General features: G+C 53.6%; 3 protein-coding genes and 3 long non-coding RNA genes across 11 annotated transcripts; 4 read left to right on the top strand and 2 right to left on the bottom strand.

Annotated features, from left to right (window-relative positions):
• The first annotated feature begins 17,579 nt into the window (after positions 1-17,579).
• On the top strand, positions 17,580-41,187 carry LOC106007410 (translation initiation factor IF-2-like). The gene is made up of 4 exons (XM_045064930.1): positions 17,580-17,685; positions 24,938-25,783; positions 40,303-40,419; positions 41,128-41,187. Exons 1-3 carry the CDS (start codon positions 17,580-17,582, stop codon positions 40,401-40,403), a joined length of 1,053 nt encoding a protein of 350 aa, XP_044920865.1. The 3' UTR covers positions 40,404-40,419; positions 41,128-41,187.
• On the bottom strand, positions 31,920-33,321 carry LOC101679329. The gene is made up of 3 exons (XR_006601653.1): positions 33,075-33,321; positions 32,758-32,892; positions 31,920-32,217 (listed from the first exon to the last, which is right to left on the bottom strand). It is a non-coding gene; the product is annotated as an uncharacterized LOC101679329 (long non-coding RNA).
• A 30-nt stretch (positions 41,188-41,217) lies between the features above and the next one.
• On the top strand, positions 41,218-53,539 carry LOC123387293. Of its 3 annotated transcripts, none has more exons than XR_006601650.1 (3): positions 41,218-41,279; positions 43,819-49,002; positions 52,571-53,539. It is a non-coding gene; the product is annotated as an uncharacterized LOC123387293 (long non-coding RNA). The 3 variants fall into 3 exon arrangements; XR_006601649.1 differs by having other exon boundaries at positions 41,222-41,279; positions 43,748-49,002; XR_006601648.1 differs by lacking the exon at positions 41,218-41,279 and having other exon boundaries at positions 43,450-49,002.
• LOC123387294 lies at positions 49,944-54,679 on the bottom strand. 2 transcript variants are annotated; one of them, XR_006601652.1, is made up of 4 exons: positions 54,315-54,679; positions 53,244-53,412; positions 51,179-51,292; positions 49,944-50,554 (listed from the first exon to the last, which is right to left on the bottom strand). It is a non-coding gene; the product is annotated as an uncharacterized LOC123387294 (long non-coding RNA). The 2 variants fall into 2 exon arrangements; XR_006601651.1 differs by having other exon boundaries at positions 49,944-51,292.
• A 6,272-nt stretch (positions 54,680-60,951) lies between these two features.
• GPR157 (G protein-coupled receptor 157) lies at positions 60,952-78,586 on the top strand. Its single transcript, XM_004768766.3, has 4 exons — positions 60,952-61,488; positions 73,440-73,653; positions 76,813-77,007; positions 77,376-78,586. Exons 1-4 carry the CDS (start codon positions 61,106-61,108, stop codon positions 77,589-77,591), a joined length of 1,008 nt encoding a protein of 335 aa, XP_004768823.2. The 5' UTR covers positions 60,952-61,105; the 3' UTR covers positions 77,592-78,586.
• Positions 78,587-91,981: 13,395 nt separating this feature from the next.
• LOC101679722 (solute carrier family 2, facilitated glucose transporter member 5) lies at positions 91,982-121,769 on the top strand. Of its 3 annotated transcripts, XM_004768615.3 has the most exons (14): positions 91,982-92,519; positions 95,400-95,775; positions 103,212-103,302; positions 109,298-109,396; positions 109,981-110,141; positions 112,674-112,798; positions 116,256-116,408; positions 118,738-118,863; positions 118,996-119,183; positions 119,290-119,400; positions 119,842-119,943; positions 120,269-120,344; positions 120,811-120,938; positions 121,031-121,769. In XM_004768615.3, the coding sequence occupies exons 2-14, from the start codon at positions 95,546-95,548 to the stop codon at positions 121,232-121,234; spliced, it is 1,794 nt and encodes a 597-aa protein (XP_004768672.1). In that variant the 5' UTR covers positions 91,982-92,519; positions 95,400-95,545; the 3' UTR covers positions 121,235-121,769. The 3 variants fall into 3 exon arrangements, with proteins under 3 accessions (XP_004768672.1, XP_012920168.1, XP_012920166.1); XM_013064714.2 differs by lacking the exons at positions 91,982-92,519; positions 95,400-95,775; positions 103,212-103,302 and adding an exon at positions 103,334-103,630; XM_013064712.2 differs by lacking the exons at positions 91,982-92,519; positions 95,400-95,775; positions 103,212-103,302 and adding an exon at positions 104,890-108,233.
• The last annotated feature ends 17,000 nt before the right edge of the window (positions 121,770-138,769 follow it).

Here is a 138,769-nt window from a genome sequence, read left to right as displayed (position 1 = left end):
TTCAGGGCAGCAACATACACAGTTACAACACTGCATTTAAAGCTTCTCTTGCAGCTAAATACGGCCACATGTCCACATTCTAGCCTATGCAATGTAAGCAGAAGTTGTCAGAACTGATGAAAAGGGGGACAGACTGCTGGCATGTGCTTTTTTTCTTATTCTTCCTCCACCAGCTCCCTGTTTCTTGCCTGGAATGTTGATGTGACAATCGGGGTTTCAGCAACTCTTTTGGCTCATGAGGCAACTGTGAGACTGGAAGACAAGAGTGGAGGAAGAGAAAGGTAGGAGCAACTCGGGTCCCTGTTCACCAAGTGGAGTGAAGATATCCCAAGACATTCGACCTCTGCAATAGTGTGTGTGTGCGCGCGCATACGCGCGCGTTTGTGTGTATGTGTGTGTGTGAAAAAGACACGTCCATTTTATTAGTCTCTTTATTTACAGCTTCTGTCATTTACACAGTTCTTATCTGTCACATCTGTCATAAAGGGCCACTTAAGCACCAGTCGTTTTCTCTTGCCTATTTATTTATTTAAAAGATCGTATTTATTTATTTGACAGAGAGCACAAGTAGGTAGAGCAGCAGGCAGAGGGAGAGGGAGAAGCAGGCTCTCCACTCAGCAGGGAGCCTGATGTGGGGCTTAATCCCAGGACCCTGGGATCATGACCTGAGCCAAAGGCAGCTGCTTAACCAGCTGAGCCACCCAGGTGCCCCCTCTCGCCTTTCTAAATCAAGCAGGTAGTGAACATAGAGCGTTCCTAGATAAAATACAGGACACCCAGGAAATCTGAATTTCAGATAAGCAACAAACAACTCTTTGGTATAAGCATGTCCCAATTATTACATAGAACCCAACTCATACTAAAAAAATAATTCGTTGTTTATCTGAAATTCAAATTTAACTGGGAGTGCTGCATTTTTACTTGCTAACTCTGCCAGCGCTAACGGAACAGACATTTTTCCTGCTGTTACTCATGATGATGTGTACGGTGGTGCTTCAGGGGCCTACTGAGGCATGCAGGGCTATTAGCCCTTCTGTGAAATGGACCCAGAGGGCTGTGCTTTTCATTCTTACTCCAGCCTTCATAACGTTTCCTTACCTTTTTTGGTTGTCAGTCTACTAGGAGCCCTGTCCGTTGCTCTGAGCAGACCTGTCTGCCCTGCTCCTCTCCCCCTTGATGACGAACCCTGGTGACCTGTGGGCAAACAATGTTCAGAGCGTATGCCCTGCAGCTGGAAGTCTGGGTTCTACCTCATGCACCCCCCCCCCGCCCACTTTCAGCCCCGTGACCTTGGGCGACTCATCGGACCTGTGTGGGCTCGGATGCCTGCCTACATGTTAGAGCTGCCTTGTGGGTTACGTGAGGCTTAAATGGGGGAAGTGAGGGGGCAGGCCTGGCCCTTAGTCCGCCCTCCGCAAACGCAGGCATTGCCGTGCGGTGGGCTGAGCAACCGGGTGATGAAACGGGAGAAACAAAGATCTGAGGAGAAAGCTTCTATGAGCAAAGCATGAACAACAGGGATGCGGAGGAGGGCGGCCGGGGGCTGAGCGCTGAGGTCGCGGGAAAGCACGAAGACAAACACCCGGCCAGGGTGGGTGATGCCAACGGGGCGTGTGGGTGTCGTTCTGTGTCTCCCCAGATTTACACGCTGAGGCCCTGACCTCCAGCACCTTCGCATGTGGCTAAACGGGGGATGGGCGCTTTCAAGAGGTGACCGGGAGGTCCTGAGGGTGGATGGAGCCTGGTCCAGTCTGGCTGGCGGCCTTAGCGGACGAGAGGCTGGGACAGAGAGGGACACCGCGAGAGAACCCAGAGAGAGGACGGCCATCTGTGCGCCAGGGAGAGGCCTCCGGAGGGACCAGCCTTGCCGACACCTTGATCTCGGACTTGCAGCTTCCAGAACTGAGAAGATAAATTCCTGTTGTCCAGGCTGCGCTCTGCTACCAGCCGCCCCAGGAAACTGGTAGAGGTGACCAAGCAGAGGGCCCTGGAAAGACAGCTGCAGGCCGGGGGACGACGCAGCAGCTGGTCCCTTTCTCCAGCAGATACTATCACTGCTACTGCTGTCCTTCCTGGTGTCGGGGAGCTCAGCCCTGAACACCGTCCTCCCCGTGAGGGGGGCAGAAGCCTAAGTGAAGGGCAGACCAGAGTGGCCGGTGCCAGGCTAGGGGACGGTCTGGGAGGGGGTGAGGAGCAGGGACACAGGCACCGGTCGGAAGAGGCTCCAAGGGTGAGGGGGCAGGTGAGAAGGGGCCGGCTGGGGAAAGTTCCAGTGAGGAAACTGCAAGGGGCATTTTATTTATTTTTGTTAAAAATTTTATTTATTAGTTTGTCTGAGAGATAGAAAGAGCACAAGCAGGAAGAGAAGCAGGGTCACCGCTGAGCAGGGAGCCCGATGCAGAACTCGATCCCAGGACCCCAGGACCATGACCTGAGCTGAAAGCTGACGCTTCACCGACTGAGCCACCCAGGCGCCCCTGCAAGGGGCATTAAAACAACAACAACAACAACAAAAGCCCAAAGGAGGCTGTGCTGCTGGAGCCCAGCATGAAGGAGAACAGCCAAGAAGAGGTGGGGGTAGGGGAGGTGGGCCTGGGCCCCAGGGAGGCGTTCGCATGTACCCTAAGATGAGGGGCGCTCAGAACGGCTGTGCCCAGAGAGAAGGAGAGCTCCTTCTGCGCTGGGAATGGCAGGGGTGACTCCCAAGGGCATGATCTGAGCAGCCAGAATTCAGGCTTCGGGGGAGCCGACGTCCACTTAACGCAGGGACACCGGAAGTCCCCAAGTGATGGAGGTCACAGGTTTGCCTGGAATTGATGAAGAAGTCCACCAGGCACAGATGGAAAAAGAGACGTCTGCGGCTTCTCCCGCACACAGGGCACTGCTGTGGTGCTGAGGACACAGCAGCAAGGGGACAGCCTGCTTCTCTGCTCTCAGGGAGGTGGCATTCCGGTCAGTAGGTGTGGGAGCCAGGCACGACAGACCAGCTCAGAAGACAAGTACAGTGGGGCCAGGAAAGGGCGAGTGGGTGCTGCTGGTGTGCTGTTTGGAAGAAGGGAAGGACTCTCGGAGAGGGGACACTTGGGCACAGACCAAAACATATGGGTTCCATAACCAAGGTGGTCACCCCAGGAATGCTTCCTTGCACGGGAAATATTTTTTATCTGCCTTCCGGGGCCTGGAAATACCCCTATCAGACCTCTGCAGTGCCGGTCTTCTCTCTCCTGTCCGACACAGACACCCCTGTGTCAGGATGAACCTCCAGCAGACGGGTTGACCGTCTGTGCCGCGCAAGCTCACTTTCAGCCCAGGGTGGACAGAAGTTCCGTCTCTCCACTGCTCTGCACACAGCAGGTGTTCAGCAAACACTTTTTAAACGAACAAGTGCGAATCCCCACAGAGTCCCTCTGTGAGCTGCCAGAGCTGATAATCGCGCGTTTATGATTCTGTTCAAACATACCCAGAGGCGGGTGGGGAGGGTAGGAGGCTGGGGTAGGATCGCTGACAACAAAGAAGCAGGAGACAGAGGCAATGTCACTATTTGAGGCACAAGGGTCGGTGCTAATCAGAAGAAGATGACATCTCGCTTTGTCATCCCTCAAGCAGCATTGCTCGGGGCAGAACGAACGGCTCCGGGCGGTTATCAGCATACCCGGGGTAAGAGAGTTTATCTCCTGTGGAAAACAGAAGCGCCTTCTTGTTACCCCCTCCCTGGCGATGGTGGTTTTGTGTTGGGAAGGAAAGCGCCCAAGCACATGGAAGTCATCACAGAAGGCTTTACTCATCCGGAAAGGAAAACCACAGTGGCACGTTGACGTCCCTGGTCCCAACCCAGATGTTTGGCTATCGGAAGGTCGAGGGACTTTTTATGAGTTAAGATGTAGGGAATCTCCTGAGTCAGATAGCGATCTGCAGCTTATCTCCGGCCAGCACCCACCCAGCCCTTCAAACTGTACCTCCTCCCAGAAAGGGAAAGACCCTGAAATCAACTCTCGAGTAATTTTTTAGAACGTCGGCCAGTTAGAACCCTTTCCCTAGGTGTCACCCAGTTTTCTCCTGTTGTCACAGGACATAAAAGAGAGCTGTTGCGTATTAACTTCACAGGAGGCTGCCAGGGAAGAAAACCGGCAGCATCAGCCTTCTACCCCCTGTGCATGCACGAGGCTCCGGGCCAGCGCGGGAGACTCAACAAGGAACAGGAACCCTGCGTATTTTTTTCCAAGGTCTCAGTCAACAGGGTCATTTGTATGCCAAAGATACAAGCACCTAGGGGCGAAGGAGAAATCTATTATATATTAAAGCTTGTTCATGAAAAAAGAAAAAGAATCAACAGATTTGTTAAGATAGCAGGACCCATAATGTCAGTTCCAAAAAACAACCATGGTTCCTAAGTTTCTTCGTTCCTATTGATTTTTTTAAAGATTATTTATTTATTTATTTGAGAGGACAAGTTGGGGGTTTGGGGGGAGGTTTAACAGAGGAAAGGGAAAAGCAGGCTCCCTGCTGAGAAGAGAGCCTTATGCAGACTCCATCTGGGACTCCAGGATCATGATGTGAGCCAAAGACGGATGCTTAACCCACTGAGCCACCCAGGTGCTCCTTTCCTATTGATTTAAAAACGAAAGCATGGGGGCAACTGGGTGGCTCAGTGGGTGAAGCCTCTGCCTTCCACTCAGGTCTTGATCTCTGGGTCCTGGGATTGAGCCCCTCTGCTCAGCAGGGAGCCTGCTTCCCCCTCTCTGCCTGCCTCTCTCTGCCTACTTGTGATCTCTCTCTGTCAAATAAATAAATAAAATCTTAAAAATAAAATAAAAACGAATGCATGTTTCCTGTTAGTTATGGACCTGGGAGTGTTTTCCCAACCACTAGTGACAAAGTGAGATGTATGGAGGCAACACCCCTCCATTCCTAGAATGACCCCACACGCTCCCCTGCACAGTCCTATGTGTCAGAAGGCTCCAGAGGCCACCCTAGGTAGGGACAGCAAAGAGTGGCGTCCGAAGGTAGATCAGCACAGAGCTCACATCCAGAAATGCCCAATAAGTAAGTATTTGCAAAAGACACAAACGTGAGATGTGGGTTGGATAGAAAATCAGTGGTGCCAGGTTGAGAGAGCGGGGTCCACGGCCCCAGCACAAGTAAGCAGGAGTGTGGCTCTGCGCACACATCCCGAAGCCGGCCAGCCTACCTCCTGCCACTGCTACGGAGCTGCATGACCCAGACCTCTTTGTGCCTTATTTCCTGGACTGTGAAATGGGGAATGATAACGGTACTGCCTCAGAGGGCTGGTGTAAAAGTAAGTCAACACAACCAGAGAACATTCCACAGATGGAGCTACCCACTTCTAACCAGAAGGACCCCCGTTATGGCATCTTTTAAAGACTAACATGGGATGGGCAGGCATCGCATCTCATCATGACTGGTTCTCATCGGGAAGCCTTCTACGGACAAGGTAGCGGGTTGTCCTGCTGGAATCTGTGAAGATGATCTTCTTTGGAGAAAGGGGTTTTGTAGGTATAATTTGGGATCTCAGGATGAGGCCATGCAGGGTTAGGGTGGGCCCCACAGCCAATGACAAGTGTCCTTATTACAGGGAGGACAAAAAGAAGAGGAAGACGCCCAGGGAGGAGGCCGTGTGAAGACGAAGACGGAGACGGGTCGGGTGCGCCTACAAGCTGAGGACGTCCCAGAACTGGGGGGCCGCCACCAAACCCAGCAGAGAGAGGCATACAGTACATGATCTCCCAGAGCCTCCAGAAGGAACCAACCCGGCCAACATCTTGATCTCAGACTTCGGGCATCTGGAGCTGTGAGACAATACATTTCTACGGCTTTAAGCCTCCAGTTTGTGGCCATTTGTGACCGCAGTCCCAAGCAGACTAATACAAATGATCTTCTGGTCTCAAAACTGGAGAACGCCGAAGAAAGCTTGCCTTCCTTCCTAAGCGGTAAGCAGGGAAGGAAGTGACAGTGCTCCCCCCCCCCCCACGGCCACTGCCACCTCCGCCTAAAAAACTTAAAATCCCTTGGCCTATCAAGGGAGTGGAAATTGGAGGGCAGAGCAGAGAGTAACCCTCAAGGTCATGTGAGGAAGTGACAGATGCAGTGGCTTCCCTAAGAGGAGGTTGATGACCAGAGCAGGGGGAGGGTCCCAGGACAAAGACTCTGAACACCCAAATCCTAACCCAGGTTCTGCACTCTACCAGCCAGGTGGTGACTGGGCGTGGGGCCCCACCATTACATGGGTCTTGGCTTTCCTGTCTGTGACATGGAAGGACTGGGGTCCCCTCCGCTGGGAAACTCTGCGGACACGACTGCGGCCATCCCCCCATGGCCACCTGGGGTGCAGTTTGGAGGACGGTGCCAATAGACCGACTGCAGCAGGTCCTTGGCTCTGTCCCCCAGCACAGCCTTACCTGTCTGCCAAGGCCCCAGCGCAAGGCAGGTGGGTGAGGGCAGCGGGCGGGGGATGCAGCGTCCACGGTGGCCGTGGCGCACTGCAGCAGCGTGGCCGAGGGTGTCCCAGGCAGGACGCAGGCCCCAGAGCCTTCCCTCCTAGTCTGCTTAGACACAAGCCACACGCACCTTGTCGTCCGTCCTTCAGTGATGAAATGTACATGGAATGGATGCACTTGGTTCCTCTGAACTGAGTGGCCCTCCCCCACTTTCTCCTCTATTGTCCCTTCTCAGACTCTGAGTTGGCATTCAATCCCAAATCGGAGAAGTAACTTCTCCCTGCACCCTCTCCGACTTCTGGGTTCATCTAGCCTGCATTACCTCTTGTGGATTAGACTAGGATGCGCTATTTTAACCGGATCCGCATTGAAAGTGCTTCACTCTCCTGGAAGGTTCCCAATTAAGTCCTTGGGTCAGTCGCCAGTGATACTAACTTGCAGAGAGGCAGGGGCAGCAACTTTCAGAATCACAGACACGTCAGGACAAAATTTACACTCTGTGGCCGTCTCGTACATTTCACGTGCACACAAGTCTCTTAAACGGGATTTTCTCGAAGGAAAGCGAAAAAGAGACATTTCCAACCCGTTGAAAATTTGCCAGTGGACAGAGAGGAATTTTCCTATTCTTTTTACCCTGGGTCTTCCTCTGTCCTTTTTTAGTAAAGTGATGGTGTGGACCGTCACTCTGCTCCCTCCGGGGCATCAGCCTCCAATTCCCAAACTTCAGAGCAAGCCCCACCTTTTCCAAAATGTGGTCCCAGAGAATAAGCAATTAGGGGATTCTGCAGTCCCTGTCTTTTCCTTCTTCTTGTTCTTTTTTTTTTTTTGCAAGAAAAGCATCTTCAGGTGAGCAAATGCGGGAGGTGGAGCAAAGCCTTGGACCTGGTTGTGAGGAAGTGTGGGGAGGGAGGAGGTCCTTTGGAGATGTAGGAGCGGGCATCTTGCAGTGTCAGGGGTTTAAATTAAACGGAGGGGAGGAGGAGAGACCATCCCCGCCGCCTGCAGCGTCGAGTCCGGGCATCATTTCGGTGCGGGGACCCAGCTGACAGCTCTTATTTTGGGTCCTGCCTCCCCAACAGCAGTCTGCAACTTGCCGGCATCCGGGCAGCACAGCAAAGCTGATGAGCAGAGGAAAGAGGTAACTTTCAGGGAGGGGTGTGTTGCTTTCTTGACGCTACATCAGCTCATTTCACAGGCTCCTTAGGCAGCCGGCAGGGAGATCCCCTTTCCTTTGGGTTTTAGAAAGCTTTCTCCTCTGAGGAGCTTCAGCCGTCTCCCTGCACTTTGTGGAAACTCTGGGCTCAATGAAGTTCTTCCAGGTCCTTCCCCGCATGGCTTTCCAACGGAGCAGTGCAGGGAAAGCTGAGTCAGTCGCCCACAGGGGTACATTTTGCAAAATAATTTTAAAATGTTGTTCGAATTATTATTTTTCCACGGCTTTCCTTCTCGTGTTGGGGTCATGCGTGCACCTTGGGTGTTCATTCTGCTGCAAACAATGTTAAGTTTGCGGAGGAAAATTTTGGTGGGGGTTTTACGGCTTAAAAAAAAAAAAAAAATTCTATTCCATTGCAGTCCTGCTGCAGTCCCAGCAACCTGGTTTAGCTGCAGAGGCTCTCACGGTGCGGTCTGCCTCTCCTCTTTACCCTTGCTAGAGGCTGAGTCTCTGATTCCCACCTGCCCGGCTTCTCTAAGCCCCCGGTCCCCCATCTCCTTGCCCACCCGCCGTCTGCAAAGGACCCCGTAAGTGAGCTGATGTCCGTGACACTTGGGGTTTGAAGGAGAATTTGGGCACTGCAGCTTTAAGAATGCCGTACTGCGAAATCTTTCTCCTTCAAGTGACTGCAGAAGCTCAGCGGCATTGGGAGGAGGCAGCTGGGGGTGGGGGTGGGGGTGGGGGAGGAGGAGGGGCAGCAGAGGAAGGAAGAGGGGGCGAGGGAGGGGAGGGGGATAGAGAAAAGGGAAAGGATACTCACTGTCTGGTCAGCTCAGGGGTACTTCATCCCGGGGAGCGCTCAGCCCCAGGCAGAATCCGAAAGCCCGGTCGGGACCTTACTTTGGGTTGGTTTTCCTCTCCCACTTGCTTGGGGCAGGGGACCCCCACAGACTTACTGATGAGTTTAAGCTCAGTCCTTCCCCTTAGTGTGCGCGCACGCGTTTGTGTCTGGTTAGCTGGCTCTTTAAGTTACAGGGGGGGGGGGGGATCGGTCCATCTCTGTTGTGATGTTTCCCAGGCCGGTTGGAACCCTAGAGCTAGAGCGGAGGTGCAGCCTTACTCATTGGGGGTGGAGGTTTTCTTCTTTGGGGTAAACTGAGGCGAGCTCTGGAGGGAAACTCAAAATGCAAATCACTATTTGCCATCATGGGAGCAGCAGCTGCTGCATTTCAGCAGGGATGGATTCCCCCTGTGTTAGTAGTCGGTACTGAATGATGCTGCATGGGGTGCCAGGCAGCTGGGGTGGGGGTGCGGGGTCCACCAGGGGCTCGTGGTGGCAGGAGGGCACAGCAGCCAAAGGCACACTTTCGGAAGTGGCGTTTTCGGGGGTGGGAGGGGGTAGGAATGAACAAGCAGCCTAAGGCCCCTGAGCTCTGGTCTCTGGGACCAGACTCCTCCCCACCTGGTCCAAGGGCTGCCCCAAAGCCAGCTGCTGCCTCAGTAGGTTCTGGCTGGAGGAGCTCCGAGGCTGGCTTGCTGGCATTCCCGGACATGCAGTGCTGGGCTCTGGGTCTGCACTGAGAGTGATGTCACTCAGGGCCAGCGCCCGCATCTGTCCAGGTCATCCTGGGCGCCGGAAGGGCTGAGCTCCTCCCAATTCTCCCCAAGCAAAGGGTGTCCTTTTACCAAAAAAAGAGAGCAAAAAAAAAGCCAAAAGACCCATGTCCCGTCGCACAATAAATCAGCATAGAGGAGGCGCAGCAAACGTCTCAGATATAAATTATCCAGGCAAGTCCCTGCAACAGCGGAGGGGCCAGGCCTGGCACTGTGCCATGACCTCCGCGGGTTCCTGCATCGTGTTCTGGTCCTTGCTGTCCACAGAGCCAGACTGGAAGACTCATCCCCAGAAAGCCTGCCTATGCTCCCGCAGCCGCAGAGCTGGGGCTAAAGCTCCTTGGGGCACGACAGGCTTGTATGGTACCTTCTGGAGGCCCCTGGGGAACGATGAGCTCATAGACACATACTTTATAGGGTTTTAGACGGCATAAGCACCAGACTGGAAAACACCCCACCCCCAAATTCAGAGTTGGCCGTCCCAATTCTGTCCCTAAGAGCCCTCTCTCGTGCTACAGTCTTATTTACACATTCCCTGTAGATTTAAAACCCTCTCCAACTGCCCCCCACTTACAAATCTGGGGTGACTATGGGGAGGACCCCCTGGTGATATGTGGCCACTTCATCTTTCCAGACAGCCATCCTTGGCCGTGCCAGGTTTCAAGACTGGTACCTAGAGATCAGTCACTGGGGTCTCACATTCTAGGGGGTTCTGAGGTCAGCTTGTGTGGAACCGAAGTGCAACCTCATTGGGACGGCACCCAGAACTATCCCCCGCCCCGCCCTGGAAGCTGCTAGAACATGCCCTTTGGACAAACCTTGATGAGTTTTCCCTCAACGAAGGGACAGAGGTGTCGGTGGCCTGGCCACCCTGGGGAGCAGAAGGACAGAGCTGGCTGGCCCCGGCCAACCCCTCTCCCACCCAGGGCCTCCCCATCCAGCTCTGATGACCACCGAGCCTCTTCCAGAGCTGCAATCAGTTCCTTTCCATCTGGAATGAGCCAAGAGAAGACCCTCTAGTCAGTGCAAAGCCAGTGCCATTGTGTCCCCCCCACTGCCTGACATTCAAGTGTCCTCATCTCTGGTCCTCTTGGGGAGGTCGGGGGTGACTAAACCTTCACCCCTGCCCTCTGAGGGGGAGCAGGGAATCCTGAGCCCAGACCCTCTGACCCCGGTGGGTGGCGTGAATGCATCCTGAGATGAGTGGAGGGGCTTCCTCCTGCAAGGGACCCTTCCCCGCAGACAGGTGCCACCTGGGCTGGGGGTGACACAGAAGGCAGCTGGGGAAGAAGCAGTCAAGGGGACAGGGGGAGACCCTCAGGGTTGGATAGGTGGGGGTCAGGGCCTTAGCCCCCACAGGCCCCTGGATGCTCTAGTGTCTGGTCTCAGACAGGGAGGCCAGCTGCCCAGGAGCTGGGGAGGCGAGAGCCGGCCTGGGACAGCAAGGGACCAGCTCGTCCTGGGTTTTGTCAGGCAGAAAAGCCAAGGACTGTGATGGGTGATGGCCAATGCATACCCCCATAACCCCCAAGACCGACCCCCTAGCCACAGGCTGTATGATGGTGGGAGTGAGGAAAAGAACCCTCCCCCAACCCTTCTGCGAGTCAGATCCGCACCGCCTGTGCTTGACCCCCCCAGTGACGCCTGGGTGGGAGACATGGGCCTGGACTGCTCTGTAAAGAGAATTCTCCCCCCCCCACACACACAAGAGTCCTGCAGTCTTGCCATTGTCGAGAGGGAAATGAGGCTAGAGCTGGTCCCTGAGTTGGGTGGCGGCTGTGCCCCTGGATTCGGGGTGCGGGGCAGGCGGGGGTGGTACATCTCGGTCGGAGGCCTCGGGGCACCTCGCAATGCACCAGCGCTGACTCAGGGCTTCTCCAGCTCTCTCTCCTCGCGCACCCCACCCGCTGCCCCAGCCTTGGCCAGCCCGGCCCTGGCTGCTGCTTCTCCAGGCCGCCTTCCGCAGGGGCCCTTGGAACCCCGAGCTGCTGCAGGCCCTCCCCCGCCCTCCCCGCCGCCGGGGCCAAGTCAGCAGTGCGGGCTGCAGCGGCGGGCGGTGCAGAGGCGCTGCACCACTGCTCCCGCGGGCTGGCGGCTGGCGGGCGGCCGGCGGCGCTCCCGGGGCCTCGCTCGCGTCCCGACGGCCACCTCCCGGCGGCGGCGGCGGCGGCGGCGGCTGCGCGCAGCCAGCGCCCAGACAAGGACCCGGTCCTGATTGGTGCGCTGAGTGAGTCTCCGGCTTTATTTATACCACCTTTTCTTCGCGACTCGACTTCATCAGAGTTGACGGCTGGGTAGGAGGCAGCCTCCTGCCTGGTGGGGCGGAGGATGGCAGCCAGGGCTCCTGCCCTGATGGGCTCCTCCAGTCCTCCAACCGGCCATCTCCACAGGAGCTTGGATCCTGAGCACCCACCCAGTGGGGGGCATGCTTTGAAAACCTCCACGGAACCTTGAGATGTGCCATGCCTCGGAAGGATCAGGAGGGAGAAGGCTTTGAGAGGAGACAGGGGGAGCTGTGACCCAGACCCTGGCTTTGGACCTCCTGCTCCGAATGGCGGACGCTGGTCTGGGAAGCAAGGCTGCCTTTCCAGTTGGGGGGTAAGAAAAGGACTCCCAACTCAGGCATCTTCTTGGGTGTGAGCGGAGGGACTTTCTCGGACCACATTCTCGAAAGCTCCCACTCAGGATTTCTGGAAAAGTTTGTGGAGACAGACTGAGGCATGGAGACGGTGGGAGAAGGGCTTTCTCCCCGGTGTCATGGAGTTAGGAGCCGAAGGTTAAAGTTGGACATGGAGGAAGTCCAGCTTCCCCTGCAGAGGGAAGCCAAGCCAGCCAGTGTGGGTGGGGCCCCGGAGCTGCTGACCCTCCCGGGTGATGGAGGGCCGTAGGTGGCAGGAGCCAGGGGTCTGGGGCTCAAACAGGGCAGCCCCAGGGGGTTTAGACAGCACCTTCTGCCCGAAATAGCAACCTCTGGGGCAGGTCGTCCTTTATGCCAGCAGCATCAAAGTGCTGCTCTCCTCGTCCCCAGGGGCCTGTTCCTGGCAGACGCCCCATTGCTTGGCAAGATGGGAAGTGATGTCACGCTGCGTACGGGAGTCTGTTCTTCGGGGGCTGCTCGTGGTTCTGAGACAGTTCACAGACCGGTGTCTCTCACGGTCCCAGACCCTGGGACTTCCACAAGAAGAGCCCCGGGGCTGGTAGACACCACTCTTCAGTGTCGCCCACCTCCTCCGGAGGCTGCCCCAGAAGCCTGCCTTGCTCTGGGAGGAGGAGGCCGATGGGAGAAGGAGAGGAGGAGATGGCAGGGGTCCGGGGCTCCAGAGCCGGCTCTTTGCTGAAGTCATCAGTTTGGGGGGCCTGTCCAGGCCCATGGCTGTCCCAGGACTGACACCAAGAGCCCAGCTAAGCCTGGGGCACTGCGGCTGCCAGTCTTCCTGCCAAGGACACGGGGACAGGCGGTTCTCCAGGGGACTGCCTGCACCTTCCAGTCGGAGCCAACTGGCCCGGTGAGTCCCTGCAGCTCTTCCAGGGTCTAGGTCTGAGGAAAAGGTCATGAAAGAGAATGGAGGGCCTGGGTTTCCACGGGAAATGGGATGCTGCTGGTGTCCACCTGGCAAGGCAGCAACCCCAGAATCCTGAAGGCAGAGAGTGCCAGGGAGGCAGGAAAAGGCTCCACGGTGCTGCTGGGATCCTGGGGCTAACGGCCCAGACCCCGACCCCATGGCTGTCCCACTGACCATCCTGGGCTTTCCACCCAGTGTGGAGTCAGCAATTTCTCTGGCATTCTCACTCACTGCAAATCTGATTAAGGATCAGAACCTGTGTTTCCTTTTGTGCACATTAACTTGAACCTCACGTGTGGAAGATACTTAGAAATCATCTGGTCTGGGCTGCAGACTCCCAGTTGAGGACAGGGAGCCCCAGAGATCACTCGACTTGCCCAAGGACACCGGAGGCTCTGGGCAGACCTGGGAGTCCCTGGGACATGCCTGGACCTGGCATGTGGGAAGAGGATGAAATCACCAGCCCTGGACTCACCCCAAATCTGGGGAAATAGAACAAGGTAAGGAAAGTGGGGACCGGGAGGTAGCACAGATCTGAGCTCCTGAGGACCATGGGCAGAACTTACTGGCCATCGGCAGTTCTGCCCTAGGACCTGGATGCTGCCTTTGAGCAGATTTACAGCCCGCCCGGTTTACAGTTCTCATGGGGTGAAGAGCTGCTGCATCTTTTTCTCAATTCCGGCAAAGTCCGGGGGGGGGGGGGGGGGGGGGGGGGGGGGGGGGGGGGGGGGGGGGGGGGGGGGGTGGGTTCTCGGAGCTGTAACTCGGGCTTCCTCCAGCAGAGGGCGCCCGAGGACGCGGGAAGGGAGCCCGGCGGCTCGCGGCTCACTGCGGGGCTGGCGGGTTGCGGAATGGGGTTTTTGGTTTAATTTCATTCCACGCGGTCAAGCCACAGAATGGTTCAGGATTCTGTTTCAAATGCTCGAATTTCGGTGGCAGAGGACAGATGGGACTGCCCAGCAGCAATGCTAAACTGCAGGAGTTTCAGGCTGCCCTTGGGCCTCCGGGCAGGACTTGTGCCCACCCCTGCTTGGGGAAGCTACAGACTGGCCGCAGCAAACCCAGACGGGGGTCCACATGGATCAGCCACTGGGTTTCCTTGCTCTCATCCCAGCAGCCCTTCCCGACGACCCGCCTTCCTGTCACTTGTCTGGGGGCTTCTCCTCTGAGTCTCAGCTCACTCTTGTGTCCTCCCTGGGGTTCCCCTTGTTCGGTGCTGATATGGTGTCGCGAGTCGGCCCAATCTGAAAACCCTTGAAACTAAAACGCTGTGTCCTGATGACCTTCAGCTGCTTGGAGGTGAATTAGCAAAGTTACATAGAAGACGGTTCGTTTTCCGACGCCACGAGATTACCTCTCTTCTCTGGGACACAGCAGGTTGTGTAGATGACACGTTTTCTTTCACATTTAACGTGGTAGCTTCTTTGCTCTCCAGCTGAGGGCAAGCCAGAGACTGTCCTAAGTGCTTACGTGGGCAGCGCACATGCTCACGGATAGAAGGGCCGCAGAGCGGGGGAGCTGCCGGGCCCCTCATTAGGATGTCGGTGGTGTTTGTGCCAACAGGACCGAGATGGGGACTGTTGACCAAGCAATTTGACGAGGGCGGTCTCAAATGGCCAAGAGGCCATGCTAACTTTGTGACTCTCTGACAATGTGCAGTTATTACTGTGTTTCCCCTTATCCATGATTTTGCCCTCCGTGGCTTCCCACCCTTAGTCGCGGTCCCCAAGCAAAAGATTCTCCTCCCAAGGTACCGTCAGAGCGTCAATAGTAGCCCGAGGCTGCGCCCCGCGCCTCGTCATGCCCCTACCTTCATCTCGTCACGTAGGCATTTTATCGTCTCACGGTCACAAGGAGAATGACTACAGTGCGCTTAGAGACAGAGAGAGACCACATTCACGTAACTTTGGTTCCATTTTCATTCTCATAACTGTTCTTCTTTATTCGTAGTTGTGACTGTGCCTCATTTATAAATTAAACATTAACTCAGGTGCACACACCCAGGAAAAAACCTAGGGGTTACCCAAGGTTTCGTGTACTCTACTGGGGGTCTTGCAATGCATAAGGGAGGAGTGCTGCGTATCTTGAATCCAAGGGATTCTGGATCAGACCTTCTCAATAATATGACTCAACCCAACAAGAATTTATCAGGCATCCACTGACATAAGAACTGGGGCTATGAATAGGTCCAAACAGAATAAGGTATAGTCCCTGCCTTTAAAAATCAATAGCAATTTCACTGTAGGACAATATGGTGGCAAAGCCCCAAGGGATGGAGGCGCTTCTTAGTGACAGAGTTGACAGTTCTGTGTCTACCTTCTCCTCCTGGAACCAAGTCCTGGTCAGGAGGGGACACTCGGACATTGCGCTGGTATGATAGACCACTTCAGTTCAGAAGCACGGCTAGTGGACCCGTCCAATCCTGGGGCTCGGATTCCAGAGCATGGATTAATGCCCATGGTTTGCTTTCTCGGGGGATCTTGCTCTGGGGTCTGTCTGCTCAGGGTGGGGCATTTGGCCTGGGCTCCACGTTCAAAAGAAACTTCAGACTTCTTTTATAAATTTTATTTAGTTATTTGAGAGAGAGAGAGAGAGAGAGAGAAAGAACAAGCAGGGGAGAGGCAGAGGCAGATGGAGAAACAGGTTTCCTGCTGAGCAGGGAGCCCAATGAGGGACTCGATCCCAGGACCTTAGGATCATGACCTGAGCTGAAGGCAGACGCTTAACAACTGAGCCACCCGGTGCCCCCTTCAGAGTTTTTCTATCAGTCTTAGTAAACAGCACAGTTTTCTTGTATTGGGGGCAGGGAGTGGATGTTAAAACCATTCTGTTTTAAACTATTAAATATTTCGGGGCTCCTGGGTGGCTCAGTCATTGGGCAACTGCCTTCAGTTCAGGTCATGATCCCGGGGTCCTGGGATTGAGTCCCGCGTGAGGTTCCCTGCCCAGCTGGAGGCCTGCTTCTCCCTCCCCCATTCCTTTCCCTTGTGTCCTCTCTCTCTCTCACTGTCTCTCTCTCACTGTCTCTCTCTCACTGTCTCTCTCTCTCTGTGTGTGTGTCAAAGAAATAAATAAAATCTTTTTTTAAAAAATCAAAATGAAAAATAAAATAAAACACTAAATGTTCGACAGATCCATTTTTTTAACCCTATTTTGACATTTCTTCCTTTGGCAACCTCCGAGGTCCCCTACAACATGGAAGTGTTGGGTGTCTCATGTCCTCTGAAAGGCCAGGCCACACCCAACGTATTGCCACTCTGTGGTCTAAAGGTCACCTTGCCCTGCAGCCCGCGTACTGCAAATAGTCCACTCAAGGTCTCGGAGCTATCAGGCTTCCTTCCGTGTCATAAATGTGCTTATTTCACAATAGGGATAGACAAGGCTCCAGTGTTTTTTTTTTTGTTTGTTTGTTTTAAGTACTCATTTGGTTTTTCTTCTAAACAGGGAGAGTCAGATAGAGCTGCCTCATGATAAAATTGTGAAATTGTGAAATGGGCCAAACTTGCCTTTGATGCTCCCCTTCCCTGCCTTTACCCCACTAGCCTACCACAAAGGGACCCAGGTCACCATGGAGCTTCGATCTGGTGCCTTTGTTCAGCCTGGTGGACTGAGGTCCATGCTTATGTTAGGTCTGACGCATCTCTGTCTCTCTCTCTCTCTCCAACTTTAAAAAAGTCTGCAAATTCTGTTGGGGGCACCAGGGCACACAGGTCTCTGGAAGGCACACGCCCACTCAGACATTTCCTGGGGACTGCAGTGCCTTAGCTCAAGGGAGAAGTTCCTCCTGGCAAAATCACCCTTGGGAGAGAAGGCTGGCGAGGCGTACTTGGGCAGACCTGCCTGGTACGCACAGGCCACCGTTGGTTTGGTCTTCATAACTTCTTTGCTTCTCTAGGTCCCTGAAGGCCAACTGCTCTCCCAGGGCGTTCCTTCCGGGCAAGTGGAGAGACACAGCTCCCGAAGAAGTCGGGTGAGTGCCTTTATCTCTTCCCCTCAGGAGTCCAAATGTTTGCCGCACACAAGTCTTCGGGGGGCTGTGCTAAGCCTTCTGCCTATTTATAGAAAGCCCGGGGTGAGTCTAATCCACAGCTCACTGTGACGGCGGCGGCCGTGACCACGAACACGTGAACTTGGCAGGATCTGCCGAAGGACTGAGGATGGGTATTGGGGCGGCTGAGTCCAGAAAAGGGGGTTCTGTTAAGGACAATGACTGGTGTCATCCGTGGGAGTCACCCCACGGTCCTCAGATACTTATATGTCCTGAGACGTGGGTGACTTTCCTTCTGGCTTTCTGTTGAGCTGTCATTCGTCAGAGTAGACTTACCTCCGCTGGGCCGCCCACTCCATCAACGCCGTGTCTTTTCACCAGCTGCCTTGTCTCACGAGGCCCCCGCCTGCGCTCGGGCCTTGTCAAGGCCCAGGTGTGGGATTCTCTCCCCGACTCTTGAACAGGTCGGGATGACCCTTTCTCCTATAGAACAATCCGCGCTTCCTACCGACATGCCACATGCCGTCTCTCTTCCTTCTCCTCCTCCTCTTTCTCTTCTTCTCCTTTCTGATTAATCAGTAGAATAATGTAGTTATCTGCATCAGAAATAGAGGGTTCCTGTTACTATTTTCTGAATGAGGAGAGAATTGCTGCTCGTCCTCCACTGCCCTCTGGCCGTAAGAGAGGAGGCCGTGGCGTAACCACAGCCCAGGGTTCTCCTTAGAACTGTCACCTCTAAGGTCTCGCTGGGGAACCAGGACTGACACGGGCTCACAGGCTACAGCCTCTGGTTCTCATTCGTGATGATGAAGGTGGTGACAAGGTTGGCCGCAGGGCCCTCGTCTGGTTCCTCCGGCCTCCTGGGCAGGGGAGAGGACTTCTCGGCGTGTTCCAAGACCAGCGAGGAGGCAGGTGTGGCTGGAACAGAGTGAGTGAGTGGGGGGAGCAGGAAGCCTTGCGGTCTGGAGTCAGTTGGGGCCGAGTTCATTTGAATTTCTTCGGCCACAGAAGGGACTTTGGCTTTGACTCTGAGCAGAGGTGAGGAGCCACTTTGGAGCAGAGGAGAGAGGTGACTAGATTTCATTCAAAATAGGTCACTCCTGGACGCGGTGCCGAGGACGGGCTTTAGGGAGCGAGGGCCCAGTAAAACCAGGTAGGACGCTGTGACCGTCACCCAGGCAAGAGCACGACAGTGGCTTGGACAGAGTGGGAGCAATGACCGTGGTGAGAAAAGCAGAGAAGGATCTGGATTCTGGCTGTCGTCTGAACGTGGAACCAGCAGGCTTTGCTGACGGACTGGATGCTGAGGGGAGAGAGTCAGGAGTCAAGAGAGCGCTGGAAACCGGGGGTTCCCTGCTGGAAACATGGGGTTCCCCTGCGTGGAGAAGAGGGGGAGACTTCGGAGAAGCAGCCTAGGGCGGTGTCAGGTGTGGTTAGGACTTCGGTTTGGGATGTGTCCTGTTTTCAGATTCCTATTGCGCTTCTATGAGACTTTGAATTGGCTGTTGGCTCCCAGAGCCTGGAGGTCAGCAGAAGGGGCATGGCTGCAGATAATGGTTTGCGAGTTTGTGAGCAGTGTACAGATATGAGGTCACTCAGGGAAGGTGTGTAGATGCACTGAGTCCTGGGGTCCCCCAAAAGAAAGAGGGTGTGGTTCAGAGGCGGAACCAGCAGAAGAAACCAAAGAGTGGTCAGTGAAGTAGGTGAGAACCAAGAGAGTGGCACCCAAAAATCCAAACAGAGAGGGAGAAAGCATTTCCAGGATCAGGGAGGGATGAGCTCTGTCCGGTGATGCCGATCGGTCAAATAATATGGGGACTTGGAAGGGGCCACCATGGGGTTTAGCAGCACAAGGGTCATCTATGACCTTGATGAGGGATGAGTAGAAAGAAGCAAGCTTCAGAGTTGCCTCCCTAGACCCAGTTGGCAAGAAAGAGGCTCTGTTGGACACAGGCTTATGGAGTGAGGACACCACAAGCTCAAGGGAAGACAGTCCTTTCTGCCCTTGGTCTCAGTAGGGACAGTCGCAGCTGCAGAGCCTGAGACCTTGTGCTCGTGTCTCCAGGGACTGCAGAGAGACAGGTTTCAGCCCATTAGTCTGTGGGGCCGACCACCTCTATTTCTGGTCCTAGTGGGAGCTGCCAGGCACGCAGACCCTGCCGTCCAGCACCAGGGACCCATCAGACCTTACAAAATATTCTGCAAACTCAATCACCTTTGAAACACCGTCCCTGTCCCCGTATTCAGACAGCTGCCTTACAATCAGAATGCACTGGCTGCCTTGATACAGAAAGGCCGTCCACCTTCAGCTAATTCAAAGAACTGAAATTTAGTGACCAAGGAAAAGTCGCCTCACCGTGTCATGTCTGGAGATCTCAGACCCCAAAAGTGGATTGTCACGGAGACTCCTTCTGATACCTATTACACTCCATGTAATCAACGGTGTCTTAGAGGAAGCGTAGGGAGCCAGGCCCCACGTGCTTGGGCTCTTTCACCCAAGGCCCCAACATAACCCAGTGACAGCAAGCCAACCCGTGATATGGCCCCGTTGGGCCATTTCCTGATGCTCCAGCTTTCTTCAGGATGTGCTTGAGAACAGCACTGTCCAAGATGGCGGCCACTGGCCACGTGCTACTGCTCGGAGGGACTGAGTGTTGCCTTTGACTTGATTAATTCCGGTGGTCACATGAGGCTGGTGCTGCTGCAGTGGACAGCAGAGACGTGGGACTTTCCCACGATCACAGACAGTTCTACTGGACAGCACCATAATACTTTCAACTTTTTAAATCTGAGGGGAAGTGGTAGAGAGGAGGCAGCTGAGGGTTTCTGAAATTGTAGGTAAAATTTTGTGTGAGGTGACTCCTTGGTTTTTTTTCCTTGGAAAGGATTCATAGCTTTCATCAGATTCTCAAAGGATTAGGTAGCCCCCAAGGGGCGAAGAACCATCAATCTGAAACAACAGGTAGTACTACATAATGATAATAATACATATATTATCCTTATTTTAAGATTTTTAAAAAATATTTTATTTATTTGACACAGTGAGAGAGGGAACACAAGCAGGGGGAGTGGGAGAGAAAGAAGCAGGCTCCCCGCTGAGCAGAGAGCCCAATGCGGGGCTCGATCCCAGGACCCTGAGATCATGACGTGAGCAGAAGGCAGATGCTTAACAACTGAGCCACCCAGGTGCCCCTTATTTAAAGATTCTATTTGTTTATTTGGGAGAGAGAGCATGAGCAGGGGGGTGGGGCAGAGGGAGAAGCAGACTCCCCAGTGACCAGGGAGCCCAACACAGGGCTCCATCCCAGGACCTCAAGGTCATGACCTGAGCTGACCAACTGAGTAGGCTCCACACCCAGTGTGGAGCTTGAATGGTGACTCTCGATCAAGAGTCACCTGCTCTACCGACTGAACCAGCCAGGTGCCCCTATGTATATTATATAATAAGACACGTACACATACCTTATGTAATATATGTTATGCTATGGGGTGGCAGCTGGTTTGTTTAACCAGAGAAATGGGCCTTTCAAGGTTGAGTGCTGTTCATATTTCTGACAGTGGAGTCATGAAGCCGTCTCGGAGAGGTCTTGAATTGGGAGGAGACACCCAAGGGTCCCTTTGACACTCATTGGCTTCTGGGGACAGGCTAAGACTCAGTCCGGCTGAGGAAGGGCTGTAGCCACAGAGAGCTGGGAGGCCCCCCGCAGTGGAGGTTGGAAAGGAGCCTGGAAGTTTGTGGTGGGCCAGGAAGCCTTGGGGAAGGAAAGGGTAGAGTCTGAGATGGACCAGGATGGCCCTGATGAGGTCAGCCAGCAGGGAGGAACACACCTCAAAAGCATGTGGGGAATGAGTCACCTGAAGCCCACCTCGGCAGCTGGAAGTCCTAGAGAAGCGGGGAGACTGCACCCCGATACACAGGAGGCTATGGCAGCACTAGTAGGGAGTTGTGGCTGATTCTGGAGTTAGACCACCTGGGCTCATGTCCCAAACTAGCAGCTTGACCTTGGGGAGCTCTCTAACCCTTCCGTACCTCGGTTTCTTCATCTGTAAGATGGGAATAATTCAAGTCTAGTGTTTTTATGAGGATTAAACAAGGTCATTTCTGTAAAGCCCTTGAGCCTGAGCTCGGCCAAGGGAGACCTCCCAGTGTAAGTCTTTGTTAAATAATCCAGTGTGGATTGGCCAGACTTCATGTCTCCAGAGAGCCTGACATTGAGGGTGGTAGGCCAGTCCTGTTTAGGACATGGGTCTTTCTCCTCCATCACCTGCCCAACGGTGTCTGGGAAAACCAGCAGCCCTCAGGCTGCTCGTCCCGAGTCTGTTCCGGAGGGATGATGGGAGCAGCAAGCAGCACTGGCAGCCTTGGGTGAGCGGCTGCTCTCAGGGTTCCTTGGGAAGGGGAAAGTGGGGGGATCCTTGGGACAGAAACTGGCCCTAATTTCCTCTTGGAGTTGGAGCAATGGGAGGTACCAGTTCTGCGCATTTATGAGAGCTGTGGGTGGGGCAAGTCTCACTTCTCTGCACTCAGCGCTGGGGAGTTTTCACTCCAGTAAAAATGGAGGGACCCCCCATTCCTACAGCCTTTGTTAAACGGTGCCCCTGTGTTCTGAGGCTTACTCTGCCTTTGGAGATCAGCAAAGGTCTGAATCCCAGGTCTGTCACTTTTTTAAGACTTTATTTATTTATTTAGAGCTTGGCGAAGAGCAGAGGGAGAGGGAGAGAGAGAATCTCAAGCAGTCTCTTCACTGAGCACAAGAGCCCGACATGGGGCTTGATCTCACAACTCTAAGATCAAGACCTGAGCCAGGGGAAAAGAGAAAAAAAGAGACCTGAGCTAAAGTCAAGAGTCAGATGCTTAACCAACTGAGCCACCCAGGCGCCCCAGGTCTGTCACTTTGGAGCCGTAAGACCTTAAACAAGGATGTGGGATGAAAGCTTCTGTGAGCCTCAGTTTATCACCTGTAGGATGAGCATAATATTAAGGCTCTCATAGAGCTGTGGGGGGTCAAGTGAGATCAAGTCTATAAAACACATAGCTGTGTATAACATATATAATAGGGACCCAATAAATGATAGTTAATAATGTATATATGCAAGCAAATATATTAAATACCTATGATCGATCAATCAACCCATGGATAGATACCTCCTATGAATAAGCTGACCTCTCTCTGTCTTCAGTGACAAAATAGGTTGATTTGAAGCATTAGCCGAAGGGTGACTTTAGGAACTGGAAAATAAACAGAACTTAAAACTATGTTTAGTTGAAATGCCCCGTCAGCACAGCAATGAGTAAACATTTCAAAGTAATTCTCCCTTTGTACAGCATTTTAACTTCTTACATTTATTTGCTATTTTTAATCCGGTGGTGATTTCTTCATCAACAACCCGTCAAGTTGGGCTTCCTTATTCAGAGACGGGGCCTGGAAATTTGTGCTTGCCGACACAGGGCTCTGGGCGCTAGGCGGGCTCCCCGGGGCACCCCCACAGGCCGTTTGGGCACACGCAGACCCCCCTGCTCTCTGATGTCGGGGCTGCAGTGAGGAAAGCCCTTCTCTCACAAGAACCCCTTCTTCTGCGGGGCCCAGTCTGGGACCCTGTGTCCCTCTCGGCCTGTCTTAGAGAGCCTAACAGACGGGCTGCCCCAGCCTAATGGCCACTTGCCGCTGAGACGGTCACAGCCAGGGGCCCTGGCATAGCCCCACTGACACCCCTGTGTTACCCACAACCTGGATGACATCTTCTAAGTCGGGGAGTTCGCAGTTAGTGACTATTGGGGTATGAGTACTTTGAGATGACCGGCTGGGTTCTTGCCCCGCTTATCTAGCCAGTAAGGAAGAACAATGGCTCCTTTCTCTTTTTCTGCGGAGATATAACAGACTTGCCATAAATTTTACCACTTAAAAGGGTGCTGTTCAGTGGGTTTTAGTGTATTCCCTGAACTGTGCACCCTTCACCATGCTCTAACCCCAGGATATTGTTATCCCCACCCCCTGCTTTTTTTTTTTTTTTTAAAATTCACAGTTTGGGGACAAGACTGATCGAGAGGCTGTCCAGAGAGTGGCACTCCTTAGGCATCTGTGGTTACATTTCAGGCCAAGAGGCCTCTGGACGTCTCGTTTCACAGCCACATCTAGGGATGCAGATTCTACGCAGCTGGGGGCTTACGTCGAAGCTTGTTCACGCTACTTCCAACCCCTCCTCTCCACAAGTTAGGGTATGTGTATGTCCAGGTGCTGGAAATATAGACAGGCTCCGTGTCCTTGAGCCTGGTGGGGCTGGGGACAGGTGAGACAGACTTGGGCACCTACTATGAAAAACAATTCTTGCTTACACAAAAAGGCTGAACAGGGGGAAAAAAAAAAAAAAAGTAAGGCTTGGATATGGTTTGACCTCTCTGGATGAAAAAGTGCATAAGAATCTAATTCTTTAGTTGCCAGAACCTGGTGTCTCCAAAGGGAATTCATTCACCTGTTGGCTGCCCGGGTCAAGGCCTTTCAGTGGCTCTTCAAGGAAAGCAAGAAGAGACAGGGCCCGTGAGGGCAGAGGCGCTCAGCGCACTCGCAGGTGTCTGTATGCATAGAGCGGAGAGCTAATGCATCCCCAGGGCCTGGCACTCCCCAGAGGTCCCTTACATGAGCTGGGGTGTCCCAAAGCATGGCAGTGTCCAGGCACTCTTTCTAGTGCTTTGTATCCAACTGCCCCAAGGGGCAGAGGTCCCACAGGATTTACTGAATCTTCACTATGTACCTGATGCTGTCTGTGCGCACAAGGACACCAAGGCTTGGAGAGGCTAAGCAATCTGCAAAATTGAGGCAATATCACAGGGCTTCAGGAGTGAGTCTGGGAATCTCAAAGGCACACCTGGGGTCCTAGTTCTGGCCATACTCCTCCCTGTGATGGTGGCCAAAGTTTACCCTTCTGGTCCCTGATGTCCTCACCTGGAAATAGGGGCAGTGCTGGTACCCATCTCAGGACCGTCTGAAGATTGAACAGCACTGCCTGCAGAAGGGTTCAACATGATGCCGGGCGCTGAGAGCACTCCAGGCAAATGAGCTGTTGTGATTGCTCAAGGTCATGAGCAAACCAGGAGCAGAACCCACTTTCCTTTCCATCACCATGTGCTACCTCCAGAGTCACTTGCCACATTTGAATCTTCCTGAGACTTTGAGGATCTGGGAAGGCCGTCTTCACCCTGTCTGCCCCATGGTGATGGCCATGGGGGGGATGGGGCGGGGGGCCTGTCCCCTCTCCTGCTGCTGGTGTGGGGAAAGGTCAGCTTGACCTGCAGCCAGCCTCCTGCACCTGGGCACTCTCACCTGCTGGCTGGCTCTTTCCTTTTCTAGGACGGTTCTAGAATCCCTGGAAAAGTCTGGGAGACATTGGGCTCCACACGGACTAATCTCTGAGCCTCAGGATCCTCCTCCATCAGATGGAAGCAGCGCACACCTGGCCTCCACTTGCTCCCCAGTGTGCCCAGATGTGATTGCCCACCTGGGCGGCAGCCGCTTGCCTGTCGCCCCCACTAGGGACGTTTTCTCCTCAGTACCAGACGAATCAGCTTCAGTTGTCGCGTCAGGGAGCCAATGCACCACCAACTCAAAATGACCCTGACCTTCAGTTTTGTCTGCATGGAGGAGACGGGAGCCGACTAGGTAGGTCACAGGTGCATGGCGCGGAGTCCCGGGAGCATTGTGTGGGTCTGCGAGGACCGTTTGCCTCTCACTCCGTCCCGCAACAACCCCGAGGGCAGAAACACTTGCAGAGGGAGACCCCGGGCTGCTTGGCTCAAGGTTCCGAGGTCCCGACCAGGTGGGACTGGGTGGGATTTAAGACGGTCGGGAGCGGGGTAGTGGCCGGGGATCCGCTTCCCCACAGCAGAGAGAGGAAGGGGAGTCTTTGGAGCCGCCTCTGCACGTGCGCCCCCACCAACCCCGAGGGCGTGGGGGGAAGGCACCGTGGAAACCGCGAGAAATGGGAGGCGCGCACCTTGCGGGCGGCCCGGCTCCTCCCCGCAACTCCGTCCCCCGGACCCCGGAAGGCGGGTGCGGGAGGCATGCGCCCTGCCCCGCGCCCTCGGCTCCGAGCGCCTCCTGCTCCCCGGGCAGCGCCGGACCCAGGCCCCCCAGCGGCCCGCAGCGCCGGAACTTGGGAGCGCGGTGAGCGGGGGCGGGGCGCCGGGCCGGCGGGCGGCGGCTTGCGGCGGGGCGCGGGGTCCCGGCCCTGGAAGCCCTTCCCCGTCTCCTTAAATCCGCGGCTGCGTGGGACCTCGGAGCTCTCCCGGCGGGCAGCGTCGGCGACGACAGATCCAGACCCGGGACACCTCCTGCGCCCACGCCCGGGACGCGACGTGGTGCCTTCTTCCCTGTTCCCGGGCAGAGGCCGCGCGGGTGGGCATCGAGGCGAGCGCTCCGCGCTTTCTGCCTGCTTTCTTCCAGCGCCCCCGGCCCGCCCGGGCTTCGGGCCCGCCGCGGAGGGGCGAGGGGCCCCGGAAGGGTGGCGATGGCCGTGGAGCCGGGACGTGGGCTCCGGGAGGCGCGCCCGGGCCCCCGCGGTAGGCGGACCGGCCCCCCGGCCGAGCGCGCGCCGTCTCCCTCCCGGGCGCCCCGCACCCCCCACCCCCGACGTGACCCCGGCGCCGGCAGCGCCCCCGCCCCGAAGCCCGCGCCGGCTGGCGCCGCCCCCAGCGCCGCTCCTTGGGCCACCTGGCCCTTCCCTTCCCAGGTGCCCGAGACGCCGGCGCCCCACCCGTCTGGGGCGAGCCGACTCCGGGGGTCTCGAGCTGGAGCGCCGTGTCCCCCGCCCCGGGGCCGGGTGGTGCGCGCAGGAGGAGGACCCAGAAGCGGGCTCTGCCTGGGCTTGCCTGGGCTTGTTCAGAGCCGGGCTGCTTCCCTCCGTGACCGCGCAGATCCGCGGGGATTTCGAGATTTTGCGGGAGCCGCCGCCGAGCCCCGGGAGGAGGGGGCTGGAAGCCCGCGCGGCTTGTCGCCTCGTCCCAGGGTGAGCGCAGGTAAGCGCTTGTGTTCTCGGTGTGTTTGAGAGTTCGGAGGGAGGGAGGCAGGAACTTATTCAGTCATAATAATGGGAACGCTGTTGAATTGTGTGGCCTCCGAGTCAGAAGGAGAAAAATTTCCAAGAAGCAACAAAATGCTCTTTGATTTCATAATCTCCGGAGAGAAAGGATTCCTTTTCTGCGTTTTGCGTGGCTGGTGATTTCTTTCTTCCCCACTCTCCGTGGTGGCTGCGGGAGGGCTCCCTAGTCCGGGGGTGGACATGGGGCCTCTGGTTTTATTGGCGCTGCTTCCCGACCTAAATGGGAGCAAAGACCTCGGTCTCCTGAAAGTGGGGGCGCTGAGACTGGCTGGCTGCCCACGGCGCCCCCGACAGATCTCAGCAGCTATGAAACGTCCCGTGGTCACAGTAGTGTTTTACCCCGGGTCCCCTCGGCCAGCGTACGTTTGAAAGAGAGGAACAGAAGGAGTTTCAGCTTTCCTGTCCCCAAGGGGAACATGAGCCCTCCTCCCCTCCAGCGCCTAGTGGCCAGAACCGGTGGGCTGGGAGCTGCAGGTCAGATGGAGGCTGGATCAGGAAATGGCAGGGTGGAGGACCCCTGCCCCAGGTTGGGTGGCTGTGGCCTGGTAGCTGGGACAGGGCCCATGCTCCTGCGCCTTCACTATCTCAGGGAGCAGAGGGAGCAGCGTGGCTCTGCGGAAAGACCCAGGGCCTACGCCCTCTGGGTACATTCAGGTTGGTCTCCTGCTCTAAGGAGTAGCTGGGCTTCCTGGACCCCTTCAGCTGATGCTGAGAGCCACATGGGGGGGGGGGGGGATGGACACGCAGAATGGCTCACTGTGGGCGTGGCCAGTTCTGCCTCTGCCCCCAGGTCTGAGATGCCTTTGGGACAAAGGGCCACTCCCCTGAGTCTTGGCATCCCAGCCTCTGCCGTAAGGGCCATGCAGTGGTGGCTGAGCCGGTGCGCTGGGCAGGATGGGTGGCTGGGCAGGGGGTGAGGCTCCTGTACTTGCCAACATTCTCTTTGGGGGTCTGCCCAGGGGCAGAGGGCTATAGGACAGCATCAGCTGGGACCTTGGGGGCCCATTGACATCTGGGTTAGTGGCCTGTCTCTCGAGCTTCCCAAACTTGAGGACTGGCCAGGACTGGCCTGCTTTGCCCTGCCTGACCCACTGCCTGTCTGGCCTCAGGGATCCCCTGATTAATAGATGTGCAGCCACGAGACTGCACTTTCACTCCTTACGCCGTGCCCTTGGTGCACATCTCAACCCTAAAGTCCGGGTCCTTCCGTCACGGCATGGAAGATAATACTTCCCATCAGCCGTGTGAGCTGATTGCAGTCCTCGCCCTGCACCTGCCCTTGTCCTGGGCTGGGAGGTGGAGAAGATGGAAGTACAAACCATGCAGTGAATGCTGCCCCTGGTTGTAGGCTGCCCAACCTCCGGTCACAGGAGATCAGATACAGGTTATAAGAGAAACTAGCTACCCGGGACTCATTCATTCATTCCCTCAGCAGATACGGACTGAGTCCTTGCTCTGTACCAGCATTGGCGTTAGGAAGCAAAAGGCACACCTTTGCTTTTGTGGAGCCGATCTTCTGTTGGAGGAAACAGGTGGTACCTGGACACGATGAACATTTGTAACGTTTCAGTTGTGATAAATGCCGTGGAGGGGCAGGAAGGTGGAGCGAGCCAAGAAGGGGTTGTTCGTGTTGATGGGGAAGGGAGGGGTTAGGTCATTGAGGGGAGACCTCAACGGCCCAGGAGAAGGGTCTTTGGGCAGAAGGGTCACGAGTGCGAAGGTTCTCTGTTTGGTGCATTTGTGAGAAGCTGGCAAGAAAGCCAGCGAGGCTGGAGGTGAGTGAAGTCAGGCAGGAGCCAGACCATCTAGGGCTCTCTTTGTGTGCTCTGGGGCTTAGAAATCTTCACATTTTAAAACTATCACCCTGGTGATCTCAGGGTCCTGGGATAGAACCCCTTTTTCTCTCTATCAAGTAAATAAAATCTTTAAAGTGAATAAATAAGACGATCACTCCGGCTGTTGTGTAAAGACCATCCAGAGCCAAGAAGGGTGGCAGGGAGACCTCCTAGAGGCTGTTCTTGGGCCAGAAACTACAGGGGTTTGGACTGGGCTGTAGCGTGGAATAGAGGCATAGGGCTGGAAGGGGGCACGAACAGGATGTACTGCTGGGTGCACGTGGGGAGACAGGACACAATGTGGAGGAGACAAAGACGATGCCAGTGTCTGTGGCTTACGCAGACGGGTAAATCGTTTCTTGGGGGCGGGGGATGGGGAGCAGGCTGCACGGTTTTATGGGGATCTGGAATTGTGTTTTGGCTCTAGTGTGTTGCCCCGTTGGACACCCAACTGGAGCTGCTATTGGCTGCTGGAACCTGGAGCGTGTGTGGGCATCGGTGTGACTAAGATGGTTCCTCATGCCATGAGATTGGGCGAGGTTGCTGAGGGGCTGGCTGGTGGCGGTTTGGGGGAGAGCAGAAGGTGGAAAACAGTCATCTTGCAGAATGGGGAGGGAATGGATAGGAGAAGGGACAGAACAGTGCCTAGCATGTGGCAGATATTTGGTAAATAAGTTTGTGGGATGCTTAGACGGGTAAATGTGTTCACAGTTGCACGCGTGTGTGGGAGTGGGGTGTGCAGAGAGGAAAGACCAGCTGGGGGGTGACATAGAGTACTCGGTGCTGTGGGATTTCAGTGGCTCACAGGGCTGGGGAGAGGCCAAGACAGTTCCGTGGCTGTCGAAGGGACTGGGTCTGAGCTTGGGTGAACAGCCAGGGCTCCGAGGCCACTGGGAGAGAAGGGAGAGTCACATCAAGGGGATGGCATTAACGGAATTAGGAAGGCACGAAGTATGTTTCAAGGTGTGTTCCAGGAGCTGGACTGCGGATGGCTGGAAGGTTCTTAGCAAGGGAGAGCTGGTGCTGCTGAATGGCGGAGCCCCCCGGGGACCGAGGGGGAGCAGCCGGAGAGCCTGCCCCCTCCCCACCCTGTCACACACACACAGAGAAACCGGCGCCTTTATCTCGTAGGCTGACAGTGACGGCTGCTCACGTGTGTGCTGCAGGGGGAGGCCAGCGGGGACTACTTGAACTTCAGCTTCAGTGATTGAAGGGTCCTTAGGAATGAAAGCATTTGGTGGCTGGTCTCTGGGTCTAGCTCCAGACGCCGTACTCAGGCAACTAGATGCCAGGGTGTGGACTGGCTTTGTTCATTCTTAAGCACCTCAGTTCCCCAGGAGGTTCTGCCGTGTCCGGCAGCTCAGGGTTTTCTGGTCAAGGATGTGGTGTCCGGGCCCACCTCTGTCTGCCGCTAGCTGCGCACATCTGCAAACGGGACTTAACCTTCCTGGGTTTGGTTCTTCTCTCCAACTAGGCTGATTATGTCGGGACCTCCTTTGGAGACCCGTGGTGTAAGTACCCGAGGTCACGTGTATAGACCGGAGCCCCGAGCTCCCGGAAGACATCCACAGAGATCCAGAGCTTTCCCTGCCCAGATATTCAGTGCTGTTGATAAATCAAAAGAACCTTTCTCTACACCGATAGTATTTAATGAGGTTTTGGAGCTGTTTGATTGATTTTTGCATTGCAAATATCCCTCTCAACTTCCCCTTCCTAAAAAGGAGGCTTTCATTTTGGTTGCTGTTGCTAACTAGGAAGGCAGATATTTAAATGGAGTAAAATGGAGGCGCCTGGGTGGCTCAGTCAGTTAAGGGTCTGACTCTTGATCTCAGTTCAGGGCTTGATCTCAGGGTCATGAGTTCAAGCCCCTCGTTGGGCTCCACACTGGGTATGGAGCCTACTTTTTTTTTTTTTTTTTTTTTAAATCATTAAATGGCGGAAAATGCCTTGGGTTGATACAGATGAAATGCATTGGTTGCTGGCTATGAGCAGGAGACAACAGATGGCCGTGTGTCATGGGGGGCTCCCGTGCACGGAGCCCACAGTGGTGACCGGTCTCACCCTGGGGCCGTACCTTGACCTCTGTCATTTGATGCGTGGCTTGCCCCCTTCTGAGAGAGGTCCTGGCTTACTCCTCCCTACTTCCCACATGACCTCTTGCAGGTGGGCGCGCCTGGGGAATTCCCTTCACCTGCCCTGGGAAGAAAGGGAGGGTCCCTCCGCAGGACCAAGTGTTGTCTTGGCAGTGGGAGGGTGGGGGGCAGGGGTGAGTTGGCTTAGACCAAATCGGTTCCCAATCCTGGCGTTAAACCTTTTCTGAGGCTCTCACATCTGGTCATGATAAAATTCATGAACATAGACTTGAAATTTCAAAGTGGATACGACTACTGTCCTCATAACCCATGTATCATGAAACCCACCCCCAGTGGTGGGGCAAAGCCAGTGTCATATCCTAGACCATGTGATCGACCCCCGAACGATACAGCCCCTCCTCCAGGACCTCGGCAAGGCTGGTGGTTGTCAAAAGTGTCGCCAGACCCCGAAGGTGATGAACGTCCCTTGCCTCCGACCTGGGGAGGTGGAGAAACAGCTCCTGATAATCTTCTGGGGAAGTTGCTGGCTCAGAGAGGGGGCTGTGTGGAAGCTACTCACCCCGGGTGCCGCCCAGCTGTCTTCCTGCCCTGATAGCCCCTCCCTGGGCACAACCAGATGAGGGGTGCCCGGTGGGATGTCGACGGACTCTGAGAGACTGCGCTGGCCTTTGGGGGCAGACGTGGAATCAGGCAGGGTAAGACCCACAGACCGGTCAGCGTTCACCTGGGGCCCCTTCCCTTTCGGTCTGAGGCGTAACGCCCCTCACCAACAGTGCCACTGTTCCAAGCCCGCACCCCACTTTGGCGCCCACTGAGGATGGTCCTATTCCCTCAAATGCATCTCACCCCTTAGAGCCAGCCCCTCATAAGCCACAGCATTCAGCACCGACTGGGGGAAAAGAGCAAACCCCACCACGCCTCTCTCATTCTCCCGGCACCAAAGAATCACACCTTCTCTCAAATGCTTCCAGAAATGTGAGCTGCCGCCGTGTTTGCATACCGCTAATTATGCTCATTTATGTGAATTGTTTCCATTTAAGCCTAATTACTGGACTGGAGGCTAACACTTCTGCTTCTCCTTAAATATGTGTCAAATTAACTTTGTTACGAGTTGTCTTTAAGGCAGCAGAGAAACATAAAGAGCATCGTCCGCGAGTGCGATGGTCCTCGTTTTACACCTAGTTTCCTCAGCGGTACTGGGCAAGAATTGAACATTTCTCAACCCATTTTAACTCTGGTCCTCAGAGTCGCTAGGAGGACCCCAGGAGGTGGTCATTAGTACCCCTTGACCGACCCCACATCCAAGGCTGTGGTCAACGGCGGATGAGGCAGACCGTCGCTGCCCTCGTGGACTTTGTAGTCCCGTCAGGACGGTAGAAGGTGCCTAAGTCATGCATAAATAACAAACATTTATGGAGCTCTTACTGTGTGCCAGGCGCTGTTGTAAGCACTTTCCAGACCTTACGTTAGTTAATCCCTGTGTCAATGCTGTGAGGAAAGTACTGTCCCTGTTTTACATATGAGGAAACATAGACGTAAGTGTGGTCACGGCAGAGCCAGGCTCCAACGCAGGAGGCAGGCATGACTCAGCTGCTGCCGAGAAGGGGTGACCTGCAGGGTGCCTCGGGAATGGAAGTGGGCGTGTGGGCGCTGTGGGAACTGGACTGGGGGAGGGCAGCGCACCGCCTTTGCTATATTCTGTTGTTTGGAAGCCATTCGTGGGTCTCCCCCTGACAGGGGAGGGGATGGCACCCAGGCGTGAACACCAGGAGGGTCCCATCACGGGAGCCACCTTGGGGTCTCTCCACTGCAATTTATTTATTTAACAGAGAGAGAGGGAGAAAGCGAGAGAGAGCGCGCACAAGCAGGGGGAGCAGCAGCCTGGTCGGGGGGAGCAGACTCCCCACTGAGCAGGGAGCCTGACATGGGACTCGATTCCAGGACCCGAGGATCATGACCTGAGCCGAAGGCAGACGCTTAACTGACTGAGCCACCCAGACAGCTGCCCCCCACCTGGCCCCAACCACCAGAATTTCTCACTTTATTTGTGGATCTTTTGTCCTTGTAGATTGCTGTCCATGCCAATAGTTTGCGACTTAAAGAAAAAAGCGGTTAGGACACCAGGCAGCATTTTTGGCATTTTTTTCCTGATCCACTGTATCACAGGTATCTGCCCTCCAGGGAGTTAGTGCTGTCATGGCTATTTCCATGGTTAAACGGTCCCAGGAATTTTGTAAAAGAGAAGTCAAGCTTGAGGCAGAGTCAGCAGAGAGAGGAGGAGGAGCCTGGTGAAGAATTCCGACGTTTCTCCAAAACTTGAACGTTCATCCATTCGCTGATGGATCCCTGTGTCCTTTCATTCCTGTGTCCGTGTGTCCTGCACACTTTGGCGAGCTCCTTCTGCACCGTGCATTCCATATCAGCTGTTGGGACACCGTGGGTGGTTTCACTCCCTGTGGACTGGGGGACCAGCCAGGGCCCACTTCAGGGAGAGGCAGGCAAAGGGAATAGTATGCTTCTTCTTTTCTTTCCTTTTCTTTTTTTTTTTTTTTTTTTAAGATTTTATTTATTTATTTCACAGGGAGAGAGAGAGGGAACAGAAGGACGGGGAGAGGGAGAAGCAGGCTTCCCACTGAGCAGGAGCCTGATGTGGGACTCGATCCCAGGACCCTGCGATCATGACCTGAGCCAAAGACAGACACTTAACGACCGAGCCACCCAGGCACCCCCACAGTGTGCTTCTTACAGCTGAATCAGCACAATTCACCTCTTCCTGCCAAACCAGATTATCCCGTGAAACGTTCATGGCTGTGCTATGACCTGTGGAACCGTGGCCCGAGGGTCCCCTCTTCAGAGCACGGGGCTTTTTTTCTGACTGCGCTTAAGATCCTTCCCTTCCCTTCTGTTCTCTGCCCCTCGCTTGTCTCCCTTCGGTTTTGTCGGTGAACCCGAGTTCAGCCAACCTTCTCCGCCGTCCTGAGCTTCTGCATCTGAATCGCTGTGGGTCAGGGACTCCCATCGCCGTGGCAGGTCCGCACGGTGTGTAAGGTTCGAGGGAATGAGGGGGTCTCCAGCGCAGCCAGCCCCTGCCCCGGTATCTGAGGAAGAAAGCATGGCTTTGATGCATTGCTTTCGTTCAATAGTAGTCGTCACTTACCTGGTTTTGAATTTCGGCTCCCTGTCCCCTTGGGGTGACTGCACCTCCAGGGGACTCTGGATGGACAGAATCGGTAGAATCTGTAAATAGCCACAGAACACCACGTCGGAGGGGTACCCGTACCTTCTGTGGAAGGGCAGGAACTTGGCCGTAGGATAGAATTTCGGGCTGCTCAGAGGCCTCTTTCTCACTCCTCCCTTCCCACCCCCCGCATCTTACCTCCCCCCCACACCCCTGCTGCTGTTTCATGAGTTAATGGATGACTCCAGGGGTGTGTTTCCTTGGCGGCTGTACAAGCTGACCACAAACTGGGGGGCATGCGACAACAGAAATTGACGCTCCCACAGTTCTCGAGGCCAGAAGTCCGAAATCCAGCAGGGCTGCGTCCCTCTGGAGGCCTGAGGGGCGGCCAGGAGCCAGTTGGCAAAGCTAGCAAGAAGGGTGCTCGGGGCAGGCCCAGCGGCCGGAGGTGCAGCACCTGGGAGCAGCAGACCCGGGCCCGTGATCTCAGAGAGATCTCCCCTGCCATCCCCACGCGGCCTCCTTCAGTGAGCTGGTTTGTGGCTGACATTTAAAAACGAGAGTTTTGCTCTTTTGGTCTAAGCCAGACAGCAGGTTCACTGTGCACTTGATGCAGACATCCCCCCACCGGGGAGAGGCTCCCGCTCGGCCAGTGATGAGTTTGCAAATCAGGGTGTCTGGTATTCTTCCGAGGGCAGGTTTTGCTCGGTGAACCAGGGCTCGGGCGAGGTCCGAGGACATCCAGGACTTGAGGGTGTAGCTGGAAAGTGACCCATCGGTAGGTGGGAACAGGAACAGAAGGGACAGCACAGTGGGTGTCCACTCACATCCCTCGCTTATAACATCTCTTGGGTCAGCCTGGAGCTGTCCAACCTTATTTGGACCCTGGGTCCTGACGCTTTTATAAACAAACCCCATGCTCGAGCCCTTCCTTTGGGGGACGGCAGTAGGTTCCCCCATTAATTCACTGTCCAGTGGAATCGTATCTGACTTGGCTTCTGTGTGTCTCCTGTCCTCCTCCGCCCTGCATCTCAGATCACCAGTTTTTAACCCCCAGAGCCAGCAGCCCTTGCCAGGACCCCGGACTGGGGCTACGGGGAGAGGCTCCCCTCTTGCAAGCCCCCCTTCGCCGCACCTGTGTGAGTGACGGACTTCTCTGTCCAGCCCACCGGGAACATTGTTTCAGTTTGCCTTTGTAGCAGATACTCTTTTTTTTTTTTAAGCATTTTATTTATTTATTTGTCAGAGAGAGAGAGCATGAGCAGGGGGAGCAGCCGGCAGAGGAAGAAGAAGCAGGCTCCCTGCTGAGCAAAGAGCTTGATGCGGGACTCGATCCCAGGACCTTGGGCTCATGATGTGAGCCAAAGGCAGACACTTAATGACTGAGCCCCCAGGTGTCCCTGTAGCAGAACTTCTTAAGCTGAAGACCCATTACACACAGACTTTAGGTTATTACTCTGAGTATTACTTTCTTATCTACGTATTTTTCTTACAACTGTTTATGATGTATATGGTATTACTAAAATGTGATGGTTTACGGCCGAGCATTGTACCTCAAGTTTTGCCTTTGATATTAGGGGACAGTTGATGCTCACTAGAGTGTCAGAGTTTGTGAGTTGTCCCATTGGGTCAGCCCCTGTCCCCCCAGCTCTGGCCCTGTCTCTATGTGTCTGGGTCCCTCTCGCAGGACAGGGGATCTTGGAAAGGTGACCCCGACGTGTGAGCTATTCCCCAGGAGGGGGGTAGCCAAGCCAGCGGAGGGGAGCCCGGAACGCGTGATGGAAAGACGTAAGAGGTCGAAGCAGTGGGGATGATGCCGAGCTCAGGCCTGAGGCTGAGGCAGGATTTTAAGTGGAAAATCAGGTCTCAGGTCCAGAGGGTCGGGAAGTGGGGTGCAGTGCCTTGTTCGAACTGAGAGCCGGCCGGGTAACGGGAGGTTGGCAAGCTTCTGGATTTTAGCTGCGCATGACTTTCCTCGGTGCGAGCCTCAGCGGTGAGCGATGGATCCAGAACCTTATCGGGGTCTTAGGGGATGATCAGTGGGGACGGCCGCCTGCTCAGGGGGTGTTGGCAGGAGACATGGGGATGTCAGGCCTGCAGCCTCCCTCCCACCAGGTCTCCTGGCCTTGCTCGTGAGCTGGTCTTCTCATTTCCTTGTTTGGCACCAGGCGCTGTCTCACTACCCTTTCTCTTTGGCCTTTGTGGCCTTGCGTGGGGCGGTTTCCTGGGGTCCAGTGACCGGGAACAGCAGCCTGGGCAAGCCTGTTGTGGACGTTCCCGGAGCAGGTGAGGTGTGTTCCCAGGAAAGTGGGTGTCTGTATGGGATAGTCTGTCTCATTCTTTCCTTTCAAATGTCCTTTTAAGATGATAAAATTAGTAGTAACTCATGAAAAGTCAAATGATCCCGAGGTAGAGAGGCTCATGGGTTAGGCCCATGTCCAGCCTGCAACTCCCTCCAGCTCCCAACTCCCCAAAGGCAGCCACTGTAGGCCCTGGGGTCATGTCCTTCCCGTCTGCCCAGCTCCGGGTTTAGTTTCCGGTGACTGTGTGCTGAGCTATGGCAGACCAGGGAAGACTCCAAGGGGGCGATGTGCTCCTTATGTTGCTGGAGCCTCTGTCTCTGTGGGACTGACATCCAGGCTGTGCAGCTAGGCCCGGGGGTACCCCTGGATGTGTCTGCCATCAGCTCAGCTCCGGACCCCTGGGGGCTCACCAGGCAGGGGCTTGTCTCAGAGGGTCCAGGGTGGACCCCCGATCTGCTCCCAGCTTCCTTCCGGGGCCCTGCCTTCTTGAGCTGTGAAGGTGGGTGTGCCTGGCTCTCCCCTCCCCGCCCCTTGCACTTGGACGTGGGGCCTCAGCCGTTCCACCGGGCTGGCAGGTCAGGAACGCAGAAGGACTCTGCTTTTATTTATTCAGGCAAGACAGAGTGTGTGAAAGGTCACCAGCGCCTGTGAAGCACCTGCCACGGGTGAGGCCGGCGGCCGTGACAGTGGCAGTGTCATCGATCTTTCGCCCTGGCTTGGGTGGGAGCCCTTCAGAGCCGAGCCGCAGTAGAGCAAGCTCAGAGGTCCGGAGCCCCCGGCCGGCGGCTGGGCAGCTTGCCCAAGCTGCGGTCTGTTCCCGGGGTCCCTCCAAAGATGCAGAGCCCGTGCTCTCCCAGCCTCATCACAGACAGGAGGGGCCCCCACCAGGGGCCCTCTAGGCTAAGGGACATGTCCGGTGACTAAAGGTGACCATTTTCCCAGGACTTTTAAAGAAGAGAGAAAACTCTTTTGCCTCGTGTTAAGCTGTTTCTCAATCAAAGCACTGCTGACATTTGGGGTGTGGTGAGCCTCAGTGTTTGGGGGTGTCCTGTGTGACATGTAGTCGCATCCCTGACCTGTACCCACTGGGTGCCGGGGGCACCCCCCACCTCCAGTTGTGACAACCCAGAACGTCTCCAGACATTGCCAGATGTCCCCCGGGGGGCAAGTCACCCCTCCCCGCCCTTTGAGACCCACTGGACTCCAGGCTTCAGAAATGGGCCTTCTGTGACCATCGCTTGGGCGTGTGAGCTGCTTCTCGCCCGGGAGCAGTTTTTCTTTGTTCCTTTTCCAAAGGGCTGACCTCATCGGGCTCATTTGTTTGTTTCCTTGACTCACGCTGCTGTAACCGCAGGCAGGCTTCCTACTTTGGGGGATCCCAAATGACTTATCATGGGACTTGATATATAAATTTGAAAGGTTCTTGTCTGCTACACTGGGGGCAGAAGGCCTCAACTTCTTTTTCAGGCCTGTTTGCTAAGTGCTTCCCTCGAGTCTTTCAGAGCACGGGGCCATCCAGCTGAAGATTTTTATCGCGAGCACCTTTTGCAGTTTGGTTTTCTGAAATCGCTCAGCATTTCTCTCCCATTAGTTTGGGTCTTAGCCCCGTGACTAGCAGATGAGCTAAGGGCCAGGGCGGTCTGACGTTGTCTGGGGCTTGGGGGATTTTTCTGAAAGCCTGTGACCCAGGACTGGCTGTTGGAAGGGGAGGAGGAGGAGGACGACGAGGGAGGCCTTAGGACAGACCCACTGGGGTCATGCCCCCCGGTGCTGTGCATCAGGCTCCTTGAGCAGGGCCGGCCTGGCTGCTGTCTCCTCTGGGGACCAGAACTAGCTGCTGACCCGGAGATGGGGCTTCATAAGGCACAGTGTTGCCCTGAGGCCCCGCCTGGCCCGGGCATCTTTCCCCTTTCCTCCTTTGAGGAGCGGGGGGACCCTCCGGGGAAGAAGGATGGGCTCTGCCTGAGTTCCACCAAGCTTCTCGCCCCTGGCAGCTTTCCCTGCCTCACTGTCTGCTCCGGGAAATGAATTCTGGCTTTCTGCTAGGGCCTTTATACGTAGCGTCGACCCTTGCCCCGGAAAACCCCAGGTATTGGAAGATCTCGGCTGTGCCCGCAGCTCTTGGGTGCTGCCGTTCTCTTCTGCGCTGGCTCCCACAGGCTCAGCTTACTTGGCCTCCTCCATAGCACGCAGATGAACTTGAGCAGTGGTTGGAATGCCCCCGCCACCCCCCGCCTTCCTCCTTCCCACACACCTATGCTGTGAGCTCACTCGCTCGCTACGGACTTGCACTTGGCGAGCCTCAGACAGTGCAGGGGAGGAGAAGCTAGATCTGGCCGCCAAGGGCACTGAGTCCCGGATGGCAAGAGAAAGGCCCGTGTTGCTCGTGGACCGGGTGCCACCAGCCCCACCAGCTGGGCCATCAGTGCCCCTGTTCAGACATCAAGCTAGGACCCTCTCTCGCAACCCAGACAGAATCCCAGGTGCTCGGTGATCCTCCGTGGAGGCCTGGAGACAAGTGGGATAGGTGGGCCCATGTGTGCCCAGAGCGGAGTTTTGAGGGCGCCTGGAACTTGCCCTTTGCTCCCTGGGGCTCTTGTCCCTGCCTTCACCTGCACTGGGGCCTGGCAGAGCTTGGAGGCTTCCGGATTCCAGTGTCGGCGGTGGCCAGTCTGCTGGAGTAAAGCCGCTTTCCCAAAATAGCCACCCAGAGGGAAAGAGCAACCCTGGAATGTGATTGCAGTGATGATGACCATGGTGGCCTCGCTCAGGCTCCTGGTCCCAGCTCCACCTCCCTGACCGTCACCCAGGAACTGGAGGTGGGCGTGGGAACCGGGTTTTTCCTGTCTCCTCTTCCTTTTACTTTCTCACCAGCAGCTTTAGAGTTAGATAAAGGACTCGGGAAAGATGTGCTGGTGCAGAGGGACCGGCGGTGGCGGCGGGGGGGGGGGGGTCACAGGATGGAAACAGACTGGGGAGCACGTCTCCACAGGTGAACGCACACCTACGGAGGGGCCCCAGTGCTGGCAGCGAGCCCAGCCCCCTGGCAGGTGAACCCGGTGCCAGACCCGGAGGCGGCAAGCCCGACAGGTCAGACAGGTGGAGCCAGCCGTGCGGTCCGTGGTCCCCAATCCCTGGTCCGCCCTCAGCCCACAAAGCAGGTAACTACCATTTTTTTTTTCCCCTGCTGCTGGTTTAATTCAGTATCTACCTCAGGGAACACTTACACCTTGAGAAAAAGATCTTTGGGATGAGTGGAGAAAATCACAGATTTGTTTCTAGAGGATTTACTGGGGGGGGGGGTGGAATTTGGCCTTGGTATTAGGAAAACATTACTAATTGTCTGAGCTTTTGTTCCAAAAAGTAACCGTCTTATGGAACCTGGTTGCTTAACAGAGAGTGGGGGGAGGGCAAGGTCCAGAAATGGTACCCCAGGTGCTCACTGATCCTTATTGGAGGGCTGGGGACAGGGCTTTTTTAGTAACTATAGATGGAAAGCCCGTGCAAGGCTTTATGGTGGTTAAGGGGCTGTTTTGCTTTTCCGTAAGGTGGGGGGTTGGACTGGGGGGTGCCTCTGCCCAGCGGGGCTCAGCATTCAATCAGGGCAGGACCCTCAGACCCTACTCAGAGAAACATTTTGGGGCGGGAGGGGTAGTGCTGGGCTTCTTCCGAAACCCAAATTTATGTTACAGCTCCTTGGGCTGGCTTTTATTTTGCAGTTGTGAAGTTCTGAAACATCTCCTTGTGAGAGCCTATCTCCAGCTCTGTACTTAACCCCCACTGTACTTAGCCCTTAGTGTTTTGGAGGATTTCCGGCCTGAGGACAGGAAGGGAGCACAGGTCTGAAGAACAAACCCGGGACCCTCCACCAGAATGGAGGACTAGTTCTGTCCTGTTTGACATGGTTGAAAGTGGAAGAGCCCAGAACAGGGGCTACCTGCCTAAACTGTCCTCGCGCAGTCTGCGTTTTCAGGGAGAGGACGGGTATGCCATGCCTGCAGCCACTGAACAGAGGTGTTTTTGTTAAACAGTTTCAATTTTTTTTTTTAATTCCAAGGTAATTCGTGATGCCCAAATTGCTTAGATTATAGGATGTATCAATTAGAATTCCTTCTTCTGAGAGTAAGAGACAAGTCCTACTCAAAATGACTTAAGGAATCAGAACAGTAAACATTTTATAAAACAAAAGTCCAGAGGTCAGCAGCTTCAGGGTGGGCTGTATCCAGCAGCTCAGGGATGTCAAGGAGTTGGGCTCTCTCCATATTTCTGCCCAGCCGTCCTCTGTCTGTGGATGTTATCGTCTACCAGCTTCCTTCCCAGCCAACCCTTCCTGGGCCTGCCTTGTTATGAGCGAGGGAATCCTTCCCAAAGACCCAGCTGACTTTTCCACACATCTCATTGGCCATAGTGATGCCTCAGGTCTGGCCCCAACCAATCGGTGGCAAGAGAAGGGGCTGGCATGAGGCATGTGTCTTGAGGAAGAGAGGCTTAGTTTACCTGAACCCCAGAGAGAGGGATGTGGGTTTGGAGCCGTCAGTCAGGATCTGCTACATTGGAAACTTGGGGGGGCAGGGAGTCAATAACTGACAATTACACTCACTCCTGAAGTACCTATATTTTATGCTCTGTTCTTAAGGCAAGGGCAATTCTAGACAATCAGGCGTCTGTTGTTTGCTTCTTGCATCCCAGACAACCCCTCTCCCCACTGTGCATCTGGGTTGGGGGTCCTCAAGCATTTGAGCTGTTCTCCCTCTCGATGAACCTGCTGCTCCCAGAGTTGGCTGTTGAAGTCCTCCATCTGGTAAGGACCAGATTGGGAAACATGAAGGATTCTAAATATTCAGAAGCGTTAGACGAGCACATCCCAGCTCTGCAGAGGACAGAGGCAATAGGCTTCTGGCCAGCAGCCCCCAAGAGCCAGCAGACATGGTCGCCATTCACCCAGGGATGCTGCAGGACCAGTGGAGGGACAGGCACGCCCCAGTGTCAGCCACCAGGGACTGTGTGACCTTTGCTCTTTCCTCCAGTGCAGGCACGGTTGGCTCCTGACATTCAGGAAAAACAGGGGTGCTCTCTGCCCCTCTGGGAAAGCTGGTTCCCCTCAACCTGGACAGATGATCATTTTTGAGGCTGAAAACATCCAAGTAAGTCTTTCATGGCCCTGTCCCGGAGATTCCCCCACTCTTTTCTTTTATGTTTTTTTTTAACCTTGTATTTAGGCTTCTTTGTTTATTTATTTTTATTTCTTTAAATTTTATGTAGTTAACATACAGTGCAATATTGGCTTCTGGAGTAGAATTCAGTGATTCATCACTTACCTACAGCACCTTCCTACGTGCCCATCACCCACCTAGCCCGTCCCCTACCCACCTCCCTCCAGCAACCCTCAGTCTGTTCTCTGTAGTTATGAGTCTCTTAGGATTTACTTCCCTCTCTTCTCCCCCCCTTTAAATCTTGTTTTTTTTTTTTTTTTAAGATTTTATTTATTTATTTGTCAGAGAGAGAGCGAGCGAGAGCGAGCATAGGCAGAGTGGAAGGCAGAGTCAGAGGGAGAAGCAGGCTCCCTGCAGAGCAAGGAGCCGGATGTGGGACTCGATCCCAGGATGCTGGGATCATGACCTGAGCCGAAGGCAGCTGCTTAACCAACTGAGCCACCCAGGCGTCCCTCCTCCCCCCCTTTATATGTTTGTCTGTTTTCTTAATTAAGTTCCACATATGAATGGGATCCATACGGTACTTGTCTTTCTCTGACTTATTTCACTTAGTGTCATACACTCTAGCTCCATCCATGTTGTTGCAAACAGAAAGATTTTATTCTTTTTTTTTTTAATATTTATTTATTTATTTGACAGACAGAGATCACAAGGAGGCAGAGAAGCAGGCAGAGAGAGAGGAGGAAGCCGGCTCCCCGCGGAGCAGAGAGCCTGATGTGGGGCTCGATCCCAGGTCCCCGGGATCATGACCTGAGCCGAAGGCAGAGGCTTTAACCCACTGAGCCACCAAGGTGCCCCAAGATTTCATTCTTTTTGATGGCTGAGTAATATTCCATTGTATATATAGACCACATCTTCTTTATCCATTCATCAGTCGATGGACATTTGGGCTCTCTCCATTGTTTGGCTCTGGTTGATAATGCTGCTGTAAACATTGGGGTCCATGCATCCCTTCAAATCTGTATTTTTTTTTTTTATCTTTGGGTAAATACCCTTTGGCACAATTAATGGTTCATAGAGTAGTTCTATTTTTAACTTTTTGAGGAACCTCCATACTGCTCTCCAGAGGGGCTGCCCCAGCTTGCCCTCCCACCAACAGTGCACGAGGGTTCCCCTTTCTCCACATCCTTGCCAACATCTGTTCTTTCATGTGCTGTTAATTTTAGTCATTCTAAATAGGTGTGAGATGATATCTCGTCATGGTTTTGGTTTGCATTTCCCTGATGATGAGTGATGTTGAGCATCTTTTCATGTTTCTGTTGGCCATCTGGATGTCTTTTTCAGAAAAGTGTCTATTCATGTCTTCTGCCTATTTCTTAACTGGATTATTTGGATTTTGGGGGTTGAGTTTGATACATTCTTTAGCCATTTTGGATCCTAACCCTTTATCAGACATGTCATTTGCAAGTATTTTCTCCCATTCTGTAGGCTGCCTTCTAGTTTTGTTGATTGTTTCCTTCGTGGTGCAGAAACTTTTTATCTTGATGAATTCCTAATAGTTCATTTTTGCTTTTGTTTCCCTTGCTTCCCGCAAGGGAAAACTAATAAGAAGTGGTTATAACCAAAGTCAAAGAGGTTTCTGCCTGTGTTTTCCTCTAGGATTTTGACAGTTTCCTCTCTCACATTTAGGTCTTTCATCCATTTTGAATTTATTTTTGTGCATGGTATAAGAAAGTGGTCCAGTTTCATTCTTCTGCATGTTGCTGTCCGTTTTCCCAATACCATTTGTTGAAGACTGTCTTTTCCCACTGGACATTCTTTCCTGCTTTTTTGAAGATTAGTTGACCGTATAGTTGCAGGTCCAATTCTTGGTTCTCTATTCTGTTCCATTGCTCTATGTGTCTCTTTTTGTGCCAGTTCCGTACTGTCTTGATGATCACAACTTTGTAATAGAGCCTGAAATCCAGAATCCTGATGCTTCCAGTTTTTCTTTTCTTTTTCAGGGTTGCTTTGGCTGTTCTGGGTCTTTATACAAATTTTAGGATTGTTTGTTTTAGCACTATGGAAAATGCTAGTATTCAGTAGGGATTACAGTAGCTGCACAGGCAGCTTAGTTTGTTATAGACATTTTAAGGATGTTCTTCCAGTCCACGAGCACGGATTTCCATGTCTTTGTGTCCTCTTCAATTTCTTTCATAAGCGTCTTATAGTTTTGTTTTGTTTTTTTTTAAAGATTTTATTTATTTATTTGACAGACAGAGATCACAAGCAGGCAGAGAGGCAGGCAGAGAGAGAGGAAGGGAAGCAGGCTCCCTGCTGAGCAGAGAGTCCGATGCGGGGCTTGATCACAGGACCCTGGGATCATGACCTGAGCCGAAGGCAGAGTCCCCAATGCACTGAGCCCCCCAGGCGCCCCGTCCTATAGTTTTCAGAGTACAGATCTTTTATCTCTTCAAGTTTGTTCATAAGTGTCTCATTGTTTTTGGCTGTAAATGGGATTGACCCCTTGATTTCTTTTTCTGCTGCTTCCTTATTGGTGTATAGAAATGCAACAGATTTCTGCACATTGATTTTATATCCTGCAACTTTGCTGAATTCATGTATTCTAGCAATTTTTTGGTGGAGACGTCTGGGCTTTCTGCATACAGTGTCATGCCATCCGCAAATAGTGGAAGTTTGACTTCTTTCCTTGCTGATTTGGTTACCTTATATTTCTTTCTGTTGTCTGACTGCTGAGGCTAAGACTTCCAGTACTGTGTGAAATAGAAATGGGGAGCGTGGACATTCCGGTCTCATCCCTGACTGTAAGGGAAGGGCTCTCAGTTTTTCCCTGTTGAGGAGGGTATTAGCTTGGGTCTTTTGCATATTTTTGTATATTTTGTCAAATGCTTTTTCTTCATCTGTTGAGGATCATCTGGTTCTTATCCTTTCTTTTATTAATGTGATGTATCATGTTGATTGATTTGTGAATTTTTTAAAGATTTTATTTATTTATTTGAGAGGGAGTGAGAGACTGTGAGAGAGAGAGCATGAGAAGGGGGAGGGTCAGAGAGAGAACCAGGTTCCCTGCGGAGCAGGGAGCCTGATGCCAGGACTCGATTCCGAGATTTCAGAATCACGATCGAGCTGAAGGCAGTTGCTTAACCAACTGAGCCACCCAGGCGTCCCTGATTTGCGAATATTGAAACTCTGTAGCCCAGGAAGAAATCCCACTTGATCGTGGTGAATTATTCTTTTAATGTACTATTGAATTCTCAATTATTGAGAATTTCTGCCTTCATGTTCTTCAGCGAGACTGACTTGCAATTCTCTTTTTTAGTGTGAGATCCCCCACTCTTAAGGCAGGTTTCTCTCTGCCCAGCCTTTAACCTGGATGGATGTCACTCACAGATCTGGACAGGTCCCCGAAGCTCCTCTGGGCCACCACCACCTTCCTGCCACGGGGTCTGGTTTTCTGGAGGTCAGTGCAAGAGCAGAAAAATTCCCGCATCATTGTGAAATGCAAGAGGAAGCCTAACTAAGGTTGGTGGTAAAAATTGTGGTAAAAATCTTCGGATTCCTCTCCAAGCCTGGCAGGGGAAGGAGTGTGGGGTGCAAAGCTGTGACTCGTTCCCAGCACCACCGTTCTGCCCCCAGATCGGGCATTTTGAAAGTGCTTGTTCTCATGGTTCAGAACTGCTCACAGTTATAATTGGGCGTGGCTGTGGTTTCTTGCCCATCTCTTTCTTCATGCACCCCCCAAGGCCCAGGACATCCTCTGCCCTCCCGACCTACCCCCTGCGCCCCCACGCAGGCACGGGGTCAGCCCATCACAGGTGCACACTCAGAAGCTGATGGCTGCCGAAGAAACATCTGTGCTTGCTGAGACGTGTGCTGTAGGATTGGGAAGGTTTCCTGAATGAATTTCCACATCTCCTGGATGAAGAGGGCGCCTCTTTTTCCAGGAATTGGAACATCCAAGAGCCATGTTGCCAGAAGCCACTTTCTCTTCAGTGTCTAAAATTTAAGTGCTGGGAACTTAAAACTCCTCGGTAGAGATGACTTCCAGTTTTCTTGTATCCCTCCCGGCTCCCTGGACCAGCGGTCTTGACTCTGTAGGGAGAGGTTTTGGGCCTGGGGCTCCAGAGGGCCCCTGTTAGGACAAATGAACTGAAGACAGAATCAGGGCTCTGAACCGAGCCCCAGGTCTTTGAAGTATCTTGTGTTAATGCAGCAGAAGCTCACCTGGTAGCTGAACCGAAAGCCCTTCGGTAGAAGAGAATGTCTGTTCAAATCTAAGTACGTTCACTCTGACCTTGGGTTGCAGCTTTGCAGGAAGGTCTGATGTGGTAAAAGCCTGCTTACTTGTGTGCTGTGTACTTTGCGGAACACAGATTTCAGCCACTGACTCATTATTCACCCTTGTTCTGGCATCGCCTCTCTGACTGGAAAAATTGTCCCTGAAGTCCAGGCTTCCCCTCCTTGACTGGGAAGACTGTCCCCAAAGTCTGAGCCTCCTCTCCCTGACTGGGAAGGTTGTCCCTGAAGTCTAGGCCTGCCCTCTCTAACTGGGAACATTGTCCCCGAGGTCCAAGCCTCCTCACTCTGACTAGGAAGATTGTCCCCGAAGTCCAGGCCTGCCCCCTCTGACTGGGAAGACTGTCTCCAAAGTCTAAGCCTCCACTCTCTGACTCTCTGACTAGGAAGATTGTTCCTGAAGTCCAGACCTCTCCTCTCTGACGGGGAAGATTGTCCTCTCTGTCTGAGGACCCCAGACTCCAGAGGAGGAAGAAGGAGGCCCTCCTGGCTACCATAACTGCCAACTCAGCTCTGGTGTCCAGGGAGCAGCCTCCACAGGTAGCCACGGCATCACCCAGGTCACTCACTGCCTAGATTGAGAACATGGGGTTCAGCATGGAGATCAGGGACAGGGGCTGCTTAGCAGTAGAAGACACATCTGGTCTTGCTTTTCTGAGCCATCTTTTCCTTTGGTTTATTTTCTGAGCCTGAGGGTAGGCTGGATCCAAGAATTAGGAGTTCCCTCATCTCCCTCCATTAGTGCTTTTGACCTCTGCTGGGGTTCAGCGCGTGCCCCATCCCTGAGAAACACACAGGCACCAGGCTGACTTGACCTTGACAGCGGTGCCAAGGACCAGCCTGAGGCCAGTGGGTGCTGGTGAGCTCGTTCCCGCCTCTCACAGCCCATTTTTGGGAGGGTTAGCCCATCCCAAATGCTGTTCTGAGCTCAGACACCAAGCGCGCCACTATTGCTTAATTCCCACGTCGCTGTCTTTACCTTGGGGACCCTGCTTCTGTTTTCAGTATTTGGGGGGTGCCCTGCCTCTTCCAGCCAGCCCGGGTGTTATTCAGGCTCCTGCTTGCCCCCATGCTGACTTGAGGACGGCCAGTGTGGAAAGTGCCGTTGGGCCGATCCTGGGCCCGCGGGGTCAGAAGCTGCAGCACGAAACCAGAAAACCCGCTTCTCCGGAGCCCGCAGGTGGTTCTTGGACGCAGGGCTCCAATCTGACAGAGCCACTTAACCTTTGAGATAAGACTGGACGTAGCAGAGGCGTATTTTCCACGCTGAAAGGCCATAATTAAAGTCTAGTCTGGCTTGGTTTTTAGGCAAGGCATCACGGGTTCATCTGTCTGGGGGCAGAAGACTAAGGTAACAAGAGACTGCCACCAGCTCCCACTGGACATTTAGAAGCCAAGGAAGGGGGCGCTGTGTGCTCTGCGTCTTGCTGAGTGTAGGGGAAGCCCAGTGAGGGGACAGCAGGTGGGCAGGGTCTGCCCACCTGGGAGCTGCTTTCGTCCACTGCAGCTTGCCTGGAACCCATTTCTGGGACCTCCTGGCCTGGGGCAGGGGGCTCAGTGACCCTCCCAGGAGCGCCCCTGTGTGTCCCTGCCCCCACACAGAAGAGGAACTATCGGTGGTCCACAGCCAAAGCAGCTGGTGGCCAGATGTTCTAGCAGCCACCATGATGGGCTCCTCGAGTCAGCTTGGCTGGACTGCGGGACCCAGTCATTCCACCGAACACCGAGCGAGGCGCTCCTTTGGGCCCATGCCGGGGGCGTCTACGATTAGTTGACTTTAAAGCTTCACCTCGATGACGTGGGGGGGCCTCATCCAAGCAGTTGGAGGGCCTTCAGAACAAAGCTGGGGCTTTCCTGAGGAGGAAGAGACCGCACCTGTGGACTGCACTGTCAGCTCCTGCCTGAGAGCGGCCGGCCAGGCTGCCAGGCGGCCCTCGCCAGCCCCAGTCATGTGAGCCAGTTCCTTGAAATAAATCTCTTCATCTCAATCTCCTTCTGCTTCCGCTTTCCCAGTAGGATTCTGACTGCTCGGCTCCCTCAGGGGCGCCCAGGATGGGGGAACGGCGGGGCTCGCTGTGTTCGTTCTCTTGCTCCCCGTTGGTTCCCATAGCCGTGCGGATTGACGACCACTGTCCCTTCCTAACTGTTTCTCTTCCAGGCAAAAGCTGACTTGGTCTTTTTTATTTTTTCCTCCGGGTCGGTGAGTCGCAGGCCAGCCCGGCTGGGATCTGTCGCCGGTCCCCGCTCTCTCCACGGCCACGTTCCTTCCTATCCGCAGGTCGGCGGGAGCGAGCGGTGGAACAGGCCTGCACCCGGGTCGTCGGCGGGGCCAGCTGTGAGTGTTTCTTTGGCAGTGTCTTAGCTGGTTGTTGTGAGTAATAGTGAAGGAAGCAATCAGCAAGTATACTGCCCTAGAAGTGCTGCACACTGTTGGGCCCCGAGGGAGGCGGCGGCGAGAGGCGACGGAGCCAGGGGAGACACCGGAGCCTGGATGTTGGAGGCTCTACCCCGCCGTGTTGGCTGGTAAGGGCTTCGGGGGGGGGGGGCAGCGAGCTCTAGGGCCCTTGAAGCGGTCTGCTCGTGGATGTTGAGGGGAACAAAGCTCCCCCCAACCCTGGGCTGGGGTATTGGGTGTCTCGGGCCAGGAGAGGTTTGCACACTGGAATAATAAAAACCAATATTTAAAAGTAAAAAAATTAAATTAAAAAACCTCAACATTTACAGAGCACTTTGTGCAAAGCCCTGTCCTAAGCGTTGGAAATGGTGTCTTTCAGGAGCTAGGGTCTGTTGTTACTTACAGAGAAGAAAACAGACATAGGAAGTGCCAAAAGTCACAAGGGATGTGACAGAAATGAGGGACAGGATTTGACCCCAAGCAGTCTGGCTTGAGAATCCATGTCCTTGGAGACGGGCCTCAGGGGCATTCCTGCCCTGTGGACCTGTTTTGCAGACGGGCTTGTCCATAAACACACGTACGCTGCTTCTCTCCCCCCACAAGGCAAGCTGTGCAGGCAGTCCTTAGCTTTGTCGTTAGCTTTGGCGAACGTGCCTGGGCGGGCATTAGGACGTGGGTCTGCCTTGGGAAGGGTTTTCCTTTTCCGCCCTCCCAGGCCCAGGATGTTGGCGGGAATGAGAAGTTGCTGGTGTGTCTGCCCCAGCGGCTGGGGAGAAAGGTGCCTCCATGGGAGCTCAGCAAAAGACAGTTTAATCCTCTGGGTCCGCCCAGCCTCACCCGCAGATGCCAACTTTGGGTCCAGTGAGCTGTGCGGCCAGCTGGTGTGCCATGGCAACAGGAAGTGGACCCAAGCCACCAGAGGTTGGAGAGCCAAGACACACTGGCTCCTTGGGGGTGTCTTGGACCACAAGGCTCATCCATGACCTCCGGCGAACCTGGAGAACCCATGAGGGGGTGGGGCTCCTGGTACCTTTGATGCAGGCGCTGTGACCCCCCCCCACCTTCCCCGTGCCCCCACTGCTCCTCCGCCAGCCACGGCCCGCGGCCCTCCCCTTCTCATGCCCGTCTGCCTGGACTCCGTCTTTTTTGGTTCTGTCTTGCCGACCTCGGTACTTCCTAGCGCCAAGTGGGGCAAGATGGGCCTGTTTCCATTTGGACCACTTATATTTAAGTCGGAAGACCCCTTAGAAAGGTTTTCTGAGTCTAACCTTGGCCTTGAGACACCCCTTCTGGTCCAAGCCAGTCCTCTCTCTCTCAAAGCTGGAAGCACAGTGGGCAGCCGGGCTCCCTCCAGCCAGCGGATTCCTGCGGGAGTTGTTCCGTGTCTCCTCCGGTGCTCAGAGGGCTCCAGAGACGGCCCTTTTGTGGCACACATCGGCCTGGCCGCGCCCCGTGCCCACTTGGCCCACATTCCGCTCTGCCCCCCAGGCCCGTGGAGCCGGGCGTGGGCCGAAGTGAGGCGGCCGGAATGCCCGGAATGCGGGCCGCTGCGACCGCCGGACACTCACGTCCCTTGCGGGAGATCTGACCAGCGCAGGGCTGGGGACGGCGCTGAGCCGAAGTCTTTACATTCTTCCCAGTTTCAGGCCAAGCGAAGGACGCCTGCACTTCTCCCCACCGCCCGCTGACTCATGGTCTCCAACTTTTGAATTAAAGGGGCCACACTCTGGGACTGTGATCTAACTGGCCTGTCGGGTCCCGGTCAAATTATTTGCGAGTAACCTCCTTTTGCATCTAGCGTGGCTTTCCATTAGGCCGACACAGAAACCAGAAAAACACTGATTCTCGGATACGCTTCCCCTGCAGAAGTTGCCGGATAAAAAGTAAGGACACCCACAGCCGGCTTCGCTTCTTTTCTGGTCTTTGTAGGAAACCCACGTCTTTGTGGCAATTTATTTCTGAGTCTTCAGACCAGAGAGGCAGGATCTGCTCCAACATCTTTGTATCTGACAGTGGTAGGGAAATGGACTTGGATACGGGTCTAGCCCTTTGTCTTTCTAGAAGGAACTGTGGAGACATAGAGCAATGCTGACTCTATGGGAGTGAGTTTAGAGTGGACTAGAACAAAGAAGGGCTACTCTCTCTCACACTCGTGCACACAGGCACATGCACACTGGCCATGGCCGTGGGGGCGCCCACGTGATCAGTCAGTATCTCTGGTGGCATCCCTGTGTCCTGGACCCTTGGCCTTCCCTGAGCCTCCCTTTGCTGTCCCCTAACGGCAGGGTCAGCTTGGTGGGTGTGTCACCCGTGTGCTTAGCTGGGCCTGTGTGTGGACTGTCACCAAATTGAAATTTGTGGTAGTTTTGGGGCAAGGGTTCCGTGTTTTCAATTGCCCATGAATTGTGTCACTGTTTCTGACGGTCAGCCTTCCATAGACCTTCAACCTGTGGGTCACAAGGACTCTGTGGTCCTGCATCAAACTTGTGACCCAGTTTGGGATCAGGCCTTGGTGCCCACTTGCCAGGAGGTCCGGGCCCAGAGCAGGTGCTCCAGCAAAAGATGGTGACTGACTCACCCTCTAGGTCAGGCTGAGCAGAGCTGAGTGGGACCAGCATCCTCCCTGGGCTGAACCCAGGGCCCTGGGGGGGATACACACAAGTAGGGAACTCAGGTCCTGTGCACCGGGCTGTGTCTGGCGGTGATCAGAAACTGGTGCATCAGAATTTGGGGAAGGATTTTATCAGTTTGGTGAACTGTATCTATTTGGGGATTTTATTAATTTGCTAAGGCTGCCCTAGCAAAGAATCACTGACAAGGTAGCTTGAAAAACAAAAAAATTTTTTTCTCTCCGTTCTGGGGGTTAAGTCCAAGATCAAGGTGTCAGCAGGGTTGGCTCCTTCAGAGGCCTTTCTTGGCCTTGGAGATGGCCATCCCCACCCCGTGTCTTCACATGGGCTCCCCTTTGTATCCATCTGTGTCCGAATTTCCCCTTTTTATAAGGACACCAGTCCTACCAGATTAGGACCATCCTAATGACCTCATTTTAACTTAATCACCTCTTTAGAGACTCTGTCTCCTAATGAGGTCACACCCTGAGGTTCCAGGGGCTAGTCGTTCAACATACGAATGGGGGAGGGGAGACACAGTTCAACCTGTCTCAGGGACTTTTTCTAGGCACTTCAAAATCTCATATTTTTTCATCGCTCCGCAATCTCTTTCCAGTCTGAAAAGGTGAGAAATCGTTGACTCCCGGGCCTGTGCTCCAACACAGGAGGAAACAACATAAGACTCAGTGGCCCCAGAGTGTGGCTGTGGGTGGTTGGTTGCTCAGGGGTGTGAGGCGTGGGTTACTTAACGCGGCCTTCCAGAGAGACACCGGAAGAGTGATGGGGCGGAGGATGGGAGCCAGCTATCCCCCGAGTCCTGCGGGGCCTGAGAGAGAGGAAATGAGTGGAGCAGGATTCTGGTCAGAGCTGGGAGAAGACCACTATGCTGGGGGTGGGGTGGGGGTGGTTGGAGTGGTGGGGGGGATCGGAGGCTGAGGTCAGGAAAGCAGGAAGTGCGGTCACCTGGGGTGTCCCAGGAGGCAGGGCCAGGCTTCTAATGGTGGCTCCCAAGTGGCCCTCCAGCTTTGGGAGCCCTAAGACTCTGGGTCAGGCCTGGGCATCTGTACACTTAGGAAGCGCCCCATGCGAGGTGATAATTATTGAAGCTGGTTCATGGCTTTCTGGGGGTTCGTATACTTTCGTACTAGTTAGAAATTTCCCATAATTAAAGTGTTTTGTTTTTTAAGAGAGGGAGGGGCATCTGGCTGGCTTTTTCGTAGAGCACGGGACTCTTGATCTCAGGCTGGTAAGTTTGAGCCCCCCCACATTGGGTGTAGAATTACTTAAAATCCTAAAAAGAGAGAAGGGGGGAGGGAAACTCCCAGATGCTTCTGCTGCCAGCCCTGGTTAGGACAAAGGTGGGAGGGAGGAAGCCTTGAACTTGCGCCTGGGCTTCCCCTGACCTGGGGGGAAACAGCGCCTCCTGGTGGTGAGAGGTGGCACTACTCACAGCAGCATCACGACTGGCGATCAGGGTCCAGGACAGCCTGTGTCCCACGGGGAAGCCAGGCAAACCCTCACGGTAGGCTCTTATGCCACGGACCCCGTGCCCATCTAATGATGCCTGTGGACACAAAAGATAAAGGCGAAAAATAAAATACATGGAATTTCAAAGCGGAACAATTACAATGCACTGTAATAATCAAAACAGTTGATAAAGCCAATTTTGTTGTAGGGTAGATACGTGCCCCTTGCCAGCATTTTTTTTTTAAGATTTTATTTATTTATCTGGCAGAGAGAGATCACAAGTGAGCAGAGAGCCCAATGCGGGGCTAGATTCCAGGACTCTGAGATCATGACCTGAGCTGAGGGCAGAGGCTTAACCCACTGAGCCACCCAGGTGCCCCTACCAGCATATTTTTTTAAAGCTTTTATTTATTTGTCAGGGAGAGAGAGCACACACAAGCAGGGGAGTGCACGACATAGACCAGTCGTTGGCCTTATCAAGCACTTATTCTGCAGAGACACAGGTGATCTCATGTTCCTATTGAACATATTAGGTAATATAAAACAATGTTTCTTGTAGAATTGTTATATAATTCTTCACAGAAAACGTTTTCTCTTAATCCCGTTTGCTTTAAAGCTGAGCTTTCAACCTAGTGAAGCCCAGGGTCCCACTTTATAGAGCAAAAGGAATTTTCTATCTTCTGAAAGATTCTGAAGGGCTCCTGGAATGGAGGGGTGTTCATGCCTTTTATCTGCTCACCAAACTCATTAAGAGTCGCTGCTTATTCACAGAAGCACTGTTCACAATGGCCAAAAGGTGGAAATGACCCAGGTGTCCATCAACAGATGAATGGAGAAGCAAAATATTTGTACAATGCAGTATTATTTGGTCATAAAAGGAAACACAGCACTGTGCACAGGCTACAATGTGGATAGACCTTGGAGACATTATGGTAAGAGGAAAGAGGCAACATCCAAAAACGCTCTCTGTCCTCAGATTCGGTTGGTGTGAAATGTCCAGAAAAGACAAATCCAGGGAAACAAAAAGTAGATTAGTGGCTGCCAGAGCTGGGGAGGGGAGGCAGAGTTTCTGTTTGGGGTGATGAAAACGTTTTTGAAGTTGGGGCAATGCCTACATAATCTTGTGAATGTCATCGATGCCACTGATTTGGGTATTTAAAAAATAGTTAAATGGCAATTTGGGGGGTGATTTATATTTTACCACAATAAAAAAAACAAAAGACACTGTTTAAAGACATCTTTCCGGTTTCCCCGAATCATCGCCTCACCCCCAGTCATGCAGCGTCGCAGGTTCCCATACTCCGTCCCTGGTGCTCTCAAGTCTTGTGGTTTAAATGCTGCCTTTCTTCTGACTGCCTCCAATTTCTATCTCCAGACAGGACCCCCCCTAGGACTCTGACCGCCCACCACTTGGCTGGTCCAACAGTAATGTAATGTGTCCAGAACTGACCTCCTGCTGTTGCCTCCCCATACACCTACTCCCTCCAGGGAAAGGCAACTCTGTCCTTTAATCTTAGAAGTCTAGAATCTTCCTTGACTCCTCCTGGGCTCACGCTCACATCTGAGCCTCTGGTAAATCCTGTCATCTCTGCATCCTGAACATATCTATGACCTCAGCCTCCACTGTTGCTTACCTAGATCGTGCAGGGGCCCCTACGCCAGGCTTTATTTCTTACACGTAGCTCGAAGCACACCTCTGCTCAGCCCTCCAGTGGCTCCTGTGTCCCTCAGTGTGCGAAAGCTAAAGCCCTCACATTGACCGAGGGCCTTGTGTGTTCACCCTGCCTCTGTCTTCCTCTCCCTCTCCATGGCTGCACCAGCCACAATGGCTCCTTGCTGTTTCCTGAACACAGGACCTTTGCATGTGCTCTTTCCTCTGCCTAAGATTCTCTATCCCTGGGTGTCTCAATTCTTGTTCTCTCACTTCAGGAACGTGTCAGATGCCATTAGAATCCCCTCTGCTGGACACCTGTGGAAGTACCGCCATCATCCTCTGGCCCAAGCGCACCTGGCCCTATTACCTGGCTTTACGCCTCTCCCACACTTACCACGGTTGGACACATTGCATATTTGTTGATTGTTTATCATCTCTGTCGGCCGGAAGGTAAACTCCTGGAAAGTAAGGACTTGGTTTCCCTCCATGTCATAACTTCAGATAATGAGCAGCCGTTCAGTCGGTATGTGTGGGATGAATAAATGACCGGATCCCTTGATTCACTGAAATTGTACAATATTCTTCAAACACTACTTATAAGCACGAATGAATTACTTGACATATGTATAATAATTCCACATTATGAAATAAAACTCTGGGCTGAAGACCCTCAGGCCTATATTCCTTGCACTGGTTGGTTTTTTTGTTTGTTTGTTTTAAAAAAGATTTTTAAAGATCTTTTTCAGCAGTCGCTAAACCCCATGTGGGACTCGAATTCACAACCCCAAGATCGAGAGTCAACACACTCCGTGGACTGAGCCAGCCCTGCGCCCTGTCTTGGTTGTTCATGGGGGTTAAGGCAGGCCCCGGGGTTCCTTCTGTCTTCCTTCTCCACTTTCCTGGAGGCCACGGTCCTGGCCTGCCTGTCCGTGCTGTGTGGCCAGCCTGGGAACCTCAGCATTCCAGAAAAGAAGGGCGAGTGGGAGGCCACATGCCATGTTTTAAGGCCCACGCTTAGAAGCAGCCCATTGCTGCCACTCACCTTCCGCGGCTGAGGCCTAGTCACCTGACCACACTTAGCTGCCAGGGGCTCCAGGAAAAGTGGTCTCTGGCTGGGGGGTTGTGCATCCCACTGCTACTGCTTGGCCAAGGAAGTAGCTGCTATTGGCTCCATTTTAGAGATGAAGAAACTGAGTCTCAGAGAAGTTAAATCACTTACTCCGGTTGGTGCCACTAGCAAACGTTGGCCTTCTGGCCCCGAGCCCAGCCAGGGCTCTGTCTCTACCTCCAAAATAGCCGCTGGTTCACAGCAACCCTGTGAATTCTCTGCCCCTATTTTCTGGATGCGGCACTGGAAGCTTGGCAAGGTGAAGTGGCCCCTGTGAGGTCACGTGAGGCGTCCTCCTGTCCCTGTGCATAACAAATGACACACTTGGTGGCTCCTGCAACCACACCAGCTTATTACCTCACAGTGTCTGTAGGTCGGAGGTCGCCGTGACTCCACTGGGTCTTGTGCTCTGGCTGTGGCGCTCCCGGCGGGGCGCTGGCCAGCTCTGTCTTCGGCTCCCTGGGTGCAGGTCGCTGCGGGTTCGGGGCCCCGTTGTTTCCCAGCAGCCCCTGCCCTGCCTTCCCCGGCTCACAGGCCCACTCACGACCCTGCGGCGGGCGGCGGGATCCCTGCGTCACATCCCCCTCGTAGGACTCCCCCACTCTTCCCGTTTCTCTGACTTCCTCTTGTGCTACAAGCAAAGAAAAACCTGCTTCTTCTGAAGGGCTCCCCTAGCTGGCCCAGGCCAACCTGAATAACCCTCGCATCTTGAGTTGCACTGACGTAGGACCTGACTCAGCTCAGGCTGCTATGACAAAAACACCCCAGATGGGGCGGCTTAATAGACAGACATTGATGTCAGGTGGTTCTGGAGGCTGTAAGTCCCAGACCAGGGAGCTGGCAGACTCGGTTCCTGGACGGAGCCACTCCCCAGCTTATCGATAGATAGCCGGATGCCTCTCTGTGTCCTTCCATAGCCAAAATGCCTGGTGTCTCTTCTTATAAGGCCACTAATCCCATCACGTTACCCCCCCATGACCTCCTCTAAGCCTGATCACCTCCCCAAAGCCCCCCTTCCTAATACCATCTCTTGAGACTGAGGGCTTCGAATGGATTTGAGCCGTGGGTGGGGATGGTACCTTCAGGGCATAACAGGCCGTCAGCTACACCTTCAAAATTCCCTTGCAACACCATTTAGATGCGTGTCTGATGAAATAACCAGAGGACAGGAATCTTGGCCAGGCGAGGGTTGGTCTTTGGAACTCTGCGTGCCAGCTGGGGTCAGGACAGGGGTGTGAGATTAGAGCTTGGGTCTCCACTGAACCCCAAGAGCTCTCTCCTGGGGCCAACCATGTCCTTGCTGGCAGAGCTACCTGCCAAGTGAGTCCCTTTCCCAGCTGGTCTTTGGAATTCTGCGTGCCAGCTGGGGTCAGGACAGGGGTGTGAGATTAGAGCTTGGGTCTCCACTGAACCCCAAGAGCTCTCTCCTGGGGCCAACCATGTCCTTGCTGGCAGAGCTACCTGCCAAGTGAGTCCCTTTCCCAGCTGGTCTTTGGAATTCTGCGTGCCAGCTGGGGTCAGGACAGGGGTGTGAGATTAGAGCTTGGGTCTCCACTGAACCCCAAGAGCTCTCTCCTGGGTCCAGCCATGTCCTTGCTGGCAGAGCTACCTGCCAAGTGAGTCCCTTTCCCTCCAGTGGCTTAGCTCTTTAATGAATCCAGGCATCTGGGCACTACAGTACGGGGGGCCCAACCCACGGGCTCCTCAAAACTGGGACCCTCCGGGTTTCTGCAGGCAGCAGGGCTGGGTGCACAGCAAGCCAGGGGAAGCAGCCTTCAGAGTTTGGGGTTGGGAAGGGGAGGCTCAAGGTGTTGGGAGAGAGTTTAATACATCCCACCGAGACTCGAGGGCTTCTGTGGGAACACAAACCCACCCAAGGGTGCCCTGAAAGAGGATGGAGACCCCTGACTCAGAAACGTGGCTGGTCAGCCTTACCCTGGCCTTGCAGGCATGTGTCCCAACGGCCCCATGAGCATGCTAAGGCTTGCACAACCTCCTTTGGGGGTGGGGGAGTACAGAGAGGGGCCCGTGTGGGCCGGGTTCCTCTACCACAGCTGCTGCTCACTATGGTACCGGGGCAGGAAAAAGCAAGATGGGCTATATTCACCTCCAAACAGGGAAATGAGAAAGGTGGCCAGCCCACATTTCTAGCAGCAACATAAGGAAAAGTCCCTTTTCTGTTCTAGTTCTTAAAGTCACATACATGAAAGGGCACCTAGGTGGCTCAGTCGGTTGGGCGTCTGACTCTTGATTTTGGCTCAGGTCATGATCTCAGGGTCGTGAGATCGAGCCCCATCTGCCCTGGGTGTGGAGTCTGCTTGAGGTTTCGCTCTCTCCCTCTCTCTCTGCCTCTCCGCCCCCCCCCCCCCATAAATAAAATAAACCTTTAAAATCATGTACACAATGTGTTACACGGGTTGGCATTATGCTTGGAACATCGTTCAGGGCTCCTCTGATTTAGAGACATCAGATTGTCACCACTTTTATGGCTGTTCGGGGAGGATCTTGGTGCCAGTGACTGGGGGTGGGACTGAGAAGGGACTGGGGGTGGCCACGGCTATGGGGCTCTGCACGTCCCGGCCCCTCCTTTCTGCAGTGCGGGGAAGACTGTCGCCACGAGCCAGGACCTTGGACATGGAGCAGCAGACAACGGCCAGCTCGCTTGGCTCAAACTCTAGAAAGATGACTTGGGGTCCAAAGAAGACTCCGTCTGAGTTTCTTACCGATTCCCCAAGGAGGAGCGGGGATGGGGGTGGGAGGACCGGGAGACCAAGTAGAAATGTGGCTCGTAGGACATCGAATTCCCTGTGGGATGCGAATGTCAGTGACAGCCTGAGCCTGACGTCTCTCTGGGTCCGCTGTCCGCTGGGTCGGGCCTCCCTGGGAGACCAACAGCCCCAGCGATAGGAGAAGCAGAGCCCAGGAACTCTGTTGAGAGATGGGGAGCCTGGAGTCGCTGCCTCCCTTTGGTGGAGACCACACTCAGTGGCTTAAAGACACCCAGCAAGCTGGCAGTCGTTAAGTCTCCCTTCCTGCTTAGTGTCCGGACCCACCGGGCAACTCCAGGGAGCTCAGGCTGTGGACAATTAGCTACAAGCTTAATTGGAAGTCATTTGAAGCTGTATCATTGCATGTCTTTCCCCTCCCTCACCCCTTGTCCCTATAGTGGGAAGTCAGAACGGTTCTTTGAATGTTGTTTCCCAGGGCAAAGGACACCAGGCGATCTCCTGATCCAACTTACCTGTAGAACAGCCAAGCTCTCACCTGGGAAGGTGGGCAAAGGGCTTTCATCTCAATACAGCAGGAAAGATAGAGTCAGGCTCAGTCTGTGGCAAAGCAGCTCGCCCGACCTCTCCGGGCCCCCTTCCTCCCTCAAATACCCAGAGGATTAAATGACTCTAATCTTGGGGGGAGGGAGATGGGGGCAGTCCATTCCAGTCGCTTGACCAGACGCGTGCCAAAGCCCAGGGCTGGTTGCACAACCCAAGCCTTAAACTGTTCACATCCGGGAAAAGCTGGACGCCTTCGCCGACGGCGCTCTCTGCTGGGGTCCGGTCCGTCCACTGTCTGGGGTCCTCTCAGGAGGAGGTCGGGGGATTCTGAAATGACTCTGAAGGAACACAGCTGTCCTCGGCTCTGCAAAGGCCGTGTATATGCTTGCTCAGGCTTCTGAGAATTATTTTTAGTAATTTTTTCCTGGTTAAAAAAGAATAAATGCTCATTCCAGCGTTGCTAGTAATAGCCCAAACCTGGAAACAACCCATATGTCCAAATGCAGTAGGATGGATACTATATCAGCCACACAACGGAATACTATACAGTGATCAGGATGAATGAGCTTTGTGTGAGAATGTTGAGCCAAAAAAAGAAGACACAAAAGGAAGATAGAGTGTGATCCCATGATGTAAAGTTCAAGACAGGCAAACTGTACCCTTTCATTTAGGGATGCATCCATGAATGGTTCCGTTAAAAGCAAAGAAGTGACTGAAGGGGAAGAAAGTTTTGGGGAGGTTTCCGGCATGTTGGAAATATTATATTTCTTGATCTGGGTGGGTTTTGTTGTATCATATTAGATTGTACTTGGCTCAGTGGGTTAAGCCGCTGCCTTCGGCTCAGCTCATGATCTCAGGGTCCTGGGATCGAGTCCCGCATCGGGCTCTCTGTTCAGCAGGGAGCCTGCTTCCCTTCCTCTCTCTCTGCCTGCCTCTCTACCTACTTGTGATCTCTCTCTGTCAAATAAATAAATAAAATCTTTTTAAAAAAATCTTTAAATTTTTACTTATTTGACAGAGAGAGAGAGAGAGGTCACAAGGAGGCAGAGAGGCAGGCAGAGGGGGGGGAAGCACGCTCCCTGCCAAGCAGAGAGCCCAATGTGGGTCTCGATCCCATGATCCTGAGATTATGACCTGAGCCAAAGATAGAGGCTTAACCCACTGAGCCACCCAGGTGCCCCTCAGAATACAATGTTTTTGAAAGACAGATCCAAAAAGGCCTAGGCCTATGATAACCTTTGCCTTTGAAGAATCAAATGCAAAAGCAAACCTAATGTACACTGAAAACCACAAAACATCACTGAAGAAATTAAGGACGACCTAAATAAAGGGAAAGACATGGCTAAGAAGATTTAGTATTTTTACAATAGCATTATCCTCCGCCTCCCCAATTTATATACAGATTCAAAGAAATCTCTTTCTAAATCCCAACTGGCTTTTTTTTTTTTTCTTTTTAAAGAAATGGAAACACTGACCCTCAAAGTGATACAGCATTGCAGGAGGCCCCAAACGGCCAGAGTAATATTGAAAAAGAAAAACAACATTGGAGGACTCAAACTTCCCCATTTCAAAACTCACTACAAAGCTACAGTAACCAACGACTGTTGTAGTGGGAAGGAAGGAAATATAGGTGTAACCTTTCATGAGCTGGGACTAGGCGCTGGGTACTTAGATAGGACACCGCACAGTGACCAAAGGGGAAAAAAATAGGTCCATTGGACATTGTCAAAATAAAAACTTTTGTACTTTCAAGGATATAGCATCAAGAAAGTGAAAAGACAACACAGAGAAGGGGAGAACAATTTGGAAGTCATATAGCTGATGAAAGTCTGGTATCCAGAAATGTAAAGAACTCCTACCCCTCGATACAAAAACAAAACAAAACAAAACAAAAAGAGGCAAGAGATCGCAACAGACCCTTCTCCAGCAAGGATATGCAAAGGATCAACCAACACATGGAAAGATGTCCCGCCTCATGATGACCTAGAGAAACGCAAAGCAAAGCCACAATGAGGCACCACTTCCCACACCAGGATGGCTGGAATCAAAAAGGCAGATGAGAAAAAGTGTTAGGGAAATGGAGAGAAATTGGAACTCTCCTGCATTGGGGGAGGAATATAAAAAGTTGCAGCCAGTTTGAAAAACAGTCTGGCAGTTCCTCAAAAAGTTAAACACAGAGTTACCATATGACCAGCAATTCTATTCTAGGTAGTACCCCCAAAGAATTGAAAACATGTGTCCACACAAAAACGTGTACACAGATGTTTATAACAGCATTACTCATAATAGCCAAAAAGTGGGCTATCAACATCTAAAAATAACAAATGTGGTGTGTGCATGCAATGGAATCTTGCTCCGCATTAAAATAAATGAAGGTATTGATACAGGCTACAGTGTGGATAAGCCATAAAAACGTGCCAAGTGAAAGAAATCAGTCACGAATGAGGATTTAGTATTTTATTATTTGCCCAGAATAGGCAAATCCACAGACACGGAAGGAGGGCTAGGAATCCCTGGGGGCGGAAGGGAGGGGGTAAGAGGAGAGTGACTACTACCAGTTCCTTTTCCAAGTGATGAAACCCTTGGGGAATTAGATAATGACAGTTGCACGGACTTGTAACGGTTGCACAGACTTGTGAATATACTGTAAACTATGGAACTGCACACTCAAAGGGGCCAATTTTGTGGTATGTGAATGGCATCTCAATTAAAAAAAATAAGAAATTTTTAAAGAAGTAAAAACCAATAAGTCGGAAATTAATATTTCACTACAAAAGAAACCCTAATAAGCTTGACTTTACTTTTTGACTTTATTTTTTTTTTAAGATTTTATTTATTTATTTGACAGAGAGAGATCACAAGTAGACAGAGAGGCAGGCAGAGAGAGAGAGGAGGAAGCAGGCTCCCCGCTAAGCAAAGAGCCCGATGTGGGACTCGATCCCAGGACCCTGAGATCATGACCTGAGCCGAAGGCAGCGGCTTAACTCACTGAGCCACCCAGGCGCCCCTTTTTGACTTTATTTTTAAGAAATAAATGAAAACACTCCCTTCGCAAAGCAACCATCACTACCCTGTGAACAGTCCGGGTACCGCTGTACGAGGAAGGATGGTCACACTCCACAGTTGTCCTGCCACTGGTGGAAAGAACGCCTCGGCCCCTCACCCAGCGCACAACACCGCCCACCAGCTGGCTGAACGGAAGGTAACACTAGCCCTAAAAATGTCAGCCCTTCCCTCTCCAGGACGGGACGTCCTAGCCATCTGGCTAGAGCACTGGTGGCCCTGGCGCGGGAAGGGAGCCAGGCGGGGCGCGGGGACGCGGCAAGAGACGTGGGAGCCACGGGGTGGGGGCTACAGGGCGTGGGGGCGTGGCTCGGGATGGACGTTCGGGGATCCAGGCGCCCCGCCGCGGACCACGCGCTAAGGCTACCGGGAGGGCGGTGGAGGGCGCGGGGTCGGGGGCGGAGCTCAGAGGGCGCCAGGGGCTGGGCGGAGCGCGGAGGGCGCCGGGGGCGGGGTCGGGGCGCGGAGGACCCCGGGATCCGGGTTGGGCCGGGAGCGGGAGGCGGGGGCGGGGGGCACCGGGGCCGGGGTCCGGAGACCGCGGGCCGCGGCCGAGGGCGGGCCGCGGAGGGCTTAGGGGTGTGGGGCGGAGCGTGGAGGAGGCGAGGGGTGGGGCGCGGGGACTGGGGCGGGGCGAGGGGCGGGGCGTGGAGGGGGCGGGCCGCAGGGCCGCGGGCCCGGAGGGACCGGGAGTGGCCGGGACGCGAGCCGTGGGCGCGTCTGTGCCCAGACGGCGGCGGCGGCGGGAGCCGCACGCGCGTCCCGGCCTCTGTCCCCGCGGCGCCGCGGCCCCGGCCCCCTGCCCGCCCGGCCATGCCGTCGCCCGCGCCGCCCACCGTGCTGCTGCCGTCGGAGCGCGCCGTGGTGCTGCTGTCGTGCGTGCTCTCCGCGCTCGGCTCCGGCCTGCTGGTGGCCACGCACGCCCTGTGGCCCGACCTGCGCACCCGGGCCCGGCGCCTGCTGCTCTTCCTGTCGCTGGCGGACCTGCTCTCGGCCGCCTCCTACTTCTACGGGGTGCTGCAGGACTTCGCGGGCCCCTCGTGGGACTGCGTGCTGCAGGGCGCGCTCTCCACCTTTGCCAACACCAGCTCCTTCTTCTGGACCGTGGCCATCGCCCTCTACCTGTACCTCAGCATCGTCCGCGCGGCGCGCGAGCCTCGGGCCGGCCGCCTGCTCTGGGCCTTCCACGTCGTCAGGTGCGTGGCAGCGGCGCCTTCCCTCGAGTCCCCGACCCCCACCTGGGACCTGCCTGCTGCCTTGTGGCCCTTGCGCCTTTCTGGCACCCGCGTCTTGGTCAGAGCCCTGGCCGGGGGCGCAGAGGGTCGTGTCTGCTCGTGTTCCGAGGCGGTCGGGGGCCGGCGGGAAGACGCGGGCGGAGCAGTGGACCTGCCCTGAGCATCAGGGCAGAGGGCACCCCTTTGGGCCGGCTACGGAGCCCGAACCTCCCGGAGAGGTGGGGGGCCAGCGCTCAGCCCTCGTAACTTGGAAGCACCTGGGGAGATGGCACCTGGGGAGATGGCGAGGACACCTTATGCCTTTTGACTCCTGCTTCCCTGCGTTCTGGCCATCTCTGCCGCCCATGGGGAGAAGCTCCTCCTTCCCAGGCTGAGGGGGGAGATAGGTGCTGCTCCAGGCTGGAGAGGGCGGCGGTGCCCAGTCCAACCCTGTGCCACAGTAGGTGCGATGCGTTCAGCCCCTCCCAGGCTGGCTACCGGCGGCCAAATGCAGTGCCTCAGCGGGAAGGTTTAGAGAGTATGGTCTTCAGTGTTTTGTCTTTGCTCATCTCTAGACCCAGATGATCTGGACTCTGTAGGGTTCAGAACCGCTGAGGGTGAGGTCAGTGGCAGGGGCTGGTCTGAAAGAGGGCCCCCAGGTGCCTGGAGTCTATGACAGTAGAGTCAATGGAGGGCTTTGCCGGGCCCTGGCATTAGAGGCACCTCATCAGGACACCCTCGCCTGTTGCAGGTCGCCCTTTTCCTGGTGTAATTTCCCCAGTCTGAACACCGATGGTGTCCTGCACTCCACGCAAGGCAGGAATCCTACAGGGCTCGTTGATCCTTGGCCCTCTCCCAGATAAGAGCACCCGGTACTGCCCTAATTATAGGACCTCGCTGTTAAATACTTGAGTGCTTTCCATGGGACTGAGGACAGTCAGCACTTTGGCAGAGACAGGTCACCTGGATGTCACAACGGTGAGATCACAAGCCTGCAAGAGTCACTTGACCTCTGGGGCTCAGAGCTGCTGGATGAATGCCAGCTGGTCCGTGGGAAGCTTAAGTGACCTGCTCCTCAGCTGTTCATGTCATAAGTTTTTTAGGGAGCCAGACAGGGCCTCAGATGCTGCAGAGACCCCCCGGGGCCCCCTTTCCTCCCCTTGCAGCTTCCCCTGCCCCCCGTCGCCCTGCTGGCCTCTGTCTATTTCAGAGACCCAGTCCTGGGCAGTCTGGCTGGGCGTACACCAGAGTTCACATACACTTGAGAAGGAGCCCCAGACTGGACCTTCCTTTGCCAAGAATCTCTTCTCTTCCCCCCCTCCCCCGCTCTTAAAAAAAGAATATTTATTTATTTTTTTATTTTTATTTTTTTTTATTTTATTAAGATTTTATTTATTTATTTGTCAGAGAGAGGGAGAGCAAGCGAGCACAGGCAGACAGAATGGCAGGCAGAGGCAGAGGGAGAAGCAGGCTCCCTGCCGAGTAAGGAGCCCGATGTGGGACTCGATCCCAGGACGCTGGGATCATGACCTGAGCCGAAGGCAGCCGCTCAACCAACTGAGCCACTCAGGCGTCCCAAAAAAAGAATATTTAAAAGCAGTATATTTTTTAAATGATGGAGCGAGTCTGATACATCTCCTGTAGAAAAGTATTTTCTAATGAACCTGAGTTGGGAGTTTCTTCCTTTCAGTCCTAGGGGTGTTTTCTGTGATGCTGGGAAGAGGCCTTCTAAGAAGCCAATTGGGAGTTGTTCATCTTGTCCTTGGAATGTGATCCATCAACTTCTCAAAAAAAATTACCAGGCTGCCTGGGTGCCTCAGATGGTTAAACCTCCAACTCTGACCTCAGCTCAGGCCTTGATCTTAGGGTCGTAAGTTTGAGCCCTGCACTGGGATCCACACTGGACAGGGAGCCTGCTTTAAAAAAAAAAAAAAAAAAAAAAAAATTACCTATATCCAAGGTTCAAAGGGAGTTTGATAATTTGTTCTCTGGTGTTCCCTTTCAGAAGTTAGCTCTCAGCACCTTGCTGGTCTAAGAGAATTGATAGAAAACCCGTCTGACAGGATCATTTATTGACCTAGATCCTCCCAGGCCATAATGCTAATGACCTTGCTGAGGGCTCTCCAGTGGCTTTCTTTGGAGTATGAGTTTATAATGGTTAAAGACCTGTTGGCCTGAGAAATCTCATCTTCAGACAGAGACTCCTCAGTCATCCACTTTTAACCAGCTCAGCCTACTGAAGATCAGTTCTCGTCAAACCTTCAGTCTGGGAAGGCATTTTAAAACGTGACAACGCAGAGATTGAGAATGTCTGTTGGAGTTTTTATGAAATTATTTTTTTTTAATTTATTTATTTATTTGACAGGCAGAGATCACAAGTAGGCAGAGAGGCAGGCAGAGAGAAAGGGGGAAGCAGGCTCCCCACTGAGCAGAGAGCCTGATGTAGGGCTCCATCCTCGGACCCCGGGATCATGACCTGAGCCGAAGGCAGAGGCTCAACCCACCGAGCCACCCAGGCACCCCTGAAATTATTATTTTTTTAAGATTTTATTTTTAAATGATCTCTACACCCAAATTGCTGCCCAAACCCCAAGATCATGAGTCACATGCTCTACCGACTGAGCCAGCCAGGTGCCCCTAAAATGTTTAAAAAAACAAAAAACACAAATATCCTGGTAAATGGCCAATGGAGACATTGCGACAAAGTGTCAGAATGGTTCATAAATATATAGGGGAAAGTTTCTCCCATTAGTAGTCAAAACAATACAAATTAGAACAATGAGGTACATTTTCTTATTAAATTGGGAAAAAAGTAGGAAAGCAGAATACTAATTCGATAAATGCTGGTAAAACTGTTATTTTCCGACATTGTTATTGGCAGTGGAAACTGGGATAATCCACATAGAAAGTATCTGGTTTGTACCCTTTGATCCACTAATCCTATTTTTAGGGACCTCGTCTAAGGAGATAATCCAAAATACATTCAAAGCCGTAGATACAAAGGAGTTTTTGTGGAAATTTGGAAGCAACCTGAACGTCCAAAATATAGGGGAACAGAGGGTTACTAACCGTACCCCACAGGAAACGTTACGTAGCCATCAATACTGGCTATGAACATGATAGAATGTTAAATGGAAAAAAAAAAAAGCCATCTCTAAAACTGGACCACGGGAAGCAGGAGACCAGGTAGGATCCTACACCACACCCCTTCCCAGAAAGGACTTGCACGATGCACGACCCCCGCAGGCCCCATCGTAATACCTGAGCAGGTTCCCTTTACAGAAAGACTTTTTTTTTTGCCCACTGGGGAAGGAAGGCAACTTAGACTTTAGGCTCAAGGAAATGGTATTTTATCATGAGTTGCGTCTGGCTCCAGAGTTCTTTCAAAGTGCCGGTCCATTCTTGAGCTCATTGGCCACCAGTAGTCTTGTGCTGGGCAGGATGGTCACTCTCTAGTCACAGCTCATGAGATTTGCCTGAGCTCACGAAGCCGTAAATGGTTATGAACTCCAAGGGTCGGTTCTCCATTTATGATCTTGTCTTGTCTCTTGACCTGAGGATAATTCTTAAGGTTGGGATATCATAACACAATTTATTTGTAACTTTCCAGATTTCTGCCGTTACAAACATGGTATCACATTGGCTTCTGTCTTCCGTGTTTATTTTTCTGGAGCCATTTAAGAGTATAGAGTGATGACTCCAGAACCCCTAAATCCTTTGATGTTTTTCCAAAGGAAAGGGACCGTTTCTTAGGTGAACACGTACACCTTCCAGAAGCAGGACAATGGTGTCACCCAGAACAATGCTGTTATCGGAGAGAGGACTTTACAAGGATGTTGTCTGTCTCCTGCCAGTGTCCCCAGTGGCAAAGGGACACCCTTGGCTTGTGTCTGACTTAGTTGTCCGGTCTCTCTCTTGTCCGGCAGTCCGCAACAATTCTTTTTCCTTGGTGTTTCAGGACACTGACGTTTTTGAAAGGCGCAGGCCTGTGGTTTTGCAGAAGGTCCCTCTGCTGGGCTCCCCCGTGCTTCCCCACAGGTGGTTTCAGGTTCTGCACGGGGACTGGAATCTTTGCATGGCTTCCTCCGGGGACTGGAATCTTTGCATGGCTTCCTCCCTGGGGACCTGGATTTGTTCTGCCTCTGGGGGCAGGAATTCTGATCGCCTGGTGAAGGTGTTTCCTGCTGGTTTTACAGGGTAGTTACTGTCCTCCCTTTTGGTAATGAAAAATACCTAGTGGATATAAAGACCTTCCTACTCCTCAGATTTTACCCACAAGGTTAGCACATGTCCAATCTGACAGTATTCTGAAAGTGAATTTCCTGTTTTTTTTTGCTGCCTTTATAAGGTTGCGTGAGAATACCTAGCATCCAAGGGAAAGTCCTGGGTTAAGACGCCCCTCCCTGTCCACTGACCATGAGCCGTGGAGGCAGCCTGGTACAGACCCCCCTGACCCCCGTATTTCACAGTCATGTGCATGTGCATCTGGGAGCATTCATGCTACTCACTTGAGAAGATGTCCAGGAGCTCAGGGCCCCCATCCCCGGACCAGGCGTTATGGGGTGTCCTGTGAGCAGGGGAGAAAGGCTGGGCTGGGGGCGAGCCTCATTGCCTCAAATCAGAAGAAAGGGTTCCAAGCCAGCCAGATGAGGCAGTCATAGGCTTTCTCCAGGCACCAGGTGGGAATGGGTGTGGGCCTGACCCATGGGCCCACCCACGCTCTGGAGGTTTGCTTGGGGATTCTAGGGGAAGAGTCTGTGGTTCCCAAGTTCTCCATCAAGACCGCTGCTGCAGGGAGTGGGAAGTTCTAATGTAGACAAAAGGGGAAACACGGGGCCAGGAAGGGGAAGGTGCTCTAAGCTCTTTGACAGGGAACTAGCTCACTGTGGGGCCCAGTGACGAGACCCCAAGCAGGTGTGTCCAAATGGGGGAGGCACGTGGCAGCTGCCGGAACAGCACCCCATGTCGCTCAGGGCTCCCCAGAATGACGAGAGTTGAACTGGCTTTGCTTTTGCCCCCTGAGAAATGTTCAGAGGCCACTGCTGCCTTGTGAGGTCTCTACGTGGTGTTTTGTGTGCACGGGAAGAGGCTGTGAGAGAGAGAGCAGGGGCTGCCCTTGACCCTCCGACCGGCTCGGCCGGGACCTGCGCCGTGTCTCTGAGCGCGGCGGGTGGCTTCCCGATGCCCACCCACGCTGGGCCTTCGGGGGTGTGTGCTTACCAGTTCCTTGGCACACCCCACTCCCTTCTGTGGCTGGTGCCACAGACTGACCTCGTGGTGGCCTGGCCAGTGGCTGGCCGGTTCCCTGAACTTCTCCCCCGACCTACACCTCTGCGCCACACTCAACAACAAGTGCCCTTTGTTCGGGGAAGAAACCTCCGGGCCGCTCCCGGCCTTGTGAATCCTTCCACCAGGCCTGGTTCACGGCAGCCGCACTACGCTCTGGGCCCAGCTCTGTCTTGCCCCCAGGAGCTCTCTAAATTGGCACATTGTTGCCCGATGGTTTTGTTCTCAAAGCATTTTCTTTTCTTTCTTTTTTTTTTTTTTTTTTGAGTTGACCTTTAAGGCTTTCCATAGACCACCCAGCCCAGGGGCCAGGCCCTGCTGTTTGGGGGAGAAGACCCTTCTGTTTCTTTCCCAGCAGGTGCCCACCCCCTGGTGGAAAGATCTGTAGGTGGAGTGAGGTTTGGGGTGAGGGGGAAGTGCGAGAACCTGACAGTATGGGAAGGAGTGAGCAGACCTGGTAGCCTCAACCCCGCCTCCGTGACCCTGGGGCAGAGGTTCCAGAGACCGCGGGCGGGAACATCCCCATCGGAGCAGAGCCGGGGACTCCGAGGGAAACCCAGAGCATCACCGTCCAGAGACAAGCCCCCTCCTCGGGGACACCGGGTAGATGCCTGGGAATTCGGGTACCAGGGATGGCTTCCCGGCCACCTGGCTCACCATGTGGTGCTTCTGGTCCTGCTCCTCTGGAGGAGACTGAAAACCAAAAAGATGCTGGGGCGCCTGGCTGGCTCAGTCAGAAATGCGTGCGACCCTCCGTCTCAGGGTCATGAGTTCAAGCCCCACGATGGGCATGAAGCCTCCTTTTAAAATAAATAAATAAATAAAAATAAAAACAAAAGGATGTCACGTTCCAAAGCAGAGCTCTGCTCGTGAGAGACCTGACTGGCTTTTTGTCAGTTTACCTTTTTCCCCTAAGCTTGCTGAGGGACCCCACCCGCTCTGTCAGCCCGGCTGTGGTGGGGTCCCTGGGCAATGGGCACCTGGGTCTCCCTTGCAGTTCGTAGAAAGCCTCTCTTTGTCTGTTGGGGCTGCCCTAGCAATGTACCACAGCTGAGTGGCTTAAACAAGAAAAGTCCATTTTCTCACAGTCCTGGAGGCTGGAGGTCAGAGATCGAGGTTGACAGGGCTTTCCTCTGAGGACTGTCTCCGTGGCTTGTAGGTAGCCGTCCACACCCCATGTCTTCCCATGGTCTTCCCATTGTGGGTATGAGAGGGGGGCTCCTGATCTCTTCTTATAAGGATGGTGGTCGGGCTGGGTTAGTGCTCACCCTCCAGAACATTCTATTGGTCACTCTAAAGACCCCCATCTCCACCTACAGTCAGATCCTGAGGTACCAGGGGTTAGGACTTGAGCACAGGAATTTGTTGGAGGGGGTACCCAACTCAGCTCTTAACAGCCTTTGAGGGCAGATGAAGCCGACTTGGGGTCTGACCTCGGTTTCCGGGTGAACCCAAGGGAGGGGCGTGGACATTCGGAGAAGGCCTCGGTATCCCTCCAAGTGGGGGACTGTGCTCCGAGTGTGGTCTCCCAGGCTCCCTCCAACCCGGTGACCCCAGCGCTGCTTCTCCTCAGTCTGAGTCACAGGTTTGGAGAGAAGGGGACCAAACACCGTTCACAGCATCCCCTGCACGGGGTCCCGTGGCTTCCTTCAGCAAAGCTGCCAGTTCAGTCTCTGGTTTCAGTCCTGAGTGGGGCACCCTCTCCTCCAGCCGTCTAACCCCATCTCCCCAGCCCGGCTTCGTCCGGAGCCTCTGAACATTTGAGCTCAAGGCCCAGCATCTCCTAATGTGCATGGCTCTGGGGCCACCTTGACAATCTGAGATCTAGAAGGTGGGTCGCGAGCCTCGAGACGAGGTAGGACAGCTCCCTGGCAGGTCTGGTCTGGCCACATCCCGGCATCAGGGTGAGCCTTCGAACCACATGTTTTCTAGGTCATAATCAGCTAAAGTCCTTGATCTTTTTCATGTGCTATTATTCAGTGATATTGCTTTGGATTTTGTTAATGTTTTGGTTGCTGGCTTCTCTGGGGGGAGGGGGAAAAAACTATTACATGGTACGTGATGGGAGATGGAAATATGCATCTCTGGAATGCAGGGATCGTGTCCCATGTCTCTGTGAAATGCTTTCTAGATTCACGGTGCCTACAGCTCAGGCTGGCCCCCTGGCCGGAGCATCGCTTGGCTTACCTGAGGTTGCCAAATATACTGACTTTCTCCTCACTCTTCAGATGGAGAACCTTGGGGCATCTTCAGCAAATTACCTTTTTTCTATCCTCAGTCCATTGGCGTCCTGGAGCCAGCTGGGGAGACCCAGTTATTAAATTTTAGGGCGTTTTAGGAGCTGATTGCTAAATATAATCGTTAATAAAAACTAAATTAATATAAACTTATAGTAAGTTGTATTAAAAAGTAGTAAAAACAGGAAAAACTACGTTTTTAAAAAGATTTTATTTATGTATTTGAGAGAGAGAGAGTGCAAGAGCATGAGGCGGGGGGTAGGGCAGAGGGAGAGGGACAAGCAGACTCCCCGCTGAGTGTGGACCCCCGAGATCATAACGTGAGCTGAAGGCAGATGCTTAACTGACTGAGCCACCCAGGTGCCCCACTAAAAACTACATCGTAATTACTTTACTATTATCTGTGAATTATTTACAACTATTATATCCGTGGTATGGAAATACGGTCAGAAATACTGTACATCTGTCTCCAGCCACGTGTGCTGATGGCTTGAAATTAGTCCTAGGGGGAATATTTGCCCTGTGGAGAATGGCAGACATGACAGATGATGGCTTGGTTGGTTGTTCTGCTGATTGTGTAGAGCAGAGGTCAGCAAACTTTCCCTGTAGAGGACCGGAGCAGGTGTTATCTGCTATTGTCACTGTTCGACTTCTGCCCATGTAGCCTGAAAGCAGCCCAAAACAATACACAAAGGGATGAGTGTAAACGAGGCTGTGTTGCAATACTTTATTTAAAAAAGTAGAAAGCACACTCCAGCCAGATTGGACCTGAGGGATGGAGTGTGCTGGAGCCCTTCTCTAGACTTCAGGTGATGGAGAAAATGTCAGTAGCGAAGATGATACTTAAAAGGGCTGCTTGTGTGAACTTCAGAGGTGGTACCCACACGGGGTCCGGCGGGAACCCGGGTATTCAAGGGGGTGAGAAGAAGTGGTATCCTGGAGCAGGAAAAAAAAAAAAAAGAAAGAAAGAGAGAAAAGAAAAAATACTCTTCCAGGGCTGGGAAATGAGTATTTGCTCCCACAAGGAAACCACTCCCTGGTCACCATTTGTCTCGTCCCTTAGGTCTTCCTTTTTCCACATGATTCTTATATGGGAAGGAAAATGAAAACACAACCAGCTTCACGTCCTGAAACGACTTTCATTTCATTCCAACCAACACGTCCCGTGAGGCTCAGGTGGCTATCCGGAATCCGCCACTAGGATCGCAGCGTGTGGTGTGATTACTTGCAGACTGGGTGCCTCTGGGTGCCTCTGGGTGCCTCTCGTCTTTCCTATCTGTTAAAGTAATAAATGTCCGTGTGCAAGCATACATCTGTGCACACGCACACGCGCACAGATATGTCTGTGTGCGGAACCTGTTGCTACGCGTTACCAGCACCACAGCGCCCAGCCCCACAAATTACAAGTCCGGCAGAGCCTGCTTGGCTGGGTCCGTAGACTCTCCTCCCTCCCCCTCCATTCCCACCCCTCCCCGGTATTACTTCTTCTTACCACCTCCGCTGAAATACCTCTCGAGCAGCTTCTGGCCACACGTGCTTAGATTCAAATAGTGACTCTGATTGATCAGCCCACATTCTTTTTTTTTTTTTTTTTTTTTTAAGATTTTATTTATTTAACACAGAGAGAGAGAGATCACAAGTAGGCAGAGAGGCCGGCAGAGAGGGGGGGGATGCAGGCTCCCCACGGAGCAGAGAGCCCAATACAGGGCTCGATCCCAGGACTCTGAGATCATGACCTGAGCACAAGGCAGAGGCTTAACCCACTGAGCCACCCAGGCGCCCCAATCAGCCCACATTCTTAACCCATGAAAGCCCTCTCTGCCTGTTGGGACTTCTCTCTGGCTATTTCCCAACATAAACTTGGCTCCAGGTGCACCCAAGTCAGAGAGAGGAAATGCATCACTTTGTAGATTTCTTACCCCGATGAGAGCCCAGAGTCACGAAATGGGGTTTGTCTCCGGATGGGGCCCAGGTCTCCTGCGAGGGCCACCAAGATGCTGAGGAAGGAGAAATCACTGCCTATGAGTCCGCTCCCTTCTCCTGCATGTCTGCCCTGTGCGCTTCCTTCCAGCCCCGAGGGCGCCCCTCCGCTCCCGGGCAGCCCCCTGCAGGGTGAGCTGCCCTCCACACCAGGCTTTTTTTTGGTCAGTCGGTTGCAGGGTTCCTTGGAGGAACCCAGTAAACCATACAGTGATGAGTGCAGTTTTAGTACCTTAAAAGCCTTTTACTTGGGCGCCTGGGTGGCTCGGTCTGTTAAGCATCTGCCTTTGGCTTGGGTCATGATGCTGGGGTCCTGGGATCGAGCCCCACATCGACAGGGGGTGGGTCCCTGCTCAGTGGGGAGCCCGCTTCTCCCTCTCCCTTTGCTCCTCCCCCCTGCTCATGCTCTCTCTCTCTCTCAAATGAATAAATAATCCTTAAAAAAATAAATAAAAGCCTTTTACTTCTCTTTCAATGACAATGACATCCTTGCAGCAAATAGTTAAGGAGTGAATTGGGGAAGGTCCTTGCTTGGCTCCCACCAGGCGCCAGGCGCTTGTTCTAGATGCCGGAAAGCGCAGGGCACCTGCCCTCACGGAGCTCATAGCTGGGACATACATTGTCTCCAGATCCCAGGACCCCATGAATCGTTAAGTGGTGACCCTGTATTATGACAAAGCAGTTTGACACGAATCTGTATCACCTTCACAAACAAGTAACCAATTAGATCAAGCATTTAAAATGGACAAACTCCTGGGGGTAACTTGGTCCCTTTCTCGTAACCCTTTAACTTCTGTGGGTTTGTTGTCCCTTCTGTGCCTTTGTGATGTCAAGGAGAACATTCCCACCTCCGCTGAGGGGGGAGAGTGGATGCGGAGGGTGAGGTAGCTCTGCCTCCTGCCCTCATCTGGGCCCCCAGAGGCCAGTATGGGAAGGGGAGCGGGTCAAATAGGCACTCCATTCTGAAAGTGCCCAACGCAGAGTCCTTCCAGGCCCGGGGAGTTGGCTTTCTCTGTCCCGCACAGCCCCGCAGCATCTGGAGAACCTGATTGAACACAGCACTTCTACTCATTTTGGCAAGACTAACATGCAGCTGTGGTCCCATCATTGTTCTAGAACCTTCTCTCAAAAAGAGTTGTTCCTGGCTGGCTCCGTCAAGTCAGGGCATGCAACTCTTGATCTCAGGGTTGTGAGTTTGAGCCCCAGGTTGAGGGTAGAGATTCCTTAAGTAAATTTTTAAAAATTAAAAAAAAAAAAACACCACTGTTGCTTACCCAGAGCTCTCAGCATATAACTGATTTCTGAGCTGAGTGTCTCATCGATGACAGGGTCCTGCTTATACATGGCCTGTCCTCTAGCGACTGACCTGGGCCATGGCTCCCAGGAGCAGAGACGGCACAGGCCCTCCAGGCCGGAATCCTGGGACGTCGGACATGACTCAGGACCGCAGTCAGACTCACTGACATACTTACCTAGTCCCGGGTTTCAGCCATGTTCCCCTCAGTTTATTCCCATAGTGACCTGCTCTCTTCTAGACACCGTGCCCGTCCCCACTTTGTGGAGAAAAACACGTGTCGAGGCCAAGTGGCGTCAGGGCCAACTTGGATCCTGCTTCTTGCCTGGCAGCCCAAGCTCTGAGCGCCCCCAGGGTGCCCACGAAGCCTGTGTTTCCCCCTGGCCTGTGTCAAGTGCTTCGCAAGCAGACCTGTGCGGGGACACTGGGAAGCTCCTTGGGGCTTGGCATTATCTGGCCGTGTTGCCATCAGGGGAAGCTCTTGAAAAGTCAGCCTGGCGCTGCCCTAAGAGGGGGTCCCTGTGCCTGGCCTGATGCTTTAGAGGCCCCCCCTTTGATCTTTGCCAGGAATACCCCTTCTCAGAGAGCAAGGAGCCCTCAGGTCCGGAGAGGTGTCTACTACCCAAGCCCCTTGTCCCCCTTCTAGATCCTGCTGCAGGTGCGCGGGACCCCGGAAGTCCCTGCTGCGGCAAAGCCAGGCTGCCAGGGTGTAGACCCCAGACCCAGGCGGCCAAGGGGGCTGTTGGGTGAGACACAGGCGCAGGCCACCCTGGGGGCAGGAGGGAGCCGCCCTCCCCGAGCCGCAGCCTTCTCGCACCCATCTCCAAGAAGCCCAGCAATTCTAAATTACAACTCAGCCTCCGAAGGGCTGGGGGGGTGTGGGTCCAGGCAGGAGGCCAGGACATCCCTGTGTCCTCTGCCCCCGGCTCTGTGACAGTAGGGTAGGCCTGTGGGGCTGGGGCAGAGCGGTGCTGGGGGCGAGGGCAGTTGAGGACCAGTCGAGGACCCCTCCCCCACTTTCTCCAGGGATGCCGTGTGGTCCGGGGTTTGGGGGGGCGGCCCGTGGCTTTGCCCCTTCTGGCTCTGCTGGGAGCAGGGCCTGACCGCGGCTGCCCCGTGTGCCCGTTGTCCCTCAGCTGGGGCGTCCCGCTGGTCATCACCGTAGCCGCTGTCGCTCTAAAGAAGATCGGCTATGACGCATCGGACGTGTCCGTCGGCTGGTGCTGGATCGACCTGGAGGCAGAGGACCGCCTGCTGTGGATGCTGCTGACCGGGAAGCTCTGGGAGATGCTGGCTTACGTCACGCTGCCTGTGCTCTACTTCCTCATCAGGAAGCACATAAACAGGGCGGTAGGTGCCTGCGGCCGCCCCCTCCCCAGGCCCCCAGACAACAGCTCCGGGTGGCCGTGACACCCTAGCACCCGATGCTGGGCTCCGCCACTCAGGACAGGCCAGGGGGACGCCCCATGGCCATCGGGTTTGCTAGTTATGCGGTCCTGGAGGGAGTGGGTCCTGTCGCTCTCCGTTGTGGACAAGGAACCAGAGGCCAGCAGAGGCGAAGGGGCTCCCCAGACTCACCCAGCCCCTGAGGCCCAGGCCCTGTGCGCGGCCTCTGGAAGAAGAGCGTCCAGCCTGTGATCTGGGCACAGGCCTCTACTGCCCCCTCCTGGCAGGCCTCCAGGCTTGCGCCACCTCCAGGGGAGAGCATCCCAGCAGTTGAACTGGGATGCCCTTGAGAGACGGGAGCTTGGGCTTTTGTACTGCGACACGGACGCCACACCGCGTCCCCTGTGGCCACTGAGCGTGGGTCATACACGTAGACTCTTCAGGGTCTCAGGAGCTCAGAGAGCAAGAGCTGGGCTGGCTGGAAAGTCCAGGCAAGAATTTTTTTCCTCTGACAACGTGGCCAGATGATTCCTTGTCCTTAACTGCGTGGCTGACAGGTCGCGGGGCAGGGGGGGGGTGTCCTGCGCGGGGACAGGGCGGGAGTGCCGAGGGGGCGCGTCTGTATCCGGGCCCCAGGATGCTGCGGCCAGCGCGTCCGTGTCTGTTCGGGGCTTTGTCTTTGCCCGTTTCTCGGGGGCTGAAACTGCAGGGGCATGTGTCCCCTGTCTTGGGTCTTCCGCGGCATCCTGTGACATGGCGGCCGTTTCCGAGTTTGTGGGGTGCTCCCCACGGCTGACTGTGCTCCTGCCTGTGGATTCTGGGTCTAGACTTCAGGTTCTCTTTGCACTCAGAAAGTCCACTGCCTCCCCACCTACCCCCACCCTCTTCCGATACCGCGGGGCTTACCAACAGGCCTGAAATCTGTCTTCTTGCTGGTCTCCTGCCTGGGCCGGGGGCACCCTTCTTGGCTCCTTTTTTGCCCTGGGAAGGTTCTGGATGCCCAGGCTGCCCCTCTGCAGCTGCTCTTCTGTGGGCCTCTCTTCTTCCTTGGCCTTTGCGGAGAACCTGGGGCCGTGCGTGGGAAGCCAAGGGGAGAACCAGTCCTCTCTCACAGCTCTGCAAGTGTTTTCCAGAAAACGGGAAGACTAGTGGGCAGGGAGGTGTAGGGGTTGTTCTCTGCCTCTAGCTAGGAAGGAGAGCTAAAAATAAATCCCTCTGGGTGGCTCTGTTGGTGAAGTGTTGGACTCTTGGTTTCAGCTCAGGTCATGATGGCGGGGAGGAGGAGGGGGATCAAGCCCTGAGCCAGGCTCGGTGCTGAGCGCAGAGTCTACATCAGATAGATGTAGACTTTCCCTTCCCCTCTGCTCCTCCCCCGACCCCGCCTCTGCTCATGCACCCCCTCTCTAAAATAAACAAAAATAAAATTTTTTAAAAAGATTTTTATTTATGGGACAGAGAGCACAAGTAGGGAAAGCAGTAGGCAGAGGCAGAGGGAGAAGCAGACTCCCCACTGAGCAGGGAGCCCGATACGGGGCTCGATCCCAGGACCCTGGGATCATGACCTGAGTCAAAGGCAGACGCTTCACCAACTGAGCCACCCAGGCACCCCAAAAATAAAATCTTAAAACAAAGAAATATAAGTGAACTGGAACGAACTTTGCAAAGAAGAGGACAGCTGCCCTGCTCCCCTGTGCGCTCACCGCACCCCTTCCAGGCTGCTCTAAGCCCCAGGGGAGGAAGGCAGGAAGCAGGTGCTGAGCAGGGCAGCCTGGGTATTCACAATGTCGGTGTTGTGACTTCTCCCCTCACCCAGGCTGTCACAGGACACAGGACCAGGCTCAGAAACACATCTCTGTTATGAGCAGTTGCACCTTTTTTTTTTTTTTTAAGATTTTGTTTATTTATTTGAGAGGAAGAGAGAGAGACAGCGAGAGCAGGGAGGAGAGGGAGAAGCAGATTCGCCGCTGAGAAACGAGCCTGATACGGACCTCAGTCCTAGGACCCAGGCACCGTGACCTGAGCCAAAGGCAGATGCTTAATAACTGAGTCACCCAGGGGTCCCTGCATCTGTTTTTACTAATTCAGTTGAGATCTGGAAATGGAGCTTCCTGCCTTCCTCTCACTGAAGGGTGTTCCCAGGTAGGGAAGCCCAGAGCCTGTGCCTGCTCACCTTTTCTTCTGCCCCAGTTTTGGATGGAGCCCCTCCTTCATAGCCTTTGCCCTGGGGGAGCTTGCATTCTAGAAGGGGAGGGCAGGACGATAATAAGTAACAGGCCTGATAAATAAGGATGAATGCCATCTAGGAAGAAGGGTGGTAAGAGCTACCAAAAAAACGGGCAAAAATAAAGAGCAGAATCTGGGGACAGGGCTACCTGGGAAATAACCTATGCACTTGAAATGGGATTGTCAGGAGGCCTCCTCCAGGGGGCGACATTGAGCAAAGGAACGAAGAGGGTGAGAGAGTGAGCCTCCAGGCAGATGGGAAACAGCACTCCAGATGGGAACAGCTAGTGCAAAGGCCCTGTGGTAGGGTGTGCCGGGGGGAATCTGTTTGGGGAATAATGAGGAGGCCTGTGTGGCTGGAGTAAATGAAGCAAAAGCAGCAAGCATGAGGTCAGAACTAGAGTCTGAAACCTTCAGGTAGAACTGAATCTGACTTAGGTTTCCAAGGAACCGCACTGCTTCCGGGCTAAGAATAAGACTGCAGCGAGAAGGAGTTTGGATGTGAGGGCGATGGAGGAAGACAGCTAAGACAGACTTGCCGCTGCCCAGAGGAGTGGTGGTGGCACTTGGACCGGGCTGGTGGCAGTGGCAGTGGACAGGGCATCGGGGTTCTGGCTCTCTTTTGAAGGTGGAGCCTGCAGATCTTGGCCAGAGGAGGGACGTGGGTGGCAACAACAGGAGAGAGTTTGCGGCCCTGGGTACCTGGAAGGATGCGGGTTTGTTGGCCGAGGTGGGGCAGTGCATGCTAGGCCTGGGGGTGAGGATCCTGCGCGGTGCCCTGACACCAGAAATGTCATCCGTGGCTCAGACCCCCCGCATGGGGCTGCGCAGCATGCAGTGGGGTGAGGGCGGCAGGGCAGCCCGCCGCGCTCACCCCTGTTCTCCGCATCGCCTACACAGCACGAGGCACTGTCGGAGTACCGGCCCATCCTCTCCGAGGCACACCGGCTGCAGCGCCACGCCTCCGTGGCCGACAAGAAGCTGATCTTCATCCCTCTCATCTTCATCTGCCTCCGGGTCTGGAGCACCGTGCGGTTCGTCCTGACCCTCTGTGGCTCCCCGGCCGTGCGGTCACCAGTGCTGGTCGTTCTGCACGTATGTGGGCCTGCCCTCCCCGGCCCTTGCCTCTTCCCTGCCCCCACCCCCAGCCCGGGAAGGGTGTGTGCTTCCCAATGCACTGGCTGGCAGGGATCCTGGTTCCCTGCCTGAGCCGGGGAGCCTTAGTGAGAGAAGGGGGAAGGGCGGTGAGGCTGTCCTACGGCCCAGGAGCATGAAAGGGTCTCCAGGGGCCTGGGAGTGATCCTGGCCTTCCAACCCCAGAAGGCCTGCACAGGGGGTTGCAGACCAGCCTCAGCGGGGGGAGGACAGGTTCTGGGGTCCGCAGCACTTCCCAGTCTCCTTCTGTGGGCACGTCCGCCCCCCTCCAGCCCTGGCACTTGTGCCTCTCCTCTTCTCCCCAACAGGGTATCGGGAACACGTTTCAGGGCGGCGCCAACTGCATCATGTTCGTCCTCTGCACCCAGGCTGTCCGAACTCGGCTCTTCTCCCTCTGCTGCTGTGGCTGCTTCTCCCAGCCTTCTGCCGAGAGCCCGGCTGGCCCTCCCAAGGCTCCTGCATCCTCCAAGACAGGAGAATCTCAGGGATCCGGACACACCCCAGATGAACTTCCAAGCACCTGAGCTTGCCCCTTCCTGGTTCTGTGCACAGGTGCTGCCTACCTGGGGACACGTGCTTCTGTGAGTCCCAGCCGCAGAGAGTGGGGCAGGCACCCACTGGTGCTTGAAACCTTCTGCTTTTGAAGCTCTTGACCCCCCTTGTGGGGGAGTGACCACAGACTCAGCTGCTTCTACCTCCTAGACCCTCAGGTGGCACAGCCCCACTCCCACCTGTGTCCTGCTGCACGCAGGGGCACTTGCCTGCATGAGGGTCGGCAGTGAGATCGGTACGAGATCACTGTCAGGTTGCCTACTACAGGGCCTTTGCACTAGCTGTTCCCACAGCTGACCACACAGCACTGTTTACAATTCGAGGGACCCACACCTAGGGGAAAAGCACAAAGAGATATATATGTATAACATGCACCCGTCCTAAATAAAATGCCAGGGGTTACCCCAGGTGCGTCCCCCAGTTAGATGTCTCGAAGCTGATTTTTGGTTTGTCAGAACATTGAGATTTCCCAGCTTTTCTTGGATAGCTTTGCTGGCCAGCAAAAGAGCCAGTTCCCTTTAACTAGGTGGAAGGTTCCCATGAGGTTTCTGGGCATCTGGTCTCTTTGGGACGTCCAGATCCAACCCTCGATGCAAATTGCACTTGACTTGCCAGTCTAGGCTAGAACCCAGACTCCTGCCTGCCTCCACCAGTCTCTTTAATACCCAGTTCCCTTCTCCTTCGCGAGAGCTGGAACAGGGACAGGAAGAGGCATTGCAGGGAATCCCAGTGGATGTTGGATGCCTCCTAAAGACTGGACGGGCGAGCTGGGGAGGGATTTGGCTGATTCACTTCCTGGCTTAGTTTTTCCTAGGCAGGTGACCAGAGAGTTGGTGAATGACCCAAATAACAGATTCCTCTAGAAGGTGAAACTTTGGGGAGTGGGTTGGGTGAAGTGACACACGCATCATGGGGTGATTATTTACATTTAAAAGAAAAGGATAAAAAATAAACCCGTATCTCTATAGTCATGGCTCTTCCACCAACTTTTTCCTGTTCCTTCAGAAAAACGTTTCTCTATTAAGTCACGGAAGCCACTGGCTAAGGTGGCAGGTGTTAGTGTCGCGGCAGGCGGCTTGGGGAGGAAGAGTACAACTTCAGCCTATCCATGTCCCTCCCCTGGGTTCGGTCAGAACTCTGCCAAACCGAAGTGATCTTCTGAACCAGTAAGACGTTTCTGGATTAAAACCAGCGCCACCATACTGTGGATCCCCATTTTATTCTCCAAACCAAAATCTGTCACAGGAAGAGAGTCTGAAAGAAAGAGTTGTCAACAGAGCTATATCCAAAATGCTCATTTTTGGTTTCCTTTTTTTTAAGTTTTCTTTATGAAAATCAGCAAGTGGTGATCATCCCCCTTACGACTCACGGTAAGCCCTGGGTGACCCTACAGAAAGCTACTTGCTGGTAGGCTGAGCTCCTTTTTTTTTTTTTTTAAAGATTTTATTTATTTGTTTGACAGACAGAGATCACAAGTAGGCAGAGAAGCAGGTAGAGAGTTGGGGGTGGGGAGCAGGCTCCCTGCTGAGCAGAGAGCCCGATGTGGGGCTCGATCCCAGGACTGCTCATGATGTGGGGCTCGATCCCAGGACCGCTCATGACCTGAGCAGAAGGCAAAGGCTTTTACCCACTGAGCCACCCAGGTACCCCCCCCCTTTTTTTTAAGCTTTTAGGTAAGCCAATCTCCTTACAGAAATGGCCAAGGTAAGAGGAATCCAGGGACTCCCTAGAGACGGTGGGTCTTAACCAGTTATGATCATGGGCCCATAGCTGGTTAAGACCGTCACGTTAGCTTCTGGGACGGAGCCGACATTCCGGAAATTGCTTGCTGCAGGAAAGAAAATGGTTCAGAGCTGAGTTAGCCTGCGGGCCCCGAAGCCTGCGGTGAGAACAAAGCCTGCTCGGAAGAGAGCCCCAGAGTCTGGCTCAGCCGGCAGTGCTGGCTGCCCGGCCCGGCGCGGCTCCCACAGGACTGGCCAGGCCTGGAAGTCCGCCGGCAGGCCGCGGCCAGGGAGGCCTGGGGGCAGGAGTAGGGGCTCCAGAGAATCCCTGGGCCTCTGGGGACCCCTCCGGTTCTCATTCCTCTCGTTTGATGCCCCTGCTGTGTGCTGGCTGCTTTGGTCAGAACCACCCAAAAGTGACCCCCTGGTCAGAACCACCCAAAAGTGACCCCCGGGCTTATTCCCATCTCAGCTTCCCCGGCTGCCCGGCGCGTTGTCGTTGTCTGCGGAGCCCAGATGTGTTACTGTGGTTGGTGGAGACACGTGGGCCCGAAAGGGGTGCGGTCGGCGGGGGCGGGGCAGAGGCGGAGCTGAACCTCTGTGGGGTTCAAAACTGGAATGTGGTGGGATGAAGTCGTGTCTTAGGAGCCCAGGAGGGGCTCCTGCTTCCCATCAGAGCTTGGCTCGGCCCCGGGGGTTTCTTTCTCTTCCACCAGCCCTGCTGGCGACCCTCCCCTGCGGCCTCCCGGCGCAGGCACGGGCAGGTGCTGCCGCCCCATCCGGTGTCCTCAGCCCGCCGCCCTCTCAGGCATTTTCTGAACCTCGGTCTTTGAGTCAGGCACGTTCTGCCTCTCTGTGCTTCTGAGCTCTTTATGTTTGTTTGTTTGTTTTGTCTTTGAATAAAGAGTATTAATTGGCCTGGGGTTAAGGGTGCAGCACAGAGCTCCTCTTATGTACACGACAAGAAGAAACATTGTACAAGAAACTTTTTACAAACGTCCTGCCCCGGCATAATAACAGCCCGAGGTCTTTTTGGCCGGTGCAAAACTGTATTGAAACCCTGGGTCGAAGCCAAAGTCTTGCTATTTTAAATTAAATAAAATACTTATTTTTCTCTTCTGTGTTTGATAAACTGTTTTGGCTCCGATGGGGTTGCAGGGGCGGGGCGAGGCGGGGTGGGGAGGAGGCCGTTTTGTCCAGAGGCGCCTGGGTGGCTCAGTGGGTTAAGCCTCTGCCTTTGGCTCAGGACTTGATCTCAGGGTCTCTGCTCTTGGAGGGTGCCTGCTTCTCCTTCTCCCTCTGCCCCGCCCCCCACTTGTGCGCTCTCTCTCTCTCTCAAATAAATAAATAAAACCTTTATTTAAAAAATACACATTTGTCCAAACTCACTCAATGTCCAACACCAAGAAGGGACCCTAACGTGCTCATACAGACACTTGATGACTATTTGCCCAATAGGTTCGTCCAAGGTCACGAGCACAGCATTCTGGTGGAGAGTGTCGGTAACGGGAAAGGCCACGCGTGTGTGGAAGTCGGGGTATACGGGCGACCTTGGCACTTGCCCCTCACTTGCACTGTGAACCTAAATCTTTCTAAGAATCAGTCCTCATAAGATTAACTAATTGAAAATACACTGACTAGCCCCTAGAAATGGCTTGCCTCTTGGTTACATTAATTTTGCTATAAAGAAGCAACAAGCACAAACTTCAATCGTCCTGAAAGAGCAGTGCCTTGTCCTGCCTCTTCCAGGCCATCACTGTGATGAAGTGTTTCAAGGGGGCCTTGGGGGGGGGGGGTCGGTTTTTTATTTTTTTTTTAGATACTCTCTCCTTTGCATTTCCCCCCAAGTCTCTAACCTAGATGAGCCACGTTTATCTGTAAGAGAATGGGAGAAGCCTCTCTCCTGCCCACGCTGAGGAAACTTCCCGCGACCCTTCGCCCCTCACGAGGGACCATGTGCCTCTCCCTGTCCGTCATCCTTCGTCATCTCGTCCCTGACCTTCCTGCCCACCTCCTCGTCCTGCTCGGGGAGGTCCTGTGCACCCCCCACAGCACAGTCTGCCCCAGAGACTCCAGACTGAACCACAGGGGCCACAGGAAGAGGCCAGCCTCCAGCGTGCTCTGGCACCTGTCCCCGTGTCCCCCCCCACCACCACCCCTGCAAACAGCAGGCCGGTCCATGCTTGCAATGTGCATGTGTCTTACTGCCGACAAGCAATTCGGACGCCAGCTGAGAGTCTGATAATTCAATTCAATTCTGACACTCTCTCCCTGGGGACAGCATCAGGTCCCACTGGTGAAGGGCCTCGTCCCACAGGACCGGCCCCCCCATCCCCCCTCAGATGACAGTCTCAAGTGACCTGTGCTTCTGACCAACCAGCCATGATCAGAGGTTCCCATGACCCCCTCCCCAGAGGAGGTCATGAATTTGCTGGAGTGGTTCACAGGACTCAGAGAAACACTTTACTTTACCTCCTTGATTACTGGTTGATGATAAAAGGCTGTAACTGGGCAACAGCCAGGTGGAAGAGATGCATGGGGCAAGGCACGGGGGAAGGGTACCACTCCCCCCGAACCTCTGCGTGTTCACCAACTCAGAAGCCCTTCAGATCCCCGTCCTCTGAGATTTTGTGGAAGTGTCATTACAGGCACACAATAGCCCATCTCTAGGTTATATAGGGGCTTTTCCAAAAGTCACCACTAGGACATAAAGATGCCCTCTGCTCGGCAGAGAGCCTGCTTCCTCCTCTCTCTCTCTCTGCCTACTTGTGATTTCTCTCTGTCAAATAAATAAATAAAATCTTTAAAAAAAAAAAAAAAGACACATATTAATGGGCGCCTGGGTGGCTCAGTGGGTTAAGCCACTGCCTTCGGCTCAGGTCATGATCTCAGGGTCCTGGGATCGAGTCCCGCATCGGGCTCTCTGCTCGGCAGGGAGCCTGCTTCCTCCTCTCTCTCTCTCTGCCTACTTGTGATTTCTCTCTGTCAAATAAATAAATAAAATCTTTAAAAAAAAAAAAAAACAAAAGGACATAAAGATGCCTTTACCACTCTCAACACTTGGGAAATTCCAAGGACTTTAGGATCTGTACTCTCGGAGTCAAGCTAAGATCCGATATATATTTCTTATTAAACCTCAGATTTCCAGGCATGCCCCTTGCTGTTGGCTCTCCTGCGAAAGCCCCTTCTTTCCCTGTTTGCCTGGCCTTTCACTTCTGCCCTTAACCAGCTGACAGCCCCAAGGTCACCTCCCTCTGGTCCACGGCCTTCTAAAGAGACCTCTGGGATGCCACAGTGTCTACAGAGATGACTCTTGCAGCATGTTCTCCCAGAGACTGCCCCGTTCCTGGCATATAGCCAGCCTCTATCCGGGCCAGCCCAGCACACACACCTAGCAGGTGAGAAACTCTGGGGAAGTAGTGAACTGCTTTCTGAATGAATCATGTGGGTCCAAATCAACCAACCAACCCCCCCCCCCCGAAATACTTATTGAAGCAAGAGTCCCGAATCCAGGCTCCACGAAGTAAGGGTGCCCACCGTGAGGAGGTCAGGACATTCTTAGCAGCTATAGCTAGAATTTCCTGAAGTCTCACTGATGTGGCTTCAACTGGGGACTGTGACTCAATGGCCAAGAAAGAATTCTTGAGACATTTTCGGTGCAAAAAAGGTGGTTTTATGAAAGTACGGGAACAGGACCCCTGGGGTCAGAAAGAGCTGATCCTCAGTTGTGAGGCGAGTCTGATTGTAGACCTGGGGTGAGTAAAGACAAAGGAAGTTTCCAGATTGTCATATGTCAAGGGAGACTTCCAGCGTCCTGGAGGGGGGTTAATATTAAGGTTGCCTTTTGCCAAAGTATTACCATCAACTTGGCTGGGCCCCTTAGGAAGGTCACTGCCTGTCCCAAGTGCTTCTCAATGGGCTGTAAATCACAAGAGATTTAATTTGATCTGTATTTCTTTTACCTTTCTTCTCCACGTCCATCCCCCTTGAATAATTTTGACCCTTAAGTCTTTCAGTTTGCTGTGGGAGGAAGGTCTTATCTTCTGTAACTTCCTTTTGCTGAATGGGGGTGTGTGTGGGGGGTAGAGGCGTCCCTACCTATGGGTCAACATTGGTCAGCTGGGGACAGATCCGCATACGAGTTACGAAAGGCAGAGGCAGCTGAATCCAGAGTGCTTGCACGGATCTTCCCCCAGTGGAAAGGACCATCTGTCAGCTTGAAGTTACCGCAGTGAAGGAGTCTGGGTACCAGGTGGAGAGAGACCTGATCAGAGTAACAAAAAGAAAACAAACAGAGCCCAAATAAGAGTCCTTTGAGAGTTGAGAAAATCCTCTTCCGGTTCAGAGGTGGGGTGGGGGGCAAGGAAGAGAGAATCTCAAGCAGAGATTCCTCGGGGCTCAATCCTGGAGCTCTGAGGTCGTGACCTGAGCCCAAATCAAGAGCTGGCCACCTAACACTCGGAGCCACCCAGGTGCTACATACGCTCTGGCTTTTAAGGCACAATTTTGTCTTCCCAGCCACACAGAACTGGTTAGGGTGAGAGCTGAGTTATATTCATGCCATTTTCCAGCTGTTCAAACGACGATACGCCCAGGGGGTCCTGTTACTATCCCCACAGAATCACAAGCATGAAGATTACCTGTACGCGAGCTGTTTCTCGGAAGTTTACCTCAAGTCGTCTCGCTTAGGAAACATTCAAAGACGGTAGAATTTAACATCTGCAAAGATGTGTTACTGAAAAATAACTTTTTTCTCTCTAAAATCATCCTTATTTCTAGAGATAGCCAACTCCAAACTAATTTATTTGTAAAGCAAGTCCCATTTTAACAAACTTAGCCTAATTATTGACATCAGCTCTGCAAAAATAGTGAGAGATGACATAGATCTTTCAAAATCCACTTTGCTGGAATTTTTCGTTAAGGAATCTCAGTTGAAATTTCAGTAGCCTCTCTAAGCCAGGATCCAAGCCAACACTTGCCATCAGACATGCCTGTAACACCTGTCATAAAGTTTTAGAATATAACTGAGGCCCAGAGCTGAGAAAGAATTCTTAAGATGTTTCTGGTGCAAAAAGGTGATTTTAATAAAGCTCAGGGACAGGACCCGTGGGCAGAAAGAGCTGCTGTTCTGAGATCCGGAGAAGTGGCTGATTAGATACGCAGTGGGTGGAGAGGTGAGGACAAAGAGGTGTTCAGAAGGGCTGTGGGATGCTAAAGCAGACCGTCAGGATACTGGGAGGCTTGGCTACTGTCCAGCCAAGGCTGTTTTTCCCCTAATGAGTTTCCCGATGGAATGTCACACTCCTCCATCACGCATCCTTGTCAAAGAGCTTTAGGTTTAGAAGAAATTCAACTTTATTTACATTTCCTTCCGCCTCAGCCTCCCTCAATTTTATGGAGGGGAGGGCGATGTTAGGGTTTCAGGGACTGAGTTATGGGTCTCTGGAAGTTAGACTATTGATAAGAAAGCCTTTTCCTTGCAAATCACTAGGACATTTGTGAACGGAGGGAGACTCCAGTCGTACAGGATTGGGATCTCTACAGGTCAACTCTTGGTTTTTCCTTTAGGGTAGCCAGGAGTGCCTGAGGAATGTCACATACGGCCCATGGCGGGGAGGGGTGCAGGGTGTCAGCTTCTATTTTGTCCTCAGCTTCCCTTCTATCCCCTCATCATTTCCCCCTTGAACAGTTTTGACCCTTGAATCTTTAAGGTTGTTAAAGGTGGAAGGTGTCATCTTCTGTCCCTTCTTCCTGCGGAATAGGGGCGTCGAGCTGTCCCCACCTATGGGTCAGTATTGGTCAGTTGGGGAATATCGGGGGAAGTTATGGAAGACAGAGGCAGCTGAGTCCAGCACGGACAGGACGGAAGCATCTCCGCGAGGGGTCAGGTTCATCTGTCCACGTGACGTCATTTTAGCCGAAGAGTCTCGGCACCAAGTAGAGGAACACTGAAGGAGGCAACACATTAAGATCAGTAAGGCTAGAAGAACGAGAAGCCCAACAGAGATCTTTAATCGCTGACCATAATCCTCCTTTAAACCAGGAACGTAACGAATCCCTGAGAGAGGAAGAAGGATTTTATAGAGCCTCAATTTGGGCATTCCTATCTTTTATTAGTCCTGTGACGTTTCTGCGATAATCTGGGATGTACACACAACATTCTCTTTTGATCACTGCACCTGTGCCGCCCTCTGCTTCTGTTAGAAGAGCTAAGGCCATTCTTTTCTGTAGGACCGCCTTGTGCATCTGTGTGACTTCGATATTAAGTAAGGAGACGCGACTTCGTGAATCACTGAGTGATTTCACGGCGCATTTATGAAGGGCTTCTACCTGCCAGAGGACATCCTCTAACCCTACGGATGGAGCAAAAATGGATGTTAAATGATCATACCATTTAAAAATAGATCGTGACCATCTTTGCTTTAAATTGGGGAGATTAGCAGCAGTAGTGATAGTTTGAGGAATGCGTCCATGAATCCAGACAAAACCTAAGGTGCAGAGACCTTTCACTGCAGGGGAAGCCGGAGTCACGGCTTAGTTCCACACACCCGGTGGGCTCCATTTGGAGCTGGCTGGCCATCTGCTGCCAGGTCACCTTACCCAATCAAGAGCAAACAGTCAGCAGCCCAGAGTACTATTATTTGGGAATAGATTTAACCCTACTGTCATTTGTATTTTCAACAGGGGCATCTGACATCTGGTCGAGTAGAGTAAGCAAGATTAATAACCTCTGAACAGTTACACTTTACGGAGTTCAACGGTCAGGTCCAGGCGAAAGGGTAACTGTGTTTAGAGTTTGACAAGTTTCAAGTACTATTTTAAGCATATCTATAAGCATAGCCTGATATTTAATAAGTCACCCTCCTATCATCTGTTGGCAGCTTTTGGTTTCTAAGATACTCTGGACCTGCTATGAAATCATGACCATCAGGGACTGATCTACAGTGAGCTTTGAGGCTCCTTTTACCAGGAGGGCTGTTCTCTGTTTAGGCAAAGCCTTTACTTGTAATTGTATCTCAACAGAGGTGGCTTCTAGGATAAATATGACTACAAAATAATACCATTAAGAAGACCTCTTTGAGGTAAAGTGTTAATATTCTTTTTTTGTTTTTCAGATTTATTTGTTTATTTGACAGATAGAAATCATAAGCAGGCAGAGAGGCAGACAGAGAGAGGAGGAAGCAGACTCCCCGCTGAGCAGAGAGCCCAATGCGGGGCTCGATCCCAGGATGCTGGGATCATGACCTGAGCCGAAGGCAGAGGCTTTAACCCACTGAGCCACCCAGGCGCCCCAAGTGTTAATATTCTAATTACAGAAGATTACTGGCAAGTGGGAGAAAACTTGTCAAGAGATAAGGGCATCCCCAAGTGCATCATCCAATCCATTCATAAAGGAAGTGGGGCCATCCATTACCTCCACAAGTCCGTAGTTAACCCTGTGGAGTGGGGTATGCTCTGGCTTTTAGGAACAGTGTCATCATCCCAACCACACAGAACTGGTCGAGGTTCTAGTTGGGTTATACAATTGTTGGGGAATTAATCCCACTTCCCAGCTGTTTAAATAATTATGTGCCCATGGGGTTCTGTTATTATCTCTGTGGAACAACAAGCAAGAAGATTGTCTATATATGAGTTGCTGTGGTCATTTCTCTAAAGTTTACCCTCAAGTTTTCTAGTTTAGGTTAACAACAAACATTTAAAAACCAGATCTAGAAGTTAACATCCACAAAGGTATATTATTGAAACATAATTTTTCTCTCTAAAATAGGCCTCATTTCCAGAGATAGCCAAATCAGGACTAATTTATTTGAAAAACAAGTCCAGTTTTAACAAACTTAACCTAATTATTTACATAAGCTCAGCAAGAACAGCAAGTGATCCTATAGATGTTTTAGAATCTGCTTTGCTTGAATTTCCTATAAGGAATCTCTAGGTTGAACTATGAGTGGCCTCTCCAGGCCAGAAGCCGAGCCAAGTATTTGCCATCAGACATGCCCACAACACCTGTAGATTGGGGCAGAGTCTTGTCCTCGAGGTCCCCAAAGTACCCCTGAGGTTCCTGCACCTGCCAGGACGTGACATTCTTGACTCACCTGGTGAGGCTGCTGGGAGCTCTCTAAGCAAGGTATCAGGCCAAGAGTTCCAAGGGGCTTTATGACTCCAGGTTTCATAAAGTCAAACTTAGCTCTTAAAGCTGTCTGGTCACATCTGAGTCTATGCATGTCTCTCTCAAATACAACATTCCAGTCAAAGCCTTGGTAAAATAGCCCATGTTGGGGCGCCTGGGTGGCTCAGTCATTGAGCATCCGCCTTCAGCCGGGGTCGTGGTCCCAGGGTCCTGGGATCGAGCCCCACATTGGGCTCCCTGCTCAGCGGGGAGCCTGCTTTTCCCTCTCGCTCTACCCCTGCTTATGTTCCCTCTCTGTCAAGTGAATAAATAAAATCTTATAAAATAATAATAACCCATGGTCCCAATGGTGTCCTCTTACAAGGAGAACAACTTCTTGAACTTGGGCAAATGACTAGGATGGCCATGGAAGAAGGAAAACTTCCTGAGACCTTTTGGGTTTCAGAAGGTTCAGATAGAAAGCTTGAATGCTTTGATTTGTTTACAAATGAGTATTTCTGCATTTCTTTTTTTTTTTTTTTTTTTTAAGATTTTAGTTATTTATTTGACAGAGATCACCAGTAGGCAGAGAGGCAGGTAGAGAGAGAGAGGGAAGCAGCCTCCCTGCTGAGCAGAGAGCCCGATGTGGGTCTCCATCCCAGGACCCCAGGATCATGACCTGAGCTGAAGGCAGAGGCTTTAACCCACTGAGCCACCCAGGCGCCCCTATTTCTACATTTCTGTAAGTCAGAGATATCTTAAGAAAAAGTTTCCTTAGTCTGCAAGAGCAAACATTAGAGAACCAGCAATGTTCCTTTTTTTTTTTTTTTTTAAGGTTTTATTTATTTATTTGTGTGAGAAAGAGAGAGCACAAGCAGTGGGAGGGGCAGGTAGAGGGAGAAGCAGACTTCCCACTGAATAAGGAGCCTGATGCGGGGCTGGATCCCTGGACCCTGGCATCAGGACCTGAGCCAAAGGCCGACACTTTAACAGATTGAGCCACCCAGGCGTCCTGCCAGCAATGTTTCAAACAAAAGTCACAACACTATAATGTTCTAGTTAATTTAGCCCCATGTTACTAATTCTGGTTTAGTTTGAACGCAGCTTTAGTTCGTTCTGGAAATTCTTACCTATTTCAGTTTTAGGATTTTAAAGATTTTTTGTTTTAATTTGACAGAGGAGATCACAGATAGGCAGAGAGGCAGGCAGAGAGAGAGGAGGAAGCAGGGTCCCTGCTGAGCAGAGAGCCCAATGCGGGGCTCAATCCCAGGACCCTGAGATGAGGAGCTGAGCCAAAGGCAGAGGCTTTAAACTACTGAGCCACCCAGGCGCCCCAGTTTTGGGATTTTCAATAGGTTGAATACCTGTATTTGTCCTAAAAGTCCTTTCTGTGAATCTCCTGAAGATGAAACTCATTTTACAAGGGAATTAGAATAATTATAAATGACAAAAGCTCAGAATGGACATGGTTAAAGACCTAATGACATAGAGCAGGCAAAGACATCGGGTCATCTCTTTGACACACAACACTTCGATAATTAAAGTACCAAGTGATGACCTTATCAAAACATTAAAACTTTAGGAATTGCATAGAACCTCTGGAATAGTTATAGCGTTTACCCTAATGTCACTCAAAGTCTGTTACTGGTTGAGCAGTAACTTCCTGAGTAACTTAGCATACCAAGGAGAACGCCTAATGAGTTAAAGAGACTTCATTTACAATTTAAATCTTGTGAAAATTTGTTAAAACCTTTGAAAGTTTTAAGCTCATGCCTAAGTAGGATTAGGATGTTAAAGATCTGACAGGCAAATTGTAGAAACTGGTTTTTCTAGACAGACAAAGAGAAAACAACTGTTTACATTTTCTTCTTAACAGCAGATCAATTAATTTAAGAAAACTCTGTCTTTCTGGGCGTCTGGGTGGCTCAGTGGGTTAAGGCCTCTGCCTTCTGCTCAGGTCGTGATCCCAGGGTCCTGCGATGGAGCCCCGCATCAGGCTCTCTGCTTAGCAAGGATCCTGCTTCCTCCTCATTCTCTCTCTCTCTCTCTCTCTGCCTGCCTCTCTGCCTACTTGTGATCTCTGTCTGTCAAATAAATAGATGAAATCTTAAAAAAACCAAAAATTTAAAAAAAAGGAAAAAAAAGAGAAAACTCTGTCTTTCTGAACAGAGAGAAAGCAGCCTTTCATTCTTATACAGTGTATTTTAAAATCCGTCTATTTAAAAAATAAATAAATAAATAAATAAAATCTATTTCGATCTTAGTCTGTCCTGACCACGCCTGAAATTCCGTTCCAGGGGCGCCTGGGTGGCTCAGTGGGTTAAAGCCTCTGCCTTCAGTTCAGGTCCTGATCCTAGGGTCCTGGGATCGAGCCCCGCATTGGGCTCTCTGCTCAGCAGGGAGCCTGCTTCCTTTCCTCTCTCTCTGCCTGCCTCTGCCTACCTGTGATCTCTGTCTGTCAAATAAATAAATAGAATCTTTAAAAAAAAAAAAATACGTTCCAAAGTTTTCCCATCACAAACTTTCTACAACTTTCCTTTTCATTCAGATTTTGTCCAAAGCCATTTCTCTCCAAACAACCAGTCTCATTTAGGACAAAATTACCTTCTTTTACCTTCAGCAAAAAGGCATTCCCATCAGTCATTTAAAATTCTGCCTTCTTTAGAAACCTTCATCTCCAGTGAAGACTAAGGAGTAACCAACTGGGAACGATTACACCAAAATTCTTTAGATGTTTACCAACAGAGTTAAATATCCTTGGTTTCTTTGCAATAAGAAGTCAAAAGCACAAACCTATGCCCATTAATAATGACTTAACACTTTATCCTATTTGGAAAGACCTAGATGTCCAATAAACTTAGTTCCATTTATCATTCAAACAAAACTTCAAAGTCTCAGGTTACCAAAGACTTGGAAAGCTCTCTGAACAATTACCCATGAAAACTCTGAGACAATTAACCACCAGTTTAGTCATCTTTTTGCTAACAAATTGCAACAGAGATAATATGAGCTTATTTGACCTTCAGCAAACCTCGATAGAATAAGTTCTACATTTAGTACCGACAACTTTAAAGACATGTCTGTCTTAATTAAACCAACAAACCAACTTAGTTCGAATACTGACTTATGTTCCACCTGGCCCACCCCGTTTTCAGTTTTCATGTGAGACCCTGGGGGGGAAATCCGGAGTGGGGGTGTGTCAGGTCCAGGCAGGGCTCTTCTTGCTCCTGGGCAGTGAAGAGGGAAGGAGCCAGGGGCCCGAGGCACTAAGAATGGTCTAGAAGCCAGTTACGCAGGCCGCACCCAAGCTGGTGCAGAAACAGGAAAAAGCGGAGATAGAAGATACAACGTGTTGCCAGAAGGCAGAGAAAGTGGTCCGGGCTTCAGAGCTCACAGCTCTAACAGAGGAGCAGACCCCATGCTTTCCCGCCAACAAGGGGGGGGAGGGTTGGGCGAAGTCCATGAATTTCCCTGAAACAAAGGGAGTTTGGGCGGCTGCTTGGGAATATTCCTTAAAGTCCCCATTGGGAGGGAGACAACCCAGATGACTCCAGTTACAGCCATTAGCCCAGGAACCGAGTAAGGGAGAAGCCCCCACGTCTATTAAAAGAAACAGAAAAAGAGAAAGTCAGAGTCCCCTTTGCTAGGGACGGCCTGCGTATCCTCCAGCAACCTGGGTTAACCAGGAGGCGGCTTAGTCAGATCATTACCGTCCAGTATGTCAGGCGGGGGTTTACTAGTCAGACATAAGCAGGTAACCGCATTCTGTGAGAGGCTCTTAGGTCAGGGTCCTGGTGTAGAGCAATGAAGGCCTCGCTAAGAGCAACGAAGGTGCCCTGGGCCCTTTTGCCCTGTTTCCTGCAGAGGAGATCTCACCGATAGATCCCACGGAAGCCATGCGGTGTTCCAGAAGCTCAGTCCTGTCCTAAGTTTTGCAATCTGAATTGTTTCCAGGGGGTTAAAAGGCACCCCAAGGGGGAGTCCTTGGGAACTGAAGAAGCCTGCGGAGGCCACACTCCCAGAAGAGTAAAGAAAATCCATTACCGAACCCCACCCCCAACTCCTGGCTGGTGTCCCACGCAGGAGGCGTCAGAGATTCCTGGGTGTCAAAAGCGACTGGAGGCGTCCCTCACACAGGACATCACTATGGATCACAGTCCTGCCTGCCCGCAAAAGCATTCCTGCCGTAAAAGGCCAGTAGGAGGGATGGGGTGTCCCTCCCCCTCCCCATCGCACCCTTTACTGTGCGGATCTGGAAGTTGCGCTATTGCCCTGCCATTTTTAACCCCTGGAAAATACTAGAAAGGTTTTTGCAAGGGGGAATTACCCAACTTTGTAGCTTTAAGTAGTTAGTAGAGGACATTGACAGAAAACTGTAAAGATAGAAATCCATCATGGTCTAAGCGACATTCCAACACATGTGGTCCTTACAGCCAACTTTCCTAGGAAACGGTCCCCCGTTGGGTTTTAATTCATTCAGGTACCGGTTTCAGCCGGCTCCCAGTAGAGGTCCCGCGGCCAGAAGTGGCTAGACCAGGGATGTGGAGGGGATCACGTTAGATCAGTCAGGAGGAAACCTCACACGGGAGTCTTAAGATTGGCAGCCATCCTGGTGACTTAGGGGGCTGTCCCGTGCCCAGGAGAGACCACTTTCTATAAGAACAGGAATAAAGAGAGGCCATCAAGTTTCTGGGTCTTATTACCATTCTGGTCAGGGCACTGACTTCCAGCCAAAAGGCAGACTTTCTCCTCCCCGTGGAGTAGCCAGGGGCTAGAGGACTGCAGCCCGAGCAATCGACAGTAAGACCACACTCCTCGCGGGGGCCCCGAAACCAGAGGAAAGGAAAAGGAGAGAAAGTCCTCGCCGACTCACCAACTCGCCGACTCGCCGACTCGCCGACTCGCCGACTCACCGACTCACCGACTCACCAACTTTGCACCGAAACTCAGAGTCCAGACGTCAAGACTCAAAGCCCCTCATTCAGTGCCAAAGGATGAAGATTTAGACTATAAGTGGGGTCCAGAGCCAACAACCAAAAAAGAATTCTTAAGACATTTCTGGTGCAAAAAAGGTGAGTTTTATTAAAGCACAGGGACAGGACCCGTGGGCAGAAAGAGCTGCTGGAGTGGCTGATTAGACACTCAGGGGGTGGGGAGGTGAGGACAAAGAGGTGTTCAGAAGGGCTGTCGGATGCTAAAGCAGACCGTCAGGACACCGGAGGTTTGGTTATCTCCCAGCCAAGGCTGTTTTTCTAATGAGGCTCTAACAGGAAGACCGTTGAGAATTTCCCGATGGAATGTCACACTCCTCCATCTCGCGTCCTTGTCAATGAGCTTTAGGTTTAGAAGAAATTCAACTTTATTTACATTTCCTTCTGCCTCAGGAACTGAGTTATGGGTCTCTGGAAGTTAGGCTATTGATAAGAAATCCTCTTCCTTATAAATCACTAGGACATTTGTGAACTGAGGGAGACTCGGATCTTGCAAGATTGTGATCTCTACAGGTTAACTCTTTGTTTTTCCTTGACGGCAGCCAGGAGTGCCTGAGGAATGTCACACTTGTCCCAGGGTAGGGGGGAGGGGAGGGGAGGGGGTGGGGGAAGGGGAGGGGGCGGGGCATCAGCTTCTGCTTTGTCCTCCGTTTGCCTTCTGTTTCCTCATCACCTGTAGATCTGGGTGCATCCCTCTTCTTGAGGTCCCCAAATATCCTGAGTTTCCTGCTGCTGGAACCTCAGTAAACAAGGTCTCAAGACAACATTTCCAAGGGGCTCTACTGGCACCATGTTTCATAAAGTCAGCCTCAGTTCCTTAAAGCTGTCTGGTCACATCTGAGTCTATGCATGTCTCTCAAATGCAACATTCTAGCTAAAGCTTTGGTAAAGTAACCCAATGTTTCCACTGGTGTCCTGTTAGGAGAACAGCTTCCTTTTGAACTTATGCAAATGATTATAATTGCTGTGGAGGAAAGAATACTTACTGAGACCTTTTTTCTAAAAAAAAAGAAAAATGAAGATTTTTTTTTTTAAATTTATTTGAGAGAGAGCACAAAGGGAGAGGGAGAGGGAGAAGCCAACTCCCAGCCGAGCAGAGAGCCGGATGTGAGACTTGATCTCAGGACCTGAGCCACCCCGGCACCCTACTGAGACCTTTTGAATTTCAGCGGGTTCAGGTGGAGAGAAAGGCTAGGGTGTGCTCACAAATGAATACTTTATCACGTTTCCATAAATCATGGATATCTTAAGAGAAAGTTTCCTTAACCTGAAAGCACAAACATTAGAGAACCAGCAATGTTTCCTGTTGGTCACAAAACGAACAACGTCTTCTTTGGGTCACTTAGTTCCACATTATTAATTTTTGTTCAGCTTGCAGGCAGTTTTTTAGTTCTGGAAATGTTTATTACCCATTTCAGTTTTATGATCACAAAGATATCAAATACCTCTATTTGTCAAAAGCCCTTTCTATGAATCTCCTTGTAGGCAAAACTCATTTTGCAAGAGGCTCAGAACAGTTAACTATAAATGACAAAGGATCCAGAAATGGACACATTTCTTTTGCGTCTGTTCTCCACGTCATTACTATGTTCGGGGCGAAAGGAGGCAGCGCTTCTCAGGGACGACTGCGGTGCGGAATTTCTTTTTCTCTGGTGTTCTTGGTCGTGCCGCCTCGAAAAATGAAGAGGTAGACCAGACCAGGGTGGTGAGTAGCAAAACAGTTTATCGAGCAATGGTAGAAAGCTCCTGAAGAGGGAAGGACCCAAGAGGGTTGCCGATTTGGCGTTTAAATCTGAGGTTTGTTTTATTTTTTTTAAGGTTTTATTTATTTATTTGACACAGAGAGAGAGATCACAAGTAGGCAGAGAAGCAAGCAGAGAGAGAGGGGGGAAGCAGGCAGAGAGCAGAGAGCCCGATGCGGGGCTCGATCCCAGGACCCTGGGATCATGACCTGAGCTGAAGGCAGAGGCTTTAACCCACTGAGCCAGCCAGGCACCCCCAAATCTGAGTTTTTTATGTGCTTTTTGGTGTGGGTTGATTAACCCTCGCTGCACCTGTCACCCAAACAGGTTTTTGTCCACGTGCTCATCTACGCATCAGATAGGAAAGGGCAGAGGCCTCCCCCCTGGGTGGTTCCGTAGCCTCGGGGATCAAGAGGGTGTTAGGACAGCTAACCTTTCCTTGCCTTTCTGTCACATACAAGTTGTAAGTCCTCCCAGGAATAAGACTTAGAGCTGGGGCACAGAGTAAAGCCTAGAATAACAGGACAGGGTCTCTTTCCTTTTAAGGGTAGTTTCCTCTTAGGACCAGGAGTAGGGGGTGGGGGCGGGGGCTTGTCTCTGAGTGCCTTTCTTCTGACTGTCCTGCACTAACTACACGTGTTGCACGTCCGAGTGAGGAAAAATAGTCCTGGGACAGAGCCTTACTGCATCTCGGAACGGACCGGGCCACGTGGGGATATCAGGGGCTGTTGTGAAGTGCATTTCAGGGTGGGTCTTTCAATGCACTTTGACTGGGCAAGGATCAAAATGCCACACACGTGCGCGCGCACATACACACACACTTAACCTTCTATCTATGATGAGGGAGGGAGCAGAAGGCTAGCTGAAGATGAAGCTGAACACCCTGTAACCTCCCCCCGCACCTCCCACTCCCCAGTGACACCAGAACAACCTAAATTTGACAATGACAAGGCCTCCTGGTATCTTGTAGGTCAGTCCTCTTTAGCATATGAAATTTCTTTCTGAAACCTCCCTTACTTCCTTCAATGAGAGAGAGAGAGGAAAAAAATATATATATATAAATTTAAATAAAAAATTATAATAAAAAATTAAATTATAATTTATAAATTTAATTTATATATTTTAATAATTTATAAAATTTATAATTTTATAAAATTAATTATAAAAAATTAAAATAAAAAATATATATATTTTTTAATTTAATTTTTTTTTTTTTAAGGTAACCCGTGTGCCCATGGTTGGGCTTGAACTCACAGTCCTGAGATCCGGAGTCTAGCCGGGCACCGGGATCATGATATCACAGATTCGGACTAGTGGGCATCTGAGGTAAAACTTTGGAAGTGGACTTCTGAGTTTTGGGTGTAAATGTCGCTTGAGGCTTTCTATTACAGAGCTGACGAGAGTCTCTGGGAAGTTCTTCCAGGGGACCGTGAAGTTCTGTGCAGCTTCCATCCTTCTGGGCCAGAGTCTCGCGGGAAAAGGCAAGTGGCATGGATGCTGATGGCCACGTCATGGATGCTGATGGCCACGGCATCTTCGTCAAGCCGTGTGGGGGCAGATGGGCTGCGGCCGAAGAAAGGAAGCAGGAGAAACAGGTGAGCCCAACAAACGGGCTCGTGGATAAGGGGGCTCTGGAGGGAAGAAAGCGGGTCAGCCACCGTGCTGCCATTTCTATGTCACTGTGGGCAAATAACCGTGACCTCCCTCCGCCTCAGTTTCACCTAACACGGGACTAGTGGCACCAACAGGAGACCCGATGCTCAGCCTCATATACTGTCAGCCTTTGTCGTGATCTCTAAGTGACACGAAGATTCTCCTCCTGGCCCCGCCCGACACAGGCCCCCCCCCATCTTCCCAAGGCTCCCGGCCCAGCAGTCCTGGGAGGCCCGAGAGGGGAGACTCTTGGGCCTCCCCAGTTTATCAAGTATTTGAGGAATTCCTTGTGACTATTTCGCCAGAGGTGGGAGGAGGCCCTCCCTTCGGCGAATCCCTTCTGTAGCTTCTCTTCTTCCCGGCAGACAGCGAATTCCTGGGTTTGCCTGGGCCCAAGGCACTGGGGAGAAGGCATTCTCCCAGCAGCCAGGGCTGGTCTTCTGCTTCTCCCCTCCCCAAGAGCAGAAGGCAAGAGCAGGGAGTCAGGACAGGTGCTGAGCGCTGTCTGAAGTTGGCCAACCACTAACCCTAAGTGAGAGCTCAGGATGCCGCGTAAGGCTAGAGGGTAAGTCTGCTCTGGTGGGGCTCAGATCCGGGAAGCCTCACAGCCGGGCTTCTCTGATGTTTGTGAAGGAGAGCTGGTTCAAATGCAGTTTCTGAGCTGGTCTGGGATGGATGGAGCCTGTGAGTCTCCGTTTCTGGCAAGCTCCCAGGTGCTGTGGCTATTGCTTGCGGGTAAGCCAGAGAGGCCTGGAGGAACTGTGCTTCTGGGGCCTTCAGGTGTATGAGCAGGTGCTTGCATGGTTTGACTTCGACGGGAATTGGAGTGACCTGGCAGCCCCTGTAGGGCTGCTGGCTTCCCTAACCCGTCCCTCAAGACCCCAGGTTGGAGATGTAAGATGCGTTCTCTGGCCCTGTCCTTTGAACTAATCCCATGGGGGTGCCGTAAGTGTTCAACAAAGGCGTGGAGCGGACTGGGGCTGTGTGTTGATTTATAGCCTTTGCTGATAACGGTGATCGAGGCTAATTGCAAATGATGTAGGGGAAGTGGGCCTCAGTGGGAAAACCACACCTTACTGCGTTACATTTCCTAATTCCACAGGGCTCTGCCTTATACCGCCTTGGAGTTTACAGTTCTGCAAGTTGTAAATAACCATCCTAGCACAAAATACTTGTCTTGAGGCACTAAACCAATGCTGTTTGGAGAGGTTCCTTGACTGCCCTCCCGGGAAGCCACTTTAGATCCATTCCTTCCAGCATTCCTGATCTATAAACCAGTCAGCTCTTCAGATTCTCTTTCAAACCAGTTAAAACAGCTGCCTGGGTCCCTCAGTAGTGAGTTAAAATCTTTAACACCTGCTTTTTTAAATTTGTACTAGAGTCATAATTTTTAACCTTGGGGGAGAAGAGTATGCTTTAACTTTATTAACATGCCTCTAGACACTTTCTGAAAGATACAAAGTAGCGAGATCATTAGACACTGTTTCAGTATTCCCTTGTAGGAAGGTGAAATTCACAGAACATGAAATTAACCTTTGCGAAGTGTACAACTCCCAGACATTTAGTACATTCACAGCTTATCCAGGACTCTATCCAGTTCTAAAACGTTCCCATCCCCCCACCCCAAAGGAAGTCCTACGCCCATTAAGCAGTCCCTCCCCACTTCTCTCTCCCCCGGCCCCTGGCAACCACCAATCTGCATTCTGTCTCTATGGATTTACCTCTTCGGGATTTCTCATATAAATGGAATCATGCAATATGTACCTTTCTGTGCCCAGCTTCTTTGGCTTAGTGTGATGTTTTGGAGGCTCACCCAGCATGTAGCAACACTTCATTCCTTTTTATAGCTGCATAGTTCATTGTGGGGTATATGTCACTATTTGCTTATCCATTCATCCATTGATGGACATTTGGGCTGATTCTACCTTCTGGCTATTGTGAATAGTGTTGCTATGAACACGTGCATACGTACCTGCTTTTAATTCTTTCGGGTGTATATCTAGGAGTTGAATTGCCGAGTCATAAAGTAAATCTGTGTCTAACTTTCTTTCTGTTTTCCACGGCAGCTGCACCATTTTGCATTCCCACCAGCAATGTTCCAAGCCTCCCAATTTGTCCACAGCCTTGCCTACAACACGAATGAAACCTGAGGACGCTATGCTGTGTGCAATGAGCCAGTCACAAAAAGACAGATACTGTATGATTCCGCTTATATGAGGTGACTAAAGTAGGCAGGTTCATTGAAACAAAAAGGCAAGTGGAGGTTGCCTAGAGCTGGGGGGAAGAAATGGGCAGTCGACGTGGAGCAGGCGTAGAGCCTTAGTCTCGCAAAGTGAGAAAGTTCAGGCGATCACTTACCCCACATAGTAGATAGAGCAAACTGTATACTAAAGATAGGAAGCTTTGTTGTGTGTTTTTATGACAGCTCTAAACAAAGAGCTGTCTACCTATGGTAAAGTGTAACTGAGGGAGGCCCCTTGGGTCCCCAAGGAGCCTCGTGACCCCCCTGGCTTTCACGCTTTCTGTCCATGGTTCTTGGGGGACACACCCGTTTGTGCCTGTGCACGCTGATAAGCAAGGTCAAACTCTGTTCTTGTAAAGTCTCTTAAGTTTACTCACCAGGCATGTCGGAGCGTGACGGGCAGCCTCCCTGCCCCGGCAATGCCTGATCGAGTTTTGAGCCAGATTCAGTGTCAGAGCTCCTAACCGGCCTAAGGAGCAAGAACGCTAACTCGGATCTGATAGGTTTTCTCTGCTGAGCTGAGTTCCAATGGCCAGATGGCCAGCCGGGGTGGCGTGCGGTTGACCCCACTGAGCACCAGGCTTGAAAAGTCCTAGGTCAACAGACCGGACCCCCTCCACCTCCCCTACACTGCCCCAGGACCACGGGTCTGGATAGCTGGATGCACGCTAGGACCTGTTCGTCACCGCTTCCTTATCTCAACCTGGAATGGAGACGACCCAGTCCCTTCCCACTCCGCCTTCGAATCCAGCAATCCCGTGTGCACACTGCTCCTGGGCAGGCAGCCTCAGTCTGTGCCCCCCTGAGGCCCATGCCGGTGTTTCTGCTGTAGCACCATGCACCTGCTCCTAGGGAACCCCACGTTCTACTGTGTGGCACATAAAAATAACAGGTCTTCCAGGGGGGAAAAAAAGGGTTGGGGCAGACCCACTTAAATCCCACGCATTTTTTTAACCTGAACACAAAACCAAATCCAGTCACACCACCAGCGACCCCTTTGCATTATACAGAGCTTTGTCATTATGTCCACACCAATTGCAAGGGACCTAGGGAAACGCAGTCTTTATTTTGCTCAGCCAAGAAGTCCTTCCCCAAATTCTATTACTGTTGACAAGGGACTGAGCAAATTGATTTGGGGTTGGGGGAGCCACAGCAGTCTGTTCAAAAAAGGCCTGCAGCAAAACTTGAAGATTCCAGAACATTCCTAGTAGAAGTGAGAGCAGCAGTGACCCAAAGTCCTGGTATTTTTGGTCTCAAAACAACCCAGGGATTTGCCCCCCTGCCTTCTGGTGCTACTTCAACTTTTTACATTTTTGTTGAATTTTCCTACATAAACTGGTAATTCTGAAAAGCTTCGTTTTCAGAAAGATCATTTTGATTCTTCATTGCAACAGTCATACAGAAGTCGTCCTGTTTCACTGCCCGTGGCCCTGTCAGTCAGCAAGTCTTGTCACTTTTATAGCCTAGATATTTCTCGGATTAATTGACTTCTCTCATCTTTTCCGCTACCCTCCGAGGGCAGGTCTACAGCAAAGAAACTGCCCCCTCCCCTCTCCCCCAAGTCTGTGAACCTCTGTTCCCTCTGTGGTTCACCTCCAGGTAGCCACTGTGAGTTTGGAAGAACGCAAACCTGATCACTCTCGAAACTCAACGCCTTCTCTCTGCTCCTAGGACAAAAATCGAGCTCCTTAATGCACGTGGTCTTCAAGTACTAAGTCTAGTCTGGCCCAGCCTGCCCCGCCAGCCTCCCCCCTACACTCTTCCTCTTTGCCTTGTGCTCCTTAGCCACACTGACCTTGCAATTTCTTGATGGCATTACACTCCGACCACAGGCCTTGGCCCATACTGTTCCTGTCTGCAAAGCCCTCTCCACCGCCCCCTCCCCACCCGCCCCCTTTGCCTGGGTAAGCTCTTTTCCTCCTTCCTTCCTGTCTCGGCTCAAGCTCACATTTTTAGGACTGCTTCCCCTGACCAGCCCTCCACCCCCATCTCTAGAGCTCTTTTATTGTTGTAAATTCATCAATGTGTTTATTTGGTTAAACTGTGTCTTCAAGTAGAGTCTAAGCCGCCTGGGGCAGAAGGCAGTTTTTCTCTTGGAACCCTGTTGCACTCCCCTTCCCGTACAGCATTAGGCTCAGTAAATATAAATGGAGGGGCGCCTGGGTGCCTTCTTGGGTTAAGCATCTGACTTAACCCTGACTTGAATTCAGGTCTCAGGTCATGATTTCGGGGTGGTGAGATCGAGCCCCATGTCAGGCTCTGTGCTCAGTAGGGAGTTTGCTTGAGATCTCTTTCTCCCTTGGCCCCTCTTCCTCTTGGATCTCTCTCTAAAATAAGTCTTTTAAGGGGCGCCTGGGTGGCTTAGTGGGTTAAACCTCCGCCTTGGGCTCAGGTCATGATCTCAGGGTCCTGGGATCAAGCCCCACTTCGGGTTCTCTGCTCGGCAGGGAGCCTGCTTCCCCCTTCTCTCTGCCTACTTGTGATCTCTCTCTCTCTCTGTCAAATAAATAGATAGAATCTTTTAAAAAAAAATAACAAAATGAAATAAGCCTTTTAAGAATAAAATATAAATGTAAATATATACTAGGATCAAAATCACCTGTGATCTCACGTTCCAGGATAACCACTGTTGTCAGATTCTGATAAGTCCCCTAAGGTTGTGCGCGGACATATGTACATTTTATGTTAGTGATAGCACTTTGGGAGTTTAATTCCGGGACTCAGATCCTCATGTCAGAGTCCCTGGCCACACTTCCTGGGTCACGAGAGGTTAAAGAGGCCCTAATACCTGGCCCTCTTTGGGTCCTTCGTCCCTCAATGATAAAATCCTGATATAATAAAATCCCAATATAATATAATATATAAATTATATAATAATATAACTAAAGTCTTAATATAATAATCCTCCTAATGAGGACCCAGACTGTGTGGAAGGTGAGGAAGTGTGGCAGGAGGGCCCTGCCAGGACCAAGCATGGCCCCGTAACTGTCCACTTTTCCTTTAAAAGGGATTCCTTAGCTCTTGGTAGAGGTAGTTTCAAAATAAATGCAGTTTCTCGGAGAAACTTGTACGTGATCCTGGGACACACCTCAGCCTGTCCTTGGGTCAATCAGTGGTGTTCATTAGTGTCATTTTAAACCACACAGCAAAAATAGGCTTCAACTGGCAGGTTCTTCGAGTCCAGACCGGGGCCGGGCAGGGAGGGCAGGGCCCAGAGGCCAGAGTCTGAGACGCCCCCCCAACTTGGAGATCATTTAAGGGTGGAGTGCAGACCACAGACCCCAAGTCAACCTGCCAGGGGTGTGCCTCCAACTGGCGGCCCATTCCCCCATCTGAATGCCCAGATCCCTGAGTCCCAGGGCCCTTCCTTGGGCTCAACAGCAGCTGGAGACCCCAGACTGCTGGGCCCAGTCCCTGGGCTGGGAGGGTTGGAGCAGGGACAGACAGCACCTACGAGGGGTGCAGCCCCCAGCCCTCGGGCTCGCTCCTGGGTGCTCCCAGTGGCAGGAGCCCAGGCAAGGGGTTGTACCCCGTTGGCTGGCCCTGCTGGGGTGCTGGTGACACATGGCCATGCCTGCAATGCCTGAGTCCCACAGGAACCAAGTAGGGCCTCGCTGGGGCTGGGGAGGTCAGGTGCTGGGCAGGGCGTACCCCTGCCGCCCCCCCCCCCGCCCCTGCCACCTCCCCAAGCACGGAGAGTCATTCATCACGCAGGAGGGCAGGGGCAGGTGGGCCTGGCCATGACTCAGGGCTGCCAACAGAGGCCACTTTGCACAATCTGTGTCTTTCCCTTCACCCCCTCCCCCTCTTCCCCCACCAAAGTGCATTTTCTTTGGAGAATTCTCCAGAGCTCTCTGAAATGATTGGGAACCTCTGGTCTTGCCAAACCTTCCTTGGGCGTCATGCTGTGACACAAGAAAGGACAGGGAATGAGCTGGTGGGGAAAAATGGCCAGTCCTCCCTCGCGACAGGGTCACAGGGGCCCCCAACGCACACGCACAGGCTCTTTGTCACCCTCCTCACAGTCTCCCGCAGGTAAGACCCTGGTCACAATTCCCAAGCCTGCTACTGATGCAGGAACGGCGTCCAGCACACAGCGGACTCCGGGTCATTTATTTGGGAAAGGAGGAGGGTCCGCCTGGGGGACTCGGTTGGTTTGAGCATCTGCCTTTGGCTCAGGTCATGGTCTCAGGATTCTGGCTCCTGGCTCAGCTGGGAGGCTGCTTCTCCCTCAGCCTCTGCTGCTCGCCCGCTTGGGCTCTCTCTCTCTCTCTGACAAATAAGTAAAATCTTAAACAAAAAAAAAAAAAATGGGGGAAGGAGGGAGGGGAGTGGCTGAATTAATCGATTTGCGCCGCAGCAAGTAAAACAAGAACCATATCCCGTAAAGACAAAAGCCCGTGGGCCTTGTGGGACTCTGCTCCGGATTTCGGCTGCTCCTGCTTCCATGGAAGCCCACGCTCCAGCCGCGGGGCCCACACGCGCTGAGCACAGGAGGCGGCCGTGGCCTCGCCTGGCAGAGCCGGGGGACCCAGGCCAGCAGCCGTGACTCCCTTTCCCTGCCCTGCAGATAAAGGCATCTGAGCTATTCACTGCCTTTACAAAAGTGATGATCACAGAGAAAGTCACATCTTCAGGCCCCTCGGGTCCTCGCAAAGGAAAATACACTCTCCGAGCTAGTGTGGCGCGGTTATTTGAGGAAAAGCGGGCTCCCAGAGGGACGGGCTGCGGCCTTCCTGGCAGGGACCACTTCCCAGGAGACTCCGGTGACCCTAACCCTTGGCCTCGTGCTATCTGGTACGATATGGGGCTGGTGGCTTTTCCGAGTGTTTGTGACAGAAATAACTCCCGCAGCCACTCACCACGAGCCCGACGGGTGGAGGTTCTCGGGGAGCCACGGCCCACAGCCCGCCCCATCGGGCCGGCGCTGCCGCCGGTGCTGGGGGGAGGGGGCGCCCGCCGGCTGAGCCAACCACCAAGCTTTGCATTTAAAAGACGCGAAAGGAGACACGCACGGCACGCACACACCTCGGGGCTCCGAAAGGGTTATTCAGTGCGGGGCTGGCTGTAAAAATGCTATTGGCTGATCTTTGGCGCGGCCAAAGTACAACCCGAATGTTTTCTCTCTCCATTCAGTGCTTTTGTTATTTTGGCTGAAAGGAAGTCGCAGGCGCTCCCCTCTGGCAAGCCCAAGATGGAGCAGCAGAGCCCCACCAAGAAGGAGGGGGTAAGTGAGCCTCCCGGGGAAGGAGGCGGCGCCGAGCGGCCCGCTGCGGACGGCTGCTCGGCTCTGCTCCCGGGAGGGACCGGGCCGCTGGACGGAACCTTCGAGCTCGCTTTGACAGGGACTAGGAGACGGATTCGGGGACACTTAGGTTTTGGAGACTGGCCGGGGATCATTCTCCCCGAACAGCCTTGAAAAGTACCTGCCGCCAAATTGAAGACGGGTCAAGGCTTTTGTTGTCCCCAGAGCCTTACCCAGAAAAGTTGGAGGAGAAGGGCCTCTGCCCTCCCCACCCCACCCGGCCCGGCCCCACAAAACCCTTGCACGATGGGTGAGCTGCTTTCCTTGATTTGTTCTGATGGGGGCTTCGGGACACTGGCATTCGGTTCTGGGGCAAGTCACGCCGCGGCGAGGCCGGCGTGGAGAGGGGGAGGATGCGGAGGAGACTCAGAACCCACTCGAGCCTCATTCCCATCTGGGAGCAGGGATGCCCGGCCTTTGAGAGGAGAGGCTCCCTTGTTTTCAAGACAAGCGTTTTCTGGCCACTCCCCTCCTGCCCCACTCCCCTCGCTCAGAGAATTTCGGCTGTCCTTCGAGAGTCTCTAGATTGAGGAGAATTCGGGAAGACCGAGCCTGCGAATTTATCACGAGTAATTCGCATTTTAGGCATTGCGGCGCATCTGCCTGTATTTGTGGAGACAGAGGTACCTGCCCATGCCGGTGATGCCGGAGCCGGGCGCGGAGGGGAGCCCGGTCCACAGACAGGTCGAGAGCACTCTGCGGGTTCAGAGCGGGTGTGGGAGGCGGGAGGTCCTGGTTCTGTTCCTGCTCCATCCTGTTCAAGCTGCGGGAACTTGGGCACGTTGTTTAACTGCTCTGTGCCTCAGCCTTCTCATCTGTAAAATGGGGATAATAACCAGACCGCCCCTGGGGCTACTAGACCAATTACCTGGCCTGTAGTGGATCCCCCATAAATGTTACTACTTTTGCTCATCCTTTAGAGCGGGGCACGAGTGGCATTTGGGGTCCGAGGACTCTTTGCTGTGGGGGCCTGGCCTGTGTATTGCAGGCCGTTTAGCAGCCTCCCTAGTCTCTTCTCATTAGAGGCGTTCTTGTGCTGCGAGAATTATGTTTTGAAGGTTACTGAGCCTTCCCATGTGGATCTCGTTTGACTCTTGCAACAACCAAGAAAGATGGGCGTGCTCAGCCATTAAGGCCTCTATCTCCTAGAAAAGGGGCTGTGAGTCCTCAAGAACTTAGGGTCTTGGGGGCCGCCAGAGGCCCTCATCGGGTCTGTGCCCTCTTTTCAAAGAGGAACGCCCTGGCCAGCTCTGCCCTCAGATGAGGCCGCAGGAGAACAGAAAAGCCTCGCGAGGTGGTCCCTGAAAGGAAGCCACACATCTGGAGAGGATATGATTAAAATGGTCACATGCAGCAGGTACGGGCTGATTCTAGCTAGATGCCTGCCCCCTGGATTCTCCAAAGAAGGAAGCCCGCCCTCCAAGGGTGGGGGAGGGGGTCGGGGGTGGGGGGTGGAAGCCTCCCCTTCCTGGCTGCCTGAGGCCAGACCTGCCCCTTTGGACAAAAGCCAGGACACGTGCTGGGCTTCCTGGGATTCCCGTGGTGGCTATGGGAATATCTGCAGTTTACTGAGGGAAGCCCAGGGAGCATTTTGGAGCCGTGGAAAAGTGGAGGGGCCTGGGAACCCTGCAGAGAGCTGGGGCTGATGGAGAGGGCTCCGTGGGGCTCTCTGTCCCCCCATTGGCGGTGTGACCATGGCCTCATTGGCCTTTGGGTTCCTCCTATGTAAAGAGAAAAGACCAGAATCTGACCAATGTGCATCAAGAATTTTTCTTCCAAGAAAAAGGACTTTTGGCCTGAAGGGAGGAAAAATGAGCCAAGTGTTTTAGAAAATGAAGACATAATTTTTGGGGGCCGGGGGGGATGTGCCTCCATCAACAGCACACCTAGCGTGATGGGATAAGTCACTTCCCCTCTGGTGTGATCGGTGTTGGTGATGAGAGCAGGGCTGTGTGTAGAACTCACTATAAGCCAAGTGTTTTTCATGTATGAACTCATTCATTCTTCGCCTCAGTCCTGTGAGGGAGGGAGGGCCGTCCCCATTTTACCGGGGAAGGAGCCAAGACAGAAGTTCTGTAACTGGCCCAAGGCCAAACAGCCAGCAGCAGGAGCGTAGGATCCGATCCCGGGCCCTTATGCTGCCCACCCCCCCAAACAAGCTCAAAACCACCAGAGCCACAAGGCAAGACACCTCTGCTGTGCCCCAGCCGCACCTAGGCCTCCCTTTCTGTTTGTGAACTTTGGGATCGAAAGTGTGAGAAAGTGAGTCGAAGAGTTTATCATTCATAAGAACGAACTTTTCTGGAGACGTTGGAATTCTCCTGGGAGATTCCGGACGGCGGGAATGGCTGTAGGAAGCAGATTCCCAAAGGGAGCTGTTTAGGGGCAAAGCTCCTTTCCCAGCACCCTTAAATCACATCCAGTTGGAAGCCAGGCCCTGAAGGTGGCTTTTGAATGAAGTCTGAAAATGTGTTCGGTGTTCTGAAACAGGAAGCCCGTTTAGTGTGGGCGTGAGGAACGTGCAGTTGCTCCCGAAAGCAGAGCTGGGTCATGGCTCCCCTTGGCCTCTGAGGAGACACCCCACCCCCTTTCATGTCTGAAAGCCACTTGTCACTTTTACAAGCTGCTGGGAGACCTGGGCCCCTTCCCTCTCATGCCCTACTCCAGCCCAGTACTAGATCTCTTTCCCTGCTGGAAAGCCTGCCCAAAAAAGAAAAAAAAAGGGGAAAGGAAGGAATGAAGGAAGGAACAAAGAAGAGAGGAAGGAAGGAAGGAAGAAAGAGAGGAAAGAAAGACAAGAGAAAAGAAACCGCGGTTTGCTTTTACATGCCTTTTAAATATAGTACCTTTCCTGAGAACGTAACTCACAGACCATGTGATTTACCCATGAAAAGTATACAATTTGGATAAAATACACAAATGTACAGTTGTGCAGCCATCAGCATGGGTAAGTTTAGACCATTCTCATCACCCCTAAAAGAACCCTGTGCCCCGTGGCCGTAACCCACATCTCTCCCCAGACCCCTGCGACCACTCAATTACCGTCTGTGTCTCCCTAGATTTGCCTGCTTCGGACCTAAGGCGAAGGCAGACAGCAGGGGCTCCTTTGTGACGGGCTGCTTTCACTTAGCATGTTTTCAAGGTCCAGTCACCGTGTGTCGTGCGTGTCAGTCTGTTGTCTTTCCTTCTTGTGGAGTCCTTCCATGGTCTGGCTGCACGGCACCTGTTGATACATTCATCAGCTGATCTGTATTTGGATGGTTTCCAGCTCAGGGCTAGTCGGAATCATGATGCCATGAACATTTGCTTTCAAGTGTTTGCATGCACGTGTCTTTCTTTCTCTTGGAGGGACACCTGTGTGTGGGACCGCTGGGTCATTCGAATACTCTGTTTAACTTTGTGAGGACGTGATGGTCCTCAGAGCTAGTGCTTCTGCCCTGGCTCAGCCTCGCCCTCACCCAAGCCCCTGTTCACTTCTGGCTCCTCTTTTAAACCACGTCTGTGTTTTTTTTTCCTCTGTAGAGCTCAGTACAGTGATAGTTAAACTATTAAATTATTAGGTTGGGTTTGTTTTTTTTTTTTAAATGTCCGCCTTCCCCATTGGACCGTGATGTGGAGGGGGCCGACCTGCTCACCAGACTGTAGCCTGGTGTCTGGAATAGAGGCAGGTCTCAGCCACTATTTGTTTAATGAATGAAGGCATTTGGACAGCGTGGTCAGCGAGAACCTACCCAGAATGTCTTTACGGTTTCGACGGAGGGTAACCCCTGACTCCTCCGGGTCAGAGAACGTGCCTGTAGCTTGAATTCAGGGAGGGAGACAAAGCACGGACGTCACGTTGGACGCTCTGGGCTTGGAGCGTCTGCGGCTGGAGTTCTTCCTCGTGTATGTTCCCTGCGATCTCCTAAAAGCAGTCGGGTCACCGTCGGTCCGTCCGTGGTGCCTGGCAGTGTCCTGCGATCTGGGGCACCAGCCAGCCCCACCCCCCCCAGAGGAGCTCTGCTAAGGTCTTCAAACCAGAGGACCCACCGGAGTAGAAAGCGGTCAGGAGGGGGCCCTGGGCAGTTTGAGTGAAGCCTATTGTGTTTCTAGTGAATCATTTACGTGGAAGAGAATTGGAAGAGGAAAACTGTTTGTCAGTTCCCAGCCTGCGGCCTTCCCCCCTCCAGACCCCCTTCCACAAAACCAGTAGAACCCCCACAGGGGACGGACTTTGTTTTGCTTTCCCCAATATCCCCAGCACTTAGAACAATGGGGGCTCCCGAGGGGGCCACCATCTGTTGGAGGGATGGAGGGAGGGAGTGACTGCCCAGAGCACTTCCCGGGGAGGGGGGTGCGCGCGCTTGTTCCTTCCTGTGCCCTCCCCACCTCTAGCAAGCACAGGGTAGCCTGGCAGCAGCCCCGGAACCCACTTTGTCTCCTGGGCACCAACACTGCCCCCCCACTTTGGTCACCTCCTCCCCATGCTGACCCCAGGGGATGGCGGGGGCTGAAGAGAGACTGGAAACCAGAGCCCATGCTTCTTACCCCCCTTGCCAGAAACTTCCAGCTGAATGAACCCTTTGTTAATTCCTTTGTGGAGGGAGGAGAGGGCCAGGTTTCATTTGTGGGGCCTCCAGGCAGGTCTTGCCCCACTGCTGCTTGGATGCTGCTTGGATGTTAACCGGCTGGTGCTCTGTGGTGTCTCTGCCTCCAGCCTGGCTCCTCAGCTCTCTGCAGAGGTGCTGCTTGGAGGGAGACCCGGGGACCTCGGCAGCCATGAGGGAGCACATGTCCACGGGACGGGGCCTCCGTGGGAGCACGGAGAGGAAGATGCTCCAGGGGCGGCTTCTGAGAGCCACATCCAGGCTCCGGTCAGTGGATTCACCTCCGCAGCTCGACACTTCCGTGATTCAACCTTGCAACAACTCTGGGGGAGTGTGATTGACCCTCCTTTTAAAGAGGAGGAAACTGAAGATTCTAGCAATTAAGCTAGAAAGTAGCAGCGGCAGATGCAAGATGAAATCTGTAGATTCTGAGCCCCTGGGTGGCTCAGTCGGTTGAGCGTCTGCCTTCGGCTCAGGTCATGATCCCAGGGTCTTGGGATCGAGTCTCTTGTCAGGCTCCCGGCTCAGCGGGGAACATGCTTCCTCCTCTCCCTCTGCTGTTCCCCCTCTCTTGTTCTCTCTTTCTCTCTCTGTCAAATAAATATCTTAAAAAAAAAAAAAAGAAATCTGCATATTCTAGAGAAAAACTTTTTCCACTTTTATTTTTCTCCAATTTTTCGTGACCTTACTAACGACTTCCCCCCGTCATTAAGTGTTCAGTTTCCTCCGTGTCAAAGGGGAACATGATCATAGAACACGCATGTTTGAGTCCCCAGAAACCTGTATTTAAATATTTTCTCCTCGTGCCTGTTAAAGCAAAAGTCCAGAGGCTCAAGGAAGTTAATCGCGGTCCTAAAGAAAGAGTTAGAATTGTTCACATTTTCTCCTCTTCGATTGTTAGGGGAGGACGTGGGCTCTGCTGGCTGCGGTCCGCAAACACGGGCACGCGATGGGGTGGTGGGGAAGCATTTCGGACAGAGGTAGAGTGTTGGAGCAGGTGAACCTTCGGTGACTTTCTGACCCAGTGGTACTCAGGGGCAGTCGCTTTCCCCAACCAGGCCGACATCTAGCGATGGCTGGAGACACCTGGGGACGGGTGGCCCTACAGTGCATCTGGGACAGCCCCCCAGAGCAGAGAATCAGCTAGCCCTTAAATGCTTTGGCTCAAGGAACTTTCTACAAGGTGGTAGAAGTAGGTGTTGAGACAGGAGCAGCTGAAAGACCACAGATCTCCGGATTTGTCTTGCGTCCTTCTAGAAGACTTTGGGGTAAAAGTTCCCTTGAAACCCAGCTGCTTCCTATGACCTAAGCCAGGGTTTCTCCTCCCACAGAGGCTGACGCTGGTACTTTCACTGGCGACGCTGATAGCTGCCTTTGGGTCATCTTTCCAGTATGGGTACAACGTGGCCGCCGTTAACTCCCCTGCCGAGGTAAGTCGCTGGGGGTAGTGAGACGCAAACCCTCCACCCCTGCCAGTGGGTTGGGGTTTGGAGCAGCTCGTGCCTGGAAGTGGCCTCTGGGGTGGCGGTCCATGCATGCTGGGGCACATGGTGGGCCCTCAGGTCACGGGGGAAGGGAGATACCCACAAGACACAGCGCAGGCCCGAGGGAGTGACTTGTGGGCCCATGGGGGTGAACCAGGTGCCTGGCCTTGGCTTTTCATGGACAGTCAAGCCTGGCTGTTCACCCACGGGCTGGCCTCGGGGGTACAGAGGGGGGGTGCTCTGGTCTTCCCCAGCCTTGTACTCTCCAGAGGAGTCTGGAGGGTCAGAGGTCATCCAAAGGCCTAGAAGACGGGTTAGCTACGTCCTGGACAGGGTGCCTGTCAGAGGCCTGGCATCTCCCCGCTCCTGCTAGCTTTCTCTTTGTACCACTCTGTCCCTCCTCCCTGCCACTCCCTGGTGTCGCTGTCTGTGCGCCCAGGTCGTCCCCGGGGGGGCCTGACAGCCCACGGTGTGCTTTCTGCAAAACGGGGCCAAGTTATTTTGGTGCTGTCTTCCGCTTTGTTCTCCAGCTCATGAAAGAGTTTTATAACCAGACCTACTATGAGCGCAACAATAACTACATCAACGAGTTTTCCTTGACGTTGCTGTGGTCTGTTTCCGTGTCCATGTTCCCGTTTGGAGGCTTCCTCGGCTCCCTCATGGTCGGCCCTTTGGTGAATAAATTTGGCAGGTAAGGCCAGGTGAATTTCCAGCTCCTGAAATTCCCAGACCCCGACCATTCAAAACCTAAGCCGAAAGCCGAAATCGGGTTTTTTTTTGTTGGTAAAACTAGGTAATAACTGGTGTGATGATTTCTGTTTTCTTTCTTTCTTTCTACTTTTTTTTTTTTTTTAAGATTTTACTTATTTGTTTGACAGGGATCATAAGTAGGCAGAGAGACAGAGAGAGGAGGAAGCAGGCTCCCTGCTGAGCAGAGAGCCCAATGCGGGGGCTCGATCGCAGGACCCTGGGATCATGACCTGAGCCGAAGGCAGAGGATTTAACCCACTGAGCCACCCAGGCGCCCTGATTTCTGTTTTCTAAAAGGGTCTTAAGAAGACCTGATGTTGACCACGTGGCTGGGGACGGAGGCAGGGTCTAGACGTGGGTGTGGCGGGTCTCGGGCTCTGGGGGCAGGTCCAGAAAGACCAGAATGTACTTTCCAGCTCCGGACTCGCTCCCTCTCTCTGTTCTCCTGCCTTGCAGGTATGTTCCTTACCAAAACCAAAACAGGTTCTCTCCTCCTCTGTGTGTACATGTGCGTGTGTGTGTGTGTGTATGTGCGTGTGCGTGTGTGCTTTTAAAGGATTCAAACCCAGGTAACAGGACCATGATGTCAGTCCCAATGTAGGTCACAGCACAGTGTTCTCGAACTCTGCTTCCCAAACAAACACAAACTCACTGCTCTGTCCTTTTACCTTGGGATCAAGTAATACGCAACACTGAGCCCAAATTAAATTCCCATGAAACTCTGAAATGGCTGAGATGACTGTCAGGCCTTCGAGGGTGAAACCACATGGTCCCGGGGCAACTCTCACTAAGGGTGTTGTGAACGTCAGGGGCAGAGCTCCTATCTTTGCCCCTAATTCTAGAAGCATTAGAGGTTGTATATTTGATTCCAAAAAAGGTCCTTAAGACGTCACACTCTCTCGTAAATTCCATGGGCATGAGAAAGCGGCCCTGTTACTCGTGGTATGTAAGAGCTCCTCGCCTCCAGCCCCTTCCCTTGGCGAACGAGCACACAGGCTAGGTGAGGTCAAATCATCTTGGCCACATATCTTGTTAGCTTGAGAGTCAAGGCCAGAACCCAGAGCGCCCTCTCCAGTACTTTTCAAAAAGAGTCCCAGATTAGAAACATCCAACCTCTGCTTTGGGATCTAAGATTCTGAGGTCTTCCTGGGAGGTTGGTGTTGGACCTGGTAGTTCCCCCTGCCGGCCAGAGCAGCAGTCAGGTCACAGATCTGCAGGCCAGGTCTCCTGGAGTAAAGGACTTGGGTCCACGCTGATCCGTTTGGTCCAGATGAGCAGGCAGTTGCGTGCCCAGCTGTCTGCCTGAGAACGTGATAAAAATGCTATTCACTGGCTTGTGGTTTCCTTGTATAACTGTAGCAACTAACAGTTCATTGAGGGGTTCCTGTGTGCCAGGCTCTAGCCTTAGCTTGCGTTTTTAGAGTTTTCAGGGTTTGGTGTTTTTGTTATTTTTAAGGGTTTTTAGTTCCTCCAGTCCATACAACAGCCCCATCCCCTTTTTCAAAATGGGAAAACCGAACACAGAGATGCTGTCCCTTAGCCAGGATTATAAGGCTGGGAGGAAATTCCATCTCTGGGCCTGTCCAGGCAACACTGTTGCATCAGGCGAGTATCTTCTCGATCTGTTGCTTTATTGCTTAGTCACACACATAGTATCTTTTTCATACAAGATGTTTACACGTTCAAGTGGTCAGACTTAAACTCTCATTTACGGTTTTTGCCTTTTGTGTCTGAAGACAGCCTTCCCCACCTACCTGGAGTCACAAAGATAGACTTCTGTCATTTAAAAAATAATGTTACAGTTTTGTTTTTCCCAGACAGATGTGGCATTTTAACCCTGAAAGATTTTTCTGTATGCTGTTGAATTCAGTCTGCTAATATTTCATGTACGATTTTTCCATCTTTGTGATACCCGTGAGGTTGACCCTATACATTTATTCTAATGTCCTTACCTGATCTGGTTTCAAGATTCTACTAACATCATGCAAGTTGATGATTTCAAAAACCCTTAAGTGTGGGGCGCCTGGGTGGCTCAGTGGGTTAAGATTCTGCCTTCAGCTCAGGTCATGATCTCAGAGTCCTGGGATCAAGCCCCGCATCAGGCTCTCTGCTCAGTGGGAGACCTGCTTCCCCCTCCACTTCTGCCTGCCTCTCTGTCTACTTGTGATCTCTCTCTCTGTCAAATAAATAAATAAAATCTTTAAAAAAAAAAAACAAAACCCTTAAGTGTATCGTAGTGTTTGGTTCTTTCTCTCTGCTCCCCGTGACCGATGCTCTCTGCACTGTCATCTCCATTGGCTCCCACGGAGACTGTGCCTTGGCCAGGCTGTGCACTTGACCCCTCTCCGCCTTCAATCACAGACGGAAGCAGCAGCAAAGCCCACTGCTATAACTGGACAGACGCTTGGTGAACATCTGTTAAACGAATGAATGAATCCTCCACCCGGACTAACTGACATTTCGTCCTCTGCAGGAAAGGGACTTTGCTCTTCAACAACATCTTCTCCATTGTACCCGCGATCTTAATGGGGTGCAGCGAGGTCGCCCGGTCGTTCGAGATGATCATTGTGTCCAGACTTTTGGTGGGAATATGTGCAGGTAAATAATGCTGGGCTGAGCTACCGCTCTCGGGGAGGAGGGGCAGGTGCTGGGGTCTGGACCATTCTGGGGCCACTGAAGCACACAGGCGCAGCAGAAGCTGCTTGTTCCTCTGCCCTTGAACTAGAACCCTGGAGGCTACACTGAGTCTCAGGTGCATTCAGGGGCAAGCGTCCCTGTACTGCTTCCTGCAGAGAGAGCCCTTGCATGAAAGAGAGAAATACAGGATCCTGTGCAGAGGTGGGCTTCCATCTGGCCCTTTGTCTGTGTTTTCTCAACAGCAGGCGGCCAGTGAGTGGGCGGTGACCCCTGATTAGTGAGCAGCATTTTTTTTTTCTAGACAGACTAGACAGTGTCGTGTGTCATAAAGATAAGGATTGTCTTCTGGAACTTTAGTTTCGCTTATTGATAATGTATGAAAATCAGGCTGCAGTGTCAAACGTGTTTCTGTATTTTTTACTGTGGGTCATGGCTAGAAAAGCATGACAATCTAATGGACAAATCCCTCCTAACGCGGGCAGGAAGGTGAAGTTTGCAAAGGGCTCTTCAGAGGTCCTTTGGCACTTCCTCCTCCCTGGCTCACCTGCTGCGCAGAGTAAGGCCTGGCTGGGGTCTCTCGCCTTGCAAACCCTCCAAAGCCACCCTTGAGGTCTGCGCTCCCCCACCATTGCTTCCGACCAGAGAGATGGGGCTAAAACCGCGCTTGCGACCTTCCCTTGACTTGGCATTCTTCTGTAGACTGTAGTTCCCAGGCCTGGGGGTGGGGGGCAAGTGAGATGCCCACTCTCGGAGCCTTGCGCTTTCCGGGTGGGCCCCCAGGGTGAGCACCCCCAAAATGCTGCATCCTGGATGCCTTGCCAGCAACCCCACACCCGGCCCTGGCAGTGCCAACGTGTCTCATTTCCCCCTTCCAATCACGGGGCTAGGGGCGGACGGATATCTGGGCCGCATGTCAGCAAGCCACTCAGTGGGTCCTGGGGACAGTGGGGGATGCAGCAGGGAACCTGGTGTCCGTGAGGAATTGAGGGGCCGGAAAGAAGAAGAGGAAAATAAGGAGAGGTCCTGTGGTGGACAGAGTGATGGGCCCTGGGACAAGCTTCCCTCTGCTTCCACTGCTGAGCCCCGAGGGCGCCTGGCCTGACTCCCCCGCAGCAGGGCTGGGCTAGCGATTCTGGGAGGCGCCGGCTCTGGGCAGGTGCAGGCAAGCGCTTTTCTGTGGACCATCCAGCCCTTTAGGGTTAGTTCCAGTGGGGAGCTATTAGGCTCCAATAGATAACAAATCACAAAACGCCCATCCTTTACTCTTAAATAAGCAGGACTTTCAAGTCCGGGGGTCTCAGAAGTTTTGGCCTCAGGCCCTTCTGACCCTCTTAAAATCACCAAGGCACCAAAGAGCTTTTTGCTCATGTGGGTTGTATTGGTCAATATTTACAACTTAGAAGTTGCAGCCAAGGGGCGCCTGGGTGACTCAGCGGGTGAAGCGTCTGCCTTCGGCTCATGATCCCAGCATCCTGGGATGGAGCCCCATGTCTTTGCTCGGAGGAGAGTTTACTTCTCCCTCTCCCTCTGCTTCTCCCTGCCCTGCTCATGCTCGCTCTCTCTCTCAAATAAATAAATAAAAATCTAAGAAAGAAAGAAAAGATTGCAACCAAGATATGTTCATTTAATTCATTTAAATGGTGACCAGAAGCCCGTTATAAGAGCTATATATGCTAAAACCAAAGCACCTAACGAGAAGAAGGGCATTGCTTTGCATTTTTGCAAATCTCTTTAATGTCTGGCTTCTCCAACCTGCTTCTGCGTTCCAGTGGCTATGGTACCACGTCCCATGTAGCCTCTGGAATGCTCCACTGTGTGCTCACGGGAAAAGGAGAACGAACCGGTGCTATCTCGGCATTCTGAGAAAATGCTTTTGATCTCACAGGCCCCCTGAGAAGGTGTCAGGAGTTTCCTAGGTCCTCAGGTCCCATCTGGCTCTCCCGTCCTAACCCATTCACGGTGCGCTCTTTCACAGAGCTCCCGAGATAGTCAGGAAGCGGAGCGAGCCAGCGGCCGGCTGCTCGGACATCCTAAAAAGGAAGGGAATGACTGCTCTGCCAAAGAGGGCTCGGGGGCAAAGGATGCAGAGACAGACAGCGGGGCCTGAGACTCGCTGGCTCACCGTCCGTCCGCTCACGTCAGCTCACGTGGCAAGAACGCCAAGTGCTTTCACCGAAGGGATTTCAAACGTAAAAGGCACCTTCTCCGATTCAGCCCCAACAGGCCCGCTGGGATCGCCCATCGGAGTCACTTTTGAATCAGAGCAAGAATTACTGTCCACCAGCACAAAGGGGACCCGTCCTTTCACAAACCTCCTGATGTTTGCCTCTTGGACTTCCGTCCCTGTCATGGGAAGTACTTGTCGCGGAGATGGGTTCCCCCCACCCGCCGGGTCCTGACTGGTGACCACGGAGTCCGCCCCTCGAGGGCCCCTGCTTCCTCCCCAGTCCTCTGGGCACTAGGCCTGCGGGGTCTCCCCATACACATACCCCACCAGACTTCTCAAGGCTGCTGCAAAGACGGCCTCTCTTTGCTCTGACAGCTGGGAAGGGCCAGTGTGAGTAGCAGCGAGCCTCTGCTAAACACCGAGCAGACATCCTTGGGCAGAATCGCCAGGCTTGGCTCTCAGATGCTCCCTCCTGTCCGGACGTCCTCCAGTACCCACACGCTGCCAGCAGCTCCAACCTCCACGCACCGCCACACTGTTCCCTCCACCTCCCCGTGGCCAGAGCCCCCTCAGACCCACGTGTCTCTGAGCCCCAGCCTGACTCCTGACGGGGTGTTCAATACTGGAACTCATGACCACCCACCCAACCTCCGTCCAAGATTTTCAGCCTCTTGTTGGGCTTTTGGGACAATTAGATGGGATGATCTATGTGCAAATACTTCCAAGGCTATAAAATCTAAGTCCCACCTGTTCTTCCTTGTTCCAGTAAGACGAGAAAACTAAACAGTGGGTGTTTAGAAGTGGCAATTGTCCCCCGATATACATTCACGATTGTGATGCTTGCAGATAGATGGGGTTGGTGGGCAGGGGTCCTGGGCCCCATCAGAACAGCTTCCCCCAAGGAGCCAGGAGGAGAAGGTGCTAGACCACACCTGGGCTTTTCTTCCCTGGCACCAAGCCAGCTAAGGGCAGCCCAAGGGGTCAGGCCACCTGTGTCCCCTGGTGCCGGCGACGAATCGAGAAGCAAGGTTGCTTGTCGACAAACTTCTGGGCTCAGATGACCTTTCTTCCCTTACAGTTTAAAGGACGAAGAATTAAAAGAGGGGTTGGCTTATTCTCGCCGTTTGGAGACGGAAGTTTCCGCCCAGCTGCTGTGACGGCTGGATAAGAGTAGAGAGTGTTTGGAGACACAGCTTGTTCCTGCCAGACTTAATGTTTCCTGACGGTGTTTTTGCTTCAATCCCCTGCCAGGTCTGTCTTCCAACGTTGTCCCTATGTACCTGGGGGAGCTGGCCCCCAAAAACCTGAGGGGAGCCCTCGGGGTGGTCCCTCAGCTCTTCATCACCGTTGGCATCCTCGTGGCTCAGATCTTCGGTCTCCGGAGCCTCCTGGCCAACAAGGAAGGTGAGGTCCGGCCGCCCCAGACGCCAGGCCTCCCTCTGCTGCGACTGGATGCTTCTGCGAGCTGCTCTCTCCTCTCGGGTCGGCTGGCAGGGCTCACCATGCTGCCCGGCCCCCACAGGGCTGGCGCAGCGTTTGCACAGAACAGGCTCTCAGTACATTGGTGGGGACCGTGTAGCTGACATTTCCCAGTCCCTCAGAGGACATGGATGAGGGGCTTTGGAAGGAGCGAGAAGGGAGAGCTGTTGCCGGACTCTCTCCCAGCTTCCTCGCTGGCTGTCCACACAGGGGCCCAGGGCTTGGCGGTGACGGCCACCGGGGCTCCAGGCTGTGTGCTTGAGGTTTCCTGCTGCCGCCTCTCCAGCCTCCCAGCAACGCTGCTGGGGGGGGGGGGGCCTGTGATCGTTCCGTTCCATAGGCCAGGAAAGTGGGGGTCAGGTGGTGAGCCGCAGGGCCCGCCCCCACCCGAGATCCTGACTGTGAAGCCAGTGACTGCACCTGCTATGTCCCTCCTGGAGAGCCCAGGCCCAGCACATAGTAGGTGCACAGTCACTGGTAACTACACTGCTTCTGCATGATACCCCCTTCAGGTCTCAGGGTTCGATCCTCAGAAAGGGAGATCACCCTTAACAGTTACACAAGCCAGAACATAAAATGTGCTTATTGTGGGCCAGTCCCCAGGTCTTCATATTATTTCCATTCAATCCTCCAAACAACCCTCTAAAGCAGATCCCAGTTTTACACCCATTTTACAGACGCGGAACCCAAGGCACAGAGAGGTTGGGTAATACGTCCCTGGCCTCCTTAGGATGTGTGTCAAGGTGACTTGGGCCGAGGTCCATGTTTACGGCCTCTGGCCCCCTTTCAGTCACCCTTGTAAGGAGCAGGGGCCGGGGTTAAGGTGTGAGTTCCTGTCTCCCAGCAATGGCACCTAAATGATCGGCAGGACGCAGGCAGTCTGCAGAGCCCCAGGGTCCCTGGGACGTGCTTGCTGGTGTGCGGCAGGGAGTGGCGGGTCCTGCCCCAGGAGGGGAGCCTCAGAAAGGGTGGAGGGCCTGGGGCCGGGGTGGGGGAGGCAGCAGGACCAGCAGGTCCAGACACGGCCAGGGGGCAGAAACACAGGAGTTCTTTGTGCATTCAGGGAACTTGAAGTGCCCTGCGGACTGCATCTGTCCATCCTTTCTTGAGACTATTTCACTGGTGGTTCACTTGCTCTGGGAGGAGTGTGTGGAGGGCAGGCAGGTGACAGGTGCTCGAGAACAAGGCAGGCAGCCCAGAAGAGAGGTGGGCAAGGCACAGAGGACGAGAAGGAGTCAGCAGGGCGTCTGGATTTGGCAGTTTGGCGTCTCCAAGAGAGTTTCTCTGGAGGGGGTGGGATGGGGGCGAGCCGGACGGCAGGGGCCCAGATCGGAGACCGGTCCACACCTGCTGTTGGCCGTGCTGGGCGATGGAGCCGGGGGCGAGGGAAGGCTGCGTTTGCAGGCGTGCGGTGGGGTTGTCCTGGCACCTGCGTCATGATGTCACGTCCGTGTTAATCACCCAAAGAGCCACTCGAGCAGGGCCTGGCACGTGGAGGTCCGCGTCATCACGGAGTGTGAGCCCTCGGGGAACGGGGCGAGGGGCAGGGTGTTAGCAGCCCCCAGAAGGAGCCCGAACTACTCATTGACTCGCCGGGACATATTTATCGTGAGAAATCACACAGAGAAGGAAGAGCGCATAAAACACAAACATACGTACGTTTGCTGCACCCGAAAGCAAACACCGCATTTGGTCTGGACGCAGGTCCAAACTGGAGCCATGCGGGTCAGCCCTCTGTGCGCCCTTGACCCCGGCCTGCCCCCCCCCCCCCGTGCTGACATTCATCAGCCCATCCTTGCCTCTCCCCATAGCTGTTTACCACGTTTTGCAAAGGCCGCGTCAGTCTTCTGCTCCTGGCCGTCGCGCGCTGGGTGCGGGGTCCAGCGTCGGCTTCTGCCGCCGGCTCCCGTCGTGTTTGCTAACTTTCCCGTGCGGTGTAGAATTCTGTTTTGTGACTACACCGCGCTTCATGTATCCCTCCTAGCATCGCAGACATTGGCCTTGTTTGTGGTTTTCGTTTCTAGGGTCACTGCGGCTCGGACCGGTCCAGTTCAGGTGTCCCGGGGGGCCCGGCAGAGTCCTGGGCACGGGAGGGGGTCCCCTGTCACCAGCTCTGGGTCAGGCTCTTAGGGAAACTAGTCTGGGACAGAGCGGCCAGCTGGGGTGCAGAACAGGGGAGTGCGGGGGGGGCGGGGACAGAAGGCAGGTGACTTGGCCGGGGTGGGCGCTCACGTGGGTACTGGCTTCCCCGCAGGCTGGCCCATCCTGCTCGGGCTGACGGGGATCCCGGCGGCCCTGCAGCTTCTCCTCTTGCCCTTCTTCCCTGAGAGCCCCCGGTACCTGCTGATTCAAAAGAAGGATGAGGTGGCTGCCAAAAACGGTACGGCTTTACCGTGGGGGGGGGGCAGGGGCTTTTCCTTGGGTGGGGAGGGGCAGGGGATGGAGGCCGCGGCGGCCCAGCCCCGGGAAGTTGGGACCCCCCCGAGCCCACCCCCCTGCTCCCCTCCCCCAGCGCTGAAGAAGCTGCGGGGCTGGGGCGACGTGGGCTCCGAGATGGAGGAGATCCGGCAGGAGGACGAGGCAGAGAAGGCGGCGGGCTTCATCTCCGTGCTCAAGCTGTTCAGCATGAGGTCCCTGCGGTGGCAGGTCATCTCCATCATCATCCTCATGGGCGGCCAGCAGCTGTCGGGGGTGAACGCGGTACGGGGGCTGTGGGGCCGGGGCGGGCGGCCGGTGTCCTCGCGGGGCTCACCGGATCACGGGCGTTGCCGCGAGGTCCCCACCAGCCTCCGGGGGTCCCTTCCAGATCTACTACTACGCAGACCAGATCTACCTGAGTGCAGGGGTGAAACACCATGACGTCCAGTACGTGACCGTGGGCACCGGGGCCGTCAACGTGCTGATGACCGTCTGTGCCGTGAGTCCCCGACAGCCACCGGCGATGGAGGCATCTGAAGAGTTGGGGGGAGGGGGGTCCTAGCTGAGGAAAGAGCTCAATCTGAGGTGCCTGAGGTCCTCGTCTCCTGCCTCTGGGCTTCTGTCAGATGCCAGCCTGTGCACGCCACCCCCAGGATGGAGACCCTGCCCCCTGACTCTGGAAGCTTCCACCGTAGGAAGTGCCTCCTCCCCAGTGTCTGACATTTGGGGCTCTTCCTGTGCCAGGGGCAGATGGCACCGCTGGCCTGGGTGGTGTGGCAGCTGCTGGGGGGCATAGCCTGCCCACTTCTCCTCACAGATGCCCCTTCAGAAGGGGGAGTGTGGGGGCTTCCTGTGAAGGCTGCTGTCGGCAGAGGTATGCCCCCCCTTCTCTGGCGGGCCTCCTGGACCTCCAGCTTGCCCTGTGCCCTCTCCCTTGCAGGTGTTCGTGGTGGAGCTCCTGGGGCGGAGGGTCCTTCTCCTCCTGGGCTTCTCCGTCTGCTTCGCCGCCTGCTGCGTGCTGACGGCTGCTCTGGCCCTGCAGGTGAGGAGGGGGCTTCTGTCCACCCCCTGCACCCTCGCATGCATCCCAGGGAAGAAGAGCGGAATGACCTTTGAGCAGCCGCACGGAATCAGATGCCTGGGGACCATCAGCCCCCATCGCCCTCCCCACAACGCAGCCGTAGTACCCACGAATGGCTGGTTGTCCGGGGGCGTCCGAGGGGGGCTGCCTGGTGGAGGAGCCAGGAGCCTTCCTGTCCCAGCCCCCGGAGAGCCCCTGGCCCTCTGGGCACCAAGGTTCCCGACGTTCCCCATCTCCGGTTGTCCCTGCTTTGCTGGCTGTGATCCCACCTCTTTGCTCCCCACAGGACACGATCTCCTGGATGCCTTACGTCAGCATCGCCTGCGTCATCTGCTACGTGGTCGGACACGCCCTCGGGCCCAGTACGTACCCCAGCGCTGGCTCTATGCTGTGCTGGTCTCCTTTCTTGCACCATCAGCCCTAGAAACCTCTGTTCCCCGGAGAGACTCCTTGGAGGGCGGGACGCAACCCCAGAATGGCTTCTCTTCCTGCCTTCCTGTCGCCAAGGGGTTTGGACAGAGCATAATGAGAGTGAGAGCAGAAAGCAGCCTTGACTGTGTGGGTTGAAACGGGGGGCTGTGTGGTTGGCCTAGAGATCCTTACGGGTGGTCACAGGCCCCTTTTCGGGACCTCACGCAGTGTCACCTGTGGTGCCCAATTCCTCCTGTTGACCCTCTCCTCCTGCTTGGCCACCAGCTCGGGAGTTCCCGAGACACGCTGCCCCTTTGGTCCCGATGCCTCAGGCCACCTGACACGGCAGGGGCTCCGGGGCTGTCTGAGGGCCTGCTCTGCTCCTGCTCTGCCTCCTCTCCCGCTCTGTGCCCGCAGGCCCCATCCCCGCGCTGCTCATCACCGAGATCTTCCTGCAGTCCTCCCGGCCGGCTGCCTTCATGGTGGGGGGCAGCGTCCACTGGCTCTCCAACTTCGCCGTGGGCTTGATCTTCCCATTCATCCAAGTGAGTGTGCCCCGGGGGCCCCAGATGTGCAAATCCTCGGCAGTAAGGGGAGAACCTCCTCGAGAAAGTGAACCCCGATGCCCTTCCCCCAGGTGGGCCTCGGACCTTACAGCTTCATCATTTTTGCTGTCATCTGTCTTCTCACCACCGTCTACATCTTCCTGGTTGTCCCTGAGACCAAGGGCAAGACATTCATGGAGATCAACCAGATTTTCACCAAGATGAATAAGGTGTCAGAGGTGCACCCGGAGAAGAAGGAACTGAAGGACTTCCCGATCTCTGCTTCGGGGCTGTAACGCAGAAGAAGAGCTGATCAGCGGGTCTGAGTGGAGCATCCCTCCTGGGCTTTCTTCCTGACTGCCAGGTGTCCATGGACATCTGAGGACCAGCCCGGCGTGGAGTGCAGGCCCCGCTGGGCCCATCCAGAGGGCTTCTGCATTGTCTCTCTCCACACTGACCCATCACCAACCCCAGCTCGCAGTGAGCACGCGCCCCTCACCGAGCTGGGTTCACCGTTGGGTGGCCCCTAGTCACACCAGCTCTTAGGACCAAAGTCATTACTGGGGCGGCAGGATGGAAGGAACCCCATCTGCCAGAGAAACGAACTCTTCTGCAGTCCCACGGAGGCAGTCTTCCTCCTGCCGTATCCATCTCCAGAAACACCAGCCCTGGAAAGTGTGATGTCCCACGTAATGGCGTCTAAGAAGCTGGAACAGGTTCTCGCGGGGACTTTACCGGAGTTGAGGATTGTTAATCGTGAATTATATTGCTGGAGGACGATGGCATTGCCTCTGTGTGCTCAATAAAACACGTATGATCACTTCTCACCAACACCTGCTTCGTTCCTGTGGGGAGTCTGTGCCGAAGCATCAGAGCCGCTCCAGGGTACAGGTCTGTCCCGGGATTCCGGGATCCCACTGCCTGGACAGGGCCTGGCGTGAAGGAGGCCCGGAGACAGTATTTGCTGGAGGAAGGGGAGCAGTGAGAGCTTGGGCGGTCGAAGAGTTGTGATCTTTTAAAATTTGGGGTCCGGGCTCCTCTGCTTGCCTTCAGCTATGCAGTGAACACCGAAGGGCCCTGAAAGTGAGACCGGGAAGGGGGCCCAGGAGAAGGAGGGTTGCCTCCCCTCCCTGACTCCCGAACATACAGCAGAGCTGGAGGCTTTTGTTAGAGACGCGTGTGTGTGTGTGAGACAGGATGGGAGATCTGCTCCCCGGTGCGAGGGAGGCAGAGCCAGGGGCCGTGTCGGACAGAGGTAGGATTGAGGAGCAGCCTTTCTCAGGGTAGAATGGGGATCCCACTGGTCATGATTTAAATAACTCCAAAGAGTAGCGAGGGCCCATCACCCCTGCCAGGGTTGGACCACCCTTGACCTCCTGCTGCAGGGGCCTGCCGTGCCGAAGGGGCCCGGGAAGCAGCCGCACACGCAGGAGCTCTCAACATAGGAGCCGTCCAGCGGGATGTCAGGATCCAGGAGGTGGGAGCTCCTGTCCTTGGTTCTGCCCCTTGGTGATGGTGCGACATGGGCTCTTTGCCGGGCTTTCCTGCACATTAGTTTCCTCTTCTGTTAAACAGAGCTCATAATAAGTATCTCCCATGGTTACGAGGATGAAGGAACATGCTCGTGGTGTTTAGATCAGCGGCTGGCATGTATTACGTACTTAGTTATTTTTAAGAGCTTGAGAATGAGCATCGATCTTGAGGACAAATAAAGCCACAGGTACGAATGCAGAGAGGCCATTATCCATGCATAACTGGGATTAAGCAATGAAGTCAATGGATGGCAGATGGTGGGAGGCTTCTCACTGGTGCAGATAAACCAAGACACGGAGCCCAGGAGATCCTGGCATGAGCTCACGTCAGCTTAATACAAACACAGACAGCTACCTACAGAAACAGGCTACCTGGGGGCTCAGTTGGTTAAGCATTGGACTCTTGATTTGGACTCAGGTCATGATCTCAGGGTCATTGGATCGAGCCCCACATCAAGAGCCTGCTTAAGATTCACTCCTCCCGGGAGGGGGCACCTGGGTGGCTCAGTGGGTTGAGCTGCTGCCTTCGGCTCCAGTCATGATCTCAGGGTCCTGGGATTGAGCCCCGCATCGGACTCTCTGCTCAGCAAGGAGCCTGCTTCCTCCTCTCTCTCTGCCTGCCTCTCTGCCTACTTGTGGTCTCTCTCTGTGTCAAATAAAAAAAATCTTAAAAAAAAAAAATTCTCTCCTCCACCTCCTCTCAAAAAAAGAAACACTTGCAGACATGCGTGTTTCCATGGGTTAGGAGCTACAAGAGGGAGGCATGGGCCCGGTGCTGGCTACACAGCAAGGAAGGTGTGGGATCAGGGAAGACCACAGGGCCTCCCCCGTGCCGAGGAAGCAGCAGGAAAGGGAAGGATGCACATTCAGGTGAGCACAGCGCACGGCGGTGTTCAGGGGAACTGCGGGTTGGCCAGCGAAGTTGGAAAGGTGTGGGTCCTCGTGAACCAAACAGTCTGAACGAGGTGCTCGACACAACCTGGGCACTGGGTGATTGCTGAGTCCGAGGAAGGGCTGTGGCAGTACTAGGGACTGAGGGAGGGGACTTGGGTCGGGGGTCAGTTGGTAAGAAAGAAGGGGGCCCTGCAGAGGCAGCAGCGGTCGGGCCGAGACGTGGGAGAATTCAGAGACAGACCTGTAGGATTTAGGGACCCCCTCAGCCCTCACAGGTGAGGGACCTCCCACCCTGCCCGGTTTCTGACACACCAGGGGTGGAGGGGGTCGGGGTGTGGAGCGGCAGGCTTCGGGCGAAGACAGTAACATTTTGGGCATGTGGAGATGGAGGAACTCGTGAAATACGTGAGAAGTGTCTAGAAGGACAGGAGTCATTGTGGCTCTGGAGCTTGGGAGAGAGAAACCACAGTCACATAATTATTATAGTATATTGATAATTGCTGTCTTTCATCGTTAATTTCCTACTGTGCCCAGTTTCTAAATTCAACTCGATCACAGGTGTGTATGTATAGGAGAAAACATGGTGTTCCCAGGGTTCGGTGCTATCCCCGGTTTCGTGGGGGGGGGGCTAGGAGGCGATCCCCCGTGGGTCGGGGGGCTCCTGTGGTCTTTGCTTCCTCCCTTCACAATGCCCTTTGGAGTGTCTGTTCTATACATGAGCAGCACCTAAATAAAAAATAAATATTAAAAAAAAAGAAAAGAGAAAGGGTATGTGCTATGGCGAGTGCTGTGAAGTGTGTAAGCCTGACGATTCACAGACCTGTACCCCTGGGACTAGAACAGTGTATGTTAATTTTTTCCAATTTATTAAAAAAAATATGCATACACAGGAGGTTGGTGTTCAAAGCTTTACTACTGATGGAATAGTCCTGTGGGCAAGGTTTGGAGACCACAGGGGGCCCATCTGGCCACCAAGAGGAGCAAAGATGGAGAAGAAAGGGCCCTTGGGAAAATTGGAAAGTGTCGGGAGGTCGGAGGTTCTTCGGATGCTGACCAAGGTCAGTCAAGGGTAGGGCAATTAGCAAGTGAGAGCGATGGGGGTAAGGAGGGCCTCGGGGCTCACTAAGTGTTTTCTGAGTGGCTCAGTCTTGCTGGGAGGAGTGGAGGTTCTGAAGGAGCAGAGCGAGGCTGAGCTGACTGGGGAAGGAGCATCCTGCGGAGAGGTCACCGGCCCCGGGATGACGAACGCGCTCATGACCCCATCAGGCAGGCGGCAGGTGGCTTTCACCAGCAGGTTCACACTGCTGGATTTCACAGAGTAAAATTTAGCGGACGAAGGGTGCCTGGCCGGCTCAGTCAGCAGAACATGGGACTCTTGGTCTTGGGGTCATAAGTTTGAGTCCCACATTGAGCACAGAGATCACCTAAAAATAAAATCGTTACATGTGCCTGGGTGGCTGGCTCAGTCAGTTAAGCATCGCCTTTGGCTCAGATCATGATCTCAGGGTCCTGAGATCGAGCCCCATGTTGGGCTCTCTGCTTCTCCCTCTCCCTCCTGCTCCCCCGGTTTGTGCTCTCTTTCTCATAAATAAATAAGTAAAATCTTTAAAAGAAAACCCACTCCTGGTAAATAAATAAAATAAAATAAGATCAGTAAAAACAAAATTCAGCTCTCAGCCCACAGGTTCCTCCTCAGAGACACAGTCCCTGTGGGCCCCACTGAAGCCGACCCCTCGCCACCCACTGGCTTCCAGCCCATCGCCTGGTCTCAGTCCTCATGTCCTTATTGTTATTTGCATTTCTCGTATGTGTGCAGTTTGGGGGCCGGGGGACTCCTATCACTCAAATGCAAGCTCCATGAGGACAGCAGGCTGCTGGACCTTCGTCCTTGAAGCAGACCCCTGTGGCCCAGGGCCAGGCATGAAGGAGATGCATAGACAGGTCTCCCAGGAGGAAGTGGGTGTGTGGGCAGCCGTCCTCATCCCCCAGTCATCTGCCGCCTCCAGCTGGGCTCGGCCTGGGCTCTGCTGCTCCCCATTTTCAGGGGCCAAGAATGGCCCCCCCCATATCCCTGACCATAGCCTCGTCTCCCACAGAGGCTCCAGCTCATGCTGGGGCTAGTGACTCTGAGGACAGCCTTTGGCTTGGCCTTCCAGTATGCTTACAACATCATCATGGTCAACACACCCAACAGGGCGGGCGCAGGGCGGGTGGGAGGCAGCTCCCACCTTTCTTCCAGCCGTTCGCCCCTGGATGCCCACCTCTGGAGACCGGGGCTGATTAGGGTTGCTCCTCCCCAGAGTGTCATCCTTTCCAGGCATAGTGGGACAGAGGGGTCGGGGAGAAGATCTGAGTTCGCCATCTGTGGCTTTGAGTCTTCCTCCCAAGTGCCCTTCCTCTGGGAAGGCCACTTGCAGATGGCAAAGAGAAAGGGGTCAAGGAATGAACCACGGAGGTTCAGGTTCCTCCCTGAACCATGGAGTATCAAGGGTTTGGGACCAGGATGAGGGGAAGCAAAGGAAAAGGAGAAGGGTCCGTGTCGGGTGGGGAAGATCTGGAGGGCAGTGTCCCCAGAGCCTCGTAAGTAAGACTCGTATGTCAGACATACGAGTCAGGGGGGAGGGAGAGCCCCTGCTGGTGAGCCTAGATGAGGAGCGAGAACTGACTTTGGCTTTGACCTCATGGAGGACATGCATGACCTTGACAAGAGCAGCCGAGATGAGAGCTGGAGGCCAAAGCTTGACTGGAGCGGGCTCGAGGGACCGTGGGCGGGATGGAGGACGGATAGCGAGGACAGGCAGCTATTTGCAGGAGTTTTACTGCATAAGGGGGTGAGGGAGTTAGGTTTTATAGGGCAGGAGTCTTGTTTGTGTACTGAGAGGGAGTAGGCAATAAAAAAAAGGAAGGAGCAGTGATACAGGACACATAGGGGACAACTGCAGGGAGAAAGTCTATGAATGGGTCATATACCCATTCATTTGGGTATATGAGCTCTGCCCTACTTTTACGATGTCATTCATTTATAGCTGTATTTTATTCACAAATGTTTCATAAGGGGCACTGCCCTAGTGGCTCATGGCGGGTGTTAATACACCCACAGTGATCTTTTCTCGGTCATGAATGCACCATCACCATATCACCCTGTATATGTCATCTCCACAACCGATGAGGAAACTAAGGTTTATAGGGAGGTAGATCCCTTGCCTAGCGTCACACAATTAGTAACAGCATTTCTTGTTTTTTTTTTTCCTTAAGCATGATTTTTTTTTTTTAAAGATTTTATTGAGAGCGTGGGGCGCCTGTGTGGCTCAGGGGGTGAAGCCTCTGTCTTCGGCTCAGGTCATGATCTCAGGGTCCTGGGATCAAGCCCCACATCGGGCTCTCTGCTCAGCAGGGAGCCTGCTTCCCTCCTCTCTCTCTGCCTGCCTCTCTGCCTACTTGTGATCTCTCTATCAAATAAATAAATAAAATCTTTAAAGAAAAAAGATTTTATTGAGAGAGAGAGAGAGAGTGAGTGTACAGGGTAGGAGCAGGGAAGGAGAGGGAGAATCCCAAGCAGACCCTCTGATGAACAGGGAGCCCACTATGGGGCTCAATCTCACAACCCTGAGATCATGACCTGAGCCCAAACCAAGAGTCAGACACTCGAACGACTGAGCCACACAGGCATCACTAACAGTGGCTTTTTAGCAACTTATTGTGCAGTCTGGCTCCTCGTCTCACCCCACATTATAGTAGGCTTTAACAACAGAGAATCCATTGTGTCCTGGGGTACTGGCGGAAACAGCCTTCAGTACAATGACAAGGGACCACTGAGAACATTACATCGTCATCTCTCCTGAGAAGCCCAGTGTTCTTGGCTGCAGAGGGAGCAATGTTTTCCAGGTCTTAAAGTCATTATGAGGTTTCATCATATAAACTACTTGGGGAGACACAGAACATTCAAATCCCGATGCTTCCATGCTCTTACACTGTCCGTGTTTCTTCTCGGTAGCTTGCTGGGGTCGTTGATAGTTGGCCTGCCAGTTGACAGGTGTGGCAGGTAGAGATGTGCTGCTGTCACTTAAACCACACTGTTCTCTAGGCAGTTGTGCATTTGGTGGGGAGTTGGTGTGATCTTGGAAACCAAGAAGCCTGAAGCCTAGTCCCTGCTTGGCCTCAGACACCATGTCCTGGAAGCAAGCACTTGAATTTCTCGGGATTTCTCCCCATGTCCCTTGCACAGAACAGCATTCCCTCCATCAGCCACCCCATGTAGGCAGCGCAGCCTTGGAGAGCAGAGTGCTAGATGGCACTTAGTGTATGCCTTCCCAGCACTTCCAACAGGTGTTGAATAAGTGCTTGACGACGGGGTTGAATTCCTGGCCAGGTGCCCGGGGGCTCCGAGCTGTAACAGCCTCAGCCCCTCCCTGAGCAATCTCAGCAGCATTGTGGTTCCGAGGTTTGGGGTTCAGACTGAGTCACTGCACATGCCCCTGTCTCGTGCCTCGTGTGAGAGTGAACAATAGTTCTTTGTACTTTGGTTAGTGCAGCTGGGGAAGCCGCAAGGACATGACTCCGCAGATAAGGAGGGATTCCTAGGTCAAGGTTCCCAGAAGGAAGGGCGTGAGCTGAGGTGTCAGGGGAGGCACCAGGGCCTTCCCTTTGGATTCCACTCTTTGTTTTTGTTTTTTCAATACTTTATTTTATTTTTTAAAACATTTTTGAAAGATTTCATTTATTTATTTGACAGAGACACAGTGAGAGAGGGAACACAGGCAGGGGGAGTAGGAGAGGGAGGAGCAGGCTTCCCCCTGAGCAGAGAGCCCGATGCCAGGCTCAATCCCAGGACGCTGGGATCATGACCTCAGCTGAAGGCAGACGCTTAAGGACTGAGCCACATCGGCGCCCCTTAATATTTTATTTTTAAGTAATCTCTACACTCAGTGTGGGGCTCAAACCCACAATGGCAAGATCAAGATCACAGGCTCTCCGGACTGAGCCAGCCAGACATCCCTCCAACCTACTCTTCAAGGTTCACAATCACACTTGGATTTGATGTGCCAAGGTTGGCAGTTCTTAGGAGGGAGTAGAAAACACTAAAGAAAACTATCACTTAACAAATTATGGCCATTCGATTTTCACACATAAAAGAAAATATTGCCAATTGAAAATTAATTCTTTATCATAGCAGGACCATAGGACCTCTTCCTCTAAGCACCTGATTAGCAATCTGCCCGATGTTGTGAACTTGAATGCAGAAAACAGGCAGCATAGTGTAATGATTCCGTAACCAGGATTCTTTGTAATTCAGGCCGTGCTGGTCTCAGCTTCACCAAGAGTGACTGAGCTGCTCTCGAAGCCCAGGCTTGGCCGCCGCTCCCTTGCCTGAAGCCCACGGTCTCAGAACGCGGGATCTCGGTGGCGGTCTCATCACTGCCCTCATTTTACCGTTGAGGACCCTGAGCCCCGAAAGGGCGGTGGTGTCAGCCTTGTCCCCGTAGGGTCTGGACAGCCCTGAGCCGAGCTGAGGCTCTCTGGTGCTCGGAAAGGACCCGGGGTGGGGCAGGCATGTGTGGGCTGTTGGTTCTCTTCCGCCCGGTGCTGGCTGGTCACCTACTCTCAGGGTTCAGGCCCTGATGGCAGTTCTTATGGGGGTGTGGCCACCCCAGGTGGTTGAGAAAACCGGTGTGCATACCTGGTGAGCCTTCCGTGTTGCCTAGCAGGTGGTTTTCGCAGCAGGAGAGGTTCCTAGGTTTCTGTTTGGATACACCCACACATACACCCCCCCCACACACACACACACTCCCGGCAGCAGAGCGCGCCCCTCTACCCTGCTGCTGACTGACTCAGCGCACCTGTGTCCATCAGGGTCCTGACGGTTCTCGAAGGTGGGCAGGGAGGAGGGAGACCACAAAGGTTGGTGCAGAGCCCAGCGCCCCCCGAGGCTGGTGCTTTCCCTCCCTTCCTGACCTTTGCAAGACCTTCGTCAAAGCTGGGGGTATGCGGTAGGCAAGGACACCGTCGTTGCGAGTCAGCATGGGGCATGGAACCGTCTGGAAGGGGGCGGTGGATCCTGGGGGCAGCCAGGGAACATCCAGTCCCCAAAATTTGTTTTCAGACACTCCCCTTCACAGACTCATGACTTTCTAGTCTTGAAAGGCGTCTTACGGATCCTCTAGTCCAACTCTGCCTCGCATCTGCTGTGGGAGTCCCCTGTTTGGCATTCCTGACGCTCTGCCTCTAGCCTAGTCTCTCTTGAATACCACCAGTGATGGGAAGCTCCTTATCTACCAGAATGGCCATTCCTTTCTCCTTCCCTGCTGTTTCCAGTTAGCACCCGCTGTCACCATGCCCCGACACCCCACTCCACCCCCCAGGTCACCCCAAAGTTCCCTTCATGGGACTTCTGCCCACTGGTTCTTGCCAGCCAGCAGCCTCTGTCGAGCCCATTCCCCACGCATCTGTAGTGGCCGACCTGGAGAACCTCGGGTCAAAGGAGCTTCACCCACCTCAGCCCCTGCTCTCTGAGCCCTGCTGTCTTTGCAGAAAGGGAGCTCTGCTGCTCAACTCCTGCCGTCATCCCTGCCATCGTGATGGGAGTCAGCTCTGTGGCCAAAGCTTTTGAGCTAATCATCTTTTCTCAAGTGATGCTGGGGGTCTATGCAGGCACGGGGGTAACAGGTGCAGCCCCAAGGCCACGCTCAGGTTCAGCCATGGGAGGAAGGGTCTAAGTCCTACATACCCTGCTCCATTGGCCAAGGCTGGAAGCAGGGGAGCCAAGGGTCTTCTGGTCACTGCAAACCTCGAGCCCTCTCGCTTTCCTTGATGTAACCAGACCTCCTACCAGGGAAGGAGTTCTAAAAATACACTTTGCCTGGAAGCATAAATAATTGATGAGGTTTGACACTGTATCTTCTGAGGTGGTTGTACAGTTTACACTGAGGAGAAAGGGCTTCGAGCAAAAGGAAACCAAATTTGAAGCCTCAGTCAGCAGGGGAGGGAGGTTTCTCTACTAGAGTGATTTTTTTCTATTTAGAAAAAAAAAAATGACACAAGTCATCTGTGCGTTAGAAAAATCAGGAAATAAGTCAGAGCAAAAGTGTTGTCTTCAAGTCCTGCTACCTAGGGACACACTCATGTGCGACAGGTGGCCCAGGCTCTGTTGCTGGGAAGGAGACGTTGCCCTCATGACACCCTGGTCTGAGGATCCTGTGAGGGTTTCCTTATCAGTGCAGGTGACACCGCCCACATGGCCCAGTGCCATCTCCATGGAGGGGAGGTGGGGGGTCCATGAGCTGCCGGGAAGCCAAGGCTGGCACCGCGGGGAAGATGAAGCTGTAGCAAATGGGAATGAGCCGCAGCCCGGGCTCTGGGTCTCCGGAGGCTGGGACTGCTTTTCCTCTCTGATCTTTGTCTTGCTAGAACCAGGCGTCTCCTACAGTGCCTTCCCAGGCCCCTGGGCGAGGGGGCTGCCAAGACCCTTAGGGGCACTCTGGGAACCTTGACGGATGTTCTTGTCATCTCGGGACTCTTCCTAGCCCGGATCTCCCGGCTGCCGGTTGTCCCGGGCAAGCCCATGGGTACCGCGACCCGCCAAGGTCAAAGGGGAAGTGGGTGGCCAAAGCGTTCAGCTCTGCCAGGTTACTGGAGGACACCCACGAGGCCGCGAGGGGACGTCTGGTTGTGTGATGAGCAGCTTGGGGGACGGGGGTGAGGAGGGCAGCTTTGGTGAGTGACACGGACAGACGAGGCCTGGCAACGGAAGGGGGAGACTCGGAGACAAGGGACGCACAGCTCCGGGGCAGGCGCGGGCTGGAGGGAAGAGAGTTTCCCGGCAGGACGGAGGCAGGGTGCTCGGCTGCCGGCCAAACAACCCGGGCCGGGCAGGGCCGTGGGTGCGGGAGGAAGCGGCGGTGGAGGCGGCCCTTGGACGTTTCCTTCTGGTTGCTTCTATTTCCTCAGGAAATAGGAGGCAAGGCGTTGTGGGCGGGGTAGGGGGACAAAAAGCGTACAAGAACACAGTGGAGGGAGGCACGGGGGTGGGACAGTGGGTTAGGTATCTGCCTTTGGCTCAGGTCATGATCTTGGGGTCCTGGGATCTTGGGGTCCCGGGATGCAGTCCGGGATAGAGTCCTGGTGTGGGACTCCATCCCAGGACCCCTGGTGAGAGGGGAGCCTGCTTCTCCCTCCTCCTGTCCCCAGTACTCATGTTCTCTCTTGCTGTCAAATAAAGTCTAAAAGAAAAAAAAAAAAGAAAAAAGAACACAGTGGGGTTTGTTTCGTGTTGTTCATAAACTTTTCAAATTCCCCAAATTCCACCCAGTTTCCTGGAAGGGTGGATTCACCCCTAGGGACTTGGAGGAGACTCAGAACCAGTAGGTGCTCAGTTAAAGGTCATTCGTGGTAAGGATCCCAAGCGCTGTGCGTGGAATCTGGGTGGGGGCCATCCCCGACAGGAGTCCCCGCCGCCCTTCTCCTCAACCCCACCCCCCCCACCCCCCGCCCCACAGCGGCTCATCTTTGGTCCCAGAGACACAACGCCCAGAGGTTAGCCGGCTGGGCCTGGTCCCCATCCTGGCTCCCAGGGCTTCCCCGATCCCTGGCAGCATCCCGTACCCCAGACCTTCCAGAAGGGGCTCCCACGTGCTGGGTCCACGCTGCTCCTGACCTCAGCCTCCCGTGAGGTGGAGCATATGCCATCTTTAGTCATAACTTTGGGAACAAGACGCAGCTTTCTTTCTTTTAGGGCTCAACCTTTAAATTGTGTGATTATGAGGAAAAACGATGCTCTTCCTGCAAAGTGAATTAATAACACCTTTTTTTCAACTATAATGATTTTCTACAATTTAAAATGTGGAGCTCCTTTGTGGCTGGGTCTCAGGCAGCCCCATCCTGTCAAGGACTGGGTCCTCGCTGCCCTTGGCTCTCATGGTTGGGGGGGTGCGGAATGCGGGAGTGGGGGACAGTGACTTTGTGAGAGAGGGAGTCCGGACACGGGGAGGTCCGAGGGAGGGCGCCCAGTGCCTCCAGGGGCTGTTCTGAAAGGTGATGAAGAAACAGTTCGGCAAGATGGGGAAGATTCCGGCGGCTCTGGAGGCTCTCCGGCCGCCCCCGAAAGTCGGCAGGCGGCCCTCGACTGCACCCAAGCAGAGGATCTGCTGCTGCTGCAACGGGAGAAGTGCTCCAAGACGCAGGCACCTGTGCGGCAGGGTGGAGGGGCCCTGGTACTCGCGCATTTGCGGCAGCTCGGGGGTGTTGCCAGTGGAGATCACGGTCAAGGTCAGAGTCGGCCTCAGGGTTGGTTGGTGTTGAGGGCTGGGAGCTGGGAGCTGGACCCAGGCAGGTGCGGTTGTGGCTGGCGGGCACCATCACAGTGTTGGGGACCCAGCTGGGGTCCAGCGAGCACACCACACCAGGAGAACAGTGGGCTGTGGCCAGAGGTGGACCTGGGGAACAGCCCCTGCGTCCCGAGGGCGGGCGAGCTGCCATCAGTGGTCAGCGATGTGGAGGACCGGGCGAAGGCCAGGGCGGCCTGACTGTGCTCAGCTTCCTCCCGCTTGGGTCTCCGCATCTCTCTGGGATCAAGGCGCTACGTGGGCGGTGAGGGGCGGCAGGCACACCCAGCAGCCGGTGCGGGGGGTGAGCAGCAGGGGTGAGGCCTGCGGGGGCTGCCCGCCTGTCTGTGCAAGGCTGGCCTGAAAGCCATCTGATTTCATCAGACCCTCCAAACGCTTCCTACGCCCCGCAGGGCAATATGGTTCTGCGCTCTGGTCCCCTGCAGCTGGGAATCCTGTCCCCTGCTGTATGGGTCCCCACCACAGGGAGGAAGCCGGAAGGTTCTGTCTCCCAGATCCGCCTCCCCCACAGGCCAGCTTTGCTTTTCTCTGGCGACAGGAACCTTTTCTTTCCTGCTCAGTCCCCAAAAGCCCCCAGTCTCTTACCAATCGTCCTCTCCTGCTTCTGCAGGAGGCCCGCTGGGCTGGAATGAGCTGGGGGTCAAACAGATTTCAGGCTCCCGGGAGACGGTGGTTCGTTGACACAGGTTGGGTCAGGAGCCCACCATGGACTCACGCCATATGGCCAATGGTGGCCGATGGTGGCTGATGGTGGCCGATGGTGGCCTCACCACCAACATGGTTCTTTTGCTAGGACTCCCTCCGTGGTATGGCAGGAAGGATGGAGATCTAGAAAAAAGAGGGAAGAGGGTCACGTCCAGAAACATCGCAGGCTGTTTGGGTAACCTAGCTGGTGTTCGAGCAGCGAGTCAGGACGAGGTGACATCTGGCCTTCGGGGACTCGGGGACGTTTCCTATGTGACGTTAGGAGCAGTGGACAGCCCGGGCAGGAGCCACCAACAGCACATGTGGCCTTCAGAAGCGCAGTGTGCTGGGGGCTGGGCCGGGGGGCCCTGAGCCCCGGGTTGGGGGACCCCAGACTGAGGGGTGGAGAGTCCGTGGAGAGGCCTGAGATGTAAAGGAACAAAGCGACAGAGTCTGGTTCGGCTCCCATTTCTTTCTTTTCTTCCTCTTTTTAAAATTTTATTTATTTTTATTTTTTAGTTAACATACAATGTATTATTGGTTGCAGGGGTACAGTCAGTGATTCGTCCATCTGATATAACACCCAGTGCTCATTGCATCACGGCCCTCCCTAATGTCCATCCGCTGGTAACCCCCAGCCCCCGGCCATGCCCCTCCCCTGCAGCAGCCTCCAGTTTGTTCCCTATGATTAAGAGTCTCTTAGGGTTTGTCTCTCTCTCTGATTTCATCTTGTTTCATTTTTTCTCTCTTCCCCTATGATCCTCTGCCTTGTTTCTTAAATTCCACAGATCAGGGAGATCATGTGATAATTGTCTTTCTCCGATTGACTTATTTCACTCAGCATAATACCCTCTAGTTCCATCCACGTCGTTGCAAATGGCAAGATTTCACTCTTGTTGATGGCTGCATAGTATTCCATTGTGTATAGACACCACATCTTCTTTATCCATTCATCTGTGGATGGATATCTAGGCTCTTTTCATAGTTTGGCTATCGTGGACATTGCTGCTATAAACATTGGGGTGCAGGTGTCCCTTCAGATAATTACATTTGTGTCTTCAGTAAATACCCAGTAGTGTGATTGCTAGGTCATAAGGTACCTCTGTTTCCAACTTTTTGAACCAGCTCCCATTTTACAGAGTCAGATCTGGGGCTCAGAGGGGTCACTGCTACCACTGGGGGCTGGGCAGAGCCAGGTTCCGCCCCAGGCCTGCAGACTCCAGGTCACAGCTCTTCTTCCTCCCCACCCACCGCCTCCTTCCTGTTCAGGCTTTCAAGACTGTTGTCAAGTTGGGAAGGGTAAGCCAGGGACCTAGGCCTTTGGGCCTCTCCTCACGACCCCTGCACCCTTGTGTTAGATCAGCCATGACACAGACGTGATCTACGTGTCTGTGGGCGTAGAGGCCACTCACCCCGGTATGTAACAGTGGGTGTTGCCATGGTCAACGCAGTGATGACCGTCATCTCGGCGAGTGACCAGGAAGTGCCCTTCCTCTTGCAGGTCTCCGAGCAGGGGCCCAGCAGCCACACAGCAGCCCCAGGAGTCCGTGGACAGGTGTGGTCACGCTGGTCCTGAGGTCACTTAAGGGGCGTGGACTCTGGGACCACTCATGTGACCTTGACCAGGCCACTTCACTGTCAGATTCAAGTTCTTCCTTCATAGAGTGGTTGTGCTGTTTCCATGATGTGGGAGTGATTGATTGTTGCAGGAGAACTTATCTGAGTTTTATATGTAACATGTGGACCCCTCACGCCTTGCTGTGCGTGCTGCGTTCGGAAAGCAAGGCAATCAAGGAACGCTCATTCCCAAGGAAAGGTGGCTGTGACCCCAGTGTTCCTCTCTCTAGAACCTCTGCATGGGTCTTATTGTTTTGGTTGCTTTCTTGAGTTCGCTGTGATTAAGTTAAAGGTATTTTAGAAAGTTATTTTTTACTTTCCCGAATTTTCCCCGGAGCGAGTTTAAGTCCCAGTCAGCTTCCAAGGGATGTAAGCAGTGGGAGAGAAAGGGTTATGGGCGGGAGAGAGGAGGGGTCAGGCCGGGCTCCCCACCCTTCCCGGAGTCCTTCCGTCCACCCCTCACCTGCTGACTCCCTGGTGTCCCCTTCCTCTGGGCGGAAAATGCCCTCTCCTCGGAGCCCTCCCCTCTAGGAGATAACCAGGACCCTCTGCCCACCCTCCTGCCCAGGACCCTCGCCTCCTTGGAGTCCCGGGAGCCGGCCTCAACCATGAAGCTGGTTTTCTTTCTCTAACATTTTATGCAAACCAGGGTTGACATTTTGCACCTGCTGGGCCCTCGCTGAAGGACAGTGGTAATCCTTATCTGTTGGGAGGGTTGGAAGTGACCATGAGGGCCTGGCACTGGGTTGACCCTCTGGGGGACACTGCTGTTGATGCAGGGGGCAGGCTTGGGGTAGAACTGGAAGCATTATGGGAACCGGAAGGATGGAGGGAAGGTTAGCTGGAAAGAACAGGGCTCAGGCTTGGACTGTTCAAGAAGGAACGTGCCTATCCTGAAAGTGGAAAGGGGGTGTGTGGGTTGAGTGAGACCAGCACGATGGGAAGCCAGACTCCAATGGCCATGCTGTGAATCGCAGCAGCAGGTAAGAGGGGGCTCTTTTTTAATCCAGGTTTTAGGATCATTCGGGAATGGGACGCCGGCCAATCAGATGACTGTCACAGGTCCCAAGGGAGGGGACCTGTTCTAGTTTCCATATTTGATGCTTTGATCTCCTGGGACCTTACTAACCCCAGAGGGTCGGCCTCTGCCTCCCACAATTAGCCAGTTTCTAGAAAGAGTGTACAGCTTGGCCCACGAGTACAGCTTCTGTAGGAAATCAGTCAATCGGGAGCCCACAGCCCAGGCACCTCTTCCACAGGCTCTCATGCTCTGGGCCACGACCCACCGGACCGAACCAGTCCAGGGCAGGATCCAGATGGGGGGGTGGAGGAGGGACAGCCCCTGCACCCCCAGAACCTGGTGAGATGGTTCAGACCAGCCAGTGCTTGACCTGCCTTCCCCTAGAAACCACAAGAAGGGCTCCTGACTATGTTTCTAACCCCTCCCTCGCTCCCCCTGCCTCAGCCTCCCAACCAGCCTGGTGCCTCCCTGTGTGTTCCTACGTGGGGAGGGTGTGGGGGTTGGGGAGAGGAGAGCCGGGGGTCTGTGGATCACAGAACAGGGAGGATGGTGGGGTCGAGTCTGCCCGCACCAACATCACACTCCTGGCACGACAAGCAGGCACGATCCTCTACGGGCCGCAGGGCTTAGGTCGAGTAAGGAGCGGCTGGCGGAATGAGTGGAACCAGAAGCCTCTCGGAGGCCCAAGAATTCCAGGTGCTGGGGCCATGGGGGCGCCTGACCACCTCCCTTCCCTGCAGGCTGGCACTGTGGGGCTGGTCCGCTCTGTGGGGGAGCACGCAGCCGTGGGGGGACCCTGGAGCCCCCTAGACCGGGCGGCCCCCACACCCCTCACATGTGAGTCGTCTGTGATGCCCCGACCTGAACCGAGGCTGGGGGGCTTCACCTACACACACGGGCAAACTGGTGGGTAACCAACGCTGCGACCGTGTCATGAAGGCAAAACAAGAAACATTTTCAATAAAAGAGGTATTTCTTTTTTCTTTGAGATGTTACTCATTTATTTGCGAGAGAGAGAGCGAGTGCACACGAGCAGGGGCAGAGGGAGAGGGAGAGGCAGACATCCCGTTGAGCAGGGAGCCCAATGCGGGACTCGATCCCAGGACCCCGGGATCATGACCTGAGCCGAAGGCAGACACTTAACTGACCGGGCAGCTCTCTCTCCCTCACCGCCTCCGTCCTGCGGGCTCTGTGGCTCTGTGTCTGGGGGCACGGCCCCTCCAGCCCTAGCCACCTCCTCTTCTGCTTCTCCTGCTCCCGCTCACAGTTGTCTGTGCAAACGTGAGTCGGAAGCCTCCACTGGCTCTTCATGCCCGTGTCACCCGGCATGTCTCCACCATTCCCGGAGGCTGCCCTCGCAGCCACCTGTCGCCCTGTCTGTGGCGGGGGGGGGGGGTGGTCTGCCCTCTCTCTTGGACTGGTGGCTTCTAGAAGGATTCTGTCAGGGAGCATAGAGCCAGGTCCCACCTCCAGCCCCTGCGGATCATCTGACTTGGGGACACTGCTTAATCCCTGAGAGGCCCAGTGTCCCTGTGGTCTGTGTTTGGGGTCTCTGTGCTCTGATTCCACATTTGTAGAATCACACAAATGTGTGATTCTGAGCCTCTCAGGAGTGCCATGAATCGAGTGGCCGGACGTCTGGGAAGGGCAGGCGGCAAAGCCACGGTGGGCGCTCCTACTACCTTATTCTCAATTAGGTGAGGCGTGGGACGCCCTCTCCCCGGACACAAGAATGCTGGGAGTCGCTCCGGGCCCCCATCTTCCTCTCTCTCTTGCCGCAGAGCCCCCGAAGCCCAAGCGGGTGCTCAGAAATGCGGTGCGGCTCCTACTGGTGCCGGGGAAGGGGGACCGGCGGGTGGACTCATCTGCGCGCGGGGTTCTTGGCCTGGAGCTCTCAGCAGTCCCAGGCCAGCCCCGTCAGGCCCAGACAGCCCTGCCTGTCTCCACAGAATACGGTCCCTGCTCCGTCTTACCTTGGCATCTCCTGTGAGTTCACCTACTTCGCGGGATGTTCCCTCGGGCCCGGAGCCCCTGCACACCCCACCCGTCTTCCAGACCTGGCACAGGGCAGGTGTTTGGGAAATTCTTGTTGAATGAAGGAAGTCCTCAGTCCGTGGTGCTTGTGACACTGTCTCTGCTTTTCCCTTCGCTCCCACACAAGCCCCGGCCCATACCTGAAGGCTCAGCACAGTTCACTTTTCCCTTGAAGACCGTTCCAATTCAGGCTCGTTCAGTCAACACACATTTACCCGGTGCCAACCTGTGCCACAGCTGTGCCAGAGCTCTCAGGGATGCCAAACCAAGAGATGATCTGCAAAGAAGGAGCTCATGGCAGCCAGATACCCCACCCCTGGGGACACCTCTGTTCACAGCCAAACCCTCTACACGCCTGCCTTAGCCCCCAGCACCTCTCCCAAGTCCCTGTTGTCTTTGGTCCCCTGACCCCCGGCTACAGTCTTCGGTGCCCCCATGTCCACATGCTCACAGCCTCAGACCTTCCCCTCAGGAGCCTCCAGACTCCGGGCTCCCTCTCCCTGTGGGTCAAACCTCCTCTCAAATCCTCTCCTGAGGATCAAACCCGGTTCTCACTGCTGGGGAGAAGGTATTTGACTCCTAAGTCCAGAACATTCCCTGCAGAATCTCGGTTTTGAAGGAGCTGTTGGAACACCAGAACGTAGGGACTGATCCTTTCAGCACACGTGGATGGAGAACCACCTCGATTGCTGCTGCCCCTGGGATACAGCC

Source organism: Mustela putorius, unplaced genomic scaffold, assembly GCF_011764305.1.
Source record: "Mustela putorius furo isolate JIRA1106 unplaced genomic scaffold, ASM1176430v1.1 tig00003853_pilon_pilon_pilon, whole genome shotgun sequence".
Classification (NCBI taxonomy): Eukaryota; Metazoa; Chordata; class Mammalia; order Carnivora; family Mustelidae; genus Mustela; species Mustela putorius.
Note: the sequence above shows the minus strand (reverse complement) of the source record. Positions and strands in the feature narration are given on the sequence as shown.

Bases quoted from the DNA above. Each gene is read 5' to 3' on its own strand.
- LOC106007410 (XM_045064930.1), top strand. From the start codon at position 17,580: ATGAAGGTGGTGACAAGGTTGGCCGCAGGGCCCTCGTCTGGTTCCTCC. The intron at 17,686-24,937 runs GTGTGGCTGGAA...GAGCGCGGTGAG, and splicing joins CAAGACCAGCGAGGAGGCAG to CGGGGGCGGGGCGCCGGGCC. The intron at 25,784-40,302 runs GTAAGCGCTTGT...TCTTTCCTCCAG, and splicing joins TCGTCCCAGGGTGAGCGCAG to TGCAGGCACGGTTGGCTCCT.
- LOC101679722 (XM_004768615.3), top strand. From the start codon at position 95,546: ATGTCGCTTGAGGCTTTCTATTACAGAGCTGACGAGAGTCTCTGGGAA. The intron at 95,776-103,211 runs GTGAGCCCAACA...CTCTCCATTCAG, and splicing joins AAAGGAAGCAGGAGAAACAG to TGCTTTTGTTATTTTGGCTG. The intron at 110,142-112,673 runs GTAAGGCCAGGT...CGTCCTCTGCAG, and splicing joins TTGGTGAATAAATTTGGCAG to GAAAGGGACTTTGCTCTTCA.
- GPR157 (XM_004768766.3), top strand. From the start codon at position 61,106: ATGCCGTCGCCCGCGCCGCCCACCGTGCTGCTGCCGTCGGAGCGCGCC. The intron at 61,489-73,439 runs GTGCGTGGCAGC...GTTGTCCCTCAG, and splicing joins TGGGCCTTCCACGTCGTCAG to CTGGGGCGTCCCGCTGGTCA. The intron at 73,654-76,812 runs GTAGGTGCCTGC...TCGCCTACACAG, and splicing joins GGAAGCACATAAACAGGGCG to CACGAGGCACTGTCGGAGTA.